The 144,179-nt window shown below is 40.0% G+C and overlaps 2 protein-coding genes and 1 non-coding gene across 4 annotated transcripts; 2 read left to right on the plus strand and 1 right to left on the minus strand.

Moving 5' to 3' along the window:
• Positions 1-24,052: 24,052 nt before the first annotated feature.
• LOC118625571 (cyclic nucleotide-binding domain-containing protein 2-like) lies at positions 24,053-80,329 on the minus strand. The gene is made up of 10 exons (XM_036254625.1): positions 80,186-80,329; positions 77,676-77,759; positions 55,301-55,365; positions 44,988-45,065; positions 40,289-40,349; positions 39,671-39,818; positions 39,297-39,373; positions 28,258-28,317; positions 25,641-25,688; positions 24,053-24,253 (listed from the first exon to the last, which is right to left on the minus strand). Exons 1-10 carry the CDS (start codon positions 80,327-80,329, stop codon positions 24,053-24,055), a joined length of 966 nt encoding a protein of 321 aa, XP_036110518.1.
• Positions 80,330-107,310: 26,981 nt separating this feature from the next.
• Positions 107,311-107,416, plus strand: LOC118621932. The gene has a single exon (XR_004957849.1). It is a non-coding gene; the product is annotated as a U6 spliceosomal RNA (small nuclear RNA).
• An 18,205-nt stretch (positions 107,417-125,621) lies between these two features.
• EXOC1L (exocyst complex component 1 like) lies at positions 125,622-142,445 on the plus strand. Of its 2 annotated transcripts, none has more exons than XM_036246268.1 (3): positions 125,622-125,970; positions 135,775-135,905; positions 142,040-142,445. In XM_036246268.1, the coding sequence occupies exons 1-3, from the start codon at positions 125,850-125,852 to the stop codon at positions 142,304-142,306; spliced, it is 519 nt and encodes a 172-aa protein (XP_036102161.1). In that variant the 5' UTR covers positions 125,622-125,849; the 3' UTR covers positions 142,307-142,445. The 2 variants fall into 2 exon arrangements, with proteins under 2 accessions (XP_036102161.1, XP_036102171.1); XM_036246278.1 differs by having other exon boundaries at positions 125,622-125,950.
• The last annotated feature ends 1,734 nt before the right edge of the window (positions 142,446-144,179 follow it).

Raw genomic sequence — 144,179 nt, forward strand, 5'->3', positions numbered from 1 at the left:
CTTAAGTTTAAATTTAAAAAGTAGGACTAGAGCCCTGGCTGGTTTGGCTCAGTGGTAGAGCATCAGCCTACGGTCCGGAGAGGCCCAGGTTCAGTTCCCGCTAAGGGCATGTACCTCGGTTATAGTTTGTCCCCGGTCCTGGTTGGGTCATGTGGGTGGCAACCACTCTATGTGTCCCTTTCACGTTGATGTTTCTCTCTCGCGCTCTCCCTCCCCACTCTATCTGAACAAAAAATGGAAAAATGTCCTCGGGTGAGGATAAAAAAAAAAAAAAGTAGGACTGGAACACATAGATTTTAAAAATACAATTTATTGCCTACATGACACAAGGGCATACCAATTGCAAAATTATATCTCACGCCTTTGCTTTTTAAATTCAAAAGTTAGGTGAATATCAAAGGTATTTTTAAATATCGTATATTTCTCAAAAAAGTAAACAGGTTTCAGACCAGTATACATTTGATATCAATAGTGCACACACACGCATGGCAGGGATATGAACTGAGATTACCAATAGTCAGATATGGGCACAATTGGTGGTAGTCTTCTACCATTGTTTTAAAGAAACCAGAAAGTGGCCCAGCCACTCCTTGTGAACATGAAACACCTTAAGACTCAAGTTCATCATATTTTTTCGAGAAAGTTGAGTTCCACCTCTTCTGCTTGCCTCAGGGTGGAAGAGTCAATGAAAAGGACAAAAATCAGGAAGGAACATAGATGCAAGCAGTTAGGCCATGCAGTGCTTTTCTGAAAAAGTTAGTTACTTCAAACTATGAATATAAAATGTGAATAAAAATAACAGTGCACCTCTCCCTTTCCATACCTCATTTGTTTCCTGAATTTTGAAAGTCAAGTTCTAATCTAAAATTGTCATGGGTGCCTAGAGCCCACATTCATAATTCTGAATCTGCAATTTCATAAGCTGCCTGGATAAGAAGCCTAATGACTTTGTACTCCACAGTCTCCTTTGTCCCTCAAGATGTCATACCTGATTCAAATGGGATATTCCTAACCAGAACCTGAAGCTTCAGAGATAAGGTCCTTCCAGAAGGAAACTCAGCAGCCCTTTTTACCGACATTCAAAGCCACGTGACTCTGCTCCCTCTGCTGGGCCACTTTCTGGTTGCTCACTGGACGCTCCAAAGACTAGAGCGGAAGCGCCTTGGAGTCAGACACACCAGACAGACACTGCTCCAAATTTTGATCTAGTACTCACTGCCAGTTTTATGCTTCCTTTTTCTCCTAGATTCTAACACCTCAAACACTCCTCGGTGTCTTAGCTGTTGAAGAACTTACCCTGACTCCTTCAGCACCTCCACTAAAGGAAAGCTCTGCACAGGCTCTGGTCCAGGTTGAAGAGAGCTTTTACAGGGGACGAAATTCTTAGAGCTGCCCGAGGGAAGTAAGGCTCTGTGATATTGCACCATATTAGACTCCTACCTATCCTTGAACTCGAGCAAGTGCCTGCCAGGCATGCTGATCAGCAACGTCTGAACTCAGGTGTAGGGGAACTTAGCAAAGCTATAGATTGCCCTTTATATGAGCTCTTCTGAGAGTAGAGGGGAATATAATAATAACAATAGCATTTATTCAGCACCTGCTGCCTATGTTCGAAGGCACTATTCTAAGAAGTTTACATAAATAGATTTATTTATGTAATTACTCTGCAAGGCAGCTACATAAAATATTGTCATAATATTTTCTTAACATGAAATAATGTTACCTCCACTGTATAGATGAGGAATGTAAAGATGAGGCACTTAAGTAGGTTCAATAAAAGTTAGTTATTTGTATCACATGATTAGTAAGCAACAGGGCTGGGATTCGAATAAAGGTACCTATATACTTAACCACATACCTTCTCCTGCCCCATCTATGTAAACTGAGCTCCAGAAACAGTCTGAAGTATCCTGTAGCTATTCCATATGTATCTGGAAAGTAGATTTTCTAATATAGAGAGCTGATCGTGTTATTCCTTTGCTTAATAACCTCTGATGTCTTCCTATCACTTGTAGGAAGAGGCCAACTCCCATTAGCATGGCATTTGAGACCTGCCACCATCTCATCCCAGTCACTGCTCCCAAACACCCAGATTCCTGCTCATTATTCCCCTAATCACAGCAGTGTTCACAGCTCATTCATCCCCCCCGCCGCCCTTTCTCTCTTGAAATGCTCTTCCTCTTGAAAGGCTCTTTTCCAACTTTCCTATCTAATGTCACCCCATCAATAAAACTTTCCCTGAAACCCTTCCTTCACCAATCTCATCCTGATGAACTGCTGGCTCACCTGTTGTCCCCCAGGAAATTCCTCACACCTCCCTTACAGCACTAACTACAGTGTATTCAGATCTCATGGTTTATAGGTCCATCTCTCCCACTGAGTTTCACTCCTTCAGAGGGGGAACACACGTGAAAATATTTTGCAAAGCATTCACAGAGCAATTATTATTATGTACCAGGCACTATGTCCATTACAGTTCATCAACTTCCAGATATTGATTTGATTGGTCCTACAGCTAGGAAGTTTCCTCTTCTCCATTACATCATGCCTTAGTTTGAGCTCAGAAGCAAATCCTGAGACAGGGAGTCAAGTGCAAGCGGTTTATTTGTGAGATGCAGAAAGCACGGGCAGGGGATGAGGAGGCGAGTCAGGGAAAGGAAGGGAACAGTAGAGGGTGTGTCATCAAGCCAGCCAGCACTGTGGGCAACTGGAGCTTAGTGGTGCCAGGAACTTGGAGGAACAGTGTAATACACACCTCAAAGTCACCCTAGAGGAAAGGTTGCTGGGTATTTGTACACCATGTCCCATCAGGCCTTGGTTGAAGGTACTCAGGGATATTCTCTTTTCCTTTCTTCTAGCCTGCCCCTTTGTATCTGGGCAGAGAGCATGGCTCTGGAAAAGACCTCAGGTGCCCCGCCCATGTGGCTCAGTGGATTGAGTGTAGTCCCATGGAGAAGTCCTGGTTCCTGGTCAGGACACAGGCCAGGGTTGTGGGCTCAATCCCCAGTGAGAGGTATGCAGGAAGCAGCCAATAGATGTTTCTCTCTCCCATCAACGTCTCTATCTCTCTCTCTAAAAAAATCAATAAAAACATATTTCAATTAAAAAAGAAAAGCCTTCAGGCAAACAGGTGCAGTTACTGGCAGGTGGAAGTGGACCAGAGCGCGCTGAAGCGGCGGGGGGAGGAGTCTGGGGTAGACAGGACAGCATCTGCTACAATCCACCCTGAAATACCCCAGGGTGGTGGAGAAGGAACTGAAGTTAAAATTTGGGGAGGTTTCCAGTCATTCTCACTTGATGGTTGAGCTTCTTTAGCTCCTAGAGTGCAACACAAACTCGCTATCTTTGGAACTAAAAAAATATAGATGATTTGGAGCTTGAAAGTAATATGAGATTGAACCAGTGGATAAAATCTAGTATAAATTGGTGCTGGTATTATGTTTGCATTATAGATGAGGTTATAACTTCAAGGAAAAGGTGAATATCCAATATAAACCGAGAAAAACTTTTAGAAAATTTTAATCAAACGAGCATAGGCTGCAAATGGAGAGCGTGGCCTTTAGTCACACATCTAAGCCAGATAAATATAAGGACATTTAAAGATCAAGTTAATAAGGAAGTCAGTGGATAGGTCTGGGAGAGTATACCCCAAAGGAAAAAAGGTATTAAGAACTTGAATAGCCATCTGACACAACTGTGTTTGTGGTCTAAAGATCTCTGCTGGGTTTTCATAAAGGAGTTTTATGGAGAACAAACCAATATAGAAGCAAGATATAAATGGCTGAAATCCAGATAATGGCTTATGCAGAACAGTGCTATGTTATTTCTTTAAGTTCCCCCAGCAGTGTTTTTACAGCTATCTTAGTAAGCAAAATGCAAGTTTTAAAAATAACTTCTTGCATGGAGCTGTTTGATTTACCCTGTTCAGAGCAAGCCATGTCTGTGCAGGCAGTGCAGTGTAGGTAAAAAGAGGGTAAGAAAATGGCTTGATTGAAAAAGAAATCAACACATATGCGAAGGTAGCCAAATTGAAAAAATAAAAAATAAATAAGGATTCTTGCCCCCAAACAGGAAGAAAGAATTTATCTGTGTGATATTAACATCTCTTAGTAAAGAATATTGCCATATGACAGGGCGGTCTATACGAATATATGGAAATTGCATCAGGACAACTCAAGTTGTCAGTGTCCATCTGACACCATCTAAAGGAGAAAATCCGAACCCTAAGGAAATGCTTACCAAGGTGCAGTACCTTGCTCTGAGTTAGAAATGACTCTTGGCTTCCTGAGATATCCAACCATGTGTAAACCTCCCTTTGCTCTGACTTCATGCTTAAAGGAGCAACCAACTGATTTATGTCCACACTGGCTTTAAGACATTTTGAAATCAGGAAGAACTTCCTGGAGGGTAGATGTAAACATGTCACCATAAAAGAACAGCCCCCATCACAAATGGACAGTTTGGTCAGTGTTTGTCAGATCACTTGGGTCAGCTGGCTTTTTTGGTAGGCTGGGAAGGTGAAGTGCCTGGGTCATACAGCTCAGAACAGATTAGAGGGTCTGGTGATTTCACCAAGATAAAACCAATCTACGAGGTCTTGCCTGGAAAACCAGCCAAGCAACCCCCACCCAGATGGCCTCTGCACCTTCAAACAGGACAATATTGCCCACATCAGTAGTAAATGGGGAAAAAGATATACAAAAGAAAACATTCTCAAAACACACAGGCAGAGAGTGCCAGTATCATATGAAGAACCCAGGCTTTTCAAGGCAAGCATACATAAATGTTTCTCTACTCTGAAGTTTTACTCATCTCCTGATGGCCTCCCCACCCCACGGCATGTGTTAGTGCCTCCTCACAGCAATTACAAGTGATAGCCCCACATATCACCACCTTCTGCAGAGCAAGAACTGGGTCTACTCTTCACTGGAGCCTCCAACACTCTGCCTTGTGCAAAACAGGTACTCAGTAGAGGTGTGTTAGAAGAGTATGATATTCACGCTCTACATAGGACACTTTTTGAAAAAAATAGTTCAGACTTTTAGTACCACAAATGAGAAAATAGCAACTAGTTGGCATCCTTGCTGGGGTCTGGACCTGCCACTCCTGTAGAATGGATCAAGTACCCTGCACATCAGATCATTCAGATGGTCTTCAAAAAGAGACAAATAACTAAAAAAATAAAGGATTGTGTCATGACAAGGGTTTTTTCACAAGCAAAGTTATCTTTGGGTGCAGAGCAGTTCCAATATGTAGATGTCCATGTCAGGGCCTGTACGGAAGGCTCCTGCCGATAAGTCTAACCGCACAGTGGATGCTGTTGAGCATCCACAGTAGACTATATAAACGAATGCTATGTCATAGGAGAAATGCCATGGTGAATGGCTTCCTACAAATAATAGTTTGTTATTGTTTTCGCTGGTGTAATTTATTATCAAATGTTATTTTCTATAATGGAGTTTTTATATTTAAGTTGCTGTGTTCTCCAATTTCCTGAATTTCTCATTGCTTTATTTGATTATTTTTATTTAAGGCTCTGATGGAAAGACATGGGATTAGGGAGATATGTTTAATGTGTGTGCTGTAAGCAGTTTAATTCACTAAGATTTTAGTAAGCTATTTCTAGGTGGCTACTTCTGCCTGTTCTATTTAAATCGAATCAATCTCAACATTTCTCAATATTTGATCTTGACATTTTGTGCATCTTTTATGATCCAGAAACAATGATGTCCCTATCTTGATAGAACTCATTTCTTAGGTTGGAATATAGAGAAGCAAACACAAATAACTGCAATAATAAGTTAGATGTTATGTAAATTGCAATGTTCAGTATTATATAAAGTATGTATGTTAATTTAGTATAATATATGAACAGTATGAACAGAGGGAATGATTATTTCTGCTTCAGAGAGGGCAGCTCAGGCAGCAAAGCAAAACAGGAATTTCAGGCAGAGGGGAAAAGGCAGGACAGACAGAACAGAGGAAGAAGGTGCACAGTGAGACAGGTGTGGGAGAAGAGGAATGGAGGCAAATCCGGAGAGAGGGGCTCAGCAAGACTGTAAAGGGGCGTAGTTTATTGTGCTAAGATATATTCACAGGGTGATACTAAGCCATCAAGAACTTCAAGTGGGTAGATGCCTTGGTAAGATCTGTGTTTTAGAAAGATCACTCTAATGCAATGTGAGAGGCTGGATGGGAGAAGAGTAAGCCAGAAGACAGGGGCTATTGTGCACAGTCAGGGCCGATTCAGGCAGTGGGCAGGAAGAGGAGATGGATGTAAAAGACATTTCAACAGAACCCAACGGCCTTACCATTCAGAGCAAGGATGACGACATAATGAAGAGAAATAGAACAACACGCAGGAGTGTGTTCCTATTTGACCATTCCTGTACTCAAACTCACTTTGTTACCTATTCCTTAAGCACAGCACCAAAGAAACTGCAGATTATGAATTATATTTTGGCCACCCATGTTTTGTGATTATTCATTATTTTAGACTGGTTCAAAATTTGTGATGAAGGTAATTTCTGGCTATAATTTAACTTGGCCCCTTGATTTAAAAAGGAAGAAAAAGCCCTGGCCGGTTTTGCTCAGTGGTTAGAGCATTGGCCTGCGGTCTGCAGAGACCTGGGTTCGGTTGCCGCTAAGGGCATGTACCTCGGTTGCAGTTTGTCCCCGGCCCTGATTGGGTCGTGTGGGTGGGTGGCAACTACTCAATGTGTCCCTTTCACGTTGATGTTTCTCTCTCTCTCTCCCTCCCACTCTATCTGAACTAAAAATGGAAAACTGTCCTCGGGTGAGGATAAAAAAAGGAAGAAAAGACCCACAGAAACTATGAGATAATAAATTCATGTTATTTAAAGCCAAAAAAAAAACAAACAAACAAAAAACTGGAAGGAAGGGAGAGAGGAAGAAAAGAAGAAAGGAAGGAGAGAAGGAAGGAAGGAAAACTTACTAAGTAAATTAAAACTATAATTAGGTTGCAAAAAAAAAAAAAAAATTCTTCTGAAGATAGCAGTTTTGAGCCTTTAGAAAGCACCGAAGTCCACAGAAATACGGCCCAGCAGACTCCAGTCCACGCAAGGAGCTGCATCACTAAGCTCACCCTCTGCTCCTCACCCAAACCTCTCTTCTGAGGCTGCCAACGAGCCAGTGGGAATAACCCGAGAGATACCAGGAAAGCCATGGGGTTGGGAGGAGGAAAAGAAGGAGCACCCAAGCAGCGACAGGGTGAGGAACTGCCAACACCGAGCCTGCAAAATCTCCAACCCTCTCTCCCTCATCACCTGGATCTTTGAAATGTGCCTCGTCATCCAGCCAGAAATCCTATGAAATAGCAGTTGCTTTGGGTTCACAGATATCCTGTTAAAAAATCCAAACACTGCAGGGATATTTAAAGTCAGGCTAGTTATTCTCAGATCACCGTTAAAGGCAGGAATTTCAGCGCAGACCCTTTGAAACGGAGGATGTAGAGCAGAGAAGGACCAGAGAGGAGACACATTAGGAAACAGGAAAAAGGCATACGAGGGGCTGGAAATTTGCAATTCATTGCTCAGATAAAAAAGAGAAAACACCTTTCCCTCTTCCCTTCCATGTCTTTTTATTGTTCCAAAAATTAAAACTGGAATGAGCCCTATTAGTACCAATGTGGGCACATCACAAGTGATTTTAATATGTTGTCATAATCCAGAATTATAAATTTCATCTTAAATCCCACTTCTTAAACCATTGATTTGGGGTAAGGTGACCAAGTTGCACAGAGTTGACTTATGAACACACTTTTGACCATGCCTCACGGTTTGGAAATTTTCATTAATTTCTATCCACTCACTAAAGGTCCCTAGAGTCTTTCGCCTCTTAACTCCTATCATTGTGGGCACTTGAATGCATTTTTGGTTAAATAAAGATGAGCTTTTCTCCATTCACCAAATTATTCAGCTGACACTTTTTATCACTATTGATAGTAATTACAATGATAATAGGTGCTTATATCAAAGCGCCTCAGTGTTGCATTTGAGTAAAATAAATATTTGGTATGTCAATGGTAACACCAGAGTTAAATTTGATCTTTGAAACATTTAAAAAATGAACTTTAATTGTATTATTTTAACCAAAGTAAGCATTTGTGCAGTTACTTGATATTTCTAACTCTTTTAGGTAGATGAGTCAGAAATAATTATTCCTCAGTAGTTAAAAAGTTCTTTGAATCACATAAAGCACTTGGAAAATATAAACTAGTAACACTTTGACCCTTTACCATCATCGATGTGTAAAATTTACTTCTGCATTTGTTACCAGACAGGTACCATGGACCTACATTTCAAAGGATACGTCAGATGTGTAGCATGTAAACTTGCTGTGACATTAGTCATAATAGAGTGGAACTGAACACAGAGCAGATCTGATTTTGAGCCTCTCTAATAAATGGCATTTCACTAATGAGAGCTTCCATATAATTGTAATATGGTATTGAGAATAGCATAAGAGAATAACACTGAGAATAACAATATGGCCACATTCCAGCATACTGCATTCTGCTTCTAGAATGGACTCCAGGACCAACATCACTTCCTTGGAGTTAGAGCTAATTGGTTAAGGATATGAATTAACTCCTCCAGACCACTGGGTACCAATTAATGCTAATTTGAGCTGTAATGAAGAATGGGCTAAAACAAACCTAAAGACATTTAAGGGGATACACTTAAAGTCATACTCCTGGGGACAAGGAATTTTAGAACATGAATATTGGTGATCCTTTCATCATTTGAGAAAGCGCAAGAAATAACACTGTATGCTGAACCAATTCCAAAATAAGGCAATAACATAGGACAGAGCTATCGCTGTATTACTGATAAAGTTAACAGTGAAGAAACTGGCTTAAATCTGCAGGCAAGTGAGCCTCCCAACACAGAACCCCACTGGACTAATGCAGGCCTCCCTGGGGGCTCAAACCCCTTGCAAAACTTACAGCACAGGGAGAGCAGAGTACATGCTTTCTGTGGGACGCTTGCTCCCAAAGGGAGAGGAGAAAGAGCTGTGGATGTCCATTTTCCCTTCCAAACTCACCCATCAGATTAAATCACTACTTCTCTGGGAAGACTGATGAGAGGAATAAAGAGAGCCCAAGACTGGTTCTGGAATGGGGTTCCCCCCACAGAAGAAAACATCAGGAGAGGGGAAAGATTTCCCCTCTGCGGAGCATGGAAGCCCGGGGAGACTGACCTTTCCAGGATTGTGTAGCTAAGTTGGTGGCAGTGGTGGGAATAATGCTCAGAACTCTGTGTTTAAAAAAAGAACTGGAGAAAAGACATAATGAGAGAGACCTCCTAATTTATTACCATAGCACCTGGAAAAGTTGGGGTGATTGTTTAAGAGATTACAACTTATTATGAAATATCTGGTGATGTGTGTGTTCAAGGACAGTGTCCAGATTACAGAAAATAATATATTTGTTCTCTAAAACTTTCCGGAAGATTTTATTCAACTCCATGAGCCACATTTTTTAAGGAACATATATATATATATTCCTGAAAGGTATGATCAGAATAATAAGAAGCTGAAACAGAATTGGAGTTTGAAAAACCCTCACAGGGAAGGAGCCGGGTTTCTGTAGAGCTTCTGAAGAAAGGGAGAGACCAGTGAAAGAAAGTCATATGGAGGCAGTTTTAAGTCAATAAAGTCAATAGAAGGAAGAACTTTCACACACACACACACACACACACACACACACACAACTAGCAGTGAGTGGGATGCAAACTAGATCATGTCACCCACTTATAAAAACCACTGAATGGCCCTGGCTGGTTTGGCTTAGCGGTTAGAGCATCGGACCGCGGTCCAGAGAGTCCCGGGTTCGGTTTCTGCTAACAGCACATACCTCAGTTGCGGTTTGTCCCCAGCCCTGATTGGGGTCATGTGGGTGGCAACCAGTCAATGTGTCTCTCTCATTGATGTTTCTCTCTCTCTCTTCCTCCCTCTCTCTCTCTCCAGCTCTATCTGAAGATCAATGCAAGAATGTCCTTGGTCGAGGATAAGAACAAAACAAAACACTAGATGGTTTCTAGTGCTTTTAGGATCAAGTCCAAGTTCCTGAGCAGGGTTTGCAGGCCCTTTGTGAACTGGTCTTTTTGTGGGTGTCCAACCAACACACACCCTTACTCAGCTGGTTGCAGCCATACTGACCTTCTTTCAGTTCCTGGTGTATAACAGGCTTCTTACCCCTCCCATTCTTGAACATGCAGGTCCTTCTGCCTGGGTGGTCTTCCTTCTTTTCTTTTTCTTTCTTTCTTTTTTTTTGAAATGTACCTTTATTGTTGAATGTATTACAGATGTTCCTCATTTTTCCCATATTGACCCCCTCCACCCACTCCTGCCCCCCTGCCTTTCCCCACACTATTATCTGTTCATTGGTTATGCATATATGCATATAAGTTCTTTGGTTTATTTCTTCCCACCCCCCAATCCCCATTCCCTTTGAGGTTTTTCAGTTTGGCAACCAATTTGTACTTATTAACACCTTCACCTTTTTCACCCATTCCCCAAACCCCCCTCCCATTTGACAACCAAAAAAAAGATTCTCTGTATCTATGAGAATGTTTCTGTTCTGCTTGACCATTTTGTTTATAGATTCAATTGTTGATAGATACGTATTCATTGCCATTTTGTTTGTTCATATTTTTTATCTTTTTCTTCAAGAAGACCCTTCATCATTTCATATAATAATGGTTTGGTGGTGATGAACTCCTTTAGCTTTTCCTTGTCTGGGAAACTCTCTATATGGCCATCTATTCTAAATGACAGCTTTGCAAGACAGAGTAATGTTGGTTGAAGATTCTTGCTTTTCATCACTCTGAATATTTCTTGCCACTCCCTTCTGGCCTGCAAAGTTTCTTTTGAGAAATCAGCTGACAGTCTTATGGGAACTCCCTTGTAGGTAACTAACTGCTTTTCTCTTGCTGCTTTTAAGATTCTCTCTTTGTCTTGAACCTTTTGCATTTTGATGATGATGTGTCTTGGTGTGGACCTCTTGGGGTTCATCTTGTTTGGGACTCTTTGTGCCTCCTGGACTTGTATGTCTGTTTTCTTCACCAAGTTAGGAAATTTTTCTGCCATTATTGTTTCAAACAGGTTTTCGATTTCTTGTTCTCGCTCTTCTCCTTCTGGCACCCCCAAGATGCTAATGTTGGCACGCTTGAAGTTGTCCCAGAAGCTCCTTACACTATCCTCATTTTTTTGGATTTTTTCTTTTTGCTGTTCTGATTGGGTGTTTTTTGCTTCCTTATATTCCAAATCGATGGTTTCCTTCTTGGCTTTACCTAATCTACTATTGAATCTGTGTAAATTATTCTTTATTTCAGTTATTGCCTCCTTCATTTCTGACTGTGCATCCATCATTTCTGACTGGTCCTTTTTTATGCTCTTGAGGCCTTTGCTAAGTTTGCTGAGGTTCTCACTAAGTTCATTGAGCATCCTTATAAGCAGTGTTTTGAACTCAGCATCTGTTAGGTTGCTTATCTCCATTTTGCTTCGTTCTTTTCCTGGAGTTTTGTTCTGTTCTTTCATTTGGGACCTGTTTCTTTGTCTCCTCATTTTGGCTGCCTCCCTTTGTTTGTTTCTGTGTATTACTTAACAAGAGGGATGGGGCTAGCTGAGACCAGATGCTGCTTGTTTGAAAGAATTTAAGAAAACCTGAAGCAGGATCTAAGACAGGACAATTCTATGGTTAAGCAAATGGCAACAGCTTGGGTGGGCCTGAAAGTTGGGTGGGGCGGGGCCTCAGGGAATCACCAGGGCGGGGCTACCAGTGTGAGCCAGGTTGCTGGAGTCCCAGATATGGTTTCTGTCTGCCGCCCCAGGGAAGGGCTCACCAAAGGAACAAAGGGCTCTGACAGCATGTCTGTCAAGGAGAAACCCCCTCCCCAGCCCTCGCTCCAGTGCCAAAGAGCTCAGTTCTTTCCTGTATGTCTCTGGTGCCCCTCAAGCTGCTTCCCTCTGAGCTTAGAGGGAGCAAGTCTGGGTAAGTCTGGGCCTTTAAGAGGAGCTGCCTGGGGCTTCCACAGCCACAGCCTCCCTGAGCCTCAGTTCCCACTGATTTTATAGCCAGAAGTTATGGGGATTCTCTTCCTGGCACTGGAACCCTGAGCTGGATGCCTGGTGTGGGACGGGGACCCCTCAGTCCTCAGGGAGGACCTTCCCAGCCAAGGTGTCCTCCTGATTTTTTTCCGCCACACGTGGGTGTGGGACCAGCCCATCTGCCTCCCCCCCTCCTACCAGTCTCGATGCGGCTTCTTCTTTACTTTCATAGTTGTAGGACTTCCATTCAGCTTGATTTCAGGCGGTTTTCAATAATGGTTGTTCTGTAGTTTAGTTGTAACTTTGATGTGGTTGTGGGAGGAGGCAATACCGCCTTTACCTGTGCCGCCATCTTGACCGGAAGTCCCCTTCTTTTCTACACCAAATCCGCTCCTACTCATCTCAGTTCTCCCATCTTCACAGAATCTTTTCTGACCTCCAAGAAGAGGCCATTTGGCCCTCTGTGCACTTACCAGAGTTCTGCCTTCACTCTTCTTTTTGGCCCTTTAAGTGATGTTTGTCTCCTCTAACTAAACTGTAAATTCTGTGAAGGCAGGGAATGTATCTTTACTCAGAATATCCCAGAGCCTGCACATAGTAAGAACTCAACATATATCTACTGAAGGAAGCAGGGGAGGGAGAGAAGGAAGAGAGTCCCCGGAACTGGACAGGTTTAAGCAGAAGATATGAAGGACCATCTTTTGGGAAAATGATGGAAAATATTCCTGCACTGGGTGGAAAGACTGAACCAGATCAAGCTATTCAGCAAATGTTTGCTAAGCACTTGCTATGTTCTGGGGCTTGGTGCAGAGAACAAGTACTGAATTCAGTCCCTGCACTGATGTATAAAGTACCTTTCAATTCTATTATTATTTTTTTTTTATCTTCACCCGGGGATATTTTTCCATTTTTTGTACAGATAGAGTGGGAGGGAGAGAGAGGAAGGGAGAGAGAGAGAGAAACATCGACGTGAAGGGACACATTGAATGGCTGCCACCCGCACGACCAACCAGGGCCGGGGACAAACTGCAACCAAAGTACGTGCCCTTAGCGGGAACCGAACCCGGGTCTGTCCGGACCGCAGGCCGACGCTCTAACCGCTGAGCCAAACTGGCCAGGGCCCTTTCAATTCTAAAAGCAGGTGATTAAATGCAGCAAATCCATTTAGCACCATAAGACAGAAAAAGCAACAAAAAATGAAAACGTATGGCATTCTGGACCAAGTTTCCATCCCAAACTGCAGTAATATTTAATTTCATTAAATACATATTATTGATGTTAAATATTAGAATCACTTATTTTTGGTGAGCCATAACAAACATAAAATGAGAGAGGGAGAATTAAGTTAATATCTTGTGGAAAGCAACTGCAAGAACAAAAATAAGGAACCAGTCCAGGGATTCAGACGAATGTTTTTCAATAATCACTGAGTACACATTAAACAAAGCTCAAATTGAGCTTATTTCCACTAAGCCCTTCCAAAGAGCTCCAATGTATGACAGAAACGAGAAAAATTCTAATTTCCCTTTTCCAAGATGTCCCAGCCGTAAAATCCTCCACTTAGAATCCATTGCTTTTAAGAATTTAACTTTTGCATTCTAAAACCATGTAATTCTGGTGAAAGAATGAAGTGAGACTTGCGGCATCTTCTATCAGGAGAAGTAGCCAGAGTGGACCATGAAGGAATGGGAGGGACAGAGGATCATGAAGGAAGAGGCCAGAGCTGACTCTGGGCCTTAAGAGGACAAAATAAACCCTTTGCCGAGATTTCTCTGTGTGATTTCTTTTCTTCTTTACTTGCTGGCCTATTCAAGGTTGCTTGGGAGACTTATCTATCACTATTAAATATATTTCTGCTCTCATTTAACCTGGGACATACTGCCCAAAGGTGGCTATGTAACTAATAAGAAGCTTGAAGGCAAATTAGTGCCACAGTTCATGGCCTCGGCCCTTGGGACACTGGCAAGTCACTGCTTTCTCTGTCCACACTGTCATAGCATCTAGAGCACATATTCGTGTCCTCTTTTTGTACACCTGCAAGTGTTTTGTGCCTGGAAAGAGTTAAGTGTCATTTTAAGACCAGCAATATCATCAGATCACACTAGTCCACAGAACCATAAGAAGTAAGAATGTGGAGAGAAACTGAAGATACAATTGGGGGAGGAGGTAATTAATGGAGGAAGATTTTGGAGTAGGTGGGAAGGGTGGAGCAGATGCCCACTCATCTGGAGTCATTTGAACACTGAGTTCCAGAGGTCCACAGAAAATCTCCAAGTTCTCTAACTTGGAAAACACCCGACTACACAACTTCTCTATTGTTTATATTTGTTTCTTCATATCATAGTACTATAATAAAATGATAATAATTCAAGAACATTTTGCTGTTTAGCTCTCAGAATATAGTCATTCATAGTACAAATTTACTGAAATTTGCACTGAAAATGTTTGGATTCCTACTACTTAAGGCCTAAGGTGATTAGCAGATTTAAGAATCACATTTACAAATGTAGTTTTATAAATGCCTATATAATAGAATGAGCATGATATAATTACTTTACAGTCATAGCCGGTGGGTAAATACCTGGACCCAATTTGTGTCAAGGCTCGTTAGTAAAAAAAAAATGTGTAAAGTGGCTGCCAAATTAGTGGTAAAGGTACAGGAAGCTGACTTCTGTGACTGTCAGAATCTTAAGATTCATTGTCTCATTCTACTATTTTTAGAACCAATTAAATAACCTAACTGAGGAAATGTGACATTTACTAGGCATTTGAAAGTGATTAATTTGGTGTGTGTGTCTCTGTACTTTTTTAAAATGTTGCATTGTGGAAAGCTTCAAACACATACAAAAAAGAGGAGAGTGTAACGAAACTTCATGTACCCATCACTCAGCCTCAACAATCTTGTTTCTTCTACACCCCCACTTACTTCCCCTGCAAATTATTTTGAAGGGAAGCTCAGATATCATTTTCTTTCCTCTGTGTCTATGTATTACAATTTTTACTTTTATTTCCAGTGCTTACCTCCTGGGATTAAATTAGTTATCAGTCATCAAAGACACATAATGAGAACAAAAGCAACAAGTTTCTCAATAAATATTTGTTGAAAGAATAAATGAACAAAAGACTAATATTTATTGAGCACTTACTGTGTGCCAGGCCCTGTGCTAAATGCCTTGTGTGCATAATTCACTTCATCCTTGTAACAATCGCAAACCATAAATGCCATTATCTTCACTTTTTATTTTTTTTTTTTTTTTTTTTTTTTTTTTTTTTTTTAAAATATATTTTTATTGATTTATTTATTTTTTTTTTTTTTTTTTAATTTTATTTATTTATTTATTTTTTTGTTACAGATATTTTACCTTTTTACCCCATTGGCACCCCCCCACCCCCCCCCCCCCCCCCTGTCCCCGGCTTAGTTGTCCATGTCCATTGGTCATGCATACATGCATATAAGTTCTGTGGTTTATCTCTTCCCACCCCCCCACCCCCATCCCCTCTTCTGAGGGATGTCAGTCTGTGCCCTACTTCCATGTGTCTGGGTCTACTGTATTCCTCAGACTGTTATGTTCATTATATTCCGTATATAAGTGAGATCATGTGGTATTTGTCTTTTTCTGCTTGGCTTCTTTCACTTAGGATAATACTTTCCAGGTCCCTCCATGTCGTCTCAAAGGATAAGAGATCTTTCTTTCTTACCGCTGCATAGTACTCCATTGTGTATATGTACCACAGCTTTTTGATCCATTCGTCTACTGGTGGACACTTGGGCTGTTTCCAGATCTTAGCTATTGTAAATAGTGCTGCTATGAACATGGGGGTACATATATTCTTCCTGATTGGTGTTTCAGGCTTCTTAGGGTATATTCCCAGCAGTGGGATCACTGGGTCGAATGGAAGTTCAATTTTTAATTTTTTGAGGTAGCACCATATTGTTTTCCATAGCGGCTGCACCAGTCTGCATTCCCACCAGCAGTGTATTAGAGTCCCCTTTTCTCCACACCCTCGCCAACACTTGTTGTTTGATGATTTGTTGATGGCGGCCATTCTGACAGGTGTGAGGTGATACCTCATAGTTGTTTTAATTTGCATCTCTCTGATGATTAGTGATGTTGAGCATTTCTTCATATGTCTCTTGGCCATTTGTATGTCCTGTTTGGAGAGGTGTCTATTCAGCTCCTCTGCCCATTTTTTAATTGGGTTCTTTGTCTTCCTTTTGTGGAGTTGTATGAGCACTCTGTATATACTGGAAATTAACCCCTTATCTGATACATCGTTGGCAATGATGTTCTCCCATACAGTGGGTTGCCTTTCCATTTTGATGATTGTTTCTTTTGCTGTGCAGAAGCTTTTTAGTTTGATGTAGTCCCATGTGTTCATTTTCTCCTTTATTTCTGTTGCCTTAGGTGATGTATCAGTGAAAATTCTGCTCCGTATGATGTCCAAAATTTTGTTGCCTACATTTTCTTCTAGAATTTTTATGGATTCACGGGTCACATTTAAGTCTTTTATCCATTTCGAATTTATTTTTGTGTATGGTGTAAGTTGATGGTCTAGTTTCATTTTTTTGCATGTAGCTGTCCAATTTTCCCAACACCATTTATTAAAGAGGCTGTCTTTGCTCCACTGTATGCTCTTGCCACCTTTGTCAAATATTAATTGAGCGTATTGCCTTGGGTCCATTTCTGGGTTTTCAGTTCTGTTCCACTGGTCTATATGCCTGTTCTTGTGCCAGTACCAGGCTGTTTTGGTTACAGTCGCTTTGTAGTATAACCTGATATCTGGTATTGTGATCCCTCCAACTTTGTTCTTCTTTTTCAAGATTGCTGTGGCTATTCGGGGTCTTTTTTGGTTCCATATGAACTTTTGAAGTATTTGTTCTAGTTCTATGAAATATGTCGTTGGTATTTTGATGGGGATTGCGTTGAATCTATAGATTGCTTTGGGTAGTATGGACATTTTAATTATGTTAATTCTTCCAATCCATGAACAGGGTATGTGCTTCCACTTTTTTATATCTTCCTCTATTTCTTTTTTCAATGACCTGTAGTTTTCTGCAAATAGGTCTTTTACTTCTTTGGTTAAGTTTATTCCTAGGTATCGTAATTTTTTTGGAGCGATGGTAAATGGGATTGTTTTTTCAGTTTCTCTTTCTGTGAGTTCATCATTGATGTACAAGAATGCCGTCGATTTCTTGACGTTAATTTTGTATCCTGCTACTTTGCCAAACTCATTTATTAAGTCTAATAGATTTTTGATGGAGTCTTTAGGGTTTTCTATGTACAATATCATGTCATCTGCAAATAATGACAGTTTCACTTCCTCCTTTCCAATTTGGATCCCTTTTATTTTTTCTTCATGTCTGATTGCTGTGGCTAAGACTTCCAGTACAATGTTAAATAAGAGTGGCGAAAGTGGACATCCCTGTCTTGTTCCTGTTCTTAATGGAAATGTTTTTAGTTTCTGTCCATTGAGTATGATGTTGGCTGTAGGTCTTTCATATATGGCCTTTATTATGTTGAGATATGATCCCTCTATTCCTACATTGCTGAGCGTTTTTATCAGAAATGGATGCTGGATTTTGTCGAATGCTTTTTCAGCATCTATTGATATGATCATGTGGTTTTTATTCTTCATTTTGTTTATGTGGTGTATCACGTTTATTGATTTGCGAATATTGTACCAGCCTTGCATCCCTGGAATGAATCCCACTTGGTCATGGTGAATAATTTTTTTGATGTATTTCTGGATCCGATTTGCTAGTATTTTGTTCAGGATTTTGGCGTCTATGTTCATCAGGGATATTGGCCTGTAGTTTTCTTTCTTCGTAGTGTCTTTTTCTGGTTTTGGAATTAGAATTATGCTGGCCTCATAGAACGTGTTTGGAAGTCTTCCTTCTTCTTGAATTTTTTGAAATAGTTTGAGGAGAATGGGTGTTAGTTCTTTTTTGAATGTTCGGTAAAACTCCCCCGTGAAACCATCTGGGCCTGGGCTTTTGTTTGCTGGGAGAGTCTTGATTACCTCTTCAATTTCCTTAGTTGTTATTGGTCTGTTCAAGTTTTCTATCTCTTCCGGGAATAGTTTTGGGAGACTGTGTGTTTCTAGAAATTTGTCCATTTCGCTGAGATTGTCGAATTTGTTGCCATATAGTTGTTCATAGTAGTTGTTAACGATCTTTTGTATTTCCGTGGTGTTGGTTGTTACTTCTCCTCTTTCATTTCTGATTTTGTGTATTTGGGTTCTCTCTCTTTGTTTCTTGGTGAGTCTAGCTAAGGGTCCATCTATCTTGTTTATCTTTTCGAAAAACCAGCTCTTTGTTTCATTGATCCTTTGAATTGTTTTTTTGGTCTCTATGTCATTTATTTCTGCTCTGATCTTTACTATTTCCTTTCTTCTACTTGCTCTGGGGTTTTCTTTTTGTTTGCTTTCTAATTCTTTAAGTTGTGAGGTTAGACAGTCAATTAGAAATTTTTCTTGTTTTTTGAGGTAGGCCTGTAGTGCTATGAACTTCCCTCTCAGAACTGCTTTCGCTGCATCCCATAGATTTTGTGTTGTTGTGTGTTCATGTTCATTGGTTTCCAGGAAGTTTTTAATTTCTTCCTTGATCTCCTCGGTGACCCATTCATTGTTTAATAACATGCTATTTAGCCTCCATGTGTTGAAATGTCTTTGCATGTTCTTTGTGCAATTGATTTCTAGTTTCATGCCATTGTGATCTGAGAAGATGCTTGATATGATTTCAATCTTCTTGAACTTGTAGAGATTTAGTTTGTGTCCTATCATGTGGTCTATCTTTGAAAATGTCCCATGTGCACTTGAGAAGAATGTGTATTCTGTAGTTTTGGGGTGTAATTCTCTGTAGATATCTATTAAATCCATTTGGTCTAGTGCTTCATTTAGAGTCTCTGTTTCCTTGCTAATTTTTTGCCTAGAGGATCTATCCAGTGCTGTCAATGGGGTGTTGAAGTCCCCTGCTATAATTGTATTGTTGTCGATTTCTCCTTGGAAGTCCTCCAGAAGATTTTTAATATATTTTGGTGCTCCTATATTGGGTGCATATATGTTTATCAAGGTTATATCTTCCTGTTGGATAGATCCTTTCAATATTATGTAGTGGCCGTCTTTGTCTCTAGTTATGGCCTTCATTTTGAAATCTATTTTATCAGATATGAGAATTGCTACCCCCGCTTTTTTTTGCTTTCCATTTGCTTGGAAAATTTTTTTCCATCCCTTCACTTTCAACCTATGTGAGTCTTTTGTTGAGAGGTGGGTCTCTTGTAAACAACATATAGATGAGTCATGCTTTCTTATCCAATCAGCTACTCTGTGTCTCTTTATGGGAGCATTCAATCCATTTACGTTTAAGGTGATTATTGATATGTACTTATTTATTGCCATTTTTGTTTAGTGTGGTTCCATTTTTCTTCCCATTTCTACTGCTAATTACAGCAGTCCTTTTAACATTTCTTGCAGTGCTGGTTTGGTGCTAATGTATTCCCTTAGCTTTTTTTTGTCTGGGAAGCTCTTTATTTGATCTTCTATTTTGAATGATAGCCTTGCTGGGTAGAGTAGTCTTGGATTCAGATTCTTGTTTTTCATGACTTTGATTACTTCATGCCATTCTCTTCTGGCCTGTAGTGTTTCTTGTGAGAAGTCAGCTGAAAGCCTTATGGGGTTCCCTTTGTAGGTAACCTGTTGCTTATCTCTTGCTGCTTTTAGGATTCTCTCTTTGTCTTTAATTTGTGGCATTTTAATTACTATGTGTCTTGGTGTGGGCCTGTTTGGGTTCTTCTTACTTGGGACTCTCTGTGCTTCTTGAACTTGAATGCCTTCTTCCTTCACCAAATTAGGGAAGTTTTCTCTCACTATTTTTTTGAATATATTCTCTATCCCTTGCTCCTTTTCTTCTTCTTCGGGGACTCCTATGATACGAATATTATTACGTTTCCAGTTGTCCCATAGTTCTCTTAAGCTGTCTTCCTGTTTTTTAATAGTTTTTTCCTTTTGTTTTTCTGATTGGTTGATTTTTTCTACCCTGTCTTCTAATTCACTGATCCGGTCCTCAGCTTCCCCTACTCTGCTTTTTAAACCTTCCAATGTGTTTTTCATTTCGGATATGTCATTTTTTATCTCTTCTTGTTGGTTTTTAATTTCCATTTGGCTTATTTTCAGTGTCTCTATGTCTTTACTCATGCTGTTCAGCTTCCTCAAGATCATGGCTCTGAATTCTAGCTCTGTTAACATGCCTAATTGCTCCACATTGATCTCATCTTCGGTGGAGGTGTCTTGCTCTTTCATTTGGCTTCTGTTTCTGTGTTTCACCATTTTAGCTATCACTGTGGGCTTTGGAGCCTGTCAAGTTCTCCCTGTGGGTGTTGGTGTTCTGCTGTTTGTGGCTCCCTCTCCTGTGTTTAGATGAGCGAGGGAGGACCCGCGTTGAACACCACTGTCAAGTCTTACTTTCCTGGTTAAAGTTGCCAGCCCAGGAAACGTACTGTTATCCTCTAGCTTTTTGCCTGGAGGCTAGCAGTCTAGGTTAATTGATGAGTTTTGGGTTGTCAGTTGATTGAAAAACTCCCTCTGGTGCTCAGCCAAGGGGCTTTCACGAGGGTGGGGCAGATGCTGGTTGTTAGTGAGCCTCAATTAGCACTTCAATGGCCCACAGGGTGGGGTTGGATCTCCGAGGGAGGGGCTGCTGCCTCTCTCAGAGCCCTGGGAAGGAGCAATGTGGCTACCGTCCTGAGTGGCTGCACTCAGCCAAAGCTCTGAGCGCCCTCCAAACCCCGAGTGTCCCGACACAGTTCCAGTCCAGTCTGCCCTCCCTCCGCCGGAGCCCAAGGTGAGTGGCTGTGGCTGTTTCAGCCTCTGTCCCGGCTGCGCTGTGGGGCCGCCTGGGAGTGTAACCCGCGGGCGCCGCTTACAGCTAAGGCCGCTGCCGAGCTGCCGACCGTGCGCTCCCAGCCCCGTCTCGCGCCTTCGCAATCCTACCGGGATGGAGTCAGTGTCCTGCGTTGTATGGTCCTCCAAGCTGCTTTTCTGTTGTTTTTTTCCGTCGATTTGTCTGTGTTATAGTTGTAATTCCAGTTTGGTTCTGGGAGACGGTCTGTGTAGCTCCGTTCACTCCGCCGCCATTTTTCCCTCCATTATCTTCACTTTTTAGATGAGTAAAACAATGTAAAGAGATGTAGGGACTACCCCAAAGATAAAGCACAAATTAAATGAAAATGAAATAAAATTAAATCATATTGTAAATGTAGAATAAAAGCAAAGCACAATGACACTGGGTATTTTAATAAGGTTGAGAATTTAGGCCTTTGAAAATGAAAGTAAATGAGGCAAAAAGGAAAAATCGGTGAATCTGGGTAAAGATATACAGGAGCTCTTTATACAATTATTGAAACTTTATGTTTTAAATTATTTCCAAATAAAATGCTAAAAATTTGAAGTAGGGCAGTTGTTTTCTCAACTAAAAAAGTTCAAGTTAGCCCTGGCCAGTCTGGCTCAGCAGTTGGAGCATCTGCCCGTGGACCAGAGTCCAGGGTTTGGTTCCTGCTAAGGGCATGTGCCTCGGTTGCAGTTTGTCCCCAGCCCCGGTTGGGATTGGTGGGTGGCAGCCAGTCAATGTGTCTCTCTCACATCAATGTTTCTCTCTCTCTCTTCCTCCCTCTCTCCCTTCCACTGTATCTGACTATAAATGCAAGAATGTCCTCGGGTGAGGATAAAAAAAAAACGTTCAAGTTAGTCTCTGAGTGGTGTTTTTCATAATGAACAAGGAGTTCGCTTGTTTTGGTCCCTGTGAAATGAGAACCTGAGTCAGGTTTAGTTTAGGTCGGTTTGGGGGCGGGGACGTGCCGGGGAAGATGTCTTAGGAGGCAGACTGAGGAAATGGGAGGGACGGCACAGGAAAGGGAGAGGACACACAGGAATGCTATCGGCCGATCTCCCACTGTCGGCACCTGGGACCAACACTGCTGGTGACCTGTGGTGGCCAAGAGGAGCCCCGACAACCCCTGCCTCCTTGACTCACCTGTGTGGAGTGTCCTCCCACACTCTACCAGGGTGGGTCTCTGGGACTAAAAGAGCAGAAGTGATGGTCTGTCACTCTTGAGATTAGGTCATAAGAAAGACTACCACTTCCACTGGGGGCACCAGCCCTCTCTTTCAGACCACCCACTCTGGGGGAAGCCATACAGTGAGGAGCCTTCGAAAGGGGTCCACGTGGTGAGTGAAGCCTCCTGCCAACACCACTTGAGTGAGTTGGAGGTGACTGCAGACTTGGCTAACACACTGATTGCAGCTTCGTGAAGGATTCTGGGCCAGAACCACCCAGCTAAGCTGCTCCCTGATCCCTGACCTACAGACACTGTGAAACAAGAAATGTGTTATTGCTCTGGCAGGTTCGACTCAGCAGTTAGAATGTGGGCTCTCAGACTGAAGAGGCTTGGGTTTGATTCCCAGTCAAGGGCACGTACCTCAGTTTCAGGTTCCAGCCCTGGTTGGGGTTCTGTAGGAGGCAACCCATGTCTTACATCGATCTTTCTCTTTCTCTCTCTCTCTCTCCTTTCCTCCCTCCCTCCCTCTCTATCTAAAAAAATCAATGGAAAAATATCCTCGGGTGAAGATTAAAAAAAAAAAAATGTGGCCCTAGCCCGTTTGGCTCAGCGGTTAGAGCATCAGCCTGCGGTCCCGAGAGACCCGGGTTCGGTTCCCACTAAGGGCATATACCTCGGTTGCAGTTTGTCCCCGGCCCTGGCTGGTCGTGAGGGTGGCAGCCACTCGATGTGTCCCTTTCACGTCGATGTTTCTCTCTCTCTCTCTCTTCCTCTCTCTCCCTCCCACTCTACCTGAACAAAAAAATGGAAAAAATGTCCTCGGGTGAGGATTAAAAAAAAAATGTGTTATTGTAAGCCACCAAATTTAAGGTAATTTGTTACAAAACAACAGGACTAATATGGGACCTTCTGAGGAATTGTGCTGAATACACCTCAGAAACCAAAGATTGGGACGCTGAGGCATTTACCCACAAAATGCCCAAACCTGCCAGAGCCACATAGCTGAAATCGGATGTGGGCTGAGGTATGCGAGGTGGGGGCATCAGCAGGCTTCTGCTAAAGCATCTCGTGAAGCACCATCTGAACTTCGCCAAGACCACACACGGCTTTCATCTACGGCGAGGCTCCCCTTAGGAGCTTCCCCCTCTTTATTTACTGTTAGTCTTCAAAATCTGCAAAGTTCATCTCACAGAAGCATTACCTAGGCAGAACTGGAATTTCAAACACTTTTTTTTGTAATTAAAAGATACCCAAAGAAGAAAAGTTTAAAACACCAAAAACTGCATCATTCACAGATCACCACGGATAAAATGCTGTGTCACTGACTGTGCTGTAACAATGAATATACATTTTATTGAAATCATATTAGTCATAGTTTCATGGACTGCTTTTTTTTTTTTTTTTTTATAATTCTTACCCAAGGACATGCTTAGAGAGAGGAAGAGAGAGAGAGAGAGAGAGAGAGAGAAACATCAATCAGTGGCCTTCCATATGTGCCCCAGCCGGAGATCGAACCCACCAGGTATGTGGCCTGACTGGAAATCGAACTGGCAACCTTTCAGTACACAGGATAACACTTAACCAACTGAGCCACTCAGAGGGCTGGACTGCTTTTATCACTAACAAATAATTGAGAAAATTTTCCAATGTGAAATGATACCACTTTACGAAATCTTAAACACACCATTCACTGACAAACAATAATATATCTTATCAAGTTTCAGTTATGGTCTCCAGCACGAGGAAGTTACCAGCTGGAGCTCTGAGCAAGGTAGGGTGTGGCATCATTTATTTAAGCGATAACTAAACCCTACGCCCTGACCTCTACGGAGGCATTTCTGAGAGCATATTAAAGTAACCTTCCAACTGTGTTTTTCAATCTCTTTTAAGGTTTTTCATTACAAATAAAACTGAGCTGCGCCAGGGGGTCAGCTCCGGATCCTCAGCTGCCGAGCCAGGACGCCGGCCTTGTACTCAGCCCAGGCGCGCTGCTCCACCACGTCCTCCCTAACGGCCTCCGCGCTGGGGTAGCCACACGCCCGCTCCGGCGCAGTTCTCCTGAATTCAGCGCTGGCTTCTGCTAGAAACAAGTGTTTGGGAATAAAAACGCACTCCACTCCTTCACTAATCTAGAAGAGAGAATAAACATGTTCATTTTCAGTTGTTTAATTCAGAAGGAAATGTAGTTGAGGGTCAAACATGGATTTGAGAGAGTAACGGGCCCCTCTACCCCGCCCAAGGGCCTCATCAGTCCACATGGATGTGCGTGCATCTGAGGAGCGCTGACTGGTCGCCCCGTCTGGGACCCAGGACGGCAACTGTGAAAGTCATTTGGGCCCATGTAGTCCTGACATCTCTCCTTATTAAACCGTAAGGGATTCGGCTTATAAAAGGATTATTTGGAACTATAAAAGGATTAGTTAAGAAAATACGAACCCTAAATGGGATAAGCTATGCACAGCTTATATGTCAGATGGATAGTTTCATAACAATTTTCAAGTAGCAAGGTGTGTGGGTCTGATGTAACGGTTAATCTCCCTCAGTAACACACAGTATCTGCCCAGATCTTCCTCTTCTAGTGAGTCAGGTTCTCTGCCTCTGAACACAACTGCATGCACACTCCTGTGTTTTAGGTGGGCCCCTGTGTGCCCGGGACAGAGTCGTGAGCAAGAGACTGGTCCCTTTCTCACATTAGACTTCATTCTCCCTTCAGTTATTCAGAATGTCTGTCTCTCCCAAGGTTCAGCAAGGTATTTTCTTTTGGCTTTATAGTTTGTGTTCTTTATAAAATTGCCATTGTCCAATGCCAGTGTATCAGACATAAGGGCCTCTTACATATTTTCTGTAGCAGAGTGGGTGTGAATTAGAACCCTCTAAGATTTTAAAAGAGGAAAACAGGATATTTAGGTCAGATGTGCCTGAAATGCAGTCTCTCATTATTTGAGGGACTTTCCTTCTCGAGTTGTCCCTGTACCTCCAGTACCAAGGTCTCCACTGCCAACCCCGCTCGGGCAGGCAGGGGTCAGCCTCAGAGCGAGCAGCTCTGAAAACTCATTCTGCACGGATCCCATGGGCCAGGCTCTGGTTATGTGAGTTTCAAAACTCCCTTGTCTAAATAATCTTCCTTTATAGGATTGTAAAACTTGTGAATCTCAAAAAGTGAAAGAAAAGCCCAAGTCTCTTTAAGGTTTCAATTAACCTGGCGTAAATCCTGACATGGAAAACAGCAAATGAAAAAAGGTATTTACTCCTAAAAAAATAAAAAAAATAAAAAATAAAAAGGAGACCAAATAAAATTACAAGGCAAAACTTAAACAGTTAATTCTATTTAAATTATTTCTATAATTCTGAACCTGAAGCTTTCGATTCTCATGAGGTCATCCTCCTCTTTGGATTTCTACCTTGTGAAATGCTGCTAGAAACTTCTGGCTGTGGGCTCCTGACCCAATGGACAAAGCAGAAGACTTTGCTAAGAATGACTCGGGCGCCACTCTGGGGAAAAGGCCATGCTCCTACCAGGTACGAATGAAGATCACATGACTTGTCCAATGTTTCTGCCAGGCCCTAAAGTTGTAAGAGAACCTCAGTCACTAAAAATAAAAAGTACCTCTTTATCAATTATATTAAGAAGAGTCTAGTCAGTAAATTAACTCTGCTGTAGCAATGGACCAACACATGGTTTTCCAGGAGTCAGATACAGTGGGAATCCAAACTATGTTTACAGGATCCTAAAATAAATATAAAGCTGAGAATCATATATTCATAAGGAATGAGCCACACCACCCATTGAAACTTAACATATCCAAGGCACATCATCTATTTTTGTTAAGCTGTAAGAAATTTTCCTAATGGCAAAAATGAATAATTAGTACTTCTGCTGATAGTGGGACCTGAGCTGGGACTTGAAGGACAGAATCGTTTCGGTTCACAAGAGCAAATTAATAGTTGTCTAGACTGTGAGGGAATATGTAAATATTTATTTTAAATGATTGTTTTAATTACATATTTGAAAAATAAAAAATCAGATGCCATGTATATTAGACTTCTAATAGCAGGCTCTGAGGAGACTATAATTTAATTTTAAGCCTCCTTCCTCCAGAGCTCACCAAGAATGGAGTCAGTGTAAAAAGCCAGATAATGTGAGGCCAGATGAGCTTTGCTTCTGATTCTCCACTCGAGCCCCATCCACAGAGACATTGCACAGTCACAACATGCAAAGGCCCTGATCAGTCACCTTCCTTCACTGGTGACCACCTGAAGTTCTAGAAACAAAGGCATTTCTTCTTTTGAATATAGTAAATGATAATCCATAAAAGTTATTGAAGGTATTCTATACCTGCCTGATGGAAATGATTAGCAATCAGGAAATCTTTATTTAAAATGTGTGAGAAACTGTGAGAAAGATAAATGAGATGATCTTTGCCTTCAAGAAACCTTAGCCTCCTCTGGAACACAAGACCCACATTTGAATTGATCTCATTGCAGTCTGAAAAAAAAATAAACATGAAAAATCTATTTTTTTAAATAACCTGAATTAATGTAAGGAGGGGATTGGCATGTTTTGCATACCTAACATGTGCCAGGCACTGGGCATATATTTTCTCACTTAAACCTCACAGCAATTCTATGATGTGAATATAATTCTTTTCATTTTGTAGGTGAGGAAACTGAGACTTATACAGGTGAGGTGACTTGGATAAGGTCACACAACTAGGAGTGACAGTTCCAAAAGCCACTGCAGGCCAGTGTCTCTGGGTCCAATATCCACGCTATTTTCATTACTACTGGGATGCCCATAGAAAAAAATATTGTGAGATAAACTTTGAAGGGAAATTTTGCAAATGTTTTTAACTTCTTGGATATTTATATTAATATCAAGACACTATTAACAAAATCATATGGAGCCTTGGTTGAATTTTAACAAAATTTTTCATAAATAAGATAAAGCAGGAGCATCACAAAACAGAAACCCAATTAAATGGAATCAGATTCACTTTATCCACCTGTTTAAAACTGCTCAACCATTTAAATAAATGCATTGTCCTCTTATGCAATGTTTTTAAGATTACAATTTTAAATTTAGAAGGCAACACTGTGTAGAGGGAAAAAGCATTAGGTTAGAAAATCTGAATTTGATATTTAGTCCCTAAATTATTATGGTATAACCTTAGGCAGCTCATTTAATCACTTTTAATATTTTAGGAACATTAATACTTATCCTCCCCCATCCTGGCATATACTTACCCACCCATCCACCCATCCATCTACCCACTCAACCATTCATTTATTCAATTACCCATTCAATATACATTTGTTAAGTACCTACTAAGTGCCACTGGAGATATATTAGAGTTAAACTGGGCTCAGACTCTGCCCTCAAGGAGCCCACAGTCTAGAAAGAGAGACAGACATGAATAGGAAGCAGTGTAGTCAAATGTGTCGGTGCTGTACAGGAAACCGGTCTGGCCACAGTGGGCAGAAAGAAAAGGTCACTCCTACCTGGTGAGAGGGTGAGGGGAAGGACATCCAGGGATACCATGAGAGAGAGAGGACAGGCATCACAGAAAAGGTGACACTTGAGCTAAGTCTAGGTAAAGTATGAGCTATTTTCCCCAGTGAATCTGGAGTGTGATGTTGAGAAGGGTGTTCCAGCCAGAGGTAACCACATAAATAAATACTCAAAGATACGTTATGGTGTGGTAGTCAGGAAACTACACGCACTTTGAGTTGGCTGAAGTGTTGGGTGGGGAGGGAGATGCAACAAGAGATGAGGCTAGAGTGGATGGTTTGCCATTGTGAGGAGGTTTAATTTTATTCTGTGGGCATTGGAAAATTATTAAAACCCCTTAAATTAGAGTTAAAGGATCAGATTTGCATTTTAAAAAGACTACAGCTGTAGAGAATCAGTATGGAATTATTATAAAACCTATAAAGACCCACTGTAAACTGCAAACCATATATAAAGCAATATATAAATGTTTGCTTTTTATTTTCAGTGCAACATAAATTACGATGGTTATTTTATAGACCTTGTGTGATACAGAAAACATGAATTCTATGTAATTCTAATACTTATTTAAATAAAGCTATGAAACTTAAAATATAATTGTAATAATAAACTAAGAAAACTTACAAAAACTTCACCTTGTCCCAGCACTCTTATCTCAACAAAACACGTTGCTAGTGAAGATCCCTAGAAAGAATAAATCGAAACATGGGTGATCTTTGAAAATAACAAGTGTTGGTATGGATGTGGAACCCTTGTGCCATGTTGGAGGGAATGTAAAATGGTATAGCCACAACAGAAAACAGAATGGTGGTTCCTCAAATTTTTAAAAATAGAATTATCATGTGATCCAACAATCCCACTTCTGTATATACATCCAAAAAATACGAAGGCAGGGTCTTGTGGCGATGTTTGTATAGCCATGTTCATAGCGGCGTTATTCACAATAGTCAACAAGCAGAAGCAGTCAGTTATCCATTGATGGATAAGTGGATAAACAAAATGTGGTATATATACATATAGTGGAATATTATTCACTTCCTTGAAGAAAAGGAACTTCTGACACATGCTACTGCATGGAAAAACCTTGAGGACAATATGCTAAGTGAAATAAGCCAGTCCCAAAAAGACAAGTACTCTATGAATCCACTTACTTGAGGTCTCTAGAGCAGTTAAATTCATAGAAACAAAAAGTAGAATTGTGGTTGCCAGTGCCCGGGGGGAAAGAGAAATGGGGAGCTGTTGTTTAATGGGGACACAGTTTCAGTTTGGGAAGATGAAAAAGTTCCAGAAGTTGGTTGCTCAATAATGTGAATATATTTAACACTACCAAACTGTACACTTAAAGATGATTAAGATGGTAGTTTTATGTTATGTGTACTTACATAATTAAAAATGTATTGATAATTTAACAGATTAAAATTCATTAAAGGGATGTATGAACATGGTCATCAAATAAGAGTTTTAAAACGTTTATAGTGTGAGGGATTTTTTTTTTTTTGGCAGGGGAGGTAGTGGTTTATAATCAGAGAAATTCTTGTATACTGTGTCTCCAATTGACATTAAATTAAACTAAGCTAGTATACGCTTTTGGAACATTAAAAAGGGAATCAACTGACTTTATTAATTTTAATTAAGTAGCAGCTTAAAATAAGCAGAAATACCACAAAATGTGTTTTCACAATCACTCAAAAATAAATTCAAGCACAGAAATTGAGGAAGATATTCAAATGAAGTGACTGTAAGGATTATCTACTATAAGGCCAATGATTTGGTGAAGCACATTTTGTTTTCAGCATAATGATGTCAGATCCACCCTACTAAGTTGTGTTGACCTACCCTGTGCTTTCAGCAGGATAATTAGAGAGGAATTCTTTCCAACGCATTAGCATGGCGGTTTTCAAACCTGAGTTTTAAGTATCATCAGGAGAATTTATGAAACTTGCAGATCCCTGGGCACCATCTCTTTCCACCTAATTCTGATTCAGGAGGTCTGGGGCACGGGCAAGGAATTTGCATTGTAGCCTCACTTACAGAAGGGGTGGGATTCTGATGCTTGAGGTTCGCAGATAAACTGCATTGCAAATGATTAAGTAAAAACAGCCTTGTCCCACAGGTAGTTTGCACGTCTAGATGCAGCTGATAAATGATCAATTCTAATAGGAAGACACTTTTTAACATCAAAGGTAAATCATATCATGTGACGTTTATCCCTTGACCAGGATCTCCAACAAGTGGACCATAATACAGCAGTCAGACTTGACGCCCAAGAACGCTGTGACTGTGGAACTTGCAGAAATTGCCCACAGGCAGAAGTGCTGCCCGTCACCTCTTCTGTTGGAAACGTCTCTGATCTGCCCAAACCCACAGCAGATCATTTTAGGAAATTTAATTAGTTTGAGGATGCCTGTTGGTGTCTTCTGAAACATAAACAAAGGAGACGGGAGAAAGCAGGCAGACCTGTCGCCCGTCCTTGTCTCTGCTTGGCAAGAGAAAGGGGTGAGGACCCTTCTCTGCCCGTGGATTGCTTCTGGTGCACATCACCTTCTGGCTTAATGTTTCTTTAGTAATAAAGCTGTTTTCTTTACTACCTCTGTGGAGTTTTCTGGGTTGGGGAAGATTTTGTTTTTAATTATATTTCCCAACACCTCTGAGGAGCAGTCAGAGAAGGAACCTCCCAGCTGCTGGGCTCCTGGCTGAAAAGGTGCCTGGGCAACGCGGGAAACAGCTGTGCCGCCGCCTCCAAGCCGCGCACACGCCCGGCGGTGGACGTTGAAGACCTAACGGGCTAAGGGGCTGAAGCACAACCTTGACCAACTTGGTTCTTCTTTTTCAAGATTGTTTTCCTTTTTCTGAGTCCTCTGAATTTCTAAAGGAGATTTGGAACACGACCTAAGTAAAACACCTCTTAAGGAATGGTTGCGTAACTTAACAGGGCATCAGCAAATGCCACAATCTGTATGTTAAATTTCAAAATACTTAAAAAATCTACTTGCTCTGCTTGTGCATGAGAAAATAGCTCCTCTCCCAGGAAGTTCTCTTTTTTCATTATGTATCCAAACTACTTCCATTCATTAAAATTCAGTTCAGTCTATATGACCACTCCAGGTCACCTTACCACTGCCTACCTACTGGTACCTAAGACAACAGAGCACTTATTTACATATGGGTTTTCTTTGTTTTTTTGTTTTTTTTTTTGTGGTACATGCCCCTAGCGGGAACCGAACCCAGGACTCTGGTCCACAGGCCGATGCTCAACCACTGAGCCAAACCAGCCAGGGCACATATGGTTTTACTCTCAAATTGTGGCAGCAAAGCTGCAAACTCCTCAAGCAGAGAGATAATGTTATATATTTTCTAAAATTCCTGCCTGTTATAGCTTGAAACTTAAATGTGCACTTGCTGGATTTTTTTCAAACTCTGAGTTACTTTATATCTTAAATAAATAAACAAATTATATTTCCTTAATTAGACAATTTAGCATAACTTTTGGCACAATAGTACGCAGCTGACATCTTTGTTAAATTTAGTTAGAAGATAAGGGGATGCAACTAACATATTTAACCTTTTCTTATGGTGGGCAATGATCTTGGTGCATAAATAATTTTATTTAATTAAATGAAATAAAGGGTAAGTTACATGTAAACATCATTATACATTTAGGATGCACAAATAAGATATATTGTTTTTACCAACTTAAAATGTTGGGTAAATTAATTTAGCTACTCAAGAGCTCATTCTCAGAAACCCAAATTTCTTAACTCACCCCATCACCATGAAAATATCAAACTTAAAATATTCAGTACATTTTACAACATTGCTAAGCATATTCTCCAATGATTTATAACAATGCTCATATTTTTAAAATATGCTTACAAAAATTATAATTGTTCTAAAATCTTTTCACGTCATGCATTTGAATTATGCCATGGGGTAAGTGACAATCTGCAGATTGATCGTGAAATAATGCATCTTAGGCTTTAGAGCCCTTGCTCAGGCCCCTTCCAAGGTCTAGGAGAGGCTCCAGCAACATATTCACATGTACTTATATTTTTGTAAACTTTGCAAACGTTATTATATATTTTAATTACAATTGTTTAAGATAGCTTTTTCTTTCCACTACTACTTTCTCGCCCTCCTATTTTCGATCCTGTTGGGAGACACTGGAGTGGTCAGAAGTATTTTGAAGATCCAGGTAAGGGGAAGTTGAGTTGGAGACACATCTGGTGTGGATTTAGCGGGATATACTGGTGTGGTTATCAGTTACTGCTCTGTATATTTAGGTTACTGGTTGCCCCCTAGGATACACTTTCTTCCATGAGAGTTCAGGTATGCACTCTGTGACTCCTCTGGCTACATTATGTTACAAACATGGAGAGAGACAGAGCCAGAAGGTGCTCTATGGAGAATTCTTCCAATTATTGGACACGTAAAATTAAGTGGAAGATTTGACCTCATTGTGTCCTAATCAAGATGGAATTTCTATTTTGTCAGAAATAAGCTGTATACTGCAATGTATACAACTATAAACATGTCACATGTATTTTTTATGGAACTCCTACAAAACAAATATTTTCACTATTTCTATGAATATAATTACAAACTTACAGCAACCCACAAATAGTGAGTGCTTCTGAGAGCAAACTTGCATATCTATGTATGTCAACACATCAGATCACATGTTGGCATGTCTGACACATCTTAAAGATTTTTTATTTATTGACTGGTTTTAGAGAGAGGAAGAGAGAAAGAGAAATGTCAGTTTGTTGTTCCACTTATTTATGCATTCATTGGTTGCTTCTTGTATGTGCCCTGACCAGGGATCAAACCCACAACCTTGGTGTATCGGGACGACACTCTAACCAACTGAGCTATCCAGCCAGGGTGACACATTTTAAAATGTAGTGATTCCAGATGAAATGGCTACAAAATTCTTTTTCTTCAAAAGTGATCCCTAAATTATATAAGCTTTAGGTACTACAAAACCTGGATTTGTTCTTACTAAGCAATTCTGCTTAGATTATCCTCATGCAGGGAATCATAAAAGACGATGGTGATAATATTCACTTTAAATACCATGTAGTCTGGTGGGGTGTTTTCATATATTTTCTTTTAAGTTTCAAGACTTCTTTTTTTTTTTTCCCCCAAATAAAAGCTTATGTTATGAAATGCAGTCAAAAGTCTTAGTTGTTGACACTATGAGAAAAGTAGAGAATAATAAGTTAAATAAAAAATAAACACAAAAGCCCTGGCCGGTTTGGCTCAGCGGTTAGAGCGTCTGCCTGCGGTCTGGAGAGACCCGGGTTCGGTTCCCGCTAAGGGCATGTACCTCGGTTGCAGTTTGTCCCCGGCCCTGGTTGGTCGTGTGGGTGGCAGCCACTCGATGTGTCCCTTTCACATCGATGTTTCCCTCTCTCTCTCTTCCTCTCTCTCCCTCCTACTCTATCTGTACAAAAAATGGAAAAATGTCCTCGGATGAGGATTAAAAATAAATAAATACAAAACAAGAAAGAATAAAATTAAATATTAAAAATCAGTGCAAACTCACAACCTTAAAAAGATACATCCTCCCCTGTTAAGAGTAGTCCACTGCCCTGGCCGGTTTGGCTTAGCAGTTAGAGTGTTGGCCTGTGGTCCTGAGAGACCCGGGTTCAGTTCCCGTTAAGGGCATGTACCTCGGTGGGTGGCAGCCACTTGATGTGTCCCTTTCACGTCGATGTTTCTCCCTCTCTCTTTTTCTTCCTCTCTCTCCCTCCCACACTATCTGAACAAAAAAATGGAAAAATGTCCTTGAGGATAAAAAAAAAAGAATAGTCCACTATTCAAAACTGTGGGGTAGATAACAATTTCTTAGACAGTACACAAAAGACATTAATCCCCCCAAATAAAAATAAAGTGGATCTCATCAAATTTAAAAACACTTATTCATCAGAAGACATTGTTATTAAAGTAAAATGGCAAGCCCTTACAAACTAATAGGAAGGATAAAGAACAAGTCAATAAAAAGGTTTTTTTTTTAATGAGTGAAAGACTGGAACAGTCACTTCATGAAAGAAGATATCCAGATATTCAAAAAACATGCTCAAATATACTCAACATCATTAGTCATTAGGAAAATGCAAATTAAAACTTCAATAAGATGCCACAACACACTCATCAGAGTAGCTAAAATGAAAAGATTCTAATGTTGGCAAGGATACAGAACAACAGGAATTCTTATATGTTGCTGGTGGGAGAATAAAACTGTACAACCACATTGGAAATCTGCTTAGCAATTTCCTCAAAAGTTAAACTTCTGCCTGCCCTATGACTCAGAAATTCCACTATATACATAAATATCCAAGAGAAACAAATGCTTATGTCCACAAAATGACATACTGGTACACACAACAACACTGATGAATCTCACAGGTGCTAACTTAAAACAATTCCCACAAGTCAAGCTGTCATAATTTAAGTGTCAATGGAAATAATAATGACTCATTATAATAATATGATTAATACTTAGTAACATGAGTAATAACAATTACTGATCATATTGGTTAATTGAAGTAAACCAAGTCTATAAAAGACACAAATTTATAACAATACTCAAAATAGTTAATAGAACACAGTGACTTTCACACTCTTTTGTTGTTAATCCTCAGTCACAGATATTTTTTCCATTGATTTTTAAAGAGAATGGAAGGAAGGGGTTAGGGAAGAAAGAGAGAGAGGAAGAGAGAAACATCAATGCTAGAGAGACACACTAATTGGTTGTTTCCTACACACACCCCAACTGGGGCCGAGGATCGAACCTGCATCCCAGGTACATGCCCTTGACATGCCCTTGAACCTAAGACCCTGTAGTGCACAAGCCAACACTCTAACCACTGAACCACACCAGCTGGACCAGACTCACAGTTTTTTTTCAACCAAGCCCACAGTTAGAAATATAGCCCTGGCCAATTTGGCTCAGCAGTTAGAGTGTCGGCCCACAGACCAGAGTCTCCCTGATTCAGTTCCTGCTGAGGGCATGTACCTTGGTTGCAGTTTGTCCCCGGCCCCGGCTGGGGTCGTGTGGATGGCAACCAGTCGATGTGTCTCTCTTACCTCGATGTTTCTCTCTCTCTCTCTTCCTGCCTCTCTTCCTCCCTCTCTAGTTGAGATGAATGCAAAAATGTCCTTGGGTGAGGATTAAAAAAAAATATATATATATATATAGTATATGACCCAGTACACACACACACACACACACACACACACACCCCTCTTAAATTCTACACAAAATATTTATTACCATTATTATATAAGATGAACCCTGGTTGTTTTATTTTATTCTACTTTTTAATCAATTTAAAAAAGATATATTGCATGAACAACCAATTGGTTGTAACCTATAAAATACTAATAACATTTACAAAAAATAGTTAAAATGAAAGAGGAAAAGGCTAATGTTTACTGATTTTGAGGTTTTAATAAGTAGGACTATTTTATATGTAAGCATTTTGTTTCACCAATCACATTGTTTGCTTATATCAGGGGTGGGGAACCTTTTTTCTGCCATACAAAATTATCAACTTAAAAATTAGCCTGCTAGCTATTTCTCTCTCTCTCGTCTCTCTTGTCCCTATCTGCTTGGTTTCCACTACCTCAGAAGCCGTTTCCAATCCAGGTAACCATTAATAAGTATTATATGTATCCTTACAGAATTTATTTGTGCATAATCAAAAAATATAAATTATTTGATCACATTTAAAAAATGTTATTTTATTCTCAGAGAGTGTTTTAATCAAAATATAATTCATATACCATAAAATTCACATTTAAAGTGTACAACTAAATGGTTGTAGTATATTTCGGTAGGTTTTAGATTGTACAACCATAACATTATGTATTAAAGGACATTTCCATCACTCTAGAAAGAATGCTGATGTCCCCTAGCTATCACTCCCCAACTCCCCGTTCTCCTATCCCTGAGCAAACATTAGTTTACTTTCTGACTCTATAGATTTGCCTACTCTGGACATTTCATATAGATGGAATCATACATTAGGTGCACTTTTATGACTGGCTTTTTTCACTTAGCATGTTTTCAAGGTGTCAATACTTCATTTCTTTCTTTGATTCAATATTCCATTTTATAGATATAAAAAAATTTTGTATTAATTTAATTAAATTAGTGGGACTTTAAATTCATTTTGTTTATGTATTCATCAGCTGATAGACAGTTGTGTTGTTTACTTTTTCTTTTTTTACTAATGTGAGTGATACAGCCACGAAGAGCCGTGTAGATTTTTGTGTATGCTTTTGATTACTGTGGGATATACCAGGAATTGCTTGGTCACATAGTAACTCTCTGTTTAATTATTTTGAGAAACTGCCACCTCTTTCCAAAAGGGCTACATCATGTTTCATTCCCACCAGCAATGTATGTGAGTTCCAGCTTCTCCACATCCTTACCAACAGTTGTTATTGTTCATCTTTTTTATTACCTCCCCTTTTTAGCTCAGAAGAAAGGAAAGAAGCATGTCACATGCACTGCTGCGTACCTTGCTTTTTCCACATTACCTCTTGGAGAGCTCTCCCTATCCGGAAACCAACAGGGAGGATCTGTTTTGGGGAAAGCAGCTGGTACAGAGGAGGAGGGGTCAGAGGAATTCTGGATAAACATACATGTATATATATATAATTTTTTACTCCACAGGTATGTTGTATCACAAGAAACACAAACACACACACAAACACACACCATACACGTACATGCCCCTGAAGGGATCCCAGCACCATCTGAAAACTATATCTCGGTCCGGTTCACCCCCCACTGACAGACGAGGAAACCAGAGTCCAGAGAGGCCACGTGGGCTCCCTAGGTATACTGGATTGCTAGGGCTATTGCAACAAAGTACCAAACTGGGGGCTTAAACAATGGAAATGTATCGTCACACAGTTCTGGAGGCTGAAAGCCCAAAATCTAGTTGTCGGCAGAATTGTTCCTTCTAAGGCCTATAAGAGAATCTGTTCCAAGCCTCTCTCCAGGCTTCTGGTGGCTTGGTGTTCCTCGGCTTGTGAAGTGCCCTCCTGAACTCTGCCTTCAGCCTCACCTGGCGTTCTCCCTGGTGTACGTGGCTGTGTCCAAATTTCCCCTTTTCTAAGGACAACAGTCATACTGGATTAGGACCCACTCCAGTAACCTTATCTTATTACATCTACAACAACCCTATTTTCAAATAAGGTTACCTTCTGGGGTACTGGGGGTTAGGACTTCAAATGTATGAATTTTGGGGGAACACAAATCAACCCTAACACGAGGCTTACTGCCATAGTGAAACTTTCTGGATTTCCCAAATATGCTTGAATTTCCTAAGTATCTTTTATACTACGGAGCCAAATTATCATCACTATCATCTCCAGTTAAAGTTAAGTATGTTAATTCAACAAGCAAACAACTGAGATGCGACATCAATTAAAAAAAAACAGTTATTACTACAAAGTAACCAAGCACATTGTGGGCATTAGTGGGGGATAAATCTCCGTACATGCCACGGCACTGTGGAAAGGTCTGTGGACTGGAGGTCAGGGAATTCGAAGCCAAGCCCTACCTGGGACACTCATCATGGGAACATGTGGAGGGCACCGCCGCTTCTCACGGAGGAGTTAATATATCTCTGTTTTCCTGAGGATTCTTGCATTCCCATTCTATTTTGTTATGCTCTGTTTTGTGCTATTCTTTTCTCTCCACACACTAATATATGAGCAGTGAGAGACAGATGATACTAGTAGACAAACATATTTACAGCTGCTCAGTGACTCAACGAGTTTTAGAAATGGGAAACTTTCACTTACTACCCTTATTTAATACACACACACGCAGGGAAGCCTACGGAGGCAGCGTGGCTTGTCCTAAGACACACACATTCCTTGCATGAATAACTTCAAATATTTTCATAAGTTCAGGGACCTAGGGCTGCTGTGGATGAACTTTAGGGATCTATATACCTCCTGAGAGTTTGTGTACAAAAACTGGTATAAATATGCAGGTATACATTCTCTTTCTGTTGGAAGGAGTGTCTAGTTTTCACCAAATTCTCAAAGAGAACTATTTTTGCTCACATGAATTCATAGCTCTTATGCCTAAATGTCTGTCATGTAAGAGATATTCAGTAAACATTAGTTGATTTATATATATTGAATTCTTAACCAAGAAAAGTTAATAACCACTAGAATAGAGTAAAATAGAATGCAGTCATTCTCTGGAAAATAATCCTTACTGTTTCTTGCTGCCATAATGCTCTACCTGTATGAAGTTTTTCATCATCCTGTAGTACCAAGTCCTGGCTGAATAATACCATGCTGTATGTGTCTATTAAACCTGAAGAATGATATTTGAATCACTATTTCATCTCCTTTAGGAAATCATCCATCTTTTTTTATTTAACTTTACCATTCTATTTAATTAACAAGGGTTTAACAGCAGTTAATAAATGATACATTAATTAATTTAGAAAATCATTTTGTCCTTATAAAAGTAATTTAAAAATTTTAATGCTTGTCACTTTCCTTAGTTCCATCAAGTAAGACAGAACAGCATTCAATTAAACCGGAGTTATTTCACTTTCCCATTAGTTCTAGCACCAGGGAAAATCTCTAGTGTATCCAGGACATGCACTGGAACAACGATAAAAATTGTGACTTTAAAGAAAGAAGGAAAAATGCCTTGGGCCCAAGATATGTGGCATCATAAACAGAGAGCAGCAGCATCATAGAATAGGTGCTCAAGGAGTATTTGATGAATCAGCGAAAGAAAAAAAGAAGTAGCTAATGATGCTGGAAGGACAGAAACCCCTCTTTGAGCAGAGAGCCATTAACCTCAGAGCAGCTGATAGGACCTCCATCAGGGGAGGGTGCTGTAATGAATGGTTAGGTCCTGTCTGAAAGAGAATGTGCTTTTGTGGGACTTGAGGCATGGCACCAAGCCGATGATTATCAACACAGATACCAAAACAACTGTCTGTCTCTAGTGATCAGACATTTCTTGTTGGTAATCTGTTACTAAGGACTTGTAAATGGGGCCTCAATGAAAAAAAAGTATGATACTCTGCAAGAAGCAGGCCAGGCCATGTGTGCCACAGATGTGTATAATAATGAATTACATTTTTTTTAAAACCCACAAATGTTATTTACAAATAGTGTGCACTCTTCGGAAGCGTTTACAAATAATTTACTTTGCCGATGGAGATTTAAAGTCCTCTTCCTCATAAGGTTTGGCCTTACTCAGACTTGTGTCCCTATTTCAGAAAACAGTAGCTGCTTAACAAACGACTGTGAATGTATATTTATAAATTAAATGTCATCAAGAGCATTACTGAGTATAACCAAGGAAGATCCCACAAAATCTTGCTATTTATCTTGCCTAGCTTGCTAGACTACCCTGTATCACAGAGAAAGAGTGGATTTCTCATCTTAAAAACTTCCTGAAAAAGTAAGGGATCCGTTTGACATCTTTAAGACTTGAAGAAATGAACAGGGGAATTTGGGGTGCCCCCTGGGCTAGTGCCCAGATGACAGGGATCTTCCTATGTCTTTACTCTGCAACCCCTGGAACAAATATCTATGATATGTTAGAAAGAAAAGAACCTAAGATTCAGATCTTCGACAACACACCAAATTTATAGCATTTACCTTACCTGGAGTGGAGATTTCTTCGTGTCTAGTGTTTTTTCTCTAGCAGCTGAGAACGAAGTCTTGGGAGAAACTGTGGATGCTTAAATAAGAACAGATATTTTGTTGTTGTAAATTCTATTACAACTTCACATTATGATCCACTCATTAGGTGTAACAGTAGGCACGTCTTAAAAATGGTATTGTAGAATAGTATTTAATGAAAAAGAAAACACTTGTTTTAATTTTTCCTTCTTTTTTTAATGGTATATTGAAAAGTATTTCATGTAATTAACATAAATAAATATTATATGGCTGATATGGATCCAGAATTGGTAGATTGCAACTCAGAAATAAATTCCAATGTTTGTGCAACCTTATTAGACAGAAATATTCTTACTTTTTAAACTTCTTCCAGTTACATCAAGAGTTCCTCTTGATGGAAGAACAGTGTGGGCATTTTTCAGGGTGGCAGAACTTGACTTCATTACACAGGAATGTACAGATATTTCCTCATAGTTCACTTGAGCAATTATCCGACAGCGACCCTGAGAAAAGACAGTGAATAACTGAGTGAGAAAGAAACTTGGCCCTGGCTGGTTTGGCTCAGCGGTTAGAGCGTTGGCCTGCGGTCCAGAGAGATCAGGGTTTGGTTCCCACTAAGGGCACGTATCTCGGTTGCAGTTTGTCTCTGGCCCTGGTTGGGGTCGTGTGGGTGACAGTTACTCGATGTGTCTCTCTCACATGGATGTTTTTCCCTCTCTCTTTCCCCTCTCTCCCTCCCACTCTATCTCAAGATAAAATGCAAAAATGTCCTCGGGTGATGATTAAAAAAGAAAGAAAAAAAATGAGTCAATACTGAACCATCTAGCGTCACTGGGCAACCTGTGGTCAGGTCCAACGCACCCTAGCTCAAGAGCTGATCACAAATATGAAAGTCATCTAGGGGATATCATCATTGGGTGTAGCTCCCTGCCAGAATTTTAACTAAAAAGGTAATGCTTTGCTGCATACTTACAGATATGATGAATACAAGAAAGTGGGAGTTTAAGTTGTCAGAGATAATGGTTGTTCCAGCCCTGAAAGAAAGGAGGTGGGAGGGGGGGTGGGATTCAGAGACCACTGAGAATATTCATTCAAACAAAAATACTCATGGAGACTATTATGTGCTAGACTAAAGATAAAATGAGAAAACCAGAGACAGTCCCTCACTGTATGGAGTTGGATGTATTTTTCCAGGCACAAGCAGTTCTTGAGCATCAAGGGGCCAACACTGTAGACTTGAGAGGGGAGGACAGCTCACAGCACCGAGTCCGGGAAAGCAACAATCTGTTCTATGTGTGCTCTCCTTAGAGGTATCGAGGGAATGCACCATAAACACAAGTGGGAAGAGACAGTATTTAAGTAGATGTGCAGTGATGTAGGAAAAACAATTTGAGGTAAGATGATTAAGCAGATGAAGTTTGACTTTGGTGCTCTGCTTCTGTTTATATAGAATTTCCTTTCATCGGGCATCTCTGAGGCTCCCTGGCATCTTCCTAAGGTCTCCCCCTTGATATTCACCATATTTTGAGATAGTCCAAGGCCAAATAATTAATTTCTACTCATGTGATCAACTAATTTCCAATAATGAATTTTGAATCATTGTCCTAAATAAAAGATATAAACTTTAACTTCAGCCTTGTAGGGACACCAGGAATAACAACAATGCTTTACATTCTCATGTGCTGTTAATTTATAAACATTGGTAGAAGTTACTGTGTGCTATGTAGTAAAGGACTATGAAGTGGATGAGAAGTTAACCCTGCTGATAAGGGTCCTTATCGGCTGGTAAAGGGGGGAGATCAGTACGAGCACTTGAATCAGCGAACAGTGGGAGCAGCACGGGCATGCGTGCCAAGAGAGGGCGGAGCGCTCATCCCGTGCCAGCTGCCATTTATGCACTCCGAGACTCTGAGGTACAGCATGCTTGATGGTAAGGGGTTTTTGCAGCTGTATCTTCTATCAAGCTCCTTACAGAGCCCAGGCCTAGATCTCCCCAGGCAGGGGAAGCAGAGAAGGGCACCCCCAGCAGAAACGGGAGCAGGGACAATTAGTGAAATCCCCAAGGGAAAGATGCATCACTAGAAGGAGGAGGCAGGGGTCCAAGGTCCAGCCACCCTCACCCACATGAGAAACCTCTCTTCTTTCATTGCCTTGGAGGATCTAGGTCCAATTTTCCAAAGAGCTGGCAGATTGCCTAAATGCACACACAGCTTTTCAGAAATCAGAGGGAGGCTGATAAAAGTTTACTGTCCCATCCAACCAGGTGAAAAGACATTTGAATGAGTTTGCTCTTTGTGTTTTAACCCAGGAATGATGAATCCTGGTAAAGCCAGGTACAGCTGGAGGAAGACAGTGCCTTGGCAGAGCAACAGGAGACACTGTGCACAGCCAGTCCCTTTAATCACTTCTGAAGTCACACCCAGCTTTTGACTCTTATACCAAGAAAGTATGTCACAAACTGACTTACAGGAGCCAATGCATCCTCAAGCCTTCTAGACCCTTCCCTGCTTATGTTTTCACTTCTGTACCATTAGGTCAGGGTTTTCACACTCTCTAGGTTACAACAACAATCTTCTTTGTCTTCAACAGATATGATGGCAACGCATCCTCTCTCAACATGGTCACAAGGATAATCCTTAAACCTAATTGCATTCTGTCGTTTCTATAGGCAAAGGTAGTTTTCTTCTAATGTCTTTGAGGCTAAAGTATTTGAAACTTCCACCTTCCTCTCCTCTCCTAAGTTCACTTCTTCATCCTTCTACACCATACACACTGTCCACTCTAACTGGGAGCCACACACTGTCAGAGCTTGCTGTGACACTGTCTGGGCTATTTCCATTTCTGGACTCTCCGTCAATCCGTGTCACTCAAAAGCTAGCTTTACACTTATTTTTTCCAGGAAAACGCTAATCGCTGACCTTAACCATTCACATCTCAAGTTGACACTTCTATAACTAACTTGTGTTAATGCTGATTTGCCTGTTACTTTGCTTGTTTTGATTTACCCTCCTCTAAATGTGTTACTTTGTTGTCTCAAATGTTACAGTCTAACTTCCTAAGGAGCTTTCAATCTCCTTACAATCAGAAACCACAGCCTCTAGCCTTTTTTTCCTACTCTCTTCATCCCATCTCCCCAGTCTTCAAAACAGTACGTTTTTAAGCTATGGACTTCTATCAATCAGCAGGTCATGAAATCAGTTTCATAAGTCTCCTCCCAACATCTTTTGAGTGAAATAAACTAGAACCTAAGAGAACTGAAAATATCACAGTGCCTCACCCGTGGTGGGAGCAAGGATCTTTCTGAAATTCTGACACAATGAGGGCTGCAAGTGAGCACGTGTTAGGCTGTGATTTAAAACATATTTCTTACTAAGTTGTGATCAGAAAAACCTTGAGAAACATGGCCAGGGATTTACTACATATTTGTCCTACATAAGAAAGTTGTCTTTGCAAACTTATTTGGATCCTCCTAGCAGTTGCTCTTGGGTTCTTGACTTATTTCCCTTTGGCTTTTAATGTTACCTGTTGGCTCCAAGCATCCCCTAATGACTCCCAGATTAGACCCTGCTTGTCCCTTAGATCACAAACCAACCTCTGTATGCCCCTCTCCACAATGACCCTGCATGCCCTCTGCCCCACATTGTATCAGATGCACCCTCTCTCTCCCACCAATAAAAGCCCAGAAATGATGATGGCAAAGCTCCTGACATACATAAATGTGTATACCTGGCTCTTTGGGGGAACAGGGGCTAATATTCTCTTGCTGGGTTAAAGTAACTGACTTTAGCTCTGGTCAGTATGACTCAGTTGGTTGGAGTGTTGTCCCATATACCAAAAGGTCACGGGTTTGATTCCCAGTTAGGTCACATACCAAGGTTGAGGGTTGGATCCCTGGTCATGCTGCATACCGGAGGCAAATGATTGATGTTTCTCTCACTCTCCCTTCCTCTCTCTTAAAAATAAATAAATGAATGAATAAAATAACTGACATATATATACACACACATATATATACATATATACACACACACACACACATATACACATACATATATATGTGTGTATGTATGTGTGTGTGTGTGTGTATGTGTGTGTGTATATATATATATATGATCTCCTCAGGAAATTAATTAACATTTCTTGGAGCTACCTAGGAGTAAAACTCTAATTTGTGAAGGAACACTTAGACCTATAATCTTACATTGGCAATTTAGTTGAATTTTAGAAACAGAGCAGCAAAAATTCAGCATTTTGAAGAAATAAGTCCTGTGAGAAAAATTCTAATTACTAGTCATTACCTGATGTGATAGTTGTTATAATAAAATACTATTTTAATGGTTAATTACAATAAAAATTATATTTCAGTTATAGTTTTCTTATTTTTGCTTCACACATAAAGATATACATCAGAATTAGAGTAAATATTCTTATAATTTAAAAAATGTTCCTAATACAAATGCTTTGCTTCAAAAATGGCTCAGAAGGGATTTTTCTCTGTAATTATTTTGGTCTAAATATAGAAATTAGGTCATGATTTGAGGGAAATCTGTAGCTATTTGCATTGCCATGGTAATAATCTGCACTTTTACATACTGATACAGTCATAACATTCCAGATGTACTTTGCCCTGGAGCCATAAATGACTATGTTGGTGCCATCAGTTGCTCTTACAACATTTAGAAAATGAAGATCATTTGCTTATCTTATTTGCTGCCATTTAGCCAATGTAGAGAGAACAACATATCAATGAGATTTCTTTTACAGAGGCAGCTTTAACTTGATAGAAAACTGCCAGGGATTCATTTTACTAGATAGTATGTATTAAGCATACACAAAGGGAATGGAAATACCCTGGAGAAATAGAGAAACACCCTGTCTCCCAAAATAATTATATGAATTGTATTATAGTTTTGGCATGGAAGCCCTTAAACCTTGAAGAGGCTAGACCTACCAAGATATCTGTGGAGTTAGAAAGTCCCTTAGTATTAGCACAATTGATAATACACCAGTGCCTACTTTCTGTCAACAAACAACAATAATAAGTGGGAAGATTAAGAAAATGGGTAGGTAGGGGGCACAATTATTAATATCAAACCTCTAGTGATGGTTGGAAGCTGCTTCCTAAATTTGAACTGATCTATAAGCCACATCTGCGTCCCAACTCTGTTCTGCTTTCCAGGAGAGCAAAAACTGTCAAGCATGTGGGACATGGCAAGAACCCAAAAAATGTTTGTGACAGTTGGCTTCATTTTATAGTCCTTACTTATTTCCTTTCATTACCATATTTTCATTTATGTTTTCTTCTATTCCTTTTGTGGAATATTCTATTCCTCTTTTGGAACAATAAGGGTTATAAATAAATTCTACATAGAGATAAATTAAATGTTGTTGAAGAGTAAAGGAATAAGTGAGGGCCCTGAGAACCTATAAACCAACATGCTATGAGGTTTCAAAGGATGGGGAAGTCAGTTATGGATAGAGGAGCCAGGTGAGGTTTCATGAAAGAGGTGATTTTGATATGATTATAAGCAACAGGTAGGAATGTGACTGGTAGAGAAGATTCTTCAAGATGAAGAGCGTCAAGTCTTCTAATTCATTTAATAAATTTCACTCCACTACTGATTTACTTATTCTAAAAGAGAAGCTTAGGATACAAAATATAAATATATAACCTGTAGTATCGGCGCAATGAACAGTGAACCAGAAAGTCTATCTTTTCTTTTGGCCACGAAAAGAATAATGGAAGATTCCTGTTGAGAGAGGAAAACAAACTGATCAGAATTTACAAAGCTACTCCAAGCTATTCTTTGAATTTTTAAAAGCAGCTGTAATTTCTATTTTTCATTCTTCGATCGTCTTAGTCCATTCAGGCTGCTATAACAGAGTATCGTAGACCAGGTGGCTTATGAACAACAGAAATGTACTTCTCACAGTTCTGGAGGCTGGAAAAGCCCAAAGCCCAAGATCAAGGTGCCACCAGATTCGGTGTCTGGTGGGAGCCACTTCCTGGTTCACAGAGGCTAAGTTTTCACCGTGTCCTCATGTGGCGGAAGAGAAGAGCTCTGATCTCATCTCTTCAGCCTCTGATGAGGACTCCAGTCCCTTATGAGGGCTCCACCCTCTTGAGCTAATCACTTCCCAAAGGCCTCCCAACACAATCACATTGGGGATTAGGTTTCAACATGTGAATTTAGGGGGGACACAAGCATTCAGTCTATAGGAATGATCCAAGTCAAAATGCATTACTTCCCAGTCTAATAGTCCTTACTCTTGACTAACCCTTTTTCCCAATTAATTTCCCCTTAGGTCCAGCTCCAGCCAGCCTCAATCCTGCCCTTCATTCTTCCATATTCTCAGCATGTCTTATAGCCAGGGTCATCCTAGACACCTTTAACCCAGAAGGACCTCCTGGACCTATGATTCTGTTGCACACCTCACCGAGAATCACCCCTCCTCAGAGCTCCTAACCCCGCATCCCAATTCCCTTGGATCAGTTTCCTTGGACAGTATTGTAGGCCTATATTGAATTGGAATTTTCCACTCTCCATGGGCGTTGTGACTGTCATCTCTGGGCCATCCTGAGAGGGTACCAGCTCTTCATACCCATTAGTTTCTTCTGGCCCTTGTTGGCAACTTCCTCTTTGCCGGACAGCCTATGAAGTTAGCTGCCTATTTATGATATTTCTTGCACTTAAAAATAATATATAAATATATTTACCACACTGCTATACATATGCAAATATTCCCAAATAATTTTTCTAATTGTCTAATGTATACAAGATTTGTCTCTCCAGTTTAACAACAAACCTAATAATCATAATAATAATCTCTTATTTAATAACTTTATTTATGCAAGCCATTTTATGTATAAAATATATTTTATCCATATAATACAATTTATTTTAAATTTACTTTGTATATATTTTCTCCCTGAGAACAGAGCTTATACCCTCAACTTTCTTTCTTACTCTTATGTATCTTATCCTTTACAGCACTAGAAAGTAGATACATAGTAAATGATCAATAATTGATTATAATATTAATAAAAACAAATGAGGGATTTAAGGTACACCACAACAACTGAGTGAAAGTGAGAACTTGTAATCAACTTCAAAGACTAGAATGCTTAGAAGTCACTTGTCAGAAGAATTTAATATATCGACCTTGAAATGTCAAGGAAGACGAAAATTCTGCATCTTTAGCTCCTTGGGTCATCTTAGGTATCAAAGAGGTCCATATATCAACCTACTTGACAAGCGGAAATTAAACAGAACCCAAATTTCCCCTCCTGACTGAAAATAATGAATGTGAAAATTGGTGAAATTTTAGAAAGCAGCATTTTCCATGTTTATGTTGGTACAGATCCCACGTGGAAGTGATTGGTTGATTCAGGGTCAATAAACTAATAAATACAGGAAGGAATTAGCTCCTCTGTCCAGAAATTCTGTTTCTAGAGACTCATAGAAATCATGATGGTTTTCTCTCAAAATGATTCCTTTTGAATCAATTGCATTTTGAGAAATAGAAAGCTCTAGCAAAAAGGGGAAGGGCCGGATGTGAGTTAATACGGGAACATCTCTCACTGAGCACTCAGTGCTTCCCCAGCTCCACCCTTGGAGCTCATGTGTGCTACCCCAGCTAGTCAGACAGCACCTCTCACACGAGAAAACCAGGGCTCTGGGAAGTGAAGCATCTGTCCCAGGTCACCCAGTGGCAGAGCCAGGCTCCTAACCAAGGTTGGTCTGACTCCAACGTTCTTTTCCCAACACCAAATTGCCTATTCAACTCAACAAAACCTATTGAGCACTTGTGTCAGACACTGTTTTAGCTTCAGGGACATAGAATGAAACACACAAAATCATGCCTTCAAGTAGTCTACGTGCTTGGGAGTCCCAAATCATCATTTAGGATATTTAGGATTATTTAAGATATCTCTAAAATGCCTTGTGAGACACAGAGAAAGGAATGACAATGCTATCCAAGTCCTAAATCAGTGAGAACCCCATCCACAGTTAGTTGCATTCATTCTTAGACTCACTAGAACCAGGGCAATTTTTTTTCTTTACTTGAAATTCAATGAAAGGCAGAGAAGATAAGCAGGCACTGAATGATATTAGCAAGGGCCTGATTAATGCCTCATAAATGTTAATTTCATGATTCATCTTCTACCACTCATACTCCAGAACATCAAATTGTGTTAGATACCAGGTCCACTTGGCCAATGATTATTGTGTCATATTTAATGTTAAAAAGTTGGTTTCTTCATTCCACATACACACTCCAGGTAGCTGCAATTACGCTTTTTATTCTGACCTCCCCTTGACCCCAAAGACTTTGCAGAGTGGCTAACATTATAAAGGATATTGAATTTAGAAAGCCATTTCCAAGTATCTCCAAAGTTTATTTATATAATCAAGCAATGTAGAATCATTCTTGAATATCAATCAGAAATCTTCTTTTGCACCCACAACTTTTTTTTTCTTTTAAGGATAGAATAAAAATAAATGGGGGATTATTATCTTGAGGTTTGGTATCATATTGACCTGAAGATTCAGGTAAGCATCAACTCCAAAACAACTCTGGGAAAATCAACTTTGACCCCCCTGTAGTATCAACAGGTCTTGCATTGGAATGAGAAAATTAGGAATTTTAAGTATGACCTGATTTAGACTAAGATCTATGTTATAGAAAATATTACCATCCTATTTCTTGTTCATTCCAGTCCCTTCCTGGGTGTTTATTGAAGAACACTTCTAAAATCTAGCTATCGAGGGACCTGGGGCAACTGTAAGTAACTTTGGCCTCTTAAGGAATAATCCAGTAAAATATAAATACAAATTCTCTTCTCTGTCTCACCTATCCCTGATCATTAGAATTCTTCTAACATCCATCCGCTTTCCAGAAATTCTCAGAGGTGCACACACACCATAACTATAAATGGAAGTGACTGACCTGGTTTTGCGTTTTGTGGAAATAATGAGATGATATTGTACACAAGGAATGGAAGACAGTAGGAAAGAAAGAGAGGAACAGAGAGCTGTCAGGGATCATAAAGGAGCATAAAAGACTGGTAGAAACTGGATGAGCAGAGGGGAGAGAAGAAACTAACAGTAAAAGGAAACATTATTTAGGAAGTATTATTGGAAAAGTCCTATGGATTATTACAAACTTCCTTTTTTCCTAGAGCACCTACTGTCACTGCCTTATACTAATACTCGGAGAACTTACACTCTGGCATTTAAAAAAGAAAGAAACTCTTCAAAAACCTAATAAGTTCTTTTCATTGATTTAAAAAATAATTTTTGAAATAGTTTAAGGCCCACAAGAAATTGTATAAGTAGTAAAGTTACCATGGACCTTTAACCCAGCTCCCCTCGATTACAATGTTACTTTGCCTTAGCACATTGTCCAAACTAGGACAGAGATGTTGTCCAATAATATCAACCCACGCATAGACCTTATTCAGATTTCCACGTAAACGTGTTTCTTCCTCTTTTCTTTTCTTTTTTGATCTATTGTTCTATGACGTTTTACCACATGTGTAGATCTGAGTAACCAACACCTCAGTCAGGATATAGACATGTTCCATCACTACAAAGAAACCCCGTGGTGTGACCCCAACACTAGCCTGTGGGACCACTGGTCTATCCTCTTACTCTCTGTCATTTGGAGACTATTATATTATCATACAGTGTATAACTCTTTGAAACTGGAGTGATGAGCTTGCCCATAAGATCCATCCTTTACATTGATTTCCAACGTTCCCAAAGCAAACGTTAACATAAAACCAATAACACCTCAGCATCAAAACTGATCTAATTGTTTTCCACACTCAGTGTGCAGAGAGAAAAAGTATTCAGAATCATAAAAGAGAAAGCGTGCAAGCGTGATGAGGAATAAACTGAAGAGCTGTTGCTGGAGTTATCTGGAGGACAGTAAAAGCAAACGGCTTCGGCAAACTGAAGCATCTCATGTCAGCTTCCCTACAACTATGACGCCAGGCTCTCTGGGACCATATTTTGGTTTATTGCTCAAATAGTTGTTGCTGTTTGTGGAGAGCAGACTAAAATTTTGGAGATAAAATTTTCATTAAGAACTTGATCACATGCCAATTCCTATAATAGTTCTGTACCTATGATTAGGAATACTATCTCTGAAAAGTAGCAGATGTTCAGAACCATTTCTACCGTGAACAAAGCAGCACAGGGACACTTCTATTAAACGATGTTTATCACTTCCCTCAGAATTTTAAATGCCTGGATTTTAAGCATTTAATGTAAATCTGGTGAGGCTAAGTTTAAAAAAAACAGTGAACGCTTCATAAAAAAAAAAGAAAGCATTTGTGGTTATACAAGTTTGGAGAATAAAACATAATTCAGATAAACGGAGTTTCTAAAGAGCTCGTTTTAGCATAAAAACAGTTTCAGAAATACAGGCATGGGCAAAAGTAGGCTTACAGCTGTCCATATGGGGAAAGACACGCAGGTTGTGATGACTGCAATAGCTCTACTAACTGTTTTGTGTACTCAAAACTGTAAACCTACTTTTGCCCACCCCTATAGTAGAAAGTTACATCCACAAAATATTGAATGGTTTTTAAATATATGTAAATAGGATTGTCCTGCTAAACCACTGTAGTAATAGTATCTTCTGTCTTCTAAGGGGCAGCTTTCCAGTTCGATAGGCTCCTGTAACTCCGTCGGTGTCTTTGGCCTGGGGCCTGACCCAGCTGCTCTGCAGACACACGACTTCTGAGCTTTTACTGTCTTCGATCGATCCTCTCACCTTTCCAACTTCCTATTACACCCATGGCAATGCTGCTCCCCGAGGGGCACTCCTGCCCTGAAGGGACCCAGGTTTTATGATGGTGTGACACCCCCAGAGGCGGCATTGTGGGTCCTGAAGTTGCAGTTTCAGAGGCCAGCTGTCTCTGTCAGGAGAGAGACCCTCTCTCCAGTCCAGTTTAGAAATCACAACCTTTCTGCACACACCCAGGTGGCAAAGCGCAGCAGAACAGCTCTTTTCCTAAAGCGTCTGGCCCAGTGACTGAAAGGAGGGCAATGATTTGGCAGGTTAACCCAGCAGCAGGAATGGGGACCCCCCTGGGCCAGTGGAGTGGAGGATGCACCCAGAGTGCATGCTGTAACGGACAGCAGCCACTGCAGAAAGCAGGCAGGCCACTGGCCACAGAGAGGCAGAGCAAACCACACCAGCTGGAGGTCGTCCCAGAGCTGAGAGCACCAGGCAATGAGGAGCTGGAAGCAGCAAGATGGTGGAGACCCAGGCAGTGGTCAGCATAAGGAAAGTGTGGGAGCAGATTTCCATGGCAGGAGTAGACTCAGGGGAGCAGTGTCCCTGTTACTGGCACTGGAGTACACATTTTGAGCTGGAGCACAGGGATAAGGTAAGGAAGAGGAAGGAAAGGGCACCGAATTTGATGGGCAGTCCACTAACCCAGGTGCTTTAGGTATGTGATCTTACTTAATCCCCCAAGCAACTGTGCAAGCTAGGTATTATCCCCACTGTACAGGAGAGAAAACTGAGGTTCAAAGAGACTATCTTGTTTTGCCATCTTCATACAGGTAACATATGGGATTGTCAGAATTTGAACTCAGGATAGGCTGACTTCACAAATACAATGCTGCTACATTCACACTGTCATTTGTCATCATTATGGTTATTAAATGCCAAATCTTTGAGAACACAGCTCCCAGTGCATATTTCTCCTCAGGTCACCTGTTTTGTCCCTTTAATTTATATTGTGCTACAAATTAGAGACTTTTTTCAAGAGTCTAAATTCACTTCCAGTGGCTAAGGGACTGGGCATAGAGTCAGACCTATCTGGGAATGGTGTCTGGAGGCAGCCGAGAGGAGAGCAGGGTGCTGGGCTAACAAGCCAGACCTCAGCTGCTGAGGGTCCCCGGAAGATAGAGGTGTGCCAAAAGCAGAGACCAAAATGTGGAGAATGGAGCCAGGGTGCCTTTGGAGCCAGGCTGGATGCAGAAAATCTAACTCCTCCAATGAACTTTCCTCAGCATCCACAGGCACACGGTGGAGACAGACGGCTCTAACAGGGGACCAGTTTCAGTCCTAAGAAACTGGGAGAGAGATATGGAAACAGAATTTTGGGAATAAATATTTATTATGATTCTCTTGGTTTTAAAATGTATCCTTCATGCCCTGGCCAGTGTGGCTCAGTTGGTTGGAGCATTGTCCCATGCACCAAAAGGTTGCAGGTTCAATTCCCGTTCAAGACACATACCTAGCCCTGGCCAGTTTGGCTCAGCGGTTAGAGCATCGGCCTGTGGTCCGGAGAGACCCGGGTTCGGTTCCCGCTAAGGGCACGTGCTTCGGTTGCAGTTTGTACCCGGCCCTGGTTGGTCGTGCGGGTGGCAGCCACTCAATGTGTCCCTTCACGTCGATGTTTCTCTCTCTCTCTCCCTTCCTTTCTCTCCCTCCTACTCTATCTGTACAAAAAATGGAAAAATGTCCTCGGGTGAGGATAAAAAAAAAAAAAAAAAAAAAAAGACACATACCTAGGTTGTGGATTTCATCCCCAGCCAGGGCTTGCATAAGGAAGACAACCAATCAATTCTTCTCCCTTCCCTTTCCTACCCTCCCCTCCCCTCCCCTCCCCTCCCCTCCCCTCCCCTTCCAATTTACCTCCTAAATTGTATCCTTATAACAAAAAAATGTATATAGTTATATAATATATATATTTTTAAATAAAGAGTGGTCAGGCATGTATCCTTTCCAATTTTGTTCATCATCAATACTGGAAGGTTCAGGCAACATAATTTGTTAAATTAAGGTCTGAGTCTTATTTGGTATTTCAGAGCACCACCTGGTGGATTCATTGACAATAACAGTCCAGAACAAAAGTGAATCTTAACATTGGTTTTCAAAGAACTGGTAATGGAATCCTATGCTCATCCCTTCTCTTTTCTTTCCCTCCCTTTAGTTCTCCCTTATTCTTTCCCCTTTTCTCCCTCTTTTCTTTCCCTATCCAGTTACTCCTCTCCTGCCTTTGTTTATACCTCCAAGTTGTCCAGGCCACCCAGTGCTGCTGAGTCCTCAGAGTGGCTAAGGAACATGCTTATTCCTGCCTCATTTAATAAAACCTAGGCTGTTTCTAAAAATCAACTATAAAGACAAATACTATTTTTGAAGTTTCAAATTTTAATTTTCTTCCAGAGATTGTTGTTTTTTTGCCCAGGGACAGGCTTGCAGATGGCCACCTGCATCTCTCTGTGTGCTCACTGGGCCTTTCCTCTGCGCATGCGCGTGGGTGGAGCTAGACTGCACCGTGACCTCCTGGTGTCTTTTCTTATTAGGACACTAGTCTTATCAGATCAGGGCCCCACCCTTATGGCTTCATTCAACTTTAATTACTTCCTAAGAGATCCCTATCATCTCTGAATTCAGCCCCAGGGTGAGGGCCCGGGGAAGTCGGTTAGGGCTTCGACATAGGAATTTGCAACGGGACACAAACATTCATCCAATAACAAAGAAACTCCACTGCATTTCTTTACCATTTTCTGAATGCTTCTTGAAACTAAAATACATCGCCTTTTAAAAAGTGTAAGTTTGGCCCGTCGGGTGTGGCTCAGTGGTTGAGCGTCAACCCATGCAACAAGAGGTCACCAGTTCGATTCCTGGTCAAAGCATGTGCCCAGATTGTGGGCCTGATCCCCAGTAGGGGGCGTGCAGGAGGCAGCCAATTAATGTTCTCTCACATCGATGTTTCTATATCTCTCTCCCTCTCCTTTCCTCTCTCTCTAAAATCAATAAAGAAAAAAACTGTTTTTTTGTTTGTTTGTTTGTTTAAATGAGTTTTTATTTATTTATTTATTTATTTTTTTATAACCTCACCCGAGGACATTTTTCCATTTTTTTGTTCAGATAGAGCGGGAGGGAGAGAGAGGAAGAGAGAGAGAGAGAAACATCGATGTGAAGGGACACATCGAGTGGCTGCCACCCGCACGACCAACCAGGGCCGGGGACAAACTGCAACCGAGGCACGTGCCCTTAGCGGGAACCGAACCCAGGTCTCTCAGTACCGCAGGCCGACGCTCCAACCGCTGCGCCAAACCAGCCAGGGCAAAAAAACTGTTTTAAATAACATTGAAATTAAAAGTATAAGTTTAAATGTTTTATTTTTTTTTATCTTAGCCAAATTATCTTAAGCTCCTTTTCCCTGACCTACAGTCCTTTTCTACTCTAATAAGCACACCTTGTGTTTATTTTTATATATTTGGTAGTCTTTCATAATGTTTCAACTTAGTGTCTGAAATGACTCTTCCTTTATTGTTAAATAATTTCCAGGTTTCAACCTTCCATGGAACTTCAAGACATTCCTTATAACGTAAGCACTAGCTAGAGCTTCTTCTCAGAATTCGCTTTAGAACTCTGAGACGTCATCAATTTATAATTCTTACTAGGAGACTGGGCTTAACAGCACTCACACCTCTCAATTTTATCTTTGTTCTTAAGGACATGAGGCACCTGACTAAACAAATCTTGTTATAAAGAATAATAACTTGTAATATTTTCAGCTATTATGTTTTTTAAAATGGAATCCCTTTCATTTCCTTTTTGAAAGAATACTGTGAAATGCCCTCAGGTACTGGACATTGGGCAATGGTCCTGCCCCTCCCAATGACCGCTGCACACCCTAAAGCCACGTTTGTTCTTTGGCTACAGCCCACGAGTGGACAGCTGACCCAAGGCTAGACTGGCCTAATTGGATTTTTTCAGTAGGAATTTGGAAGAGGGACATAGAAAGCCTCCAGCAGTAAGACATAGATGCTGGATTAGAAGTCTTGCCAGCCAAGGGCACCATTGGTGGGCAACTTGGATGAATTATGCCCAAAACAGCAAAGAAAGCCAGTCCTCAGCAAGCGAGAAGAAGGAAGCAGGTGCAGAGAGCAAAGCGAAGACAAGAGGCCGCACAGCCTAGAAAGACTTGCTCCACAGTTTCCAGTTCTCATTCTCCTGAGCCTTCGCTGTATGTAAGCGGATATCCAGTGAAATCAGCTCTTCACGGTTTTAAAATCTAGTATATTAATAGAAAATCTGAGGTATAGTGAGGCCAATAGATCAGGAGACATAAATGAGCTATCAGAATACTGCTGTAACAAAACCAAAAATAAATGAAATAAAAAAATCAATTGAGCTGCTTTTAAGCTTTATGGCTCTCAGCTTCTTGGTAATTATTCCCCTTGTTTTTAAAAATGTTTCCGCTTCTTGGCTTACAGTCTAGTTTTATTCATGCACTTATTCTTAGGTAATTAATATATGACTGGTCTGATATCAGCTGTGGTAAATACATGAATCATATGTAAATTAAAAGCATGAAGATATATTTGCCTCATCTGATGCATTTGTGTTATAAAATCGTAAAATGAACAGTCTTCTGAAGTACACACATGTGAACATGTGCAAACACACACACTATGCTACTGGTTTCTGACAGATGACTGCAGTGCCTGATTTGGTTGCATTTCAGGAATAGACAGGACAGTGGAAGAGAACAGTGATTCAGAAACAGATGCAAACTCATAGGTATTGTACGACTGTTACTACTTCACCTACACGGATCATTCATTCAACGACTGGTTGTTTAACAATTGAATATGTATTAGGTCTCAGGCACTATGCTAGGTATCATGATAGAAACAAAGATTTAAAACATTTTTCTTATTTAATTTACAACATGGAGGAATGCACTATTGTGTCCAATTCATAGATGAACATTTGAGGCCAGAGAGGTATATTAACTTGCCCAACACATAATTCATTAGTGATAACATTGGGATTCAGATCAGATCTATATGCTTTCAAGGTCCACGTACTTTTCAACACACCCTGCTGGCTTTCACCGCTGTAGACATTTATAGGAGATCACTCTGAATTTCACATAAAAATATCAAATATTAATGACTTTCCTCTAAAACTGTAAAAATTACATACAGAAAATACATACCTTAGAAAGCTGCATGTTTCTTGACATTGTTCTTGTACTCTCTGTGCAAGGATACAGTAAAAGTCCTAATAACAAAGTAAAAAATAATGAATTCCTCTCTCCACATATGTACATATATAAAATACATACTCATATGAAAGATTATATACCCACATGTATATGAAGCAACCTTGGAAAGTCATTCACTCTATCTTTCCGCTGGTCAAGTCACATGATATAAATATATATAGTTTTTTTTAAATCCTATACACCTCTGATTTACTAAATTAGATTTGTTTAAAAACAGTTATTTATGCCCTGGCCGGTTTGGTTCAGCGGTTAGAGCATCGACCTGCGGTCCAGAAAGACCCGGGTTCAGTTCCCACTAAGGGCACTTACCCCAGTTGCAGTTTGTCCCCCGCCCTGTCTGGGCCATGCAGGTGGCAGCCACTCGATGTGTTCCTTTCATGTCAATGTTTCTCTCTCTTTCTCTCCCTCCCACTCTATCTGAACAAACAATGGAAAAAAATAAAGATAGTTATTTCATGAAATAAATTTCAATGGCAGATATATATATATATCTATATATAGATATATATAGATATATATATATATATTTTTATCCTCACCCGAGGACATTTTTCTATTTTTTGTACAGATAGAGTAGGAGGGAGAGAGAGGAAGAGAGAGAGAGAGAGAGAGAGAGAGAGAGAGAGAGAAACATCGACGTGAAAGGGACACATAGAGTGGCTGCCACCCACACAACTCAAACAGGGCCCAGGACAAACTGCAACCAAGGTACATGCCCTTAGCGGGAACCAAACCTAGGTCTCTCTGGACCGCAGGACAATGCTCTAACCGCTGAGCCAAACTGGCCAGGGCCAATGGCAGTAATATTTTTAAAGCATTCTTATTTTCACTTACAAGCATGCTAGTTTCAGGAATCCTTAATTTTTAAAAAACTTTTTCAGTAGAGTTTTTTCTTAATTTTTAGATTACATGATTTTTATTATATAAACTGTGGTGGTATTATTAACTATTCTATTAGTATTATTAAATATTCTATTTCATAGATGATGTTTTTCAACAAATTACATAATACTACATAAAAGATAATGGGGTACAGATGTATAAAGTGATTTTTTAAAGGCAATATTCAGTTTGACCATAATATAAACACTAATATAAAACTGAATGTGTGTACTTAAGGTGAAGAAAAGGTAAAAATAAACACATTATATCACATTTTCTGCACACTAGAATGTGAATATGCCAGTTAAAATCTGAACTCCTTCTAAAGGTCAAACCACAAGATATAGAGAAAAAGAAAAGGTACCACAATGAGCAAAAAGGCAGCTTTCTCTCTGTTTAATCTGAAACCGGGGATTTTTTCCCTAAGTGTTTCGATCTTGGTTATTGATAATACCATTACCTTTCACAACACAGGACTAATTTCCAGAAACATCCTAAGACTTCCAGGGTTTAACTTTGTTTCAGTTGGGCTTGGCTAGGCTATTCTGCAGTATCAAACAGCCTGAAAACTTAGTTTAAAACAGTATTTTATTTCTCACTCATGTGCATATCCATCCTGGGTCAGCAATGGGCTTTGCCTGCTCACATAAGTTACCAGAAGCCTAAGTGACAGGGGCTCCATCCTGACAAAAACAGAGGCAGGGAAGACAGAACCTAGAGATCCCTGTACTGGTTCTTCAAGCTTCTGCCCAGAAATGCACCCAACGCTACTTATATGTTAGGGCCAAAGCAAACCACAGGACCAAGCCTAGTATCAACAGGACAGGGATGAATACTTCTTCCACAGGGAGAGACAGTCTTTCAGAAGCCATAAAAGTACCCTACACCTAGGACTACAGTTTACAAAATAGACACATCTGCATCATCTCACTTAATCCTGTTAACAGTGCGAGACGGGTGGTGCTGCAGGGCATTTCCGTAGAACTCACTCACCGTGCTAACTGCTTCTGCTGCTTCTGGTCTTCCACACCAGCCAGCCAGACTCACAGCAAAGGGAGGGACAAGTCCTACCAAAGCCCCTTCCAAGCCGCTGTCACGCCCACCAGCTTCATCACCCTAGCCCAGCCTTCAGAGGGCTGCCAATCCCTTGTACTCTCTTCCGGTCCAGGACTGGAGTGGGTGGATCCAGAGAGGAGATGACTAGCAGGACAGGGCTATAGTGAGACAGAAGCCTGGCTATCTGATCTGCGGCCATGGAGCTATGCAAGAGTACGGCCCTGGATAGTGATAGAAATGTTACATAAGGAGAGGCAGGTCCCTGCCCCAGGTGAACCCTGAAAGGATAAATGCTAATAAGTAACACGAGCTTCCTAGTTGATAAAACTCAGCCAGGCTTTCAGGGAGGTTAGGGCCCTTTGATCTCCAACAGGGGCACGGGTGGCTTCAGATTGTTCCTGACCCTGATGTCACTGGTGCTCCCTGCTTCTGCCACAGCCGTAGGTAAATTGGGAAGGTCAAAGGAGCTCATGTATAAAGCATTTCTTAGAGCGCATGACCTGTGGAAAGCCCTGGATTTTGTAGCTACTCTTTTGTTAATCACGATTAGGAGGAGGAGGTGCTTCACACTGTGCGGGCCACACTCCCTGGGGCCTGCGACCCCTGAGCCCTGCTGGAAAGTCTCCCCTTTGCTCCATCAGGAGAGGGGTTCTTGCACATGCTCCCTAAGCCAGCAGGCTAAGGAAGCAGCATGTCTGCTCCCCCAGGTCCCAAACCCTCTCCTTTCATTCTCTCAGAAGCAAAAAGTACAATGCCTTCAATTCCCTCTCCACGGTCCCCTTTCGTCCATGAACCTGGGCTGAAGTGCCTCCTGGGCCAACCCCTGACCCCAGATGCGCACTTTGTATCTGACCTTCCCTCTTTGCCAACCCTGGCCCTCTGGAGTCTCAGAACACTCCACAAGATGCCTGGGGTGCGTGAGGCAGATGGACACCCAACTGACCACTGATCTGTTGTAATGTGAATAAAGAAAAACAAAATTAGCTTACAAATGCTTAGATATAACATCTGTTAAATTAAACTCACAAAATCCAAGTCATCTCAACTCCCAATTCCAAAGGTCCATTAAACTTGTTTTCTCCTCATAGTGTTCTGCCCCCTGCCCATTATTCCTATCGAACAACGTACAGCTAATTAATTTGCCTGTCATCTTTTGGCAGGTTTCACAGTATTAGAGGAAAAGAAAAGTGTTTTATTGATTCGATGGTGAATCTGAAAGGCTTTCGGATCTATCCTAAAGTCAGTGCATGCTCTAATGATCAACAAAAAATAAAATAAAGGGCCAAAAAATGAAGAAAGAAAAATAATAGCTGTCACGTCACTGGAATAGTCTGGGGAGCACATTTTAGTGCTAAAACTACCAGTAAATTTATAGCATAGTGTAATGTAGTGTAACTAGTCCTCGAGTGGAAAGGAATTTGTTGTGTTCAAGGAACAGAGAGAGGGCCCATCCAGCCACAATGTCGTGGGTAAGGAGGTACCCGGTGTGAGACGTCAGAGAGTGGTGTGGCAAATTAAATGAGCAGCCCCGAGCTCTGGCGAGCTCTTACTCTCTCTCTCTCTCCCACACGCACACACACCTCCATGGCCTTTGACATGCCATTTTGTATTCTTCTCACAAAAGAAGACGTCTATTTCCCCACTCCTGGACTTGGCTTTGCCATGAACTTTTCTTTGGTCAATGAGATGTCAGCAGATGTGACACAACAGCTGTGCGCAAACCCTCGGGCATGCCCTCCGTGCTCTCCCACGGCCTGGCGGTGCCTGGTCCGAGGAGCAAGCGGGACACCTGGAGCAGAATGGCCCCAGGCCCACGCGGCCTCCATCGGGCAGCCCCAGCCGCCCTGCCGGCACGGGAGTAAGCCAGCCGACCAGCAGATCCAGGGGGAAAGGAGTTGTGTTAAGCCAGGATTTTTAGGTGGCGTGATCCTCGGTATCACTGTGGCACTATCTAACCAACACCGATCTTTGTACGCCAGAATAAGCGCATGGGTTGTATTCCTGGGACAGGTTTTCAGAGTCCAGAGACATTATCTGATTTACAGCATGTATGTTATCATGAAACCATCGCAGCCATCGGACCCGAGAGGCTTGGACCAGAGACAGGGTTAAAAGCGAAGAGAGGTGGATGGACTCAAAGCAGCTTTGTTGTTTAGAGGAGCAGAGAAATGAAGTAGCAGTGGGGGCTGAGACCTGTGAAGGGAAGGGAAGGTTTTGTTGGTCTGTTCAGGAAATAAAATTACTAGACCATGTCTGCAAGCTGAAGGGACGGGTCCGGGAGAGGGAGAGGCTGGCTGTGTAGGCGCAGGCACCCAACCACGACCCTCACTGGGAGCCTCACCCTGTCCTGAGCAGGTCACTGAATCCACTCCTGTAATCTGCATACCCACTCTGGGAGGTAGATTGCGTTAACAGCCACCTTTCACAGACGGCAGCTGAGGCATAGAGAAGTTACATCTTTCCTGAGCCCGTGCACCCAGGCGGCGACAGCGGAGATCCACACTCAGGCGGTCTGACTCCAGGGCATGAGCACTTGGCCATCAAACCATGGGGAGCCATGTCCCCAAGCAGTGAGAGGCGACGGGACCAGGACACAGGAAGGAGGCTGATGTTCAATACACTGAGGAATGCTTCACTCAGAAACGAGTGAAATGGAGACTGTGGTTACAGGTGTGAGGGAACAGTGAGAACACGAGGAGAGGGCTCCTGCTCTACTGCTTATCTTTATTACACACGAGGCAAGATCATCAGACCGACACAAGGGAGAGGAAGAGTTTAGGAGAGAGAAAAAAGATATACCGTAGTCACTTTGGGGAAGGGTAAACTAATATATTATGGAGATCAAGTAGAGTTATGGTATAGTGACCTTGAACTTAAAGAGAAGCTAGCAGCTAGCATGCTTGAGTGTTGTTTCTCCACAATATTAGCTGTTCAGGCTCAGGTGTAAGGGAGGAAAGGTGGGACCAACAAATTAAGGTTCAAACGAATCTGAAGGACTGCAGGATTTGAAGGAATACTGGAAGCACGGAAGATACTGGCCAAGAGATCAATGCTTAAAGTAGAGATGTTGGAGGCAGTCCAGTTATTGGCAACAGAAAGGTCGAAATTGGTGACTGAGGTGGAGAGACGAATTCTGGATCAAAGAAGCCAAGGTGCTGGGTGCAAATCTACGAGTGATGACTGGACTAGTGATAGGATGACAGGGAAGCATTTTGGTCCGCAGCGAGGAGGATCTAGGGGTGTAGACAGCAGCAAGAGAGGGGTGGTCAAGTCTAACGGCATGAAACTCAAAGGAGCTGGGTGCTCAAAGGAAGAAGGAAGGGACGTGGTCTGAAGCATCAATGGGGTGCTAGGAAGACGCACACCCCAATCTCCAAGGCACTGTGAGAAATCATGAAAATAAGTAAATGAGTAAGTAAGTAAATAATACTAGACCTTCAATCATGAACTTCCTGCACTGCGGGGGCTGCGGGAGAGGTGGTGTCCGTAGGGCACACCCAAGGTTCCAATTAGGTCGAGCTAGTGCTGGGGTGTTCGAGCAGCCGTGAGGATGTGGGGGACTTTGCTGAGACAGACCACAAATTCAAAACAGCACGTGGAAGAGTTGGGGAGGTTAGGGAAGGGCAGAAAGTTGGGTCCGATGAGTGGAGGGAGAGAATGATGGCAGGAGGTATAACGTGGAAGCCTGGTGGGCGGCGGAGGGGCTCAGCCTTCTGGTGGGATGTGAAACATAATGGGATGAGTTCCGATAGGCATTGGGGAGAACGGGTGTCCAGGTCAGGCTGAACAGTATGGGGCCACTGAGCAACAGTCCCCTCCTGCTGACCTCAGTAGTGTGGTGGCCCAAGTAGGAAGGCAGGGTGTGAGGGCCTCCTTCATCAGTCTGCAGACAGGGAGGGGCTGGCACTGCAGGCACAACAGAACGGGAAGGAAGAAATTCAGCACACTTCTGTTTCCATTGTACAACAGAGAGTAATCATTTACCTGCTGAAGTGGGCAGTGGTGAAAGATATCAGTTATTGGAAAGTATTGAATCTGTCTGGTTCTCAGGATAAACTATAAAATTGCAAAATTCCAAGCGTGCTTTTGAAATGAACTTATAGTACACTTGAACACTAATGACTTGAAGAACCCAGAATTAAAACACACAAATGGAAAATGGCGCCAGAGTGAATGGAAGCTACACAGACCGTCTCCCAGGACCAAAATGGAATTACAACTAAAACACAAAACACAGACAAATTGACGGGAAAAAGCAACAGAAAAGCAGCTTGCGAGGACCATATAACCAGGGACACTGACTCCATTCTGGTAGGATTGCGAAGGCGCAAGACGGGGGCTGGGAGCCCGGTCGGCAGCTCGGCAGCGGCCTCAGCTGGGAGCAGCGCCCTCGGGTCACACTCCCAGGCGGCTCCACAGCACAGCCGGGACAGAGGCTGAAACAGCCACAGCCACTCACCTTGGGCTCCGGCGGAGGGAGGGCAGACTGGACTGGAGCTGTGTGGGGACACGTGGGATTTGGAGGGCACTCAGAGCTTTTGCTGAGTCAAAGCCACGCAGGACAGTGGCCATATTGCTCCTTCCCAGGGCTCTAGGGACAGGCAGCAGCCCCTCCCTCCGGGGATCCAACCCCACCCTGTGGGCCATTGAAATGCAAATTGAGGCTCATTAACAACCACCACCTGCCCCACCCTCAGGAAATCCCTTTATGCTGAGCACCTGAGAGAGTTTTTCAATCAACTAACAACGCAAAACTCTTCAAGTAACCTGGACTGCTAGCCTCTAGGCAAAACGCTAGAGGATAACTGTACCTTTCCTGGGCCAGCAACTCTAACCAGGAAAATAAGACTTGACAGTGGTGTTTAACGTGGGTCCTCCATCGCTCATCTAAACCCAGGAGAGGGAGCCACAAACAGCAGAACACCAATACCCACAGGGAAAACTTGGAAGGCTCCAAAGCCCACAGTGATAGCCAAAATGGTGAAACACAGAAACAAAAGCCAAATGAAAGAACAAGAGACCTCCGCCGAAGATGATATGAATGTGGAGCAGTTAGGCAAGTTAACAGAGCTAGAATTCAGAGCCATGATTTTGAGGAAGCTCAACAGCATGAGTAAGGACATAGAGATGCTGAAAATAAACCAATAGGAAATTAAAAACCATCAAGAAGAGATCAAGAGTGACACACCAGAAATAAAGAACACATTGGAAAGTCTAAAGAGCAGAGTAGAAAAAGCTGAGGACCAGATCAGTGAATTAGAAGACAGGGTAGAAAAAATCAACCAATCAGAAAACCAACAGGAAAAAAACGATTAAAAAACAGGAAGACAGCTTAAGAGAACTGTGGGACAACTGGAAACGTAATAATATTCGCAGCATAGGAGTCCCTGAAGAAGAAGAAAATGAGCAATGGTCAGAGAATATATTCAAAGAAATAGTGACAGAAAACTTCCCTAATTTGGTGAAAGAAGAAGGTATTCAAATTCAAGAAGCACAGGGAGCCCCCAGTAAGAAGAACCCAAACAGGCCCACACCAAAACACATACTTATTTAAATGCCAAAAATTAAAGACAAAGAGAGAATCTTAAAGCAGCAAGAGATAAGCAACAGGTTACCTACAACGGAAACCCCCTAAAGCTATGAGCTGACTTCTCACAAGAAACACTACAGGCCAGGTGGGAATGGCATGAAGTAATCAAGGTTATGAAAAACAAGGATCTGAATCCAAGACTACTCTACCTAGCAAGGCTGTCATTCAAAATAGAAGGTCAAATAAAGAGCTTCCCAGACAAAAAAGGCTAAGGGAATACATTAGCACCAAACCAGCACTGCAAGAAATGTTAAAAGGACTACTATAATTAGTAGAAGAAATAGGAAGAAAAATATAACCAAACGAAACAAAAATGGCAATATATAAGTACATATCAATAATCACCTTAAATGTAAGTGGACTGAATGCCCCAATAAAAAGACACAGAGTAGCTGATTGGGTAAGAAAGCATGACTCATCTATATGTTGTTTACAAGGGACATACCTCACAACAAAAGACTCACATAGGTTGAAAGTGAAGGGATGGGAAAAAATTTTCCAAGCAAATGGAAAGTAAAAAAAAAAGCTGGGGTAGCAATACTCATATCTGATAAAATAGATTTCAAAATGAAGAACATAACTAGAGACAAAGAAGGCCACTACATAATATTGAAAGAATCTATCCAACAGGAAGATATAACCTTGATAAACATATATGCACCAAATACAGGAGCAGCAAAATATATTAAAAATCTTCTGGAGGACTTCAAAGGAAATACTGACAGCAATACAATCATAGCAGGGGACTTCAACACCCCATTGACACCACTGGATAGATTCTCTAGACAAAAAATTAGCAAGGAAACAGAGACTCTAAATGAAGCACTAGACCAAATGGATTTAATAGATATCTACAGAGAATTATACCCCAAAACTACAGAATTCACATTCTTCTCAAGAGCACATGGGACATTCTCAAAGATAGACCACATGATAGGACACACTAAATCTCTACAAATTCAAGAATATTGAAATCATATCAAGCATATTCTCAGATCACAATGGCATGAAACTAGAAATCAATTGCAACAAAAACATGCAAAGACATAGGAACACATGGAGGCTAAATAGCATGTTATTAAACAATGAATGGGTTACTGAGATCAAGGAAGAAATTAAAAACTTCCTAGAAACCAATGAAAATGAACACACAACAACACAAAATCTGTGGGATGCAGCAAAAGCAGTTCTGAGAGGGAAGTTCATAGCACTACAGGCCTACCCCAAGAAACAAGAAAAATCTCTAATTGACTGTCTAACCTCACAACTTAAAGAATTAGAAAGCAAACAAAAAGAAAACCCCAGAGCAAGTAGAAGGAAGGAAATAGTAAAGATCAGAGCAGAAATAAACGACATAGAGACCAAAAAAATAATTCAAAGGATCAATGAAACAAAGAGTTGGTTTTTCAAAAAGATAAACAAGATTGATGGACCCTTAGCTAGACTCACCAAGAAACAACGAGAGAGAACCCAAATACACAAAATCAGAAATGAAAGAGGAGAAGTAACAACTGACACCACAGAAATACAAAAGATCGTTAACAACTACTATGAACAATTATATGGCAACAAATTTGACAATCTAAGCAAAATGGACAAATTTCTAGAAACTCACAGTCTCCCAAAACTGGACCAGGGAGAGATAGAAAACGTAAACAGACCAATAACAACTAAGGAAATTGAAGAGGTAATTAAGACTCTCCAGCAAAAAAAAAAAAAAAAGCCCAGGCCCAGATGGCTTCACGGGGGAGTTTTATTGAACATTCAAAGAACTAACACCCATTCTCCTCTAACTATTTCAAAAAATTTAAGAAAAAGGAAGACTTACAAACTCACTTTATGAGGCCAGGATAATTCTAATTCCAAAACCAGAAGAAGACACTACAAAGAAAGAAAACTACAGGCCAATATCCCTGATGAACATAGACCCCAAAATCCTGAACAAAATACTAGCAAATCGGATCCAGCAATAGATCAAAAAAATTATTCAACATGACCAAGATGTATTCATTCCAGGGATGCAAGGCTGGTACAATATTTGCAAATCAATAAATGTGATAAACCAGATAAACAAAATGAAGAATAAAAACCACATGATCATATCAATAGATGTTGAAAAAGCATTCGACAAAATCCAGCATCCATTTCTGATAAAAACGTTCAGCAATGTGGGAATAGAGGGATATGTTGACATAATAAAGGCCATATATGAAAGACCTACAGCCAACATCATACTCAATGGGCAGAAACTAAAGACATTTCCCTTAAGAACAGGAACAAGAGAGGGATGTCTACTTTCGCCACTCTTATTTAACATAGTACTGGAAGTCTTAGCCACAGCAATCAGACAGAAAGAAAAAATAAAAGGGATCCAAATTGGAAAGGAGGAAGTGAAACTGTCATTATTTGCAGATGACATGATATTATACATAGATAACCCTAAAGACTCCATCAAAAATCTACTAGACTTAATAAATGAATTTGGCAAAGTGGCAGGATACAAAATTAACGTCAAGAAGTCGACGGCATTCTTATACACCAATGATGAACTCACAGAAAGAGAAACCGAAAAAACAATCCCATTTACTATTACGGCAAAAAAATTAACATACCTAGGAATAAACTTAACCAAAGAAGTAAAGGACCTATTTGCAGAAAAATACAGAACATTGAATAAAGAAATAGAGGATGATATAAAAAAGTGGAAGCACATACCTTGTTTATGGATTGGAAGAATTAACATCATTAAAATGTCCATATTACCCAAAGCAATCTATAGATTCAATGCAATCCCCATCAAAATACCAACAACATATTTCACAGAACTAGAACAAATACTTCAAAAGTTCATATGGAACAAAAAAAGACCCCGAATAGCCACAACAATTTTGAAAAAGAAGGACAAAGTAGGTGGGATCACAATACCAGATATCAGGTTATACTGCAAAGCTCCTGTAATCCAAACAGCCTAGTACTGGCACAAGAACAGGCATATAGACCAGTAGAACAGAATAGAGAACCCAGAAATGGACCCAAGGCAATATGTTCAATTAATATTTGACAAAGGTGGCAAGAGCATACAGTGGAGTAAAGACAGCCTCTTTAATAAATGGTGTTGGGAAAATTGGACAGCTACATGCAAAAAAAATGAAACTAGACCATCAACTTACACCATACCCAAAAATAAGCTCAAAATGGATAAAAGACTTAAATGTGACCCGTGAATCCATAAAAATTCTAGAATAAATGTAGGCAACAAAATTTGAGACATCATACGCAGCAGAATTTTCACTGATACATCACCTAAGGCAACAGAAACAAAGAAAAAAATGAACACATGGGACTACATCAAACTAAAAAGCTTCTGCACAGCAAAAGAAACAACCATCAAAATGGAAAGGCAACCCACTGTATGGGAGAACCTCATTGCCAATGATACATCAGATAAAGGGTTAATCTCCAAAATATACAGAGTACTCATACAACTCAACAAAAGGAAGACAAAGAACTCAATTAAAAAATGGGCAGAGGAGCTGAATAGAAACCTCTCTAAATAGGACATACAAATGGCCAAGAGACATATGAAGAAATGCTCAACATCACTAATCATCAGAGAGATGCAAATTAAAACAACAATAAGGTATCACCTCACACCTGACAGAATAGCCACCATCAACAAAACATCAAACAACAAGCGTTGGCGAGTGTGTGGAGAAAAGGGGACTCTAGTGCACTGCCGGTGGCAATGCAGACTGGTGCAGCCACTATGGAAAACAATATGGTGTTACCTCAAAAAATTAAAAATTGAACTTCCATTTGACCCAGTGATCCTGCTTCTAGGAATATACCCTAAGAAGCCTGAAACACCAATCAGAAAGAATATATGTATCCCCATGTTCATAGCAGCACTATTTACAATAGCTAAGATCTGGAAACAGCCCAAGTGGCCATCAGTAGACGAATGGTTAAAAAAGCAGTCATACATATACACAATGGAGTACTATGCAGCTGTAAAAAAGAAAGATCTCTTATCCTTTGAGATGACATGGAGGAACCTGAAAAGTATTATCCTAAGTGAAACAATCCAAGCAGAAAAAGAAAAAAAACACATGATCTCACTTATATATGGAATATAATAAATATAACAGTCTGAGGAATAGGGTAGACCCAGAAACACAGAAGTAGGGTACAGACTGACAACCCTCAGGAGAGGGGGTGATGGGGGGTGGGAAGAAATAAACCACAGAACTTATATGCATGTATGTATAACCAATGGATATAGACAACAAAGCAGGGGGCGGGGTGGGGGGGATGGGGAGGAGGGTGTCAATGGGGTAAAAAAGGAGAAACATCTGTAACAAAAATAAAATAAAAAATAAAAATAAAATAAATAAAAAACACAAATGATTTACTTAGATGAAAGTAAGCATCAACAAGATCCTTCTTAAGGGTTCGTTCTTGCTATAATTAGCATCATTGTGACATTGGCAGATATATTACAGAACATACAGAGTATGTGTGTGCGTGTGCGTGCGTGCATGCGTGTGTGTACAGAGACAGACAGAGAGGGGGAAAGTACATACACTTTCCCCATGGCTGGAGCCCCAAGCAGTGAGAGGGGACGGGACCAGGATACAGGAAGAAGTTTGGTGAGAAAAAGATATACCAAAAGAAAGTTATATATGATAGATATTTCTTTTGTGTGTGTGCATTTATATGATAATTTTTAGTGACTGCTTCTTGAGAGTAGAAATAGTGAATGTTCCATGTTTCAGATTCTGCAGCATTTATATCTTTTTTACAGTGTTCCGTTGAGCACACAGGAATGAGGGATACATAAGTAAGGTTCTATTTATCATGGCCAGCAGAGAATCTCAAAGGTCAATCAAAAGCTATTGACATTCATTGGCTGAATCCTGTTTGCCATTTAAGCTTGTCTGAAAACTCACTATTGTATTGACTAGTGTACTTACATTTCCTGTTTTTCAAGTAAAACTGCATTTTCAGCAGGCTGTCCTGTGTCCCACCTAGATTGTGGTTTGCAGAATTGGTGACCTGGTGAACCTTATAGAAATCAACCAGGCCCTGCCCAGTTTGGCTCAGCGGTAGAGTGTTGGTCTGCGGTCAAATGAGTCACGGGTTCAATTCCAGTCAAGGGCACATACCTCGGTTGTGGTTCCTCCCTGGCCCTGGTTGGGGTTGAGTGGGAGGCAACCAGTTGATGTGTCCCTCTCACGTCAATGTTTCTTTCTCTCCCTCCCTCTCTCCCTCTCTCCCTCTCTCTCTCTCTCCCTCTCCCACTCCAACTGAAGATAAACAGAAAAATATCCTCGGGTGAGGATTAAAAAAAAAAGAGCCCAGTTGGTGTGGCGCAGTGGCTGAGCATTGACCCATGCACCAAAAGGTCACCAGTTCCATTCCTTGTCAGGGCACATGCCCAGGTTGTGGGGCCAATCCCCAGTGGGGGGGGGGGTGCAGGAGGCAGCCAATCAACATTCTCTCTCATCGATGTTTCTATCTCTCTCTCCCTCTCCCTTCCTCTCTAAAATCAATAAAGGAAAAAAAATCAATCAATCAGTATGAGTTGATAATCAAAGAGGATCATTTTTTATTTTTTTATTTTTTGATGGAGGAAGCAGCAGCTGCGTTCTAGCAGGCATACCCAAAAGAGGGAAGACGAGATTAACGAGATGAGGTCGAGTTTGTCCCCTTCACAGTCCAAGGCTCTGGTTCTGAATTACACTGGAGAGATTTAACCATGAAGCTGAAGGGAATGGAGAAAAAGCCCACCCCATCCCACAACAGACACACAGTGTAGAGTTGGCACTGTGCCCAGAAACATTCCCCGAGCAGCAGAAGGTGCTTGGTAAAGGGGCAAGAACAAAAGAATTGGAATGTATACATTTCTGAGCACAAGCACTCACTACCTGCGGGATGCTGGAAACAAGGAGGAACATTGCCAGGAGGGGACAAAGTGGAGGCCAAGACTGACCGTGATTTGGGTACCAACGTCAATCGGGCTGCATTAGCACTGGGGACGTCACGTGGGGCTCACATGTCCACTATTAAATGGCACCATGAGTTAGTGAACCAGTCCGAGAGTAAAGGTCCCTATCACCTTCCCTGCTAAGGGGTCTATTATATATTCCATGTCTATTATATTTCCATGTTTTTGGTCCCTTAGAAAAATATGGTCTATGGAACTATGTTTGAATTTAGCTCAGCACTTCTTTGACCACTGCTGAAGACTGCCAAAATACTTGATTTCTCTTTTCAAACTTAAATTACTCTGTGTTAATATCATAAAAACGTACGCGATCTTCAATTACTGTTGAGTTCTGATCTAATTTTCTCTGACACATCTTCACTTGACATTGTGATGAAAACCGTCCTCTGTGAATATTTAATCAAACACTAATCATATAAGTGTTCATTTTTCAAAGAACTGCCCCATGAATTTGGAATCCTTGAAACTGTATTTGACTTGAAGTTAAATCACTGACTATTCCTAAATAAAAATAGCAAGGTTTAAAAAAAGGGAGACGCAATGTCCTTTGCCACATGCCTCCAATCAGGCACTGGGCTGTACTTTTAACAAAGTTAAGTCTTTAAGAATGTGCCATAGACTCCATTGGAAAGGACATAAATAATGGAAATGAGCCTGGAAAAGGGCAAGCTGGCTCAACTCTTGGAGCATCATTTGTGAGATCCAGCTGCAAAAGCTAGAAGCTATAAAAAATGCATGCAGGGTTTCTTTTTAGGCATTAACACACCACTACTTTAAATGTTGGTTCTGACTGAGAAATTCCTCTCTGCAGGTGCTTTTTACCCCCTGTAACCTCAGTAAGTTGCCAGGGCCTCAGGAGACTAAACAAATTGCTAACTTAAAAATTCATTATAGTATTTGCTCCCTTTCCAAGACATAAAATGGACTCTATAATTTGCTCTTCTGAACCCCCAGGGACCTTCATCTTCAAGGCCCTATGTGCTAATATGACGCCATCTCTTGTCCATTATTAATAGACTAGATAGAGTTTTTTAAAAAACATTATCACACCCAAAACTCCTAAAATGGGAAGTGAAAACGCCACCAGCCGGAACATCAATTCCTCTAAGTAAGCAATGTCGAAGGTCATGACAAAGGCAGTCTCAACGCACCGGGTTCCTGCGAAATGTGAGTGTTAAACTCCATGACTTTCATTTACCAACAGATGGTGGCAAGGCCCAGGGACAGGAAGTCACAGTTAGAAGTCCGTGAACAGAAGAAATGTTATTCTGTGAGGCTATAAAAAATAAAAGTATCAGGGATATTAAATAAAAGTATAGAGTTTAAGTAGGCACTTTGAAAATATAAAGACCACCTATCTGGAGAAAGGCGCAGAATGAGTACAGATAAAGCCGGTGGCTGCTCGCCTTATCACATTTCAAAGACTCTCATAAAAAGGGCACACAAATCCAAGATGGTTATAACTCAGATAGACCCAGTGAAGACGCTGCAGTCCAGAGTGGGCCCTTGGGGGAAAAACCAGCACTAGCATCCAGAACCAGGGAAACGGACCCAGTCCCAGAACAAAGCAGATCCCTGAGAAAGTGATAAAAGAGTGAAAAAATGGTGTCATTGATATTATTTCAAAATAGACCTTTTGAGTCTAGCTCATGACTAAGAGCAAGATTGTCTTTCTCTGAAAGCTTGGGTCTGAATTCAGTTCAAAGAGCTTCTCTAAAATTTAGTCAACAGGCAAATATAGTATAAATAGATTAAATGGATGCAGGAATGGAAAGGCCTAATCAAAGAAAACTCATGGATTATTTAAGGATAATGTTCCTGTTCTAAAGAAATACAGCACTTATAAAAATGCAGTGGTAGACAGGTAGAAGCAAAGAGAACAGTTTGATTAGACAGAGGTACAACTAAAGTTTTCGAAAGCTAAGAGTGCAGCCAATAACTCCAACCCATTCTGGATGAGATCAGAGATAAGCAAAATCACTTTAAAGAGATGGAATGGCTCAGAGTAAGGTCTGACTGTAATGCAGTCTTGAAGACATTAGCATATATTATGAAAGGATGGTCACTCAGAACAGTGAGAAGCTTAGAAGCACAGCAGGTGCAGACGGAGAAAGGGAAGGGTTGGCAGTAAGTGCCCATCAGCGTTGAGACACAGAACCTGGGGGTGTGACTGGTTGACTCTAGAGGTGCTCTCAGCTATGGGGCTTGGATTTATCCCAGACATCCCCTTGGCCTGGATAAAAGATCCCTCGAGATCACTTATATGAACTTGATCTTCACTTAGCATCCCTCTGACTGTGAATTCAGCCTCTCAGGCCACCCTGATACAGGAAGGATTCATTAAATGATAAACATGAATATTTTAGTGACTGGAAAGGGATATTTGCCATCAAAGTTAATAAACCAACATTCAGATTTACACCCATCTCTTGTAAATTAACATGAGTCTGTCCTCTCTTCTCAGGAGGCAACTCATGAAGGGCTGGCATATAAACGTCTGGACTGCAAACCCAACACCAGACCTGGACAGCAGGAACTTCACCACCCAGCGGGGCAGCCTGGCCACCAGTCAGCTACACCCCCTAAGTGGCTCTGCCCCCTGATGCTACAAAAAAAGAAACATGTAGGAATACATAATCCACTTACTATCCTGTGAATTTAGCTCTAGATAATTATGTGACTCTGAAATCAATTATATAAATCAATAACCAATATTAAACCCATTAGATTGTATAAGAATACACACCATACCTGTTTTATTTGTGGTGGGCCCTAGCGCAATGCCTGACATATATTGGGAACTCAAGAAACTATTTTCTTAATAAATACACATTTAAGAAATGAAGGGAGACAAGGGAGGGAAAAAAGAAGGAATTCAGGTTCACTGCAGAAGACTAAACTGCTAGTGAGACATGATGACTTTTCACATCACTGTTAAGCCAAGTGGTTTCTGTCCTTTCGAGCAGCTTATTCACAACAGTTTTTGGAGGACAGGGAGACTATGGAACTAGATCAGTCGCGTAACTGGACTATTCACTAGAGTACAAGACTGTGAAGATGAAAGTTGTTCCTGCTTTAATATCAACATAAACAGAGGTTTTGAAAACTATCCAGCTGGAGGGGCGGGTAACACATCTGAAAGTCTACTGTATTTTTCTATCATATGACTCAAGTATACATAGTCTATAGTGCTAAGTTTCAACAGAATTCATGATGGAGAGAAAACAGAGAATGACAACTCACTAAAAAGATGGATAAATAGTTAACGGAGGGAACTAAGTACTCATTTTAAGGAAGTTGTTTCTACTAAACAAGTCTGAAATAAAGGCAAGACTGACTGGCAACTCCAAGTACGCCATGAATCACTGGGTAAAACACATTCAAGAATCACTTGACTCCCTAAGAACTTGTTGGGGACAAGTTTTTGCAAAATCTGGATCTCGGATGAACAATCAGCAGCCTGCTGGTGAAGAGGCTTAAATTTTATTTTCAGAAGAACATTTATTTCTCAGTGATTAGACCTCCCTTTTCTAGGACTCCACGTCCAATAAAACTTGAAATGATTTTGATGTATTGAGTTTCTGAGCAAACAACAAACAAACAAAAAAAACCCAGTAAGAGAAAATTGTGAAACTGTAACATCCACTGCAACCTTCTTAGGCAACCGCAACAAGGTCTGCTGATAACCATCCACTCAATTTCGGGTACGGCCTCTAATTCCTTGTTCACAAACAGAACGAAGGCTTCAAGTTTCCTGTTGCAAATCAGTCTCTGCCATGGTATTTGTTCCGGGCCAGTGCTGAGACCACTCCAGGGCCCGGCGAGAACAGAGTACCCACCAGCTCCAGACGCACCAGCATGAAACTCTGTTCCAAACTACAGGGCAATTATGGACTCCTGAGGCCTGCGAACGGCCTGAGATAAACTTCCACTGCTCAGGTTTCCCTCACGCTCAGGAAAGGAGCTTGGCTGCCAAATCCCAGGGGTCACAGGCACGCCAAGTGCTTCCTTCTCAGCGCCCGAGGCCATCTTTTATTATGGAAAATGTGAAGCATCGTAGTAAGTAAACACTTGGGTAAGTAAATGATTCAACCAGATAGTAAGGACAGAGTACACAAGTCTGTGATTGAGAAGGTATGTCACGCCACAAAGCTGGAAATACGTCCTGGTGGCATGTTATAGGATGGGCCACTGTACAGTAAATCTTGGCGCAAATGAATCAAGAGGGCTTTTGTATTACTCTGGAAGTCGGGAAGTTTCACAGATCTCTCTCCAAGCTTTCACAGCAATCTTTTGGAACTGCATGGGAGGCCTCTGTCTTTCATTGTGTCACTCACAGGGAATTACTTAACGGACAGGGAACCACAGTGGTTAAGAGTGGACATTTTACAGTCAGGTGCTTTGGGCGTGAGTTCTACCGCTTATTAGTCTTGGGCTCTTGAACAACTTGTTCAAGATCTGTGAGCTTTCTTTCTTCAGTCTGTGAAAGAGAAATAAGAATAGTAGCTTATGGAGTTATTGTGAGAATTAAATGAGATACTGCAAGTAAAACATACAATTCTGTTTTGTTTTTTCAAAAAGGTGTTCCGTAAATGGCAGTGTTTGATAAACATGAGTTACAGCTGAGTTGGTTCCTCGGCTCTTCTCCTGTTGGGTCTCAGCTCTAGCTACGGCCTTCTTCCCAGCAGTCAGCTCCCTGGGGGCCCCAGCAGCTCACGGTCAAGCCACCTCATTTACTTCCCTGTGCTGATATCCTGGGAGTCCGTGGATGGCCAAGTGAGCGGTACACTCAAGCAGCTGTGAAGTCAGAGCACACTGAAGTCACTCTGGCCTGAAGTGGAAAGTGAAGGCCTGGTGTAAGAAATGGAACTTTTAAAGTAAATCAGTTATTTTCTTTATATCTGACCCCAATCCCAAATGTTGGGGGGGACTTTTAAGCACATAATCAGTGGTGGAAATAAACAGTGGAAGGAGTCAGAGGGAGGAGAGAATACAGACAAGGGAAAAGCAAGGCCAGTCATAAGGTTTCACCTAATCACATCCCAGACAATCTTGGGCTAGATATGGGCAAATCTGGCTGTAATAGCCCTGTGACGAAAACAAAGAAGGGAAATATGATCAGTTGCATGTTCTATGCCAGCCACTGTTCTAAGCACTTTAGATGGACTAACTCACATAATTAACAGCACCTCTATGAATTAGTGCTTTGTTGTGGCTGTTTTCACAGATGGGAAACTGAGGCTCTGAAGAGTTAAACAAGTGGCCCAGTGCTCACTGTGGCAGCACTGAAATTTGAATTCTGGTTGCCCGGTTCACAGCTCAGGCTCTTGAGTACTAAGCAATGCAATTTTGATAAACAACATAAAACAAATGAGAGCAAACCAGCAGTTCAGAGGAAGCATTTCCTAACACTGAGATCTGAGCCCTCATTAAGACAAAACAATTTGACAAAGTACACCAGTTTCCAGATTGAAGGAGTTCCCAGGTCAAATAAATTTTTTTTTTTAAATATGATGTACGGCTGACCACCTCTTTTTGTCTGTGTGTGCCAAGTAAGAACCTTGAAACAACAACTACCAGGAATTGTCGACATCATGAAATAAATGACACATAAGTACCAAATAAACAGAGAGAGCATAATCTAAACATAGAGGATCTTGTTTTACAATTTTGAATAAATTCAGCTTCGTGGAAAATGTACACAGCCCTTGTCTTTCTCATTTGCCTCTGACAGGTGAAGAACAGTCAGAAAGTATCAATGGTGCATAAACCTGCATTTGAGAACCACTAACAACCTCCCTTTGGAGTCTCTGCGACTTTAGAATAGCACGGACCCAAAAGCAGAATGGAGACTCTATCCTTCTTTGGGCTGGATCCCAGGAAGGTCTCAAAATTAAGTCTCTGAAGAAGCAGAAGATATGGTCACACCATAAAACACAGAAGGGCTGTGGGCAGCAGCCAGATTCGGCCGACTCAGTCAGGATTCTCACCCATGACACATGCAGCGCTCACCAGCTGCAGCACATCGCTGCACAGGACACACTCCCGTAAGGCTATGATACAGCCTGGAGTAAAACTGCATACTACATGTTTTCAAAGAATATAATATGCTCAAGTAAAATATAAAATGAACACCAGGAACATTATTAGATTTTCCTGATGCTAATGCAATAGCGGCAATTTCCTATTTTGTTCTGTAGAGAATTTGAGTTGCTTCTAAATTTATGCTGAAACCCACTGGATGCTTTCCGAGGCTGCAGCCAGCAGCTCCACTTGTTTGGGGAGTTGTATTTACAATACCTACTGTTCCTATATGTCCATTAGAATGCAATTATCCTGCTTGGGGAAAAAATAAAGGTCACTGGGTTAATGGAGCTCACCTTTCTTTTTCAGCTCATAAATAATAAATAAAATATAATATTTAAAAAGAAAGCCTCATCCTGCATATCACTGTATTTCTGATGCCTTTTTCACAGGACGTCTGAGTACATGGCACTTACTATGGCCACAGTCATTGCAGTTCATCAAGTTCCTACTGCTTCAGTCAAGAAGTACACAGCACGTGTCTATTACATTGATAGTCGTAAGTACTCAAATGCTCAAGCAAGTTCCTATGACATTTTCAAAGTAGACTGCAGTATATCTACTCTGACTTTAAGGAGCAACTCACAAAATTATTTATCCTGGCAAATACACAGAAAATCTCATGAGCTTCGTCGAAGGAGTGACAAAGATAGGCATTTTAAAAATTCTGAACAAATACAGATTCAAGCACTTTCCTTTGCTGCAGAATGGCTTACCAACAGTACTTGTAAGGAGACCGTAGACAGTACTCGTGACCACGCCAAAAATGATAAATATTTCTAGGCAAGATTCTGCTGCCGCTAGTTTCCCTAGTGAGAAAACAAAGACTTTCCTGCCAGCTAAATAGCTGAACAGGGCTCTCAGCCCAAAAGAACCTAATCGATGTTTTCACTTCAGGCTTCCCAAGGGAACAACTAAGCCATCGCTCCAGTGCCTGGCACAGCAAGACGTGTACGGCAGAACAGGAACACATGGCCTAAGCAGCTCAGAAAGCCATTGGTCCAGAACCTTTAGAGCAGCTGCTGTTATAGCAGCCTCACCCTGAAAATAAGGCTACGGGTCTCAAGAGATTTATCTAAGAAATATTTTTAAAATAAAAAGGGAATGATAGTACACCCCTGAGCCTGCTATAAGGACTGTTAAACACTGCGAATCACTCCCCCAAAATAATGAAAATGAAAAACTCCCTTTCCACTTGACGCAGGTTTGTGTGACAAAATGCACTGCGGCTGCCACACACGGCCACACACCGCTGCGCCTCCTCATTAGAAATTTCAGCAGCAGCCCAGCAAGGCCCTGGGAACAGGCGTTTTAACTGAATTGTAAACCTAGCAAGGAACCAGACAACTGTCTTCCTAAATAACACAGCATTGATACAATTTTTTTTCAAAAATGTATTTGAAGGGCATGTATCTATCATCAGCAGCACATCATTATTTGTTTTTATTATTATTCTTAACAGCAACAAAAGTAATAACTACCATTCATTGAGTGTTGTTCTGCCAGGCTCTGATCTAACAGTTTTATGTGGATTATCTAACTTAATCCTTGAAAAAAAATCCTATGGTCCCTGGCTGGTTTGGCTCAGTGGTTTGAGTGTAGGCCCTTGGACCAATGAGTCGCGGGTTCAATTCTGGTCAAGGGCATGTACCTTGGCTGCAGTTTGTCCCCAGCCCTGGTCAGGTCATGCGGGAAGCAACCAATTGATGTGGCTCTATCACATCGATGTTTCACTCTGTCACTCCCTCGCCCTCCCTCCCTCCCACTCTATCTAATAATAAACAGAAAAATATCAGATGAGGAATAAAAAAAAAAAAGCATGCCACTTTTTCATAAGGATTATTTTGAGCTAAAGGCACTTAAAAAACAGTGTGTGCAAGAAGAGCATTCTAATCTCCCCTTTTCTTCCTGAAAACAGGAGATTAAAACTCCCATGTGGCCCAGTCAGTGTGACTCGGTGGACTGGGCATTGTCCCATGGACTGAGAGGTCCTGGTTTGATTCCTGGTCAGAGCACACGCCTGCGCTGCAGGCTTGATCCCCAGTGGGGAACATGCAGTGGGCAGCCTATCGATGTTCCTCTCTCATCGTTTCCATCTCTTTCTCCCTTCCTCTCTCTCTCTCTAAAAAAATCAATAAACATATATATATATATTTAATTATAAACAACAATAACAACAAAAAACTCCCATGTGAAAGATGCCCTCCCTGTACCAGCAGAACAGAAACTCTCTGGAGAAAAGTCAAAGCCAAGAGAATTCTATAAAAACAGACCTTGTTAAAATAATTCTTATCTTTCTTTAGCCTCCTAATATATTTTATTTACTTTTCCACAATCACCTCTCTTAATTTCTATGAAGGCTCCTGTGTCACATAAAATGTATCTAGATTTGTAAGCTGTTTTCCTGTTAATCTGTTTTATGTCAGTTTAATTCCCAAGAACAGCCAAAACACCCTAAGAGGGTGGAGGGAAAATTCTGCCTCCCCTGTATCTGTGATGATTTGTACCTAATAAAGGCTACGTCAGCACAAAGCATTAAGATCTAACACTATTTAAATACAGACACGTATTTTCCTTAGTATTCATTCTCATTGTAAATATTTTTGGCTCTGAAATTTATCTGGGATCCCCCAAAGAAGTTCTCCTTAAAGCATTAGTCATTTTAATGAATATCATCACATACTTACTTCTTTGCTTATTACAAGAGCTTTTACATCTGTTTTACAAAATATCGAAGCAGGCCGATTGGTGTTAGTTAAAAGGCAGGTTTCCTGAAAAATAAAAATAAATGGATTTCTTCTGGATTATTTCAGCTCTGACATTATCATTACAATGAAACCCTGGGGCCATATGAAATTATAAGCATGCATCATTTTAAACAAATAATTTAAAAAAATAAATCTTGAGCTTATAGAATTGATAAATAAGAACTACCCTGGTCTTTCACATAATCTATCAGTTCCAGCAGCATTAAGATGTATGGACTACTTTATAAAAACAAAATGCTAGGTTCACAAGTCTTTATTCCAGAATACTTGATGTATAAAACAACAATATGATCTGCAAATACACACAATGCTATACTCTAACTCCATGCAACATTCATTACTAAGAAAAAAAGGTGCTTTGTCCTAAAGATGGCAAACTTGGAGATGATGTGACCTAGATCCATGATACTCAATGGGGGAGGGGAGGCAGTGTTAGTATAACCATATACAAAATTATAACACTTTTTTATTATCAGAATAATGAAAAAGATGTAGCAATAAAGCATCAAGGTGAGAGTATCTTATTGAAGAGAGAGTGACATGACTTTAAAAATCTCCTTCTGCTTGAGCCAGGACATCCATCTCATCCAGCCCTTGGATATCAGCAGAGTTCTTGGGCTGTCAGAGTTGGACCAGGCCTTACACCAGCTATCCCACTGGTTATCCTTGGGACTTGGGCTGAATTACACCAGTGCCTTTCCTGGTTCCCAGCTTGCACACAGCAGGTTGTGGGATTTCTCTGCTTCCATTATAGCATGAGCCAATTCCTACAATAAATCTCCTCTTATATATGTCTGTATATATCCTATTGGTTCTGTTTCCCCGGAGAACCCTATATGGATTTTGGTTGAGAAATACCAGTTCATATGATCTCCGGGTTTCTTCCCTGTAGTGGAAAAATCGGTGGCTCCATTTGATCTGCACACAGTTGAGGTAGCACAGCAGAGGGAGCAGAGCACTGAATCCGGGATTCTCCTCCCATTTCTGCCACTAACCAGCTGTGTCCAGATGAGCAATTCAGTTCACTGTCCTGGTTCTCCATTCACTAAGTGTCAGTGAGAGGTTTGTTGAGCTGACCTCCGAGGCTCCATCTAACTCTAAGCCACGATCCTGGGGAAGATCTTGTTCACAAAGGGCCATAAGGTTCTAAGAGTGCTTCCGAAGTGCCTCCAGCACTAAAACCTTCAGCCAGTCACAGGCTGGCCAATGCCTTAACCATCTATCAAGAAATGTTTGACCCACAAATGATACATTATTAACGATGGGAATGCCGTGGAAAAATAAGGTTTGCGTTTTTTTAAAATCCTTACCTGAGGACATTTTTGCATTTATCTTTAGATAGAGCGGGAGGGAGAGAGAGAAAGAAACATTGATGTGAGAAAGACACATCTAGCGGTTGCCACCCACACAACCCCAACCAGGGCGGGGACAAACTGCAACCAAGGCATGTGCCCTTAGCAGGAACTGAACCCAGGTCTCTCTGGTCCATAGGCTAATGCTCTAACCACTGAGCCAAACCAGCCAGGGCGGTTTGCTTTTTATTGAAAATTGTTAGGAATACATCTTTCTCCTTTGCCCTTCTCATTGGATTTGTTACCAATAAAATAACTTGAATCCATCGCACAATTGGTATCCCCACAGTCAGTGCCTTGGTCCAGAGTCGGCTCATCAATCTCCCACCTGTTTCCAATTCCAGGTTGTCCTTTCCGCTAACATAGCCGCACCTGTTAACATTTAGATAGATGACTCATCACACCAGTCATCTATCTAAATGTTAATCTGATTCATCTTTCTCTGACTTAAAAACTCTCAATGAGCTCTACTACCTGTAAAATTAAGTCCAAACTCTTCATCATTGTTTTTAATACCATATATGACCTCAGCTGACATTTCCAAAGTGAACACCAACATCTGTCCTCACCTCCCACTTAGGGACTTTTGGATCTGAGGATCTCCAAATCCAATCTGCCCTCAACTAAATATACAAATGAAGCAAGTTGTATTCCTACACACAAGCTGCTTTTTTGCCCTAAATCTTATCCCTTTTGCATAAAGTCTTTTGCAAGCATAGACTTTCTTTAAAACATAAAAAAGATCTTGAATCTGTGAGTATTTCAGTACACTTTTTATTAAATACCACACTGCCTCCAAAGCTAAATGGTTTATAACTCATTCATTTAACTAGTTGATCATTCATATAACAATCACTTATGACTCTTGTGCATCCTGTATGTTGACAAACTATATATCAGGCTACATGTTGGCTCAACACTGTTAAGGGAAAATATATTTTTTATAAGCATTTCAATTACTAAAATATTTAATACTTGAGAACAACGCTACAGCATACTATGTTATTTTAATACAATGACACAGTTTAAAATTTTTTAAATAAAAATAAGAGACTGCGAAGTTAAGATAATATTTACCCCTATGAAGTCACCTTCTTCAACCTCACTTAAAATTTTAGAGTTGGTATTTTTGTTCATCCTTGTATTACTTGATGTGACCTTTAAATGTCCAGCAAGAATCAAGTAGCATTCAAGTGGTACATGTCCTTGTCTTAGAAGCATACTTTCAGCTTCAAATCTGGGGAGAAAGAATATTAAAAACATTTCTTCTGCAAAATGGCAAGTTTGAAGTCATTGGTGGCAAACAAAATCCTGTCATCTTCATCTGTAAAGAATTTTACTTTTGTTAAGAATTAATTACCTTCTTCCGGTATAGACCTTGAAGGCAAGGACTGTAGTCAACCTGTCCACTGCTGTAGTGTTGGTGCCTAGAATGGCGCTTGGCTCAGAAACCAGGCAAAGAATGGATATTGAGTGCACTTATGTATAGGCAGGAGGTATTGCACAATCACAGAACAGAAGGTCTCCATACATGAATTCCTTAGATAAGCCCTGCTATTTCCCAAAATATAGGTATTTTTAAAAACACTACTGCTGAATTCATGCTGTTAGGCAATATTTTTGGCTTTCTGGGAGACATAAATTTGGTGTTGATTTGCATTCCTCTTTTCAAGGCTTTTAAAAAGTACAGTAAGTCCTCACTTAAAGTTATCAAAAGGTTTTTGGACCTGCAGCAAAGCAACTTATAACAAAACCACCTTCACCATAGGCTAACTGATATAAACAAGAGTTCCTATGGCCTCTCATCAATGTGATAACAAAGGACACCGAGCAAAACAACATTCTTTGAGAACCTGCTGTATTATATTCAGGTACAGTTTTGTAAATCTGCTACTTTTCCCCATTTGTAGGCATTGAGCCAGAGAATGGTAATTTGCTCACCCCAAGTTTGTAGAAACAACCCCATCCCTGGTAGCAATGCATGGTAAACTTTAATAAACATTTAAAAATCACCTGGGGCATTTGATAAAAGATCAAGACTCCTTTCTACCTTGGAAATTCTGATTTGGTAGATCTAGGGTGGAGCCCAGGAATCTCTATTCTTAAAAGATTCTCAGATTTTTTTTTAATAAGAACCACACTTTGCAAAAGACGGTATTTAAAGCTAAGAACAAACAGTATTTATTTTATTTTTTCTTATATGAGTAATTTTTGTGAAGACTGTAACAGGACATGTTCTATGAAATATTGGGAAGTTTGAATAATTTTAGAGTTTCAGTTAATAATTATACTACCCAGAATTCTTTCTTCCTAAATGAGTAGCAGTTATAATATCTATATTCCAAATTAGGCAGTTGTCATTAGAGAGAATGTTAGTGAAAAAGATGACAGTGTTATAGATTAAAGACACTCCCATTCCTGTGTTATCGGTTAGAAGGCCTGAATTCCGGCACTTGACCTGCTATGAATCAATTAAATGATCTTGAAAAAAACCGCCTAATTTCCACTTCCAATTTTTTATTTATTAAATGGGAATAAACCTATACCTACCACATATTTCATAATAATGTTTTAGGGGGGGAATAGGGAATATATTTAAATTGTTCAAAAGGAAGATATTTTATAAATAAAGTACAGGAATTTTTCTGCTTCAAGAAGTTTGACAGTGTGGAGACTTAGAAGCAGCACAACTCCCGCCAAAATAACTATACAAAGTAATAAGTAAGTCTGCCCCCGTTCCATGGATGTTCATATGACAGAAGACATGAAACTTGAGTCGAAGACTTATGAGTCGAAGCAAAGGAAGTAACAGGAGTATCAGCCGGGTTCACCGTCCCCAAGCTCCCAGGGTAATGTGAGGGCCCAGTGGAGCCTGCGTATGCAGTGGGGTGACTCGCAGGGGGGACCAGAGCTTAGTGAATCCACGGCTTTTACAATAAGCACCAAGCAAGCTGTTTGTCTGGAGGGAAGCCTGCAGGTATGGTGCAAAAACTGCAATGCATCATCTTCTCAGGATTCTCAGTTGCATGAATAATCCTGATAAATGGCCCAGGGAAAGGCACAGTCAAAGCCTTGGTTAGGATTTTGGCACATTCAGCAAGACATGTTGGAAGGCAAAAGGCTCTTTACAGACTGTATCTCACTATACTAGGTTTATTAATGCAAATGAGTAGAATTTAAAATAAGGTCCTACGGTTACTTAAAGAAGTATAATTCCAGTTCCAAAGGAAGAATATGCAAAAAGGAAATTTAACAATACTATCTTCATTGCCTTTGGGAAGAGGATCACAAGCTTAAAATGTGATGACTCTGAGTCCTGGCTGGTTTAGCTCCATGGTTAGTGTCAGCCTGCAGACCAAAGGGTCATGGGTTCAATTTCTGGTCAAGAGCATGTATCAGCATTGCAGGTTCAATCTGTGGCCCTGGTCAGGGTTGTGCGAGAGGCAACCAATCAATGTGTATCTCTCACATCAATGTTTTTCTCTCTCTCCCTCTCCCTCCTATCTAGAAAATCAATGGAAAAATATCTTTGGGTAAGGATAAAAACAATATAAAAAAAAATGTGATGACTCCTGACTTTCCACTATTTCTGTTCATAGATACCAATTTTTCAAAACTACTTCTTTAACTCTGTGGACTAAAAAATTATTAATCTGAAGTAACTGCTGCATCACAGAAATATCAAGATAATGGTTGGTTTCTATGAATTAAGAATAGGACAACAGTCAATAGGACCATGAGGGAATCAGAAAGTGAGGGCAAGAGTAAGTATGTGATGGAAAAGGGAAGGAGGAGAAGCATGGGGAGAAGTTACAGAGGGAAGAGATGGATGACAGGTGCTATAATGGAAAAAAGGCTGGTATTCAAGACAGTCAGATTTAATGCATTACAGAAAGAGCAGGATGATTCCACATTCTTTCTTTCCTCTATATTGTGAAAGCAGATAAGGGCCAGTCATTCGCAGCCAGGTTTTCAAGTGCATCATTTGGCTGCCAGATGCCCATTATACTAATTGGATCAACAGCCTCCTCTATAACTCATTGACACAAGGATTCCAGGGCTACCCATTTCTTTTGCAGCATTAAAATTTAAGAATACCACCCATACAATAAACCATAAAATATTCACATGAGCCTGTACTCTACTTTTGTATTAAATTGCAACTCCAGGACAATTCTTCAATAGCCTACTTGAGTGATGTGAAGATATGCCAATACCAAATAGGCTTCTCCTGCTTAAACATTTAATTTTATACTTCCGGGGCACTTAAAACTCAGTTTGATTAAAATCATATTCCTTAAGAACTTTTTTCTTTTTAAGCCTATAGATGCAATTGCTCCAACCTAACAAATGCAGAAATCAGAGTATTTTATTAAGAATAGAAAAGCAAGATTTAATACCATCACATTCAGACATTAAAATGTCTACATTTATGTATATATTTGTGTGTGTGTATATATATGTATGAATATATATATATGTGTGAGTGTGTGTATATATATATGGAGAGCCTATGCACATTATTAATTGCTATAGAAACATTGATTCATTTTTGTTTTTTTATTCTCCAAGTAAAAGGATAAATATGAATAAATAATATTCATTCTTCATTGAGTAAACTGGTGCTTAATGAAAGTAACTCTCCATTAAAACTTATAAATATCAATGATTTTTAAAGTGAGACTTCATGCTAAGGCTACATTAGTTAACTTTTTCCAAGAAAGAATTGTATACATGATGGATCTTATATTAAACATGGTTATGGGTTCAGACAACAGGATCCATTCTGATTGGTTTAAGAAAGAATGGATTTACTATAGGTATTAGATAGCTTATAGAATCTTTGGAAAGGTTAGTGAAATAGTTTATAGGCCAAATTTCCAAGAAAAACTCTGGTGAAGATGCTGGGCAGACCCTAGAACCACACTGTCTCCATCACAGTCAGGAAACTGGGACCACCATGTCTGAACAAAAATAACGTGGTCTTTGCCAATACCTGTACCAGCCAAATGGATGGCCCATGTTCGACCTTTCCCCCCAAATATATTAACATCACCTCAAATGTCATGAGAAGATATCTGTCAGAATCTAAATCATATATCTATGTCCCAAAAGAAAAGGGAAGCAAGAAAAGGTAGGTTTTTGTGTTGTTTTGTTTGTATTCTCATTAAGATGGTAGGGTTTACATTAGGAAGCACTATAAAAATATAAGCTTTGGCCCTGGCCAGTTTTGCTCAGTGGTTAGACTGTTGGCCTGCAAACCAGTGAGTTGCAGGTTTGATTCTGGTCAAAAGCATGTACTTTGGTTGCAGTTTGTTCCTGGCCCCGATCGGGTTGTGCAGGAGGCAACCAATCAATGTGTTCCTCCCACATCAATATTTCTCTTTCTCCCTCCCTCCCACTCAATCTGATGATAAATAGAAAAATACCCTCGGGTGAGGATTAAAAAAAAAAAAAGCTTTGTTCAAAAGATTCTGGGCAACCCCCAGTTGCAAATATCAACTCAGACCTCTATCATAAAATTTAGGGTATTTTACCTAATACATTTTGCATGTTTTCCTCTTTCTAGATAAATAAGTGTACTGTGACAGCAGTCCATTTTTTATTATTTTGGCATTTTGCTCATAATAAGTCTTGGTCTTCATCCTATTTGCAATTCTAGCTTAGTTCAGGTTTGGTTTGAAAATTCATGATTACACTACAGAGTACAAAGCAAAAACCCCAAACTATTACATACACCTTCTGGTCAATATTCAGTGTCTACCATGTTTTGTTGTTGTTGTTGTTTTAAATATGTTTTTATTGATTTTTGTAGAGAAAGAGGAAGGGAGAGAGAGAGAGAAAAAAAAAACAACATTGATGTGACAGAGAAACATCAGTCGGATGCCTTCTGCACGCCCCCTACTGGGGATTGAGCCCAAAACCCAGGCATGTGCCCAGGACCTCTCAGTCTATGGGATGACACTCAATCCACTGAGCTACACCGGCTGGGCGTGATATGTGTTTTGTCTTTGAAGTTTGGTTGTACTCTTCTCACCATCTGCCTTTCTTAGGGGACTGCCAGGACCCAATGGAATATTTTTGTGTCACTTACTCTTGATAGATTGCAGCCTGGCAAAGTTGGAGCTGTATTTCCTTTGGCAAACTGTGAAATGACCTATTCTTCTTTAGATATAGTTGAATCTTTAAAAGAAAAAGAAAAAAAGAATGGCTTAGAAAAGGGCTAAAGGAAAATGATCATGTTGCTCTGTTATTAGCTCAGATCTGTTCAACATTTCTGATAAGAAAAACAAGAGTAGATTTTTTGTTCTCCAAAGTCTAGCCGTTTCTTATGTGGTAGATGTTGATAATTAAAATATTCCATATCCAGATTCATGAACATTTGGTATGGTTTTAATACAGCAAAAATTCTCCCACAGAAGTGTCAAAAACACCAATACAATGACGAGATGGTCTTCTCCAGCATCCATGAAGTTCCATGGTGTTGGGTCCCCACTTCTGCAAAGAAGTTAGTAAGGAATCCTTTAGAACCTAGCTTTTCCAGCAAAAACATTTAGTAAAAACCAAGGACCAAAAATATAGAATCTGACTGTGTCCAGGAGTCTTTCATTGGAAGTCATCAAAGGTAAGATGTTCAAACGCGCTTTTTTCTCTTTTCCCAAGTATTTGATTTTACTATGCATTAATATTGCATCTGTCCAGTATCTTTGAAAAAGAACTGTGATGTGGCTACTAAATCTTTAAAATGTTTGCATTTTTAAGGATCTAAAATCAAAAGTTGCTCACAACCCCTACCTCATGTCATATACAAAGATTAACTCAAGCCCTGGCCAGTTTGGCTCAGCAGTTAGAGCGTCGGCCTGTGGTCCAGAGAGACCCGGGTTCAGTTCCCACTAAGGGTGCGTACGTCGTCGGCTGCAGTCTGTCCCTGGCCCTGGTTGGATTGTGTGGGTGGCAGCCACTCAATGTGTCCCTTTCACGTCGATGTTTCTCTCTCTCTCTCTCTCTCTCTCTCTCTCTCTCCCTCCCTCCCTCCCTCACTCCCTCCCTTCCTCCTACTCTATCTGAACAAAAAATGGAAAAATGTCCTTAGGTGAGGATAAAAAAAAAAAGATTAACTCAAAATAGATCAATGATCTAAATATAAGACCTAAAAACAACTAAACCAGAAAACAAAGGAGTAAACGTTCATGACCTTGAGTTTGGTAATGGATTCTTAGATATGACACCAAAAGCACTAGCAGCAAAAATAAAAAAAATAAAAACTGGACTTTATTAAACTTAATAACTTTTTGCATTAGAAGAGAGTATCAGGAAAGTAAAAAGCCTAGTTACAGAATGGGAGAAAATATTTGCATATCATGTATCTGACAAGGATTTAACACTCAAAATATATAAAGAACTCCAACAAATCAGAAACAAAAAGACAAACCAATTAAAAAATGGGCAAAGGACTTGAATAGACATTTCTCCAATGAAGATATACAAATGGCCAATAAGTACATAAAAAGATACTTTACATCTTTGGTCATTTGGAAAATGCAAATCAAAACCACAATGAGATACTAGTTATTGCTTGGGCATTGCTGCCGTGGGAAACAGTTTGGCGTTACTCAAGAAGCTATAGAAGTATCATAGTACTCAGCAACCCGGATCCTAGGAAACCCCTTCCAGACACGCAATTCTGGCCACCATTTTCTTTCTCTAAAGTTTTGTTTTTCACAATATCATATAAATATAATCATATAATACACTGCTTTTTGTTTCTGACTTAGCAAAATGCATTTAAGGTCGTCCTTGCCTTGTGTATAGCAGATGTTTGTTCCTTTCTATCACCCATTTGTATTTCATTGTATGGATGTATCAACTTTTCTATCCATTCACCTGTTGAAGGACATTTATAAGAATTATCTTTCAATTTTCCTTCTCATTAATAAAAAGTTAAAATTCCATTGAATTCCTAAATGAGTATAGTTTTGTGTTAATATTTTATTTTAATTCTTTGAAATTTACTGTCTATAATATACAGGTTTAATTTACTATTTATAAGAATGCTTGACTAACTAAAAGGCCTCATTATCTGACCTGCCATATAACAGTTTTCTGCAATGGCTACTAAATTAAAAAACTTGAAATTTTGGCATGCTTAAAATTTTAAGTAACAGTTTCTGCATGTTATGAGCATACTTTTCAAAAAAAAATTTTATGCCATTTTAACCATTTTAAAGTGTAATGTAGATTGGCATTAATTATATTCACACTGTTATGCACCCGTCAACACCCATATAAACTCTGTGACCATCACATAATAATTCTCCCTACTCCCTTCCCCCTGCCCCTCGCAACCACTGATCTACTCTCTGCCTCTATGAGTTTGGCTATTTTATATATCTAATATAAACGCAATCATGAAGTACATCTTTTGGTCATTTGTATATCTCCTTTGAAGAAATGTCTAATCAGTTCCTTTGCCCATTTTTTAATTGAGTTATTTGGGTTTTGCTATTTAATTATAGCAGCTTCTTATATATTTGGGTATTAATTCCTATTAGATAAATGATTTGCAAATATTTTCTCTCATTCCACAGTTTGTCTTTTTTCTTTTTAATTAATTTTTTAGAGAAATTACTATTTTATTTTATTTTTAATTTATTTTAGAGGAAGGGGGGGAGAAAAAGAGAGAGAAACATCAATGTGAGAGAGAAGCATCAATTGGTTGGCTCCCGCATGCACCCCAACCAGGGACCAAACCCACAACCTGGGCATGTGCCCTGACTAGGAATCAAACCAGCAAATCCTCAGTGCATGGGACAGCACTCAACCAACTGAGCCACACTGGCCAGGGCTGTGTTTTGTTTTTTTTAATCCTCACCCGAGGATATTTTTCCATTTATCTTCAGATAAAGTGGGAGGGAGAGAAAAACATCCATGTGAGAGGGTCACATCAACTGGCTGCCTCCTGCACGACCCCGACCAGGGCCAGGGATGAACTGCAACTGAGGTACATGCCCTTGGCCAGAATCGAACACACAATTTGTTGCTCCGCGGGCCAACGCTCTAACCAGTAAGCCAAACCAACCAGGGCAGGGCTGTCTTTTTATTTTGATGATTGTTTCCTTTGCTTTTCAGAAGCTTTTTAGTTTGATGTAGTCCCACGTGTCTATTTTTGCTTTTGTTGCTTGTGGTTTTAGTGTCATATCCATGAAATAATTGCCAAGATCAATGTTGTTATGGAATACATCCCATTTACAATAGCATCAAAAAGAACAAAATACTTAGGAATAAACAACTAAAGGAGATGAAAGATCTGTATACTAAAAACTGTAAAACATTGATGAGAGAATTTAAAAGGAATACAAACAAATGGGAAGACATCTCATGTTTATGGACTGAAAGACGTTGTTAAAATATTGTTGAAATGTCTGTGCTGCCTGGCCAGTGTGGCTCACTGGTTGAGCATCAACCCATGCACCAAAGGTTGCTGGTTTGATTCCCAGTCAGGGCACATGCCCAGGTTGTGGGCCCAATCCCCAGTAGGGGACATGCAGGAGGTGGCCAAAAGATGTTCTCTCATCGATGTTTCCATCTCTCTCCCTCTCCCTTCCTATCTCTCTAAAATCAATAAAGAAAAAAAATGTCTATACTACTCAAAGCATTCTACAGATTCAATGTAATCTTTATCAAAATCCCGATGGCATTCTTTACAGAAATAGAAAAACTATTCTAAGAATTGTATGCAAAGGACCCAGAATAGCCAAAACAATTGGGGGGGGGGGGGGCGGGGGGAGAACAAAGCTGTAGGCACACACTTTCTGATTTTAAAATATATTGCAAAGCTACAGAAATGACAATCTGGAATAAAGACAGGCATACAGACTAATGGAACAGAACAGAGAGCCCAGAAATAAACCCACACATATGTGGTCAACTATCTTCAACAAGGGAGCCAAGAATACACAGTGGAAATGGACAGTCTCTTCATCAGATGGTGGATACATTGCAGAAGAATGAAATTGGAGCTTTATCTTACACCACACACAAAAATGAATTCAAATGGATTAAAAGTTAAATGTAAGACCTGAAACTGTAAAACTCCTAAAAGAAAAAACATGGGGGACGGTCTCATGACATTGGGCTTGCCAATGATTTAACAGATAATGACTTTGTACAACGAAGTTTTAAAACTGTAAGGCTAAAGGCAAAAGGCTAAAGGCAAAACATTGTATTCAAGTTAGTAAACATGTATCTCACAGGGATCTAACAATTCTGAAACTATTTCACATATATACTAAAGTTTAACAAGTGAATACAATGACAGCCAGGTTTGTGTCTGGGAGAAAGAAGCTATAAACAAGCAAAGAAAGACTGTTAGAATAAACCCCATGATGTGGACTGGAGTTGGAGGTGTCAGTATGGCCTAACATTTAATTTACTGTATATACAGATGAATATATACAGAAATTAATATAGATACGTGGGTTAGTGTGCATACAAACCTTTGCTGGTTCTATGGGCTAAGAAGGCCTAGAAGCAATGACTCTCAAGTTACAATGAGAACAACTAGAGCCCAGATTTTGGTTTCTAAGTCTCATTCTGCAATAAAAGGCTCCATGCTTCCCAAAGAAATGGCTGATTCTTGGGCTAGGGTATGGAAGAAACAAGACAAACCTGGAGCATCTTTTTTTTGTATCCTTACCTGAGGACATTCCTCCATTTCTTGTTCAGATAAAGTGGGAGAGAGGGAGAGGAAGAGAGAGAGAGAGAAACATCGACGTGAAAGGGAACATTGAGTGGCAGCCACCTGCACGACACAACCAGGGCCAGGGACAAACTGCAACCAAGGTACGTGCCCTTAGCGGGAACTGAACCCAGGTCTCCTGGACCGCAGGCTGACGCTTTAACCACTGAGCAAACCACCAGGGCTGGAGTATCTTATAATGACGGAAAGTAAGTTACTTTTTAGAAAAAATTAATAAACAAAAAGATATGGGGACCTGGCCGGTTTGGCTCAGCTGTTAGAGCATCAGCCTGAGGACCAATGAGTCGTGGGTTCGGTTCCAGTCAAGGGCATGTACCTCAGTTGTGGTTCGTCCCTGGCCCTGGTCGAGTCGTGCAGGAGGCAACCGATTGATGTGTCCCTGTCACATCGCTGTTTCTCTCTCTCTCTGCCCCTCCCTCCCTCCTACTCACTCTATCTGATGATAAATGAAAAAATATCCTCAGATGAGGATTAAAAAAGAAAGAAAAAAGATATGGGTTTGTCCAAAGAACACATGAACAAACTCTTAAGAGTTCCTAATGGCTAGAGCTGGAATAACTTGAGCACTATAAGAAAAAATGATAGTAATCAATTAAAAATCAAAGAATAAAAAAAATCTACATGTCCATAAATATCCATGAGACCATACTGATATAAATACACAACAGAATGAATAAATGAGAAGAGACAATTCTTCTACAGAAGAATTACAAATGCAGAGAGAGTGAGGAAAATAGAACATTACCATTAGAGAACCAAAATAATAGTTGCTGCAGTCAATATCCACTGATAAATGCTAAAATTAGTGAGTGAAACTTTAAAGAGAAACAGGGTATCTACATTGCCTCAAAGTACCTCCTATCAAATATTTATTAATAACTGTGGTGACTGTAACATACATCTACAATTTCTTAAATACGCCTCCCTCCAAGAGATGGATCTTAAGTGCTCTGGACTTGACTTAATAACTCCAGGGGACTAGACCTAGTAACTCACTTCCAAAGGACAGAGTATGGAAAGAGGAAAATGGCAAATTTATGGTAGAGAAACTGGCAGACACCACCTTAGCCAAGTAATAAGATGTTAATATCACATACCCAAAATACAACTTCAGTCTAATCATGAGAAAAAAGAGAAAACCAAATGAAGGACATCCTGCAAAACACCTAACCAGTACTCTTCAAAAGTGTCAAGGTAGCCTGAGACAAGGAAATCTGAGGAACTGTCACAGGCCGAAGGAGACTAAGATGACATGGCAACTAGAGGCAGTGTGGTATCCTGACCTAAATCATGGAATAGAAAGAGACATCTAGTAGAAATACCAGGGTAATCTAAATAATTTATAGATTAGCCCAGGCCTAGTGGCTTAGCTGGTTGGAGCATCAACCTGTGCACTAAAAATGTCCTTGATTTGATTCGGGTCAGAGCACATACCTCACATACTTAGGTTGCAGGTTTGATCTCCAGCTGGGACATGTATGAAAGGCAACCAATGGGTATTTCTCTCTCACTTTGATGTTTCTCTCTCTCTCTGCCTCTCCCTTCCTCTTGCTCTAAAAACAGTAAACATATCCTTGAGTGAGGATAGATAGATAAAAAAATAAATATCAGTTTAGTTAATAGTATTTGTTGAACCATCTTAATTCCTTAGTTTTGAGCACTGCATGGCTATATGAGACGTTAACATTGGGGAAAGCTGAGCAGAGAGTGCGCAAGTCTTCTGTAAGTCTAAAATTTTCAAAATAAAGATTTTTTTTTTAAATTCAGCTTCATCAAAACACAGGGGTTACACTCAAAATTTTGAAATGAATGAGTCTCAATCCCAGATGACTGAAGGCCCAATTACAAACAAATCAGCAGTAACCAGTAATTACCATTCACCTGTGCATTTCGAATGTCCAAGTTTCCTAAACTAGAATCTCCCAGAAGCTGGGCTGAGGAAGTTGTCTGGCGGTAGCTCTGTGAAGTGGCCCTATTTCAACACATCCAGCCACAGACCCTGGGGGAGACTAGGGAGAATCAGCCCCAGTTCAACCCCTTTCTCCTCCTAGGTCCTGCACCATGGGTATAGGTTAGTACCAGTGAGTGGTTTGACTGTCTGGGACAGCTGAAGTGAGATGAAGCCAATGGGGCGGGAAGGAATTTTGAACTTTCAATATTTTGAAAAGCCTAATGAGATCATTAATTTTCCTGTAATAAAGTCACCCAGGATAACGTATAATTTACTTGCTTCCGCAAAGGGGCTGACTGACAGTAAGATCTATCTTTAATTTTAGAAAGCAGGCAGATAAATTAACTATTAATAAATGACTTTTGTTAGGAGTCAAGGATGTTTCAAAACAAGGGGTTCATGGGGCAGCGACGGCTTGGAACTAGCCACTTACTGCACGAGATACCCTGCCCTCAGCTCCTGACTCCGAAGGCCCCCCTCCATCAGAATCCTCAGCTCCACGCCCAGCACTTCTTCCTACCCTGGAGAACATTCTCTGGTGTAAATTAGAAGTGTTTGGTAATTCAATGTCATTTGATTGCCTTATGTATACTCAAGAAAGCTGTATACTTCATAGTATGCAAATGATTCATAAAGAGTTGAATAAATATAGTGTCTATTTTTATACCTTCTGGAACACAGTTCTCTACTTAAAATAGGTTCTATGAGAAAGATAAATTTAGCTTAAATTTGTTTATACCATTTATCCCAAGTTGTAAATTCACTGTTAAGTTGAGGACTGTGTCCAGACCCACACAAGAATTTCAGCTCACAGTAGCAAGAACTTACATGGCTATGATATTTTATGATATAGGCGGATTCAAGATCGTGTCCCAACCACAGAAAACACTGACTTTTAGAAATGTCTGATGCCAGAGATGATGACTACTTGTAATACAACACTTTATTTTTTAGGATACTCTGAAATGCTTTGTATCTTAAAATGTTTAAAAATCAATACCTCTTTATACTTTATAGCTGGTATACAAAACATTGTTTAGCGGCTAAAAAAACAAGAAATGTATATCCAATTTACCTAAGTACATTAAAATTTTAACAGAAGCAGAGAAGATCCACCTAATCTCTTAGGGACATATATCCATATCTACGTAACAGGTTGCTGAAGTTCATTCAAAGATTAGTAAATTAAAATTATGGAAAACAGTTTACTAGACTTATAAATTCACTTATATTCAAAATCAATTATTTATCTCAATACATACCTCAAATATATATAACACATAGTAGGGACTCAATGATTAATATTTCTTTAATCAATATATAAAGTAAATGAAAGAACAGCTTTACTAGGTATTTGTATAAAAATATATAAAATTCCAACCATATTTACTTAATCCCATTTTGTTTTCTAAAACCCTAAAATTAAGACAAGGTTTGAAAAGTAGATATGTAACAAAAATAATTTGACATAATGTTTTTATAGTGTTAACCTGTATTTTCTTAAAATGAATAGAAGAAAAGCATAATTGAATACATTAGAATAATCATATATCAGAAAAAAATGTTTTATTTATTTACCTCTCTGAGATTTGCTTGGCTTCTTTGCTTAGGTTGAATGAACAGCAATGTTTTCAGCTTTTCAAAATCTTTGCTCTGTAAAACAAAGTGTGCTTACAATGAATGCACCCAACCTCTCCCCATGGACACAATTTCTTCTGAAAATCTGGACAGGATTTATAGCCTGGGGAACACTGAGTGTTATGTTTGTATAATATTGACTTTTTTTTTTTTTTTTTAGCTTTTTTTTTTTTATCCTCACCTGAGGACATTTTTCCATTTTTTACTCAGATAGAGCGGGAAGGAGAGAGAGGAAGAGAGAGAACATCGATGTGAAAGGGACACATCGAGCGGCCGCCACCCACACGACCCAACCAGGGCCGGGGACAAACTGCAGCCAAGGTACATGCCCTTAGCGGGAACCGAACCCGGGTCTCTGTGGACCGCAGGCTGACGCTCTAACCACTGAGCCAAACCAGCCAGGGCTATAATATTGACTTTTAACTTTACACATTAACTTTGTTGAAATTACTTTAAGAAACAGATTTACTTAAAACAATTGAAGCACCAAGTGTGGAATTTACTGGTCATGTTACAGATAGATATGTTTGATTGTAACTAAGACAACAAGACTATTATAACAAATCAAGAGTTGGCGTGCTGAAAGGTATTTCTTGAGTTAATAGGTATAGTCACCCCATGAGCGTAATTCAATCTCACGTCCACCCAGTTGAATAGAATCACATTCACCAGACTCAATGAACCTATACAAGAGTGTCAACAGTAGTTATTTCTTATTTTCTAGGGAATTAAATTTCAAAATACTGTTACTGACTTAGGGCTATGCTATAAGGTGATATACAACTCAGCTGAGTTTATCTCAATACAGTATCTTTCTTTAACTTTCATTCCAGGTCTCAGGTTTTAACATTGCCCTGGTCTATGTGGCTCAGTTGGTTGGAGCATTCTCCCGTACACTGAAAGGTCATGGGTTCGATTCCCGGTCAGGGCATCTACCTAGGTCTCAGGTTTGGTCCCTGGTTGAGAGGCATCCAATTGATATTTCTATCTCACATCAATGTTCCTCTCCCTCTCCCCCTCCCCTTCCTCTCTCTAAAATCTATAAACATATCCTTGGGTGAGGAATAAAAAAAAAATTTTTTTTATTAAAAAAAAAAAAGTATGATCTCCACCTAATGTTTGTTTGTTTTTTAAATCCTCACCCGAGGATATTTTTCTATTTATCTTCAGTAGAGTGAGAGGGAGGGAGGAAGAGAGAGAGAAAGAGAAATATCAATGTGAGAAATACATCGATTGGTTGCCTCCCACACAACCCCGACCAGGGCCAGGGATTAACTGTAACTGAGGTACGTGCCCTTGGCTGGAATCGAACCGAGACTCTTTGGTCCAATGGCTGATGTGCTAACTGCTGAGCCAAACTGGCCAGGGCTCCACCCTATATCTTGATATCAATTAACTCTTCAAATCCCATACCTGATGATGAGAATATAAATCTAGATCCAAGATACTCCTATTCTGATAACTTGTTTGATCTTAATAATAATTTATTGAGCATTCAGTATGCCTGAGGCACTATTCCAAGCACTTTACATGTATTAATTCATGAAAGCGATTTACATTTTTTGGCTTCCTATATAAGGAAGAAACTCTCCTATATTTAAAATGCCTATGAATGCCCTGGCCAGTTTTGCTCAGTAGTTAGAGTGTTGGCCTGCAGACCTAGGGATAGCAGATTTGATTCCCAGTGAAGGGCATATACCTGGGTTGCAGGTTTGATCCCTGGCCATGGTCTTGGTCATGCAGGAGGCAACCAATTAACGTGTCTCTCATATCGATGTCTTTCTCTCTCTCTTTCCCTCCCTCCCCTCCACTCTATTGAAAAATCAATGGAAAAATATCCTCAGGTGAGGATTTTAAAAAATGCCTATGAATGATACAAGAATATGTTGACTTTTATTCCTCTAGGTTTTAGTAGCTATTAAAAAAAAAAAAGAATGAATGACAGCACTACCATAGTTTACCAAAGTAATATAGCAGAGATGATGCAAAGTATAATCCTTAAGTCAAAGAACTTGACTCTACTATACCGCCTGCCTACATTGGGAACTACACCGTACAGTGTGAAGCAAGTTAACAATCCCATTATGGCTGGCATTGTTCTGGTGGAATCTAGTAATGTTATTTATAGGAGCTCATAAAAAATGAACTTTTACCCAGTTTAACTCTATAATCTACTCAGATGAATGACCAGAAGAAAATTATCACTGATATAATTAACATATAATAATTTAATTGTGCCAAAAATTTTAAAAACAGAAGAAAGTGAATTGTTTTATTTAATGTCAGTATCTTCCCCAAATATATAAAGGCATTTAACTCTATTAAGCATAACAAACTTTAATTTTCAGAGCTAAGTTTTATTCTGTGATAGACTATAAATAAGCTCAAATTATTTTTAATAGTAAATATAGTAATATTTCAAACTGATCTACAAAACACATATCATTATGAAAAGAGCTAATACATTCATATGCAGATAAAGAAGGGAGGGAAGGAAATACACCAAAATGTTATAACTGATCATCTATCCTCTTGGAGATAGAATTTTTAGTCATTTTTTTCTTCTTTATAACCTTTCTATAATTTCAAAGTTTCCTACATTTAATCTATATTACTTTTATTTTAGTTCAAATTTTAAAAAATAGATACAACTATTTTTATGATTATGGAAAAAAACATATTTACCTTTAAAAGTGAAGATTCATTTAAATTCTACCAACCATCGTCACTGTTATATTTTGAGGCATTCTAAACATCTAACTCTGTCTCTCCCTATATGTGTGGTGTATATAAATATTTACATATATTCACATACAAACATATATACATATATACACAATATGTGCACACATGTAGAAACATATATAATTTTACAAAAATAAAATACATTATTCTGTTTTGTGACCTGATTTTTTTTTTCAATAATATAATATTTACTTCCTTCCACTTGTACATCGTCATTTTTAATAGGTGCGTTATACTCTATCACATGATAATTCATAATATATATTTAGCTCAGTTACCCTTCGGCACCCAGTTTAGACATCACTTCCTCCAAGAAGCCTTCACTGCCTCCTCAATTCTGGGTCCAGCTCCCCTCATATGTGCTTCAACCACAGTCTACGTGATCAGCACTGCACTCAACAAATGTTTAGCTGACTGCCTTCTTTCCTAGACTCTAAGCTATATGAGGGTAGGGAACCAACTAAATCTGACTAATTGTTTTAACCCCATACTACTACAGTGCTCAGCAGACATAGTACCAAATAAATAGTTGTTGAAATATAAATTGTTTCCTTTCTTTAAATTATAAACAATAAGATAAACATTCTTGCACATGCAAATGTGTGCATTTATCCAATGATCCTCATGGAGTAAAATTTTAAAACTGGAATCGCAGAGACAAAGTTATGCACATTTTGAATTTTAATACATATTGTCAAATTGCCCTCCAAAACCCCTGTAGAAATTTACATTCCCACTACCAATGGATGGAAAGTGTCAATTTTCCTATTTCTTTGAAACACTGAGTATCTTCACCCCTTTTTAAACCTTTTCCCCAAATGATATTATTATTCATCACTTTATAGTTAAAAAACAATTTTAAAAAATATTACACTATAGTTTTGGCCAGTCTTAAAACTATATAGGTTTTAATTAAGATGCAGACAAAAATACTAACCAAGCTATATTTAGAATAATTGCTCATGTCGAATAATAGTTCATTAGCTGAATGATTCTTTACGCTCAAGTAAAATAGTGCCCATTCTTCTGCTCGACTCTTTTCAATGTACCTGAAGGAGAAACGATAAAAAAAAAAAAAAAAAAAAAAAAGAAATATAAAAGTACTTACCTGATAGAGAAAATGTGCAAAAACCAAGCTAATGTGGAGATGAATCAACTTGAGTAGAACATACACAGGTCAACATGCAAGTTAGCATCCAGGGGGGGGAACTCTAAGGTTTGGAGTCAAAAAGCAAGGTGAAATTTGCACCTTACTGTGGATGTTGTTATTTTGCTCTGAAAAATGAAGTTGGAAAATGTTTTGTCTTGATGCTCTAGGAGTGCATTTCCCAAAGCCTATTATCGCTGTCCACAGGACTGCCTACTAGGACTCCAAAGTGTAAAAATAACACTCATATTCTTCCTCTTCTCCCTGAAGAACACTTGTTAATTTTGGATCCAGGCCACAATGCTCCATCTAGGCGTGTACCATCCAATATGTACCCACAGCTAGTCAAATGGAGATGTGCTGTAAGTGTGAAATACCCACTGGATTTCAAAGACTTAGTATGAAAACAGAAATGTAAAATATCTCATTAATAATTTTATATAGATTACTTGTTGAAATGATTTTTGGAGATATTGAGTTGAAAATATTAAAAATAATTCTCCTCACCTCAATCTTTTTTAATGTGGCTAATAGGAGTTGAAGGGGATTTCCAGGCATGGGAAATAGTGCAGAAGCTGAGCAGGACCATAAATCAAAGAAAACTGTTTTGAATACCAGGTTATCTTATATGATGGTTCTCACTGTGTTATCATTCTTTTGTTTTTGCCAGACCTTCAAGTGTTTCAGAGCATTCTAACCCTGTCTGAGCTGGGCTACAAGATAGCAAACTTGAGCTAAAGGGTGTGTCTCCAATAGGCAGGAGTGATCAGTAAGAAAACCAAGGGGATCATGAACTTCAAGGACAGAAATCAGCTGCCTCACCCACCAGGAGATCCCTTTCCCATGCCACCCCTGGAGTTCTAGATGTTGGTGGCGAGTTTGCTTGTGCATTTCAAGGATGTCATCACTCCCTCAGGATCTCCTTTTACCTGTAACAAAACCCCAAACTGCCTCAACCCCAAAAGTTTCCTGGACCTCATCTGAATTTGCCACATGCTCCCGAATCTGTGCCTTGGATACCAAAGTTGTCATCAGAGTCCAGCTTTGTATCCATTTCCTTTCCCATGAGCAGATGGCAGCTTGGCCCCAGTTACTTCAACTCCCCTCATGATCTTACCCATGGAAGTCCCCGAATGCCTTGAGCCAGGCATGCTCATCTACTGGGTGACTGAAGCTCATGATCTCTAAAGTCTTTTTCAACCTTATGTTACTATATCAAAAAGCAGACCTGGGGCTGGGATGGGTGGTATTCCAAAAGGGCTGAGGAAATTTTGGGGAGTGATGGATATTTTCAGTATTTTGAGTGTGATGATGGTTTATGGGTACATATATCAACTTATCAAAGTGAACACTTCCACTATGTCAGTTATACCACCACAAGGTTACTGAAAACAGTACAGGCGTACCTCCTTTTATTGCTCTTCGCTTTATTTCACTTCACAGATGTTGTGGTTTTTTTACAAATTGAAGGCAAGTCCTGCCACTGACTTTATTATGATACTTGCTTTATTGCAGTGGTCTGGAATCTAACTTGCAATACCTTGGAGGTATGTCTGTACTAACACGTATCCTTCTCATAATCAGTTTCATCATTCAAGAATCCAATGAACAAATACTTATCACCCACTCTGGCTAACTCCCTCCCTGGTATGAACAGAGTTTTTTGTTTTTGTTTTTTGGCCCAGCAGCACTTCAGGGGTTGTAATTTTGCATTCTATCATATCCTTGACACAAATAATGCAGTATTTTAGGAGCATAGCTTCCATATACAGTTCATTGTGTTAATCAGAAGAAAAAGTCATCTGATACATGTTTGAGCCAATGGGTTGTTTGTCTTTCCATAGAAAGAAATATCTCTAGTGAATAAAAGATAAAACTTGGAAAACTTCACAACCCAGTATAGCAAAGTAGTTATCTTAGGTCGGGTTTCACAGAAGCAGAGCCTGAGGTGAGGATTCTTGTGAAATCTAAGGCTCTCAGGTGAAAACTGTTAAGGAAGTAAGGTGAGCAGGAAAGGGAAGAAGCAAGGCAAAAATGTGGGTCCAGCTGCAGTACCTCCTTTTCAGTCATCCTTCAGCCACAGACCACACCTGAGAGTCTTGGGGCGATGCCTCAAGAGCATTTTCTGCCAAGACACCTTCCATCAGCAAGGGCCATTCTTGAGAAAAGGTGCAGCTGTGAGCTGCTGGCAGCCTACACTCATAGCAGCGGGAGAACGGGGTCACCTACTTGCCTAAAAAACTGTCTCTGTTTTCTCACCTGTAAAATGGGACTGATGACAGCAGCTAGCTCATATGCTTGTCAAAACTAAATGATGTATTAAAGCACCTGAGTAGCACTTTACATTAAATGATATATGTAATTAGAATCACACATAGCACAGAGTAAATGTTTGATAAATACTATAAATTGTATTGTTGTTGCTCTTATTGTGTCCTCAGAGGTGCCACTACCAGGTGTCTCATTGCCCAAGTGCTAGCCAGGTGCCCTACACAGCTAGACATCCAGGAGTGAGATTTTTGCCCCAACATTACTTAAGAGTAATCTAAAGAGGCCACATCTAGGAGGCTGCCCAGATATGTACACATATCCATTTGGTATGGCATTTTCCTCAAGCTCACAGTCAAGCAAAATCAAACTTCTGTGTTTCTCAACATCAGCTGTTACTTCTGTGGGAGACCTTCAATAGATGGATTCTTCACCTACCGGGTGCTAGGAAACCAAAACAAACATAATAGCCCTCTCTCACCTATACTGTGTGACCCAATCATGAAACCAGTCTTCCTCAAGCAACACAGTGCCCACAAAATTACAACCCATGCTTGGAGAGACATTTAAAGGCTCAGCGGTTAGAGCCTCGGCCTGCGGTCCAGGTTCGGTTCCTGCTAGGGGCACGTGCCTCGGTTGCAGTTTGTCCCCGGCCCGGTTGGGGTTGTGTGGGTGGCGACCAGTCGATGTGCCTCTCTCACATCAATGTTTCTCTCTCGTTCTCTTCCCCCTTTTCTCCCTCTTGCTCTACCTGAAGATAAATGTAAAAATGTCCTCAGATGAGATAAAAAAATAAAAATTAAAATCAAAGTCCCTGGGGCCACCTCTCTGGTTTTTACTTTCTCCAGAGGCAAATATGGAAAATGGAGGCTTTTCCTCCGGTTGTCTCCTAGTTTTGGAAACCAAATTCACACTTATTCACAGCTGACTAAAGAAGGTGGGAAGGGCCCTGGCCAGTTTGCTTAGCGGTTAGAGCGTCGGCCTGCGGTACAGAGAGACCCGGGTTCAGTTCCCGCTAAGGGCATCGGTTGCACTTTTTCCCCGGCCCTGGTTGGTCGTGCGGGTAGCAGCCACTCAATGTGTCCCTTCACATCGATGTTTCTCTCTCGCTCGCTTCCTCTCTCTCCCTCCTGCTCTATCTGAACAAAAAATGGAAAATGTCCTCGGGTGAGGATAAAAAAAAAAAAAAGAAGGTGGGAAGGACCAGTGAGACCGGTTCCCAGGAGAAGGAAGGCAGCGACTTTCCTGCCCAAGGAAAGACCGCCAAGTCCAGGAGGCCTGGCTGCGATGGCTGGTTCACCTTGGGTCCTGCCCAGGGAGCCGCGCGGTCCGGCTGCTTTTCGGAACCAGCACTCCGAGGGCAGTCCCCGCAGAAGAGGTGGCGCTGGCCGCTGGGGCTCGGCACCCGGGTGGCTGTTACCTTTTCATGTGCAGGGTCAGTCTGCACACGTGCGCCAGGACCGCGGCCGCCCGCCGGAGCCTCGCCCTCGCGCTCGCCGGGCGCGGCGCGGAGGAACCCTCGGGGCGCGGGGCGTGGGCCATGCGCACGCGGAGGCTCCGGGCTCGCCGTCGGGAGAAGCCGGGACTCCGCTGTATCCGCCGAGGCGGCTGGCGGGCGGGGTCCGGGGAGGACACGCCTCCGGCCCCGCCTGTTGGGCTCAGCGACCCTTTGGGTCCCTGGCAACCAACCAGTGGGCTGGAGTTGGGGAGGGGGCGCGAGCGTGTCGTTGCTGCTGGAACGGAAAACGCGTGCGCGGAGGTGCGGAATGTGAACCTTTATGTTGAAACTAACAAAGTTAAGGTGTGGAGGTAGATGTAACGTTTACATCCGTTCTCAGTGGGGGTGAGAGGGATCCTCGGGTAGTGATCTGCAGAGATGTGGCCCTGGGTGCAAGTTGGAGAATTGTTAGGTACGCGGGAGCTTCTTTCTAACCACGAATCGCTGCGCTCGGGACCTGGGTCTGGGAGGCACCCTGTTCTGCACGGAGCGCGCAGTCCTCCGGGACCCCAGTGGGGAAAGAACCGCGGTCCCCGCCCCGCTCCAGGCCCTTTACTTGGAACGCAGGTCACTTGCATCTGGGCCTCAAGAAGAAAACTGAAAGAAGGATGATAAAAAGCCCTAAACAGAACTTCAGGGAACTGGGTGGTGAAAGCCAACAGCTCTATTTTGCTGCTAGAATAAACAAGCTCAGAGGGCCCCGGACTTTCTAATACGAGGCTGATTTATAAGTTATTGACGTTTTGGGTGGGGAAACAAAGGATCTGTTTGCTTTAAATGTCCCGGGAAACAAAGTTAAGTACACCTTAGTTATTTTTTAAGTACTGACAATGTCATAAAGCAGTAACCACCCAATGAACTGGTCCTTTGCCATTTTTCTCAGGTTCGTTCCATTAGAAAGTCTTTAAAATTGAATTATGCCAGAAATATATGGAATCTCGATGGCAGTATGCACAGTTGGGAGAAAATACAAATGTCGAAGGAGGCTGCCCTTTTATGTTTTCTTAGAGAGAAAAGATGAGCAGTTTAAAGGGTTATGAAGAGTTGGGGTCTTTTGGAAGACTCTTACGTGTGAAGGGTGCCAGGAGGGAAACAGTGAGGAAGAAAAATCTACAGTTCTATTTTTCTCTTTACTAGTCACACAACGCTTCACTTCTGGTCACCAAACAAACGTAGGGAGATTTATTTTTCCTACACCAAGCAATTCTCTGGGACATCAGCTGAATCCAACTGGGAGCTCTTCGAACCCCGGTGCTATTGGAATTTTATGGAAGCTTCCTCGCATAGGCATGAACAATTATTAACTCCATTTCCAGCCCCTCCCTGCTCTCTGGAGAAGTGAGCACCCGGAGCCTGAAAAAAAAAAAAAAAAATCCAAGCTTCTAATTATGGTTTGGTCTTTCTGGTGACCAGGAGCCATCTAGGACTCAACTAAGAGTCCCCTCAATAGAACAAAAGATGCTTCTAGTACCCTTATCTCTTAGGAATTTATAAGGATTTTAGGAGCCCTGTGTCAGGAACCAAGGGCAGAGACCAACATATCTATTTCCTGTTATGTCACACACAGACTCTAGCCTATACTATATATGATGCTTCTGACACATTAAATACTGCATTGCCTTTATTAAGGACTTTCTACATTGTTTCATTATCCCCAATAGTAAAGAACGAAATATTTAATTTGTGGCAGATTAATCCCTGAACATGTTAGAAACAGTGTGTTTTATCAGGCAAGATTATTTGTTTGCCTTCATGGTCCTACCCATGAAAATCCATAGAACAGTCTACTGATCTTTGACAAAGGAGCAAACTTTTTCACCTACTTAATTTTTTCCTTGATAAAATATAAAAGTGTGTTCTCTTCTTTTGCCAAAACAGTAGTATCGAGTGTTTAGAATGTATAATGTCGTTAAGTGTATATGAAATACATAGCTCCTAAAAGCTTTATATTTTATCAACTCTCAATATGAAACTTGATTATTAGAAAGTGTAGGAATTGTGGTTATGCAAATGATGGATATTTTGCAAACACTCGAAGCTTTAATGGTAGAAGTTTCTTTTGTACACTATGGCCTTTTTAAATTGATTTATATTTCAGTATTCTATATACACATATGCTATTAGCACTCTTAATGTGAAGTTAATCCATGTTATTGTTTCCCAAAGCAACTGAGGAGAAGTTTCATTCCACCTAAAAATAATCATTAAGACTCAATGATGTATTTAAGAGAAAATTTAAGTCCTCACCACAAACTGTATTATTTTCTACTTTTTATTACATTAAAAGAACATGAAGATTAAAGTTACCAGTTTTGTTTTTGTTTTTGTTTTTTCATGAAATAGTATGCAGTGTCCAAGGACAAAGTAGTGATTTAGTATTTTAGAAGAGACTTTCTGATGCCCAGTTTTCTCAACTGTACAATGAGAGAATTAAATTATCACAACTTTTTTCCAGCTGTATAATTTTATTATTTTTAACATTGTATATTATACAGAATGCCCAGAACAACCAACAGTAACATTTTCTAAAGATCATAAATATTAGAGGAAGGAATAAATGAATAAATATATCACATTAGGCAACATTTGCCTTATCATACAGCCACATCCATTTTGAAAAATTGAATTGTGTAATTTCACTAATCCTCTGGTTTCATATAATTTTAGTAATTATCAGTACCTAGAAAAGTTGCAAATCTGCTAAATACATAGTTTAAAATTAATCTCATATTAGTATTTCCTTTCTATATGGAAACTTATCTAAAATAGTAAATCAATGAAAGCCACTGTTGCTTGTATAATTTAATTTATTTTTTAAAGAGCCATGTCCACAATCAAACTTTTTTTTTAACTGGGGGAAGAGTACAGTGATGAGTACAAGAATACCCAAATTTCTTAAGATTTAAGCTGAGTCTAAAACTAATATAGATAATGATCATGAACAAAGGTCTATCCAGTTAGTTCTAAACATACACTGACTTTCTTGTGCAAAATCAGCTCTAATTAATCAGCGCACTCTCCTAGATTCTGCAATAGACTTTTTTCTGAGGCTGTTCTCTATCTCAGTGATTGGTACCACGTTGTCCACTTGCCCAAGACAGAGATCTGAAAATCATTCTTGACTCCTCCCCTACTTCAGTCCCTCTCAAATCCATTCTTCCTGAGCTACCAGAATGATCTTTATAAAATGCACATTTTTGCATACTTCTAAATATTTTTAAAAAACACCTTATATCTTGAACCTTTAAACTGCTAAAACAACAACAACAACTTAAATGGTTCCGCATTGGCCTGAGAATAAACTCCCGATTCCCTCATTCGATTTTATCTTTCTAATTGACCTCCCTCCCCACACTTTCTTCTTTAGCCTCATCTCCTGTTACCTTTCCCACCTTTCCTGTCACATGCCTCCTTCCCAGTGGCACTTGTTAAATTACTTTGGTTTCCCCAATGGACAGGAATGTCTCTTTGATCACTAGGCCTGAAATGCTCTTTGGCCCTTTCTTCCCTGGAGAGGTCCTCCTGTTCCACCAGGTCTCTGATTAGATTATTTCCTCCAGGGAGTTTCCCAGATTCCCCTCCCACAGGCTCTCATAACACCACACTGTAACCCCACCACAGACCTTGCCACATCATTGTAATTGCCCATTTTACCACTAGACTAAGCTGTTAATCTGTGCCCAAAAGGAAGCTGCATGCAGAAAGAACCTGAGCTTTCTACTCAGAGACCTGGTTTCCCAACCTAATTCCTGCAGTTATACGTCATGTGCACTTAGGCAAGTTACTTAACCTCTGCAGGTCTCAGTTTCCTATCTGTCAGGAAAGAGAATCATTATAAAGATTAATGAGACAAGGCATGTAAAACATGTGCATGTAGCCAGGCACTTAATAGATGCTCAGGAAATAGTAGTTACAAATGGGAACAGTTCAGCTCAAAAATCTTCCCAAACTGGACTCCTCTCCAGAGAGTGGACACCTTATCACCACTAGGTAAAGATAGATGAAGAAGAAAACTGTGATTTTTCTAGACCCAAAAAGATCCTCATTAGCTGAGTATACTTAAGAAGGTTATTTAACTGATTTTCATGCCTCAGTTTTCTTATCTGAACATTATACATGTAATTACTATAATTATATAATAGGCATGAAAGTATCTTGACCAAATATAACATTTTAAATGATACATTCTTTTACTTATTATATGTTGGAGAAACATATGTTTTAAAACATTAAAATTTTTTTATTCAATTTATAGGGGTAACATTGGCTAATAAGATTATATAGGTTTCAAGTGTATAATTCTATGGTGTATCATCTGCATATTGCATTGTGTGCCCACCACCCAAAGTCAAATCTTCTGTCATCATATATATGATCCCCTTTACCCTTTACTGCCCCCTCGTTCCCCTTTCCTCTGGTAACTACTATACTGTTGTCTGTGTCTATGAGTTTTCTTTTTTTTTCTTATTTGTTCATTTGTTGCTTTCAGTTTTATATCCCATGTGTGAGTGAAATCATATGGTTCTTAACTTTTTCTGACTTATTTTGCTTGCGTTACATTCTCAAGATCCACTCGTGTTGTCGCAATTAGCAGTATTTCATCTTTTCTTATGGCTGAGTAGTGTTCCATAGTATATATGTACCACATCCTCTTTATCCAATCACCTATTAAAGAACACTTCAGTTGTTTCCATATCTTGGTCACAATGAATAATGCTGCAATGAACACAGGGGTGCCTATATCTTTGCAAATAAATGTTTTCTATTTTTTTGGATACCCAGAAGTGGGGTTGCTGGATCATATGGTAACTCTATACCTTTTTTCTTCTTGTTTTACTAATCATATTTTTCAGTTAATTGTTGTGATGTTCACAAATAAGAATTAGAGACTATTCTGTGATTACATAAATGATTAAAATGAACTTAGTTGAGAAAAAGTCTTTTTGGCTTAAAATGATTGTTAGGTGTTTCATATACACAGAACTGGTGAGAAGCTGTACCCTCATATTATTGCTTCATTGCTCTTTAGTAAATAATTTATCCTGTATTGATTCTGTTTTTCTTGAGAATAACCTATTTAAAAAGCAATGGATTTATCAAATAACTGCCATTATCTCATTGTAATGATTCACTATTCCAATCCCAGGACTTTCCATCACCTTGAATGACTTCTGTTATTTATTTGTGAAAGTTCCAGTGAATGGAATTCCATTTCTTTATTGAATTTATTGGGGTGACATTGGTTCACAAAATCATACAACTTTCAAGTGTACAACTCAATCAAACATCATCTGCACACTGCAGCACCCAAAGCAAAGTCTCTTTATTTCTCTATTTATCCCCTTTGCCCGCTGTCATAGAGGAGCCTCCATACTGTTTTCCATAGTGGCTGTCCCAGTTTACATTCCCACCAGTGGTGAACAAGGGTTCCTTTTTCTCCACAATCTTTCCAACACTTGTTATTACCTGTCTTGTTGATAATAGCCATTCTAACAGGTGTGAGGTGGTATCTCATAGTTTTGACTTGCATTAGTCTAATAGTTAGTGAAGTTGAGCATCTTTTCATATATTTGTTGACCATTTCCATGTCTTCTTGGGAGAAGTGTCTGTTCAGTTCATGGTTTCCAGGGAAAGGGGGGGTGAATAGGCAGAGCACAGAAAATTTTTAGGGCAGTGAAAATACTTCATATGATATTATAATGATGGATCTATGTCATTATACATTTGTTCAAACCCATAGAATGTACAACACCAAGAGTGAACCCTCAAATAAACTATTGACTGAGTGATTATGATGTGTCAGTGTAAGGTCATCCTTGATTAAAAAAACAAACAAACAAACAAACAAACAAAAAAAAAACATTGTGGTAAGTGGTGTTGATCATGAGAGAGGCTATGCATCTATGAAAATAGGGAGTTATGGGAAATCTCTGTATCTCCCTCTCAATTTTGTTGTAAACCTAAAAGTGCTCTAAAAAAATAAAGTCTTTTTAAAAAGCAATCTTTGAAAATTACATGTATAATAGCAGAAATTAAAACTCAATAGAAGAGTTGGAAGATAAAATTTTAAAAATCATCCAGAAAGTAGAAAAAACAACAACACAGAATGCTTACATCAGCAGGGTGCCTGTAGAATCTATTACATTTTGAAATTGATATGTATTTTAATAAACACTGGCTTTATAATTATTCAAAGTTGTGTATACATTTTTGGGACAACCTATATTAAAATGGAATGATAGAAGATCAGCATGGCCCCTCACAAGGGTGCTACACAAATTCATGAAGCCTTCCATATTAAAAGGAGGAGGAGGAGAATGAGGAAGAGGAGGAGGAGGAGAACAAAGAAGGAAGAAGGAAGAAGAAAAAAGGAAGAAGGAAGAAAGAAGAAGGCCCTGGCTGGTTTGGCTCAGTGGTTAAAGCATTAGCCCACAGACCAAAGGGTCACAGGTTTGATTCCCAGTCAAGGGCATCTACCTGGGTTGCAGGTTCCATCCCAGCCCCACTGGGGGTAAACCAATCAATGTGTCTCTCTCACATTGATGTTTCTCTCTCCCTCTCTCCCTTCCATCAATCTAAGAAAATCAATTGGAAAAATATCCTCAGGTGAGGATTAACAAAAAATAAATTAAAAGGAAATGAGCACTAGTGAGGATGTAGAGAAATGAAACCCTTGTGCGCTGCTGGCAGGAATGTAAAATGGTGTAGCCACTGTGGAACATGATCTGGCAGTTCCTCAAAAAATTAAACATAGAGTTACCATATGATTCAGTAATTCTAACTCTCGGGATGCTGACAAGAATTGAAAGCAGGATTCGAACAGAGATTTTTTACATCCGTATTCACAGCAGCTTTATTCACAATAGCCAAAGGTGGAAGCAACCCAAATGTTTACTGATGGATGGATAGACAGACAAAATGTTGTATACACACACAGGGTTATATTATTCAGCCTTAAAAAGAAAGGAAATTCTAACACATACTACAACACGGATGAACCATGAGGACATGATCCCAAGTGAAATAAGCCAGTCACAAAAGGACAAATATTGTACGATTCCACTTATATGAGTAACTAGGGTCTTCAAACTCATGGAGACAGAAAGCAGAGTAGAGGGTAACAAAGCCTGGAGGGAGGGGGTAATAGGCAGCTGTTGTTTAATGGGTACAGAGTTTCAGTTTGGGATGATGAAAAAGTTCTGGAGGTGAATAGTGGTAATGATTGCACAGTAATGTGAATATACTTAATTCCACTAAACTGTACACTTAAAATATTTAAATAGTAAATCTTCTATTATATGTGTATATTTTACTATAATTTTTAAAACTAGCCATTTAAGCATATAACTTAGAGATACAGAGGAAAATGCTAAAAAGTAATAATAATAAATAAACCTCTACAATTTGGAAATATTTTCCTCTGAAAGTGGGAACACGGTGGGGGGAGGAATGCTGTTTTCAAACAAGTTTTGTAAAATTATTTCTCTCTTACCTCTTTAAATTATGTGCATTTAAACATTTGCTAATACTATGAACAAATAACAATCATAATAAATTTGAAGTAATTTTAAGTTTCTCAATTTTATAGATAACCAAATCACGGAGAAAGTAGGACCCTTGGCCAAGATAACCCAAAACAGTAAGTGGCAGATTAAGGAGCTAAAGCAGCCTGTTCTAAATCAAAGCTCAGCATCAACACATTGCTCCTCCAGTAGCATCTTCCTGAACATCCTAAAATAAACATCTGGGAGTCCTGCCTTAAGCCTTCTTAAATTACTTTTCTTTATGTTTTATTACATGCTTAATAATACTACAGATTTTTCCATTTTGCTGAGCATTATTTGTTAAAAATAAACTTTTTTCTAATCCAAACTCACTTTTGAAGTTACTTACTTTTTTTCTCTATCTTCAAAATTCAAACTAAAACAGATTCTTGAGTCCTGCATTTAATGTTGCTCCCTAAATGGTTGGAGAGTTTTTGCTATTGATGAGTAAAATACTGTCCTCTATTTCTCATGTGGAGTATTTTGCACTGAGTTTTAAAACAATCATGGTAACTTTTATGGCAACAGAAAGCATTTCCATTTAAGCATTTTCATTTCAATTCAAGTCACAAGTTGAATATTAATTTTAATGTTAATTTTTCCATTAGAAATATGATATCTTTATAAAGAGCAGCTAGACTGAGCAATAATATATAATTTACTATGCTGCAGATTTTAGAATAAAACCCTATGTGGACACTACTTCCAACAGTATTCCATTAGTTGTCAGATGAACACGTACTAATGGGCAGCTACAGAATACTTTTAAAGAACTGTAAGGACTTGTCATAAGTATATCTTCCAACACTGACAACGTGCCTTTTCCCAGAATGATGTGCTTGATAAATCATCAATCTTAGAACTCTAAGTAAGATCTATTATACTTTTATTATCACAATAGTGTATGGTTTCTAATTCTATGTGACTGTCTCAACCAGTTTGTGTGCTTCCTGAGGTCAAGGTAGCACAGGACTACGCATGTAATAGATGCTCACTAAGCATTTGTAATAAGTAATGACTCAGAGTCTGGAATCGTGGAATGTTAAAGCTGAAATGGGTGCTAGCGATTGATGGGTCTACCCACCTCTTTTTACAATTAAGAAAATACTAAAGAACATCCACATGGACACTATGTCAGACATTTCATGTGCATTTGCTCACAGCAGTCCCACTAGATGGATAAGGAACAAGAATCAAGGAGGTCAAGTAACGTGCCCAAGGTCACATAGCTGGTCAGTGTTGACATCAGTACTACAAACAAGGTAATTGGAGATCAGAGCTTGTGCTTTGATGAAGCCCAGAGGAATATGTTAATTGATTTACACAGGATTATATATAAAAAACAGTAAGATTTGAAAAGACTAATACATGTAAATTACTTCTACAAAATTGTCTCTCTGAAAGTTATATCTTTAGAATTTTTTTTTAGAAGTCAGCTTTGAATCTCTCCCATTTTTTAAATAAAACAACAGAGACTCAGAGATGAAGAGAGTAATGCAAGACTATGCCATAGCTAAGGAAAAACGAAACTGGGACCAGGTTTCCAGTCGCCTTCCTCCTGTGTTGAAAGAGGCCTCTGTCTCCCATGCTCTATAAACCCATATTCCAGACATATCCTTCTGGAACTTTCTATTTCTATAATCACTTTAGTTTGTATTCACAAACATTCCCAGTCTCTGATTTACTTACTCCTCACCCATTACTATCTATATCAGATCCAATATATGTATATCCTCACGTTAGCTAGTTGCCTCTTGCCACTTGCTCAGTAGAAAGCCCTGGCTGCTGTCACCACTGTCTCTCTTCCTAACACTTCGGAAGGTCTCCTCTTCCAAGGGAAAGGCCAGAGGCTTCCATGGCCTCCATCAGGCCCAGCATGGCAGCAGCTGCAGCAGCTCCTATGCCAAATCCAACCTTACAGACCTGTGGATGGTCTGTACAGCATGGGATATGGATTTCCCATCAGCTGTCCAAAGAGGCCAAGTAACAAAACAGAAATGGGACAACTTTGACCAGTAAGAGTCACAAGGCAGCCCTGGCCAGTTTGGCTCAGCGGTTAGAGCGTCGGCCTGCGGTCCGGAGAGACCGGGTTCAGTTCCCACTAAGGGCAAGTACTTCGGTTACAGTTTGTCCCCGGCCCTGGTTGGTCGTGCGGGTGGCAGCCACTCGATGTGTCCCTTCATGTCGATGTTTCTCTCTCTCTCTCTCCCTTCCTCTCTCTCCCTCCCACTCTATCTGTACAAAAAATGGAAAAATATCCTCGGGTGAGGGAAAAAAAAAAAGAGTCACAAGGCAGGAAGAAACCAACAGATAAATCCATTTCGTTTTCTTTCTTTCCCACAATGCACTGCGTCAAGGTACAGTGTTCCAGAGAGCCGGTCTGGAGACATCCTGTGTGACCAAAGTACCAGCTGTGTTTTCGCTGGAGGCTGTGGCCAGTGCAGCAATGATACACCCTCTCTCTCTGCCTCACGCTCCTTCCCCCATCATTGCTGTCCTGGGATTGCACTCTCCAATAAAACATTCCCATGAACATTTTGTCTTGGGCTGTTTTCTACCCAACTTGTATCATAAAAGATTAAATTTTGGAGGAATAAATCTCTGACAAATTAAAAATATTTTTCACAAACTTGGCTGGCAATTGTGGATGAATCTTCTTTCTGAGATCTCCTGAGTGTTGCAATGGGGAGAGGGGGACACAGAGTAGGGGTCACAGAAGAGGTACAGAGTGCCTGGCCAAAGTGTCTCAGTTGGTTTAGTGTGGTCCTGTGCACCAAAAAGTTACAGTTCAATTCCCAGTCAGGGCACATAACTGGGTCATGGGTTCAATTCCCAGTTGGGATATGCATGGAAGGCATCTGATTGATGTTTCTCTCTGTGTCTCTCTGTCTCTGTCTCTGTCTCTGTCTCTGTCTCTCTCTCTCCCTTTTCCTCTCTCTCTCTCTAAGCATGTCCTTGGGTGAGGATAAAAAAAAAGAAAAACAAGGCACAAAGTAACTATAATGCTCATTACAAGTCTCCACTTTTCTCCCAATTTAAGCATCAGTATAACATCTCTGCTATCAGAAAATATTTAAAGTTTATTAATGAGCCTAGAAGAGAAGGTCTTCAAGTAAGGGGAGGAGATAGATGAGTATATTCTTCTAGAATATCTGGAATATCTAGGCAATCACCTATAGAATGGAATATTTGGATTGCTCCTAAGTTCAATAATTAGGGCCAGAAATGTCCTCCCCTTTGAAAGCTAGACATTAGCTACCTCTGAAGGAGGGAAGAGGTTTAATTTATGGAAGAAAGCCTTAGGAAAGCAGTTAGCAGTCCTTGGAATTCAGGAACACCAACCCAAATGTACTAGCCATAGTTTTTATTTTCTATACAGTATGAAATTTTGACATCTGGGACCTTGCAAACTCAGGAGGGACTGCTCCTCCCAGGGTAACTAATTCCTAGAGATAGCAAACAACTTGCCTATGAGCGCGCTTTGATATACCAACCAACTATTCCAGAGCCTTTGCCCTCAGCCACCTCCTTTATCAAGCTCTCCTCCACCGAGCCAATATTCCCACTGTCCTAAAGCACTCCAGGACCAGTTACTGTGGAACTAGGAACCACTCCTATAGTCCAGAGCCTCCATCAATCATTCAAACTTGCTAATTCTAAACTATTTAACATGCCCTACCTTATCTTTCCTAAAGAGACCACAGTAAAGACTTGTGCCCACACTTCTTCCTCTTTCTTCTGCCTCTTGACCCACCCTGGTGCTTCTGCGTGTGTCCCTGCGTGGCATGCTGCAGTCTGCCTCCTGTTTTTAGAGATCTGTGAGTATGAACTTTGTCCTTCATGCACATTTCTATGACTGCATGCTTTATCATACCTGGTTAAAGACATTCCCAGGTACATTTTTCAAGATACCTTCTAAACAGCACTCTTCCGCAGAGACCGGACTTTCAGCTCCCCCAGGGCCCCTCCCCTCAGTTTCTAAGTTTTAGTTATTTCATCCTCTTTGTTTCCTCAGTCCTAGGAAATGGTAGTTGCTGCACACAGAGTTCTTCTTTTGCTTTTTCACGTAAAGATTCTTTTATACCTAGTCAACAATTCTTTATCTTAAATTTTCTCTGTCACACTAACTATTGTGTTTTCTGTTTCTTGACTAGACCCTGAAGAATACACCATTTGATGGTTAATCCTGGCACTTGGGTTTGCATCAGACCTTAATAATTTATCAATAGCTCATGAGCGTTTGCCAAGGTAGCGGGGGGAGGTGTGTATGGAATAAACCCAGCCAGTAAAAATTCTGGGAAACCAAAGAGATTCAGATCAACTTACAATGTGTCATTCTCAAGAAAATAATGCAAACTTCCTCATACTTTCCAATTTCCCATTTTATGCAGCAATAATATTCTAAATCTTCACCTTTTATTAAATCAATACTGGAGACATATTCAAGTATCTGTTGTCAATAAAGGTCATGATAGACCTTTTATGAAAATCAAGAGGACTTCAAAACATATGTCTCTGTCAGTTTGGGCCTCTATAACAAAATGCCATACATAAGTATCTTATTTCTCACAGTTCTAGAGGCTAGAAGTCTGAGATCAGGGTGCCAGCATGGTGGGGTTTTGGTGAGACCCTCTCTTTGGTTGCAGACTGATGTCTTCTCTTGTATCTTGACATGAAGGAAAGAGAGTGAGCTAGATCTCTAGCCTCTTCTTATAGGGTCACTAATCCCATCATAAGTGCTCTGCCCTCATGACATAATCACCTCCCAAAGGCCACACCTCCTAATACCACCACACTGGGAATTAGGATTTAATATGAAAACTTCATAAAGGAATTAACTTTGAAAGAACATAAATACTCAGTCGAAAACAACATATGCAAGAAAGAATAAGATCTTGCCCTGTGAAAGGCTTCTCAATGACATCCTTATCTTCTTAGCGTGTAAGAATCACTCAGTTATACCAGCTATTATTGTGGTGATGGGTAGTGGGAAATACTCTGGAGTAGGTGGTAAAGTACCTGGGTTCTCATTTAGTTATAGTACTTCATACTAATTTGGTGACCTTGGGAAAGCTATTAACTTCTCTAAGCCTCAGTTTCTTTATCTGTCAAATGGGATTATTAATAGCAGTTATTCTACCTACCTTACAGGCTTACTTAATTCACTAAATATTTATAAATCATCTATAGGTAAGATCTTGTGGTAGGTATTCCAGGATGGACAAAGAGATGTAAAACATGGTCCCTGCCCTCAAGGAGTTTGTCATTCAGCATTTTTTTATACATTCAACAAATAGTTATGGAACACCTCTCCTCAGACACTGTGCTAGGAGATAATAATACAGAGGTGTCTACAATACAGCTATTTCCTTCCAGGGGCTCACAATCTGATCAAGAGATAAAAACAAGGGCACAAATAACTAGAACAAGAAGTAGAGTCATCAATGAAAGGTTGAAACAAATCAGTGTGACAGGTAAGAAATAGAAGACCTATACCTAAGTCAGGGGGTCAGGAGAGGCTGTGAGGGTATGCTGCCATTTTAGCTGACCACAAGGGAAGATGAAGAGAGTGACCAGAAAAGTGAGCCTGGCTAGCTGTCATAGAGGTTGAAATAAAATGGAGTTGGTAGAAATCAAAAGAGCAAATGAGTACCGTGATATTAGATGAACAATGCTTGGAAATTCATGTGAGATCATTATAATAGTAAGTGAGAGTTACTGATGAGGACACAGTGGTGAATAAGGCAGGTGTGGCCTCTGATCTCAAGCAACTTTAGATTAGTTGGGATTGGGAAAACGTTTTAAAGTTTCCCTAATAGGGTCTTTGTTTTAAAATATAGTGTGGCAATATTCCATTGTGTATATGTACCACAGCTTTTTTATCCACTCATCTACTGATGGACATTTGGGCTGTTTCCAGATCTTAGCTATTGTAAATAGTGCAGCTATGAACATAGGGGTGCATATATTCTCCCTGATTGTGTTTCAGGCTTCTTAGGATATATTCCAAGAAGTGGGATCACTGGGTAAAATGGTAGTTCCATTTTTTTTAAATTTTAAGGAAACACCATACTGTTTTTCACAGTGGCTGTACCAGTCTGCATTCCCACCAGCAGTGCACTAAGGTTCCCTTTTCTCCACACCCTCACTCGCATTTTTGTTTGAGGATTCGTTATGCAGCTATAAGAAAGACAGATCTCTTACCCTTGGAGACAACATGGAGTGACCTGGAGGGTATTATGCTAAGTCAAATACGCCAGCCAGAGAAAGACAAGTACCACATGATCTCATTTATTTGTGGAACATAATGAACAAAATAAACTGTCGACCAAAAGTGATCCAGAGTCTCTGAAGCAGGGAACAGACTGACAAACCTCGGAGGGATGGGGGGTGGGAGGGGTGGAAAGAGATAAACCAAAGTACTTACATGCATACATGCACAACCAATGGACATATTAGTTTGGGGTAAGCAGGAGGGGGGTGGGAATGGGAAGGAGAAGGTCAATGGGGAAAAAAGGTGGACATTTGTAATACTTTCAACAATAAAATTTCTTTTTTAAAGATAGTTTTTATATTCACAGGTCTCTGGAGGAGGTGGCCTGCCATGCCACACCATGGGGGCCACACAGGCAAGCACCAGGGTCTGTCAAGAGGCAGAGGAAGAGAGGAAAATCATGGGCAAGAGCCTTTATTGTGGTTTCCATGGGAAGGGACAGTGAGGCAGATTGGGTAGGATTAGCATTGGCTAGTTTGAATAATTTCAGTGGGTTTGGGGGTTTTAGGGACTGTCCTTAGATGTATAGTACTTGGCCCTAGGGTAATTATAACAGGTGGCTGATGTGTGAGAGCTTGATAAGGAAGGTGGTGGAGGTATGAGCTCTAGATTGGTTGGTTTGCATTTGAAAGATACATTCACAGGTGAGTTGTTTACTATCTCTAGGAATTCGATAACCCTGGGAGAGGAAGTCCCTCCAGAGTCAGCAAGGCCCCCTAAACATCAGAATACAGAAAATAAAACTCACAGTTGATACAATCTCCTTAAAAGCAGGGGAGTTTATTTAGCTTTGTATCCCTAGCACCCACCACAATACTTTGACTCAGTAAGTGTTGAATGATCAGGTTAATATATCTTCTCCAACTTTGTTGGAGTTGGGTAACTCTAACACATCTTTGTGCATCAGTTTGGTGATCACTTTCTTAGGGAAGCCCTCTTCGGATTCCCCAGACTAAGTTAGGTAGGCGCCCCCATGGGAAACAGTGCAATGCACCACCCCAGTCCCCTTCAGTAAAGGAGAGCTAACAGCAGACAATCTTCAGAGATTGCCTTGGAGAGATTGTACATAAAAATTAAATAAATAAGCAATCCTGTTAAAAATTAAAGATACTATTCAAACCAAAAATGAAAAGTGGAGGAAAGCGATTGCTTCTTTTGTGGCAAAGATCTTTTATACAGTAGTTAGTATTCTTTCAATTTCAAGAGACAGAAATCCAACTCAAACTTGCTTAAGAAAAATAAGACAGAGAATGTATTAGTAATGTGACTAGAACTGTCTTTGGGCATGGCTGGATCTAGGGGGCCAAATGATGTCATCAGAATTCTCTCCGTCTTCATCAGATTCTCACATCCATTTCTCCCTGTGCATGATCTCATTTTTTTTCTTTTTTCTTTTTTTGTTAAAATGAAAACAGACTCAGATGGCGGACAATGGCCTCAAGCAGCTCCAGCTTACCTTATACTTACAGCTCTTGACCCAGTAAGGAGAAAGAAACCCCTTCTTCCCCCTTGAATCTGTATAAAATTTCAGAGAGATCAATGAAGATCCAGTCAGGAGACAGAAACAACATTGGTTATTTAAACAGGGAAAATTTAACATAAAGAATTTTTAAGTAGAGCAGTAGAAGATCGTTCATTTAAAGTTGATCCCTTTTTAAAAACAGAAGTTATTAAACCAAACCAAACAGAAAGAGGGACTTCTAATGGGTCCAGAAATAGCAGGTACGAAACAGCAGCTACTCACTGAGACTAAGGATGAGTGAACAACAAAGGACAGGGTTACAGGAGCCCCGCCCCCTCGAGGATGACAGTCAGGCCTCTCTGAAAGGGGTATGGTTTGCACAGGAACCAGAAGCCTGTTGGTGGTAATCTCACTTGGCACAGGGCACCATCCAGGGCCAGTCTGTAGAAACAGCCTGCCACTGCAGGAGGGAATGGACAGACTGCTGGTCTACAGAAGCAGCCATCTGCTCCCAGAGGGTGTGGATGGGTATTGATGGGGAGAGCATGGGCTGGGGGCAGACCTGGAATCCCCCTGTGCAGCTCCGGGGTTACCACCCTAACTAATAACAATAATGAACCAGAACCTGGAAGGGAAATATCTTCCTGTCGCTGTTGCCTTGCAGGGCCACACCATAGTCCTCTATTGATGAAGTTTTACATTCCACTGGCAGGAAGAAAAGAAATGTTCATGGGGCCCAGCTCCAGGGAGCTGAGAGATAATCGGGTAGGCACCATCCTGCTTGAATCACATGCATGGTCCTGAACCAACTGATGAGGGGGAGGAGGACTCTCCTTAGCTAGGGCCAGGGTCATGTGCTCATGCCTGGGCTGTGGTCAAGTAAATGGCAGGGGGAGCAGCCCCACCCCTATACTTGGAATGGCTTTCCTTAGAAGAGATGCAGTCTTCTACCAGAAGAACAGAAAGAGTGCTGGGCAAAGAAAAATAATAGCTAGACTTTGTATGTTTTCTATTGACCTTAAAATGTCTGTTCCATTTGTGGATGTTAGTGTAGGAAAGAAAAAATTAAGGCCTTTCTTTAAGACTAACAACTGTACTTTCATTTATTTAAGAGATATTTATTAAGCACTCACTATGAGATGACCTCATTCTTCCTAATCCTTATCTTTGTGGACACATCAGAACTGAAAGGTCTAAACAGGAAGAGACAACTGGGGAAAAGTTTGAGGCAAGAACATAATACCTCCATTTACAGACTAAAATGTCCTAAGAAATATGCCTATGACTTTGTAGCAAAGTCTTTAAATACTACTCATGGTCAAGTTGGAACAAGGCAGTATGGCCCAGTGGTTCAGAGCACAAAGTATAGAGCAAGGCCACCCACAGTCAAATCAGCTCCCCCACAGTGTGATAGTGGGCAAGTAACTGGTAACTTGTGCACAGGTTTACTCAGATGTAAAGTCTGGATAACAATAATACCTACCTCAGAGGATTGTCGGGCTAACATCTGCCTGGCTCATAGTAAGTACTATGACTATTAACATTTACTATGAATTGTCTGCTAACAGTCATATACCAAGTTATGTGACTGTCCAATAATTAATTTGCAATCCCCTTATCTCCAAAATAAGAAAAAACTTGTTCGAAAACTTTTGTCTAGGTGCTAAATATATTTTAGCATGGTCAAAGAGGCCATTCAATAGAAATAATCTTATTTTCATTACCTTATCACATTGCAATAGCCTCTCTTTTTTTTTTTTTTATCCTCGCCCGAGGATATTTTTCCATTTTTTGTACAGATAGAATGGGAGGGAGAGAGAGGAAGGGAGAGAGAGTGAGAAACATCGATGTGAAGGGACACATCGAGTGGCTGCCACCCGCACGACCAACCAGGGCCGGGGACAAACTGCAACCGAAGTACGTGCCCTTAGCGGGAACCGAACCTGGGTCTCTCCGGACCGCAGGCCGATGCTCTAACCGCTGAGCCAAACTGGCCAGGGCGCAATAGCCTCTTTATGAACATACATTGCATATTCCACGAGACCAAATAGAAAAAAACAAAGACATGTCCTTGGCATCATTCTGTGGCATACAAAAGAAAATACAAACCTTTCCTTTATAACCTGTCTTTAAATGTTTATAAAATTTGTCTGGCCAGTGTTGCTCAGTGATTGAGCGTCGACCCAAGAGGTCGCTGGTTTGATTCCCAGTCAGGGCACATGCCCAGGTTGTGGGCCAAATGCCCAGTGCGGGGCATGCAGGAGGAGCCAGTAGATGTTCTCTCTCATCAGTGTTTCTATCTCTCCCTCTACCTTCCTGTTGTTGTAGCTCACTGTCCTTAGAATCCAACTTGTCTCTAAACTGCCCTAATTAACAACCTCAGAGACAGCAAGATGAACAATGGGGAATATTATAGAGGGCTTTAGCCCCATAAAAATTAACTAGAGTTTGACCTTCACTGGGAATTTGAAAAACAACATCCTTCAAGAAAAGGGAGGACAGAAACGGCCCCAAGGCCAGAGTGTCCTGCATGCTCTGTAAAGAAACTGATAGGGAGAAACTGAAGCTCCCTTTACCCCATAAAACTGTAACTGTTCAACATGTGTGTATTGCACCTGACTGACCGCTGATATCCGTCTCGAATTTGTTAGTTTTTAAAACTTGGATAATGGAATGAATAGCAGGATAGATGTATGCTGACCCAGTTCACCCAGTTCCCTTTCACCTCAGCTCCCTCCCACCTCCGTTCCCTCCTGCTTATCGCTAATTGCCTCCGCTTCTGTACACGCAGCTTGCTTGCTCTGCTAAACTCTTGAGTGACCCCTGCCCTATATAAGCAACCCTCCCCCTGAGCTCAGGGCTGCAGTTCTCCTCTGTGTAGGTTGGCTGCACTCCCTGCGCAGGTAATAAAACATCCCCAAAAACTGAAAACTGGAGTCTGAGTGTGGTCGATCTCCTGGGTTACAACACTGTCTCTCTAAAATCAATAAAGAAAAAAATGTTTTAATGTTTATAAAATTGTATAAAAAGACAAAATCTTCCCTGAAAATTGATTTGTATATATTTTTTGTCAAAAGAATATTTTTTTCATACCTCAGAGAAGGGGGGCCAGGGGGAGGGAGGAGATAAACCGAAGAACTTATATGCATGTATGCGTAACCAATGGACATGGACAACAATGCTGGGGGAGGGGGGAGCAGGATGGGGAGGATGGTATCTGTGGGGAAAGAGGAGAAATATCTGTAACAAAAATAAATTAATTAATAAAAAAATTTTCTTAAGAACATTTTTCTCATGGAGTACTTTTTGAATTTTTTTCATTTTCACTTTTAAAAGGAAACTGCCTCTGTAAACCCAATGATTTTCAATGGTACTAGAACATTCTGAACAAGAAATGCGCTCTATCTCTGGCTGAGTTATGGCTTTCCTCATGAAGACTCTGGCCCTGGCCGGGAACCACTGAAGCCTCCTGTGTGACACATTCTGCAACATGATAAACGGAAGGCTGAGACAGCAGCGTCTCAGCAAGCCCTCGTCAGTGAACGTCAGAATGCCAGGGAGGACTGGTCACAACAGGAAGGAATTACTTTGCTTTTCCTTTCAGGGATAGGGCTGTGTTCTCTAATAACTCTTACAACAGTTTTATGGGGCTATCTGGAGTACCCAAAACCAGAAGAAAACAAATGGCAACACAAGAAAACACCTCACAAAATACATCCATTTGGAATTTACCCTAAGTCATCACACACACTGTCTTAGTCAGTTCGGGTTTTTATGACAGTAGACCGTGGGTGGCTTAAACACCAAACATTTGTTTCTCACATGTCTGGAAGCTGGGAAGTCCAAGATCAAGGCACCGGCAGACTCCGTGTCGGGTGAAAACCTGCTTCCTGGTGCTTTCACCGTGTCCCCCCAGGAAGCACCCTTCTGGGGTCTCTTATAAGGGCACTAATCCCTTTCATGAGGGCTCCACTCTCATGACCAAGTCGCCTCTCAAAACCCCATATTCTGCCCTGGCCAGTTTGGCTCAGCGGTTAAAGCGTTGGCCTGCGGTCCGGAGAGACCCGGGTTTGGTTCCCGCTAAGGGCACGTACTTCGGTTGCAGTTTGTCCCCGGCCCTGGTTGGTCGTGCGGGTGGCAGCCACTCGATGTGTCCCTTTCACATCGATGTTTCTCTCTCTCTCTCCCTTCCTCTCTCTCCCTCCCACTCTATCTGTACAAAAAATGGAAAAATATCCTCGGGTGAGGATAAAAACAAACAAACAAACAAAAAAACCCCATATTCTGATGCACCACGTTGAAGGGTTAGGATTTCAAGGTGTGAATTTGGGGGGACACAAACATTCAGCTCGTTGTACATGTTCACATGCACACACACACGCCCACAAAATGTTCCTAAACTAGAATTACCGAAGAAGTACTTTGATTAAAGAACAAATATTTCTTGGATTAAGTAAAGTATAACATGACACAGTAACAGAATATATATGTGCAATAGAAATGAAATATTGTCATGTCAATATTGTCCTGATTTCTACAAGTAAAATTTTAAGAAATACAGCATAGCACTGGCATTTTCCAATCTGTCATATAATCACACACACAATGGCATCAAGTTCAGGACTTTATTAATGAAAAACATTTAGTTGCAGTAACATTTTCTTACTCAAGACGTATTACCAAGGGTAGAAGAACTAAATGGGGGGCAGAGATGCATTATCTCCGTTGTGGAGGTTTAGAAAGGCCACCCTGTTTCCACAGAGTTGTGTTTCCTCAGAGGGAAAACAGGGACAATCACAGATCTACCTCTTACCTTTTTTGGAAGATTAAATGAAACAATGTGTATTTCAAAGGCCAACACCCAGAGCCCGGCCTCGGTAAGTGCTGAGAAGTAGTCCTTCCCCTCTTCTCCTGGAGGCAGCGCTAGGACATAGGTATGCGAGGGCCTTTTCCTTCAGCAAAGGGGCTTTGGAATGTGGGTCTGAAAGAACACAAAGAAGTTAGGGCTCGTCCTCTTTCACAGTATCTACACCACCTACTTGTGTACCTTCAGAACAGAACTTGACTTCAACAGACACCAATCTAGGCCAACTCTGTAACTCCAGAGGACCAATTAAGTGCCTTGGCCACCCGAACTCTGTATCAACCCGCCATTCCTATAATTTGTGAATATGCAAAAGGCACAGATTATTATCCTGTTTCTTATGGACAGATAAGATACTTACTCCCGGATTTTTTAAGCAAATAAATAAATAACATGAGAAATCACATTTCTCATGTTATCCTGTGGTAACATGAGAATGTAAAACGTTTCAAGACTAGGTTGAGGAAGGATTAAAGCAATATTCCAAAACTGAAAATTAAAAGAAAAATTGTTTCTCAGTCTCTGGGGGGAAAAAAGTAGTAAGAATAAAATAGAGCTGGACTATTTTTAGACTTAGAAATTACAGTCCACTCCTCTAGTTGTGGGTCTGTTAGAATTCAGGCTTCAGTTCCTCCGTTAACACAAAGGTTAATTAATCTATGAGTCTTACATGCAAGAAGGTGTTTTCTTTTTTAAAAAAAATTTTTTTCCTTTATTGATTTTAGAGGGAGAGAGAGATAGAAACACTGATGAGAGAGAACATCAACTGGTTGCCTACTGCATGCTTCCCACTGGGGATCTGGCCCACAACCTGGGCATGTGTCCTGACCGGGAATCAAACCAGCAACCTCTTGGTGCATGGGTCGATGCTCAACCACTTAGCCACACCAGCCAGAAAAGAAGGTGTTTTCTTCTGAGCACTTTGCCTTCCTGTATGCATACCAGCTGGGCTAGATCAACATAGACACATACTTCATTACTTTACCCAGGATTGTGGACTAGCTGGGCCTCATTAGTGAAACAGTAGGTATTAAAAATTCCTTCCCTGTAGGAAGTACATTTGGGGTATGTTGGGGTTTTTTAATTAAGTGTTTCTAAAAATATTTTATCTCCATTAACAATTTTAAAGTAGCTCAGAAAATAAATGGACAGATTAGAATAATCTTTGGTTTTGATGAAATCATATTTTAATAGCTCCATTAAATATCCTAATGAACACCTTTTCGATCTATTTGTTATTTTTCTATAACCTCTTCTGTTAATGTTAGTTTTCAAAGGTTTGGTGCCGTATTTCTCCTAATTAACAAAGCAATTAGAGTCTCTAAAGAGTTTCTTTCTTTCCACTTTTAATGAATTGTCATTTATACTTCTTTTATGGCTGAATACTTTGATTCTTTATTATTTAGATAATGTTTTTTAATACAAAAGAGCCCATGGTTTTTATTTCATTAATACATATTCATCATAAAATTAAACCATATGGAAATTTTACATATTTGTAAATTAAATGCAAAATATGTATATTTATATTATATGTTTTAAATTATATAATATATGTATGTTTATATAATATGTATATGCACATTATGTTTTATACTTAGGTAATGTTTTGATACATTATTCTTATAGAACTAATTAGAACCTTAAGGAAGACATTTATTAGCATTTTAACATGACTTTCCCCTATGACTATCAATCAAATTGATAATGAAAGAGTATTCAAACAAATTGGCAAAACATTTCTGAGCACACTTAGTTGATAGCAAACATTTTATTTGGAAACTAAAAGGTCATTCTGTCAGTTTCTGAGCCTCTAATGTCAATGTTATTTAAGACCATACTGGAACACATAGCCAGAGAAAGCTGTAGTATTTCCTCCAGAAGTGCATTTGAGACTCTCACAACTAAAGACCATGAATTCCTGGCAACAAAAGCAAATGGATATTGGTAAAGGATAAATGATTGGTACAACTAATAACTGTCCACTTGAGCAATGAGGATATATAACTGCAAAATCAGCTACAAAAAAATTGTGTCATTAGTAAATATTTACTTAAAAAAATTAAAGTTATTAGTAAATATTTAAGAATAAATTGAGTGAATAAATGTATGCAAAAATGCTTATGATGTGCTAGGCACTGTATACCACATATCCTGGATTTTTGGTGAACAGGAAAACCATGGTTTTTGCCCTCATGAAACGTACAGTCTAGCAGAGGAGAAAAATATAAAACAAAGAAACACATACATAAACATCTAATTAAATTTCAATGACAATATTGCTAATAAATTGGTCTGATTGTCATACCAGTCTCCCTCCCCCCCCCCATCTCTCTCCCCATGTGAAAACTAAAGCATCCAGGAAATAATTTTTCATGTGTAAAAACTAGAAATAATTTCTCCTCTGGAAACCTACTTCCTGTGATATGAGCCCATTTACTCATTCCCTAGGTGGAAATAAAAAGTGGTTGTGTCATACTGACTCCACCCTTCACTTTCAATTAGATGCCATGGCTTATTGATTTTATTCTTGTCATACTCTTCTCCATTTCCATACCCAAAAGCATAGTACTAGTTCTCTGGTCCTCTTGCCCAAATTATTTTAATAGACTCCCAGAATCACTAACAGAATAGGAGAATACTGAAGTGGGAAAAGGCCCTGGAGACCATTCTTCAGGTGAGGAAACTGAGGCTCAGAAAGGCAAATGTCTCACCCAGAACTCCACAATTCATCCTAGCCGCAGACATGCCATTAATCTTTCTTTAGAGCAGCCGTGGAAGACACCATTGGTTTCCTGCTTACAGTCATTCCCATCCTCTTTTTCCTTGTTAGAAAATCCTCCTTCCCTTGATGGGAGACACAAATGACAAATACCTGCTTTCTTTGGCATGGTCATATGACCAGGTCATGGCCACTGGAATATAAAGGGGAATCTGCTGCCTGGTTTCTGGGAAACTTTGCTTCTAACAAAAAGAGAAATCAAGTAGAACCACTCACCCCCAGCCCCGTCTTCCTGTCTGTGGAGCTGAACATCAGCAGTCTGAGGACAGAAAGCCAACATCTAAGAATGGAGGATCAGAAGAAAGGAAAGCACTTGAGACCCTCATCTATGAACTAACCCTGGGACCACCTCCTCGCAGACCTCTTATCATGAGACTTTCCTATTTACAACTTCATGTCATGATATCTATTATTTGCAGCTGAGTGCACCTTGAATGGACGAGTGCCTTCTTCATTTCTTTACCTTCCTACCCACCAAGCTCCACGAGAGCAACTAATTGCTCTACTGGTTTTAAATTTTCCATATTCCCAGTTCCTAGAATGGGGTCTGGCACAGAGTCAGCCCTTGAAAAACATCTGTTGAATCAATAAGTGCCCCAAAAGTGTCATTGGCTCTCTACTTTTATAGACTGAAGTCCAAAGGGTTAATCTGGCATTCTAGACCCTTCATGATCTAGCCCCAATTTATCTTTCCAGCCTCATCTTCCTGCACACATGCTACAACATAGGAGAACTGGACTATTTCCTATCCTCCCGAACACGCCCTGTGCTTTACTGGTGCAGGGCTTTGGCTCACAACGTTCCTTCCACAGAATATGCTCCTATTCCTCCATCTCGATACTTTCATTATTCAAGCTCCCACTCTTCTTCCATAGAACTTTCTCTGATGCTTTCCAGGTACAAACATCATTTCTACGTTCTCTTCTTCACTTTTGTGCTACTTATCACTTTTAAACATTTATGATAATTGTGTACTCATCTCTATTAGATTATAAGCTCTCCTTGAGGATAGGAAACCACACTCCCAAGAAACAAATATAATGCTTTGCCCCAGTAAGTACCTAGTAAATTTTTCTTTGTGCGTAGTGGAATAAACAAAGTTAAAGTGAGCCCATATTTAAGGTTAATTTGAACCTAGTGCTGACCCTCTCAAAAAAAGCAAAGGTCTGGATGAATTGGGGGGAGGGGGGGTTGAAGGAAGGAGGCAAAGAGACTTGTTGGAAGTGTCAGGAGCAAACACAGGTGCCTTTTCTCTTGCCGATGATAACAAAGTTCTTAATGGAGCATGGTCCCAATCAATAGAACCCGAGAGCTGATTTGTATAATGGAATCGCGCCGAAGTGGTGGTCTTCTGCAAAGTCAGGGGAAAGGGGGAAAGGCTGCTCCACGAGAATAACCGGGGACTCCACAAGTATGTCTGCTGGTGTTCATAAATATGTTCCCCGTCAACAAACCACAGGAGAGCTCCGGAGAGCAACCCACTTGAGCCTCGATGCTGAGGAGTGACGGTGGGGCTAGAGCTGCTGCTGTATTTTGGCTGCTGCTGTTGCTGCTGCTGCAGCTGCCGCCGCCGCCGCCGCCGCCGCCGTCGCCGCTGCTGCCACTGAGCAGATACCGCAGCCAGGGGTCTGGCCGCGCTCAGGGAGCCTGGGTCTGGCGAGGAACGGGAACGAGATGTTAAGAGAGTGACAGCTGGGAGGTGGGCAAGACTCACTAAGGGGCTGCAAACCAAAACAAGAAATCTAGGCAGCAAAAGGAGAGACAGGGTGAGCTTGAGCCAAGACATCAGGCCAAGTGGAACTGGAGGAAATGTCATCATTGGTAAAGGAGGACTTGGAGAAGAAACTGTTCAAGCCACTCTCGCAGAATCTGTACGAGTTTATCGAAATCGAGTTCTCGGTCCAGGACAGGTACTACCTCTGTGTGTCAGGTAACATGTTCTTTCTGTTATCATTTCTAAACGTAAATAACCCCAAGATGCTTGGGTGATAGAGGGACATATTTGTATTTATTTTCCTATACCATAACAGCACGTGTATCTTTTCATGATAGAACTTAACTATGCTAAGTTTAAGAATTTGGATTCTACAGAATTTTTTAAGTGCTAAAATGGATGACAGAAAAGAATATCGTATTCAGAATATTTTGGCCAATTATTCAGAAACGAAACTGGGTATGTACTTTTCCTGATTTGATTATTTTGTCTCCAAGCTTTTATGTAATTCACTTGCATGGCATGCAGTTTTACTGTGGAAGAGCTCGTTTTTTAAAATTCAACAGAGAGCTCTGTATATATTTTTTAATACATTGGAGAACTGAGTTAACAGCTCCATTTCCAACTAGTCTGAAAAACTAGGGTTCTCTCTTTGCATGCTAGGGAAGAAAAAAGATCGTAGATTTTCTTCTGAGGGCTTATTTTGATGAGAGAATGATCTTATTAAAATTTTGTCTTATAGGAAGTATGCTCACAGAAATAATATTTTGATGGAAGAAATTAGTTCATGAAGATGGAACTTTAAGGTTAAGAGAATGTTATCTAAATGATTTAACTAAAATATGTTCCCCCATGGTTTTAAAATTCATGAAAATTGTCTAAAAGCAGAAATAGGCTTTTGCACTTAATTATGATTTACCTAACTGACAATTTTTGTGCTGAATTTAGACAGAAATACTTGTGCCATTATTGAATCTAATATACAGCATTCCCTTTTCCCAGTCGATGCTTTTTAATACTTTTGAGGGGCTTAGGAGGAAAGAGCTTAGAAACTCAAAGCGTTCATTGTGGATTTTCCTTTCTAAGGCACATACCTCAGCATTTTCAGAAAATAAGTTGTAATAATTCCCTTCCCAGTAATGGGCTTAGAAGGACTTTCTAAAGGTGTAAAGAGAGAGTACTATCAGGGAAGTAAAACATCTTTTAAAAAGTGTTAATAATTCTTTAAAGTTCTATCAATCCTAGTAAGTATATATACTCAGTAATAAAAAGAGTAATCTAACACTTTACCTAGCATATTTTGCTGTATATAAATACAAAGTGTGGAGACTTAGTATTTCAGCAAGGTGAAAAGCTTAACCAGCCCAGGAAAAGAATTCAAAGTATGGGGGGAAAGTCAAATGAAACAATTTTTAAAATTGTACTGTATCCTAACCACCGAATCTTGAATTATTTTGACTTAATACATTAGAGAAGATGCTTATTCCAACATTAACATTTAATATTTTTATACCTATTGATATCCTACTTTCTAAAACTAATACTCATCATGTAACATTAGTATACTTGTATTTTTCAAAGAAAAATTTATAAAAATAAAATAATCACAATAATGTATATATCTAATTTACCAAATATGTTTTAATGCCTCCCTCCACCTATAATAATTAGCTAAACTTGTTCTATCTAAAAGGAAAAAAAAGTCTCCTAGAATTAAATTTTTGAACATGGATGTGACCCCCCCCCTCCTCCAGTAGCCTTAAGCTCTAAGAAAGATACTGTAGGTAGGAGTCACCTGCTGCCTTTTTTTCATAAATGGTATGAATCTTTTTAAGTAGGGTTGGGAAATCAAGGGGTTGGCATTATTTACATGTGTGAAGGCAATCCCTTTAAGGTTCAATTTTGTCATCTGGAAAATGACTAAGTAAAGTAGGTGATCACTGTTATTAGTAAAATTCAATGATTCTGTCATGTAAGAAGCAAGGAAAAACAAGGTCCTCTCAGATGTGAGGAAGAGAAGACAATATTGTGATATTCCAGATAAAAGTTAAGATATCATATCAGTTCACTAACTTTTCACAACTCTCCTCTGTATCACATCCATCAATTTGAAAGCACTTTCCCCAAATGTAACATCAACATCTCTTTATGACCATTTCAAATACATTTAGACAGAAGAGTAATTTAAAGCAAAATCAATGTGGTGCTTGACAGTCCTAAATCTTTGACCATGCTTCACTCAGAAAATTTCCATTGATGTGAATCAAACAGGTCAGATCACAATTGATGAGGCAAGTAACTCCAGATTTTGAATACTGGTCACCTCTAGGGAGTAAAGAGATGTATAGTTATGATTTGCGTTTATACCCTAAAACCCAGCAGTTCTACATTTTTAAGAATCACAGGTCTGGAGTAGTTAACTCCCATCATGAATTTTTCAAATTAAAGAAGATGTTTAAATAAGTTAAACTTTCTATTTATCTGATCAGTCTGTCACTTGCAGAGGTCTCACAACCAGATGATTGCAATCGACTGTTATTTTGATACATTGCCTGGTAGTTGATGTTAAAAATCAGACATCATAAACTCAATCGCCCTGTCTGTAGTTTCCTAGGATTTACATGGATTTCTTGGCATCTTAGTAACCTCCCACCTCAGGGTTTGCATGGTATTTCTCCTTGGGATTAGCTTCCCCTAGCCTAGAATATCATTATTCCTGGCATTTAAAAGCAGCATCTTCTTATGAAGGAGGGAGGAGCTCTATTATGAGTGAGCACTTGAAAGGATGTCATTTGTCCAATGACAAGTGTGCAAATGAATTAAAGAAATTCTGAAGGACTTAAAATGGCATATAAAACATTAACCATAGTTAAATGGGAAGTAACAGGGCATAGTGAAGAACTTTAGAAGGCTTGAAACCTGACTGTTTTGCCTACCTTCCAGCTGTGAAATTTGGGGCAAAATAATTAACCTCTCTGGCCTTAGTAGTTACATCTCTGAAATGGAAATAATAATACCTACACTGCACATAGTACTCTCCTGTTAAGTTCTAAGTAGGAAAAAACAAACATGATAAATTATATTCCAAATAAATAAAATAAAAGGTAGTGTTATATATATATTTTATTTTTTTTAACACTCACCTGAGGATATAAATTTTCTATTTATCTTCAGATAGAGTGGGAGGGAGAGAGAGAGAAACATCAACGTGAGAGGGACACATCAACTGATTGCCTCCTGCACCACACTGACCAGGGCTGCGAGGAACCACAACCAAGGTACTTTCCCTTGGCAGGAATGGAACCCGAGACTCATTGGTCTGTGGGCCGACACTCTGCCGCTGAGCCAAACCGACCAGGGTGGTAGTGTTATATTTTTTAAATATATAGAAAAAATATGTTTACTGTGAAAACATATGCTGAAATACATGTGTAAATATACTGTAGATAAATATTTATAATAAATATAAATATACTATAAACATATTTAAGTATATGTATTTAATATATAATAAAGAAATTATATATTTTATAAATAAAAATAATATACATATTCAGATAGATTATTTTAAAGTATTCTCAAATATTTATTTATTTATTTTTAAATCCTCACCCAAGGATATTTTTCCATTTATCTTCAGATAGAATGTGAGGGAGATTGAGAAAGAGAGAGAGAGAGAAAAAAAAAAACATCAATGTGAGAGAGACACATTGATTGGTTGCCTCCCGGATGACCCCTGACCAGAGCCAGGAACTCAACCAAAACCAAGGTATATGCCCTTGACTGGAATCGAACCTAAGACTCTTTGGTCTGCGAGCCAACGCTCTAACCACTGACCAGGGAGGTATTCTTATATATTTAGAAAGACATTTTCCATTCACAGACATTAACTTGAAAATAAATGGCAGTTGCTAGAATTTTGAAAATAGGATGCATAAATTCTCCACACATATTACATTTTGATGCCAGAACAGAACTACTTCTCACTTACAATGAGAATATTAACAATAAGGGTATTTAAAAAGAATAAGTTAAGAAAAAGAAACTAAATACTAGAGTGGATGGGTTATGCACAACAAACCTTTATTCCTCACAGTTCGGAAAGCTAGGAAGTCCAAGATCATGGCATTGGCAGGTGCCAAGTCTGGTGAGGACTCACTGCCTCCTAGACAGTAGTCTTCTTCCTGTAGCCTTGCACGGCAGAGCGGCAAGGGATCTCTCACGGCTTTTCATAAGTGTACCAATGCCATTCATGAGGGTTCTGCCCTCATGACCTAATCCCCTCCCAAAGGCCCACCTCCTAATACCATCACCTTGGGGGTTAGAATTTCAGCATGTGAATTTGACAGGGGGGCGGGGGACCAACATTCAATTTATAGTACCCAGTTTAGCCCCCTAATTGTTCCAGGAAAAATATTAAATGAAAATTACTTTTTTGATGAAATCAATAACATTCTCAATGGCCCCAAGACATCATCAATACATTGAAACACTTTCACTGAAGCTTCTTGTCTGTGATAACTCATGGCAATTTTCCCCTGTTGTTTAATTTCAATTATGAAAACAGTAACAGAACACTAGGGCTGTAAAATAAGTCATCTGTTTATTTAAATCGTTGCTGTGCAGCTTCCTCTCGAGCTACTTTTCCCTCTCTTCTGACACATTCCATTTGTTCAACTGGCCAATCTTTCCATTTAGCCTCATAAATAAGTGACTATTTTACCATCGTAATAGAGGCAGTTATTAACGACAATGTTTATTTTGAAATTAAAAGTGAAAATATATGGTGGGCATGGTTTAAGATTGTAATTCTGAAAATGCAAACTAAAATCTTAAAACTGGGGCAGGTTCATTCTGAATTTCCTAGGTCTACATATATTACTCACTTAATAGTAATTATTCAGTGTCACCTCTGATGCTACTGAAACCAACTCTCTAACATTTTGACTATATAAACACATTTCTGTTTTAAGACAATGCGATAAGTTTCCACTTTCCCGCTCCATTAATGTGGATATGGCCATTTAATTTTGGCTGGCAGCACAGCTCGAGTGTGGGAATTAGGGATTGGGTCCAGTCCAGCCTGCACAACTTCTCTGACTCTTGGCTAAAGACAATCTTGGAGCCTCGTTGGCTCTTGAGGAGGACATTTTGGCAAATTAAGGAGCTTAGACTGTCTCTGTGCTGCATCACTGTATCAAAAGCTTAACACTTGAAGCTTGTTCTAATTTTCTTAGTTTGGTATTAGTGGAACAGTGACCATTAATGTAAGAAAACTTGATAACTGGTAGATCCTACCTTTTTAACATCTCTTTCTCCATTCGCTCCCTCCAACCCACCAAAAAAATAAAAAAAAAACTTTCTAAAATTTAAAGCTCCTCCTATCTATTCACTTAAAATCCTTTGGTGACAACCCTCCCCCCAAGTCCCCCTACACACATAGCTTTGAGGATAACATCTGAACTTCTTCATCTATCATTCTAGACTAATTTGCTCCTTCCTATCCTCCTTCATACCACTTTGTCACCCTCACACTTTAGGCCAACAATACCAAATAATGACTCAAAAGTGTCAAGTATTTCATGCTTTTGTACATATGCTGTTCCTGAAATCCCTCCACCCCATTCTTCATTCTAACTCCCCCAGCCCTTCACAACTCAGATGATCTCCTTCAAGAAGCTCTCCCGGAAGGCCAGATGGATGATGTCCTTCTCCATGTTCCTAACTACCTTGTCCTTGCCTCCTTCACAGCACTGTAATCATGTGTTTTCTTCTTTTTGAACATAATTTTATTTTGAAATAACCCCAAACTTACTAAAGAGTTGCAACAATAACAGTACAAATAACTTTCTATTTGAAACAGTTGAGAGTAAATTGCCAACATGTGATGCCCCAGTGCCCGCACTAAAACATTAGTGTACAATTGCTACAGGCAAGAACATTCTCCTACATCAGCGATTGTCAACCTTTCTCATCTCATGGCACACATAAGCTAATTACTAAAATTCTGCAGCACACCAAAATATATATATTTTTCCAACCTGACAAAAAAAATAGGTATAATTTTGATGCATTCACACTGGGCAACTATTGTGTTGGCTGTTGTAATTTTTTTAAGTTGACAATCTAAGGAAAAGAGGGCAGTGCCCCTGACTAAATAGCCAGGTATTGCATGTTTCAAAAAGTCTTGCAGTGCACCAGTTGAAAATCGCTGTCCTACACAATCACATACAATCAGGAAACTAACACCTACCCATCGCTATCAACTAACCCACTGGCCCTATTCAAGTTTTTAAAAATGTTATATTAGTTACAGGTGTAAAGCATAGTGGTTAGACATTAATATAATTTACAAAGTGATGAGATGATATGTTTTCTTCATGAAGCCCTCACTCCCTGTAATCTCAGTGAAAGCAGAAATGGTGCCTTATGGGAATTCATTATTTTACTGCTTATCACATGGCTTTATTCAAAAGGGCACTCAAACATTTATCAAATTAATGAATCAGTAGGTCTATAATCAATTACCTGATTATCATAACATGTAGATTAGGCAGTGGAATTGGCTTCAACTTACATTTTCACATAGTACTCTGTTATTTCTCCCCACCCCTATCCTCTCCCATTCCCTAAGTAGTGAGTGAGACAGCTAGGCAGAACAAGAACATTGTTCTTTAGTTCTGACGTAGAGCCTTTGTCTGAACAGACACACACTGCCTTGTCTGTCCTCAGGTGGACCTTTTTTAGGGCTGGAGACAGAGTACATGGGCAGAAACCTACAAACATTTGCACACAATTTCAGAACTCTGAGCCATTTTTGACCCCTGGTTCAGACCTTCTGCTCTAGGTCCCCTCCAGGACATGGCCCTCAAACACTCCCTTGGTCCCTCAAATATGCAACCCTCCTCTCCCAAACTTTGGATTATGTGATCTAAATCATAGCTTTTAGTCTCTTCTTATTTCTCCTTTTAATCCTACCCAGCCCAGGAACTGGCACACCATATGCACTCAGTACAAGTGGTGCATGAAGGGGTCCTCAGCAAGCTGTCTTCTGCCTTTACTATTCTAAAGAAACTGCCCTCAGGGAAGAATCGATGATCTTTCCCAAGTCAGATTCAGTGCCTGGACTGAACTCTTGTATTAGTTTCCTGCTCAAGAAGGAAGAAGACCTACTGACCATGTATTACTGTCTGAGCTTTCAATGAACACCTGACACAGCCCTCTTCTTTACCCAACAAAGTGACTTCACAGGATTGTCTCCAAATCTTTGAAATTCCCCTCCTCTTGATTTCCATAGCTTTGCACTCTTATGCTTGTCTCTTTTCTGATGGCCCCTTCTCAGACCACCCTGCTGGTATGTTTTGCTTCTGCACTCCGTCTCACCTCTTTCCTCTGCTCTTTTTCCTATACATCTGGACTTGCAAACCTGTCCATATAGAAAAATCCCAAATCCATATCTCCATTCTTAAACTATAAACTTCCATCTCCTTGTCTTCTGAGGTAGATCACTATTCCACCCAACCAGTTCACTCTCCATACTTTCCTATTTTGATTTCCATCTAGTGTGATTCCCACCCAGTGTCATCAATGCCTCATTTGAAATCTTACCTGGATTTGCCACTTCTATTTCCACAGCCCACATCCTATGCCTAGGTTACAACAGTCTCTTAAGAGAAACAAAATGAAACATTTTAACAATTACTATAAACCAAGTACTACCCTAAGTCATTTATATATATACTTTATCCTTTATCTTTATACCCTATGAGTTTCTAATGTCTACTTTCTACCTAAAAAAAGTGAGGTTTAATCTCTCTAGAGATTAAGTAATTTACTCAGACCACACTGTTAGAAGTGATGTCATGATTTGAATCCAGAATGTCTAATGCCAGAGCCCATGAAATCACACTGCCTCTTCCAGGGACCTCCAGTTACTCTTTCTTTTCTTCTTCAGTGTATCCTGTGTATCCCTGTTTCCAGAAAAATGCTCCTTTAACAGGACACCCTTGTATTAGTTTGCTCAAGGAGGAAGAAGACCTGCTGACCATGTATTACTGTCTGAACTCTCACTGAACACCTGACATAGCTCTCTTCTTAGGTTTGTCAACCTCCTTAGACTCACTTCTCTGCAGGACTGAACTGGGCTCCATCAACTTTAAGCTCAGCTGGTTGCCTTAATTCCAGTACACCTGCACCTTGAGGGGACAGTTGCTCCCTTTGCCCACCCCAGTTCTGGAGCCTTCACTGGCCAGGCCAGCCACCCACCCCATCTCCCAGAGTGGGGATTCAGACACCACAAGTCTCTAGTGGTTTCTGTTACTTTTCAGATGCAGAGTCTTTCAGAATATCTTCACAACTTTCCTGACCTAGTTAATCTGATTGCCCTCCATATCCTAGTACCAACCAATCTATGGAGTTCACTTTCTCTAAGTCTGCCTGGTGCGGTTCTGCTTCTATTTTCCATTCCTTTCCTCATGTTGACCTTCACCTAGAAATGCCTTCGGTATCATCCCTGCCTTTCCAAACTGAACTAATTTTAAAAGCTCTCTCAAATGATATTTCTTTTGTAATTCCTACCTTAACTATTCTAATCCTCTCCCTTCTCAGAACTCCTGGTGAGCATACAGTCTGCTCCATATCATTTCTCTATCACTGTGATTATATTATAATGCTTCTTACTTAGGAGGCATGCCAAAGTAGTACTTTCTAGAACCAAAAGAGAATCTTCCCTAAAGACATATTTCGGTTCCACTCTTAGAAGACAGAACCAGCTTACAACTTTCTAAGTGACATCATCCATCTTGAAAGAAAGTTTCAGATATTTGATTCTGACTGCCAGCTCTATATACCTATACACCTTTATAATATATATTTTATGTAACTCATGTTTGCTAGTTTTGTTTCCTCAACAAAACCGTAGATCTCTAGAGGACAGGGACCAGATCTCATACTTGTACCCTCTGTGGCATCTATAATAGTTCTATCAGGCAAATAGCAGATACTCAATGAATACTCCTTTATCAACTCATCAATCATTTTCAGTTCAGGATTTCTAACATTAAATGTGGATTCTTCTGATGTGTTCATGTGAGAACAAAGACAGTGATTTTTAAGGCCAGGAAATTATTTCCTAATTTTGTTCACATAAAATAAGCAATGCTTTCCCCACACTTTTCAAAGAATAGTGCTGAAACTTTTAGTCTTGGTGACACATTTTGAATACTAGAATTTTGGGTTCGCACTAAAGAGGACTAAAAATCTCAAACAATACCAAACAGGTCTACAGTAGCTGGGATGCAAGCAATTTCTACATCAAAAATGTCATAGCAACTTTTGGCCCTGGCCAGGTACATGTAGTTCAGTTGGTTTGAATATCGTTCCCATATGCCAAAGTTTTGGGTTCCATCCCTGGTCAGCGCACATACAAGAATCAACCGATGAATGCATAAATAAGTGGGACAACAAATCCATGTTTCTCCCCCTTCCTTCTTCTCTCTCTCGAAAATTAATATCTAAAAAGCTCACAGTGGTTTTAAAAGAAAGCATACACAGTAGCAGTTGCATGGTCACTCTTTAACACTGTGTTGCTGGGTGAGCAGAACTGTTTACTTTCCTGATTTCACTTACTTATATTGTCATAAATAAAAATTCCAACTTGTTCTGGTAAACGCTTTGGCACGGACTATGTGCTAATGCTGAGCCTCTTCCTGCGCCGAGTTGAGCCCCATTCCCTACCACAAAGCTCGCAGCTGAAAGTACATAGCTCACTGTTTTATCTGACAGACATTGTGGCAGTAGGTAACCACAATTGTAGCAAAAATAGAGTTAACACATTGAGCAAATTGGGGGACATACTTGTGAAGGTTCAGATCCATCAGGGTTCATAAATGGGGTGCAGCTATAATGCAGGCTCAAGCTCATTATATGAAAAAGGGATACAAAAATACTGAAAAGTATGATGATGAATAATTTATTATCTTCTAAGAGTTTGTATAAACTAAGTGTTTTTCTGTCCTACAGTGACCAAAAATGAAGAAGTAAAAATAATTATGGTGAAACACTACAGAATAGGTTTAGATGAAAAATATGAAGTAACAAAAAAGTGGTCTTTGAATGATCTGCAGATGATTGATGGAAAAGAAGCAGATACTGTAAGTGTTACACTTTATAAGGGAGATGTGGGATCGATAAGCTAGAGATCTTTATGTTCAATATCCTACTTTGTGTATTCTTGGCATGTAATTAAGTGTTAAGATGACATATTGTTCTTAAGTGGTAAAGTTGAATCTACTGGGATGATGTACTGGTTTTTGTTTGTTTGTTTGTTTTTATGAGTTTAAATTGGAATTTTGTCTATTAAATTTAAAAGCATCTTTCCCAAGGGCTTCTTAACAGGTTAAACACAATCAATCGATTCGGAAACTTTAAATATATGGTGCTTCCACCACCACTCTCTCTCCAATTCAACTTCCTCCTTAAATTTGGGAGAATTCCTTCCCTCTTCTCCTTTAAATTTTACTGTCAGTTAGCCACTTGATACTCCAGAAGGATCAGTAATTCATGGAAATCCTACAATCTTTAAATTGAAAGGTGAGGGAAAGAGTGTGTACTCCAGTCTCTCCACTTGACCCGGCAACAAGTAGTTTTCCTCGTCTCCTTGCACTCTTTTGCTGATGGAGAACTCATTACCACATGAAGAAGTCCTTTCTGTTTCAGAACTTTCATGCTTTATTTTTAAATTTCCTATTTGTATTTAAACAAAATCTTTATCCATCAGTCCTAGTTTTGCCATTTGGAACAATTCAGAACAAATCCAATCCTCCTTTCATATAATAGCCTTTCCAATACTTGAGGACGATTATATGACCCTCTATTTTCTCTTCCTAGGTTAAATGTACCCATGTCATTCTCTGAACATTTTTCATAGGAATATCACATAAGATAATATGATAGGACAATAAAAACACTATGAGGTAGTAGCATTGATGTTATTTGTTTCCATGACATTGTTTCAGCACCCTTCATTACACAATTCCTCTTTTGGAATGCTGTTTTTCCAGAATAAAATGCAACACTTTAGATTTAGGGTGACTAGTTTGTATTTTCTTTGATCTGGATTCCTTATTTCTATTGAACACTTCATTGAAACCTCCAGTCTTTTGCGTATGAACTGCCATTTATTTATTTTGTTGTTGTTGTTCAGATAGAGTGGGAGGGAGAGAGAGAGAGAGAGAGAGAGAGAGAGAGACATCGACGTGAAAGGGACATATTGAGTGGCTGCCACCCATAGGACCAACCAGGGCCGGGGACAAACTGCAACCGAGGTACGTGCCCTTAGCAGAAACCAAACCCCGGGTCTCTCTGGACTGCAGACCGACGCTCTAAACGCTGAGCCAAACCGGCCAGGGCTGAATTGCCATTTAATCTGACCTGCCATACCTTCTATTTACATACAATGAAATTTAAATAAAGGTTCTAGGTAATCTGGCTTATTTATCTCTGGCCATCCTACCTTAAACTTTATACATCCGTGCTTAAGTACTGACTCTTGAGACTTAGAATGTCCAGTCACCTCTACCTCTCACCCCATTCCCAGATTCTTTGTTGGGTGAAGTCCTACTCATGTCTCCCTCTCCCAAACCCCCATTGAATTGTGGATATAAACATGTTATAGCCATAATCCAACAAACTGCAATTTTTGGATTTTCTGTCTCTTCTCTGGATGGAAAGCTTCGAAAAACTGAGACCGTGACTTTTCATCTTCTACCATAGCCTTCAACCTGACATTTTTTAGGCACTCAGTAAATATCTGTGTTATTGTTGGATGAATTAGAATTCAAATTCATTTGTTCTTTTTTTTTTTTTTTTAATCCTCACTCGAGGACATTTTTCCATTTTTTGTACAGATAGAGTGGGAGGGAGAGAGAGAGAGAGAAACATCGATGTGAAAGGGACACATCAAGTGGCTGCCACCCGCACGACCAACCAGGGCCGTGGACAAACTGCAACCGAAGTATGTGCCCTTAGCGGGAACCGAACCCGGGTCTCTCCGGACTGCAGGCCGACGCTCTAACCGCTGAGCCAAACCGGCCAGGGCCAAATTCATTTGTTCTTAATCCTACTAAATGCCATATTTTTAGTCTAGCTTATTTATTTTTCCCACCTATCAAATCTTCTATTATAAAAAAATATTTACTGTAATATGATGCAGATTTAATGAGCACAACATTTAGGACTTATTGAAGTCAATAATAAAAATGATGAAGCAGGTAGGGTTCAGTGCTTCAGTTGATAGGTTATCATAACTACTACTATTATCACTAGCAGTAGTATTGCTACCTGCTACTGTCTCACACTTAGTAAACTCTTATCAGGTGTAGGAACCACACGAAGCTCGTTCTAGATATAATTTCACATAATCATTACAAAACCCACATGAGTTCAATTCTATTTTTTACTTCTGATTTGCAGATGAGGAAAATGAGACTTAAAGAGATGAGAGAGAGAGAGAGAGAGAGAGAGAGAGAGAGAGAGAGAGAGAGAGAGATTAATTGACTCGCCAAGGTCACATAACTGTTAAGTGGTAGAGCTAGACTTTACCCAGAGATCTATTAATTTGCCTTCTTTGGACTGTTTGTGTAACATCTCTACAAATTCATACATATTCACTCATTCATTGAGAATTTATGGTATATATTAGGCCCTGGCAGGCTCTGAGGCTACAAATAGAGAATTAGATATACATAAGCCTTTAATTCTGCCTTACTTACTTATTTAGTCTGAATACTTAAATTTTGTCCTTAAGATCTTTACTGAAATCAATATATGCTATCTGCTATTATCTTTAATTATCATGTAGGAATCTTATTTTTTAATTTGGTGGGTTTAGTGTGACTTCTTGGTAAAAACATGCAGAATTTCATTGCTTTCTTTTCCTTTCACTCATATAGCATTTTTCTGACCATACATTCCACATGAATGTTAGGACATACAGTACTTAGGAAATAGTTAAATATATATTATTGCATATCAATATACTAGAATATTTTACACACACAAATCATATTTCTAAAAGAAGACCTCAGAACACAATTGTTCATCATTTAATACGTTTTTTAAAAGTCAGCCCTGGCTGGTTTGGCTCAGCAGTTAGAGCGTTGGCCTGTGGTCCGGAGAGACCCGGGTTCGGTTCCCGCTAAGGGCACATACCTTGGTTGCAGTTTGTCCCCGGCCCTGGTTGGGTCGTGTGGGTGGCAACCACTCGATGTGTCGCTCTCACGTCGATGTTTCTCTCTCTCTCTCTCCCTCTCACTCTATCTGAACAAAATATCGAAAAATGTCCTCGGGTGAGGATAAAATAAATAAATAAATAAATAAATAAATAAAAGTCAGATAAATACAAAATTTTTCTATAATATTCTCATTTTGCATATTTAATCTGTCGTATTATTAAAACTGAAATCTGAACCTTAAATTTTAATAGAAAAATAACATAGGTATGTGTATGTTTATATATAACACAAGCCAATACATTAACAATAATTATCTCTGTGTGATAGGATTACAAAATTTTAATTATTATTTTCTTTCTACTTTTATGTACTTGCCAAATTTTCATGACCACATTAAGTTTTATCAGAAATCAAGGTTCATTTATCTGCAGTTTCAGTAATTAACCATCTCCACCTCTTTTTTTTTTTTACCATTTTCTTATTTTGTCTGAAGTTCTCATATATTAATGATGTCATAATTATTTCTACAAGTTTGTTCAGTGTCTGAGGGTGCATTCAGCAAGCCTGTCCCCTTAGATTCATTGAAAGCAAGTAGCTGTGCTTTATTTTCTCCTCACCTTTCTGTCCTTCAATTCCATATGGACAATATTCATTCTTCTCTATCCTCTTGGAAGATCATTGTCTCTGACAGTGAACCAGATACCAAAAAAAAAAAAAAAAAGACTATTTCTATTTTTCTCATCACTTTAGGACCTAAAATATTGCATTGCCAGAAGGAAACCTATAATATCCAAAGAGAAGTTCTTTTAAAGATTTCTTTTCTATGGATGAAGTAAAAATATCTCAGTAGCTCTGGGAATTTCCACTTCTCCTTTCTCTTGGAATTGAACCCTCAGGAGTCAGCATTTATATATATTCCCCCTGCCAGTAGAAGTGCTACAGTTTTAAATGGAGTGAATCAAGCCAGAATGTTGTCAACTTTAAAAGGAATAAAATTAAAATTAAGGTCATTTTATAAAGCAGACTTCAAAATGTCTGGGGATTTAGAGACTGACATGGTACAACAAGAGAGAATGATGTAGCAAAAAATTGGGTTGGGTTGACTGAGATTTTGGTTCTTGTCCTGGCTCTGCTAGTAACTTCATGTATGACCTGAGCTTCCTCTCTCTGGAAACTGTCATTCCGGTTATAAACAAGACATTACTGAATGATGTGTGAGAGCCCCTTGTAGTTCTAGGATTCTATCGAGAAAGAGAGAGGGAGAAGGAGAGGGTGAGAGAAAGGAAGGGAGAGTGGGAGGAGGAAGGGAAGAAGGGAGGAAAAATGGTTGGAAAGGAGGGAGGGAGGAAGAAGTACTATTTTGAAAATTTGGTGTGAGGAGAAAAGGAGAAACCTTTTCTCCCCTGCAGAAGTCTGTAAGAAGATTTATTTTCTTCTTTCATCCCTACTCATCCTCTCAAATTCATTACCCTAGGAAGCGACTTGCATTCGGCTAAAGGAAAATATTAATCCTCTCCAAGTATCTCAAAAGCTCAAAGGATATTTTATACATAACAGGATTAAAGTGTTTCAGTGAGGAAACTATATAAGGCGTGTGATCAATGTTTGGTGATAGAATGGGTATGATTTCCTTTTATTGAGAGTCTTTGCAGAAGTGTCTTTCAAACTGCAATTGCGACACCTCGGAAAAATTTTACTAGGTGTGACTATGGGAACACTGCATTTATAATCACATCACCCTTGTACATTCTTTTTAAAAAGTGTTATTTTGTTTTTAAATTGTGTTAATGTTATAAAGCAAGGTGGTATTAACACCAGCATCACATTCTGGGAGCAGATTTGGGAAAGGGAACTATCATTTATTAAGCCCCATACTACATAGTTTATATGACTAATCTCATGCAAACTTCATAGCAACCCTATGAAAAAAGAGGAGAAAAGTGAGGGTCAGATCACAAAAGTACTTTGTCCGTGGTTACATCTGAGATTCAAAACAGTTGTTTAACTTCAAGACCCATCTTCTTTTTCCTGCCTCATGCAAGAATTTTCCTATTTCAAAAAGAAATTGTAAATACCTAAGTTGTTTGTATATACTGTTTATTCCCTACATGGTTATGAATTATTTATACTCATGTTTGGTTTCTCTCTGTCGCCTTGTCAGTTAAAGGCCAATGTTTACCTCCACTTCTCTTTTTATAGGACTACTTCAGATCAGTTCAACACACACTTGTTGAGAATCTAGTAGTTGCCATGAACACAAAGATAAATAATTCAAACCTTCTGCCCTCAAGAAGAGTTAGGAGTTAGGCAGATAGTGAATGTGAAAGCGTTTTGTAAACTGAAACGCACTTTATAAATGTAAGGCATTGTTGTTACTGTTACTCGTAACAGTAGGAAGTATTATTTTAACCTACAGGACTTACTTAGATCAGGTTTGATGTCTGCTTTTTCTCAAAACATCTCCACTAGAAGTATAACAAAAACCTAGAGCAATCTAGTAAGAGGCAGTCTTTAGTAATGTTTTGTTTCAGTCCAGTGGTTTAATGATCCTTGTTATTTACTCCAAAGGTAAGTCTTTGCTATTAACTTCAAAATCAACAAGTTGGTGATCTGTAGTATGCCGAAAGCTAATTAGCCACCCTGTATTTTCCCCTTCTACCTTTGGAATAGCACAAGGAACCAACCTCCTAGTACAGAAAAGGAGAAACCTTTTCTCCCCTCCAGAAGTTTGCAAGTGGGTTTATTCTCTTTTTCCATCCCTACCCATCCTCTCAAATTTACTACCCTGGGAAGAGTTGATAATGGTACATTCATTCTGAGACATGTTTTATTTATATAACTGAAAAATTACAGATGCTTCAAAACAATCCTTATTGCTGTTCCTTTTAGAAGCAATATGTTTGAAGCAGGTAGCTTTAGAAAGCTCTAGATTTTAGAAATATGGTATTAATACTTCATAATCAAAATGCATATACAAAAGAATGTAAAAGAATCCAGGAAATCTAATTACTTTCTTGACTACAAACAAAACCATGTCTCTCTTTTTCTTCTAGGACAATCCATTTTTTGATCTGCACTTCAAGAAAGTGTACAGTTTGGAAGCATATAGCTGTGCTTCTAAATATGCCTTTGCTCGAACTGTAAATAAGCTGAATCATGCATATCTTAAGAAGGACTTACAGATTGTGAACTTTGATTCTACTTACATTAATGATGATTCTATCTGGTCTTCCAACAACAAGGATTGCTTGGTTCTTATGAGAATATGCTTTTATGCTTTCAATCTGCTGTGCCTGTCCCTGTGTCCCCTGCCACTCTGAAGATGAATACCATTTTCTTTCATCAGTATTCTATGAAAATGGTTCCCTAAGTAAATATTGGTAGTCATGATTTTGTTTTGTTTTTCTTTCATCAGTGACTGTTATTTATATAAAAATAAAGTGATGCTTTGTGAATTGCCGTGAAATGTGTTTAATGCAATCATTCAACATTTGGGACTTTTGCCTGTGTGTTCCTTGGTTACTTTGGAAGGAGCCAGATGGTTTTGCCTCAATTAATATTCTACTAAAGAGTACTGAGAAGTATCTTAAAAGGCCTAAATATATGAAAAGACATTCCATGTTCATGGATAGGAAGGCTTTATATTGTCACAATGTCAGTGCTACCCAAAGCCATCCACAGATTCATTGCAATCTCCATCAAAATTTCAATGTTTTTGGGGGTGGTTTTTTTTTTTTTCTCAGAAATGGAAAAGCCAATCCTCAAATTCATATGATTCATATGAATTCCAAGGGGCCCCAAATGGTCAATCTTGAAAAATCTCTTATTTCAAAACTTATAACTCAATCTAACAAACTCCTCACGTTGCTCCTCTTACTCACCTGCTACTCTCAGAAGCCTGAGCCCATCTGACTTTGTCTTCTCATCTAGATGGGGGTTGGGAGGATGGCTAGTAGCAAGGAAAGCATTCTGCAGGCCTGGGCTATAGAAATCTCCCTGGGGTGAGATGGGGTAGTTTATTCAGGTTGTGCAATAATATATTACCCAAAATTTTACTTATTTATTTATTTTTTACTTAAAAAAATTATAAGGCTGTTTCATTCAAATTCATACCAAGGCATTACATGGACAAGGAAATGGTAGCCCATTGGGTGGATATGCCTAATGGTCATCAGTTTTCATTCCGAGGACCTTAAAGTCATGGTGAATCTGATTTATCTTTGGGTTCCTCATGGCACACATTACAGTGCCTGCCCCAGTAGATATTTTATATATACAAAAGTCAGGTTTTATTTGGAAGACCAGATTTAGTGTTTGTAACAAGGAGACCTAAATTTTAAAGGTATTCCTTTGATTGATAGTTGTCATACTTCCCATTAGCAAATGATACACTTTTTATTTATTTTTAATCCTTAAGCAAGTAGCAAATAAGTTCACGATCCTGCAAGTCTATTGATTTGTTACCCTTGAAGGCTGGTTGTGGGAGAAGCTTGAAAACTTTCCGTTCTTGGCTAAGTGGAGCCAAGTCCTGCTAAAAGAGAACTAAAGGACACTCTGGCCACTTGTTTCCACAACCTCTGAGAGCAGCTTATTCTCTTTTTTTGTTACAGATGTTTCTCCTTCTTCCCCCCTAGACACCCTCCTCCCCATCCTGCCCCCCACCCCCCTAGCATTGTTGTCTATGTCCATTGGTTATGCATACGTGCATATAAATTCCTTGGTTCATCTCATCCATCCCCCCACCCCCTACTCTGAGGTTTGTAAGTCTGAACCATACTCCTTTCTATGTCTCTGGGTCTAATTTGTTCATCAGCCCACCTTGTTCATTATATCCCACAAATAAGTGAGATCATGTGGCATTTGTCTTTCTCTGATTGGCTTATTTTGCTTAGCATGATTCTTTCAAGGTCCCTCCATGTTGTCTCAAAGGATAAGAAACCTTTCTTTCTTACAGCTGCACAGTATTCATTGTATATATGTACCACACCTTTTTTATCCACTCATCTATTAATGAACACTTGGGCTGTTTCCAGAGCTTAGCAAATGTAAATAGTGCTGCCATGAACATAGGGGTACATATATTGTTTCTAATTGGTGTGTCAGGCTTCTTAGGATGTATTTCTAGAAGTGGGATCATTGGGTCAAATGGCAATTCAATTTTCAATATTTTGAGGAAACACCATACAGCTTTCC

Source organism: Molossus molossus, unplaced genomic scaffold (genome assembly GCF_014108415.1).
Source record: "Molossus molossus isolate mMolMol1 unplaced genomic scaffold, mMolMol1.p scaffold_m16_p_1, whole genome shotgun sequence".
NCBI lineage: Eukaryota > Metazoa > Chordata > Mammalia > Chiroptera > Molossidae > Molossus > Molossus molossus.

Excerpts from the sequence above, each read along its gene's own strand:
- EXOC1L (XM_036246268.1), top strand. The coding sequence starts at position 125,850 with ATGTCATCATTGGTAAAGGAGGACTTGGAGAAGAAACTGTTCAAGCCA. Across the intron at positions 125,971-135,774 it reads GTACTACCTCTGTGTGTCAG|TGACCAAAAATGAAGAAGTA; the intron begins GTAACATGTTCT and ends TCTGTCCTACAG. Across the intron at positions 135,906-142,039 it reads ATGGAAAAGAAGCAGATACT|GACAATCCATTTTTTGATCT; the intron begins GTAAGTGTTACA and ends TTTTTCTTCTAG.
- LOC118625571 (XM_036254625.1), bottom strand. The coding sequence starts at position 80,329 with ATGCTTCTAAGACAAGGACATGTACCACTTGAATGCTACTTGATTCTT. Across the intron at positions 55,366-77,675 it reads CTCTTGTAATAAGCAAAGAA|GACTTTTACTGTATCCTTGC; the intron begins GTAAGTATGTGA and ends CTTTGTTATTAG. Across the intron at positions 45,066-55,300 it reads GAAACATGCAGCTTTCTAAG|GAATCTTCCATTATTCTTTT; the intron begins GTATGTATTTTC and ends CTCTCTCAACAG.